Source organism: Somniosus microcephalus, chromosome 29 (genome assembly GCF_052327205.1).
Source record: "Somniosus microcephalus isolate GS21.2 chromosome 29, FLI_Smic_1.0, whole genome shotgun sequence".
NCBI lineage: Eukaryota > Metazoa > Chordata > Chondrichthyes > Squaliformes > Somniosidae > Somniosus > Somniosus microcephalus.
In genome coordinates, this window is record NC_141015.1 from 34,344,647 (window position 1) to 34,466,542 (window position 121,896).

At 47.2% G+C, this 121,896-nt stretch overlaps 1 protein-coding gene across 2 annotated transcripts; it reads left to right on the plus strand.

Moving 5' to 3' along the window:
* Positions 1-35,092: 35,092 nt before the first annotated feature.
* On the plus strand, positions 35,093-121,663 carry LOC147098628 (annexin A4-like). Of its 2 annotated transcripts, XM_085970568.1 has the most exons (16): positions 35,093-35,238; positions 68,896-69,019; positions 71,988-72,073; positions 73,601-74,098; positions 75,435-75,452; positions 80,513-80,600; positions 90,180-90,274; positions 91,719-91,832; positions 93,761-93,851; positions 97,761-97,840; positions 99,415-99,471; positions 104,940-105,033; positions 105,977-106,072; positions 112,974-113,032; positions 117,023-117,145; positions 120,477-121,663. In XM_085970568.1, the coding sequence occupies exons 2-16, from the start codon at positions 68,905-68,907 to the stop codon at positions 120,534-120,536; spliced, it is 1,674 nt and encodes a 557-aa protein (XP_085826694.1). In that variant the 5' UTR covers positions 35,093-35,238; positions 68,896-68,904; the 3' UTR covers positions 120,537-121,663. The 2 variants fall into 2 exon arrangements, with proteins under 2 accessions (XP_085826694.1, XP_085826695.1); XM_085970569.1 differs by lacking the exon at positions 75,435-75,452.
* The last annotated feature ends 233 nt before the right edge of the window (positions 121,664-121,896 follow it).

Consider the following 121,896-nt stretch of genomic DNA (forward strand, 5'->3'; position numbering starts at 1 on the left):
CCGCCTCTGAACTCGCCCTCTAAGCGCTGGCAAAATCGCGGCCGAAGTATTTGTTTAATTTCTCTGCCATTTCTTTATTGCAGTATTGCTGTTGATGTGTCAGCTGTGGCTTAGTGGGTAGCACTTCTTACCTCTGAGTCAGAAGGTCACAGGTTCACAGTCCCACTCTAGGGACTTGAGCACAAAAATCTAGGCTGACACTCCCAATGGAGTGCTGCACTGTCGGAGGTGCCGTCTTTCGGATGGGACATTAAACTGAGGCCCCGTCTGTTCTCTCAGGTGGCCGTAAAAGATCCCATGGCACTATTTTGAAGAAGAGCAGGGGAGTTATGTCCTGGGCCAATATTTATCCTTCAACCAACGTCACTAAAACAGATTATCTGGTCGTTATCACATTGCTATTTGTGGGAGCTTGCTGTGCGCAGATTGGCTGCTGCGTTTCCCACATTGCAACAGTGACTCCACTTCAATATGTGCTTCATTGGCTGTAAAGCACTTTGGGACGTCCGGTGGTCGTGAAAGGCGCTGTATAAATGCAAGTCTGTCTTTTCTTTTTCCTTTCGAATCATTTGGCCTGCCTTTCTTTTCTGCAACTATTTTCTTTGCCGCAAGCACTTCCTCCCATACAGAAATCATAAAAAGCCAGTGGACCAGATACAAAAAATAATTTAAAAGTGTAATGGGATGTTAGCCTTTATCTCAAAGGGGGCTGGGATACAAAGGGGTGGAAGTTATGCTACAGTTGTATAAATCTCTACTTAGACTGCATCCGGGCACTCAGGCCTGGGCACCACACCTTATGAAGGATATATTGGCCTTTGGGAGGGGAGCAGCATAGATTCACCAGAATGATACCGGGGCAAAAAGCGCTAAATTATGAGGACAGCTTGCACAGACTAGGCTTGTATTCCCTCGACTTTAGAAGATTAATGGGTGATCTAATTGAGGTGTTTAAGATGATTAAAGGATTTGATAAGGTTAGTGTAGTGTATGTACCCGTTTACCTTTAAGGGAACTATTGAATGTAACCGTTCACCTTTAAGGGAACTACTTTAGGTGTGGCACTATTTGTTTGGCTTCTGTATACTGTAATACCGATAGTGACCACACCAGTATATAAGTGTTGTAGCAGGATTTCTGGGGCAGATTCGCCCGGACCTTCGAATAGTAAAGACTTGTTTGTTGTTATTTCTGAAGTCTGTGTATTTATTATCTGCACAACCCACAGACTTTACAGTTAGATCGAGAGAGACTATTTCCTCTGGTGGGGGGAGTCCAGAACAAGGGGGCATAATCTTAAAATTAGAGCCAGGCCGTTCAGGGGGTGATGTCAGGAAGCACTTCTTCACACAAAGGGTGGCGGAATCTGAAATTCTCTCCTCCAAAAAGCTGTTGAGGCTGGGGGGTGGGTGGGGGGCGGTCAATTTAAAATTTCAAACCTGAGATAGAGTTTTGTTAGGGTAAGGTTATTAAGGGATATGGAGCGAAGGCAGGTAAAAGGAGTTGAGGTAAAGATCAGCCATGATCTAACTGAATGGCGGTACAGGCTTGAGGGGCTGAACGGCCTCCTCCTGTGTTCCTTGCTATGTTCCACAAGTATTTTTCACATTTGTATATCCTGGTTTAAATCGGTCATTTTTATGCTCTGCCTCTCCCTCAGTTTGGGGAGGAGTTATACAGGAGACAGAATGCGGGGGACATTCTGCACAGTTTTGGCAGCTGCCAGCCAGGTGATCGTCTGAGTAGCAACAGGAACCGGAGGGAAAACAATCATTAAAAGTGAAACTAAATTTCTGGCCTGGACTCCTTTAGGCCGGGCACCCTTTAAAGGTACTCTGGTTCCCTACACACAAAAAAAAATAAAAGAAATTAGGTGGACTTGTGCATTTTTCTTGGCTCTGCCACCTTCGGGGCCTTGCACCGTTTGGTTTCAGATATTAAAATATGGTTAGATAGCGCAAAAATAAGGTCGCAAATCATTCCGTTGAGGTGCATTTGAGAAATTACAGACACGTACTCTGTGCATTTACCCACTTCCTGAACAAGCCACAGTCTGCCGCTCAGCATGTTGAGGCACCTAACACATTCTCGATTTCAAACGAGCCCCTGTCTGAAATGAAATACTGCGCTGCGATATCATACACCATTGAGCACAATCTAAATATAACGAATGTATAATCAGCTGCTGAAACGCTCCCTGCCCAGAGCAGCTCACCAATACTGATATTCCCGGGGATCCTACGATATTCACAGTATTATGAGCATTCGGGAAAATTGCCAAAGTAAGAATTTATTACACAAGAAAAATTCACGTGTGTGTAAAATATATTGCACACACTAATAAAAATCTTACATTTACATGCACTTCCTGTCATTTTCCTCCATTATAAATTCCTGTATCCACATAGAAACTGGCTATGTACAGTTGTCACGCTGTAACTATACTCCTCCACCTCCCTTTCTCCCAACTGGCAGTTCCCATTATAAATGTGGATATAGAAATTTAAAATGAAAATATAAAAATATGGACTGAATGTATGATTTTGAAATATTGATTGATCTATATCTGCGCGTTGCGGTCCAATTATGCTTTACGCAAACTTAGCTTTACGCGAATACTACACTTGGTCTAATACCACAATAGATTGTGAAATATATCCTGTGAAAATGAAACTTGGAATCTGGAACTCAGGCTTGGATTACTGCTGGAACTTCTCCAAGGGCTATATGAGTTCCTGGAATTATTTTGACTGCATTCCAGCACCTTCGCAAGAATGAATAAGGGATTTCTTTAAACTCTTCTGTCTTTAAATAGGGCAGATAAAAACTTTGCTCCCCACTAACCTCCCCACCAGCCCACACGCACCCCATGACCCTTTTTCATGCCCTCTTCCTGATCTGTATGGCTTAGAGACAGGCCTCTTATTTCTGAGAACTATGGGGTTCAATTTCCTCGGGGGTTCTCCGGATCATCCGTGTAACATAGGATATACAGCACAGAAACAGGCCAGTCAGCCCAATTAGGTTACATTGTGGGAGACTACAGTCTCCCGCGTAAAGAAATAGGCAACACAGCGAGCTACAAGAAATAGGTCTTTACTCCAACTCTCACAATACAGTACTGAATTCGTAAAGCCCGCGAACCTGTGATGACTCACGCATTGGTCACCTGCTGGAACCTGATTGGTTTTCCTTCTCTCAGCAGCAGGCGAGTCTGAACATGCCTTATTCCTCTCAGCTTGCAACTGTCTTGCGGGGGGGAGGGGAATACAGCAGTTAAAAGGGGATTATACAGGTTTATCTACATACACACAGTGTTTCCCCAATGTGGTAACGCCACAACATAGGATATCCGGCACATTCGGCCCAACCAGTCCGTGCCGGCATTTATGCTCCACACGAGCTTCCTCCCGTCTTTCCTCATCTAAATCTATCAGCATAACCCTCTATTCCCGTCTCCCTCATATGTTTGTCCAGCCTCCCCTTAAATACATCTGTACTATTCGCCTCAACCACTCCCTGTGGTAGCGAGTTCCACATTCTCACCACTCTCTGGGTAAAGAAGTTTCTTCTGAATTCCCTATTGGATTTCTTGGTGACTATCTTATATTGATGGCCTCTAATTATGCTCTTCCCCACAAGTGGCGGATCCATATGTTCCACACGAGACTCCTCCCACCTCTCTTCATCTCACCCGATCAGCTTAAACTTCTATTTCTTTCTCCCTCATGTGTTTATCAAGCTTCCCCCTCAAATGCATCTGTGCTAGCCGCCTCAACCACTCCCTGTGGTAGCGAGTTCCACATTCTCACCACTCTCTGGGTAAAGTAAATAACAACAGAAAGTGCTGGAAACACTCAGCAGGTCAGGCAGCATCGAGGAGAGAGAAACAGAGTCAACGTCAGAACTGGAAAAGGTGAGGGAGGGGAGACTTTTAAGCAGGGGCAGGGAGGAGGGGAAGGAAAGAACAAAGGGAAGGACTGTGATAGGATGGAAGGCAGGAGAGATTGATTGACAAAAGGGATGATGGTGCGAGGCAAAAGGAGAGGTAATGGGACAAGTCAAGAAACAAAGGATGGCTCTAGAGGATGTGTGAATGATGATGGCAGCAACATTAACAGCTACCATGTGAGGAAACAAGAGAGAAAAAAGAAAGCAATACAGGGGCCAATTTATAGTCTGAAATTGTTGAACTCGATGTTGAGTCCAGGAGGCTGTAAAGTGCCTAATCGAAAGATGAGGTGCTGTTCCTCGAGCTTATGTTGAGCTTCATTGGAACAGTGTAGAGGCTGAGGATGGAGAGAGTAGTTTCTTCTGAATTGGTTATTGGATTTATTAGTGACTAGCTTATATTTATGTCTTCCCCACAAGTGGGAACATCTTTTCTGCATCTACCCTGTCAAAGCCTTTCGTAATCTTAAAGACCTCTATCGGGTCACCCCCTCAGCCTTCTCTTTTCTAGAGGAAAGAGCCCCAGCCTGTTCAGCCTTTCCTGATAGGATGATCCCTCAATTCTAGTAAAGTCAGCAACCCCAGAGAAATGGCGAAAAAGGCATTTACACCTTTTCTCCGGAGTTTCTGTGCACCTTCCACTGAAATTACAGCAGACGATTGCAAGAACCCCCTCCCTATACATCCCCCCACCCCCCCTTCTCCCCTCCCACCCCAAGGAAATTCACAGTTTTGCCAGCCCTGGGGAGGTGGGTTTGGAGGCGGGGCTGCCGGGAAAATGGCAGAATCTGGGGGCGGGTGCCCATCCCGCCTCCGTGCCATCTTCCCAGGAGGCGGGTAGCCGACCCGCGCCGGGTCCCGTCTCCTGGAGGCAGGAAGGGGATTACAGCCACTTAACTGCCCATTAACAGGTAGTTAACAGGATTATCCCCATTTTTCCACCAGAGGCGCGGGCTTCCCAACACCGGGAAACCCCGCCAGGGTCACCGAGGCGAGCAGTGGGTCTGCGGGGGTCGTGGGGTCCAAAAGTGCACTGTGAAGGTGTGGTAAACCACGTTCACTATCGTTAGCACTGTTCACCACTGTTCGTTATAACTGTATCACTGACCACTATTGTATCACGGTACGAGGTCGCCTCTTGCCACACTGCTATACCTGGGATGACCACTGCCGACTCCGCCTTGGCTCCACCCACCAGGCCAGGTATAAAGGTGAGCGACTGGCTGGTATTCCTCCTGCTTGGATCGGATCACCCACGAGAGTGGGCTGTTATTTAGTCAATAAAAACCTTTAGTCACCTTCGTAACTCTTCGCCTTTTATTGGAGGAATTGATAGGTATATCAATTTTATTGACTAAATTTAATGATGTCCGACAACGAGTCACAACCGGCGGAGGAGCCACCAGCGCAGCTCCCAGGAGCACAGCCACACCAGCCAGCTTGGCTGCGAGCCCTCAGACCGCCGTACCTGGACCTGAACCCACGAGCAGCAAACTCAGCCGCAGACTTTAAACACTGGCTGGTCTGCTTCGAATCATACCTGAGAGAATCCAGCGTCCCTCAGGCATCCAAACTAAGTGTCCTGCAGGCACAACTGAGCCCGAGAGTATACACTCTCATCGAGGACATGACTACCTACGAGACCGCCATCAACCTGCTGAAACAGAAGTACCGGACCCCGGTAAACTACATGTACGCTAGGCACCTCCTAAGATCACGGCCGCAACAGCCAGGAGAATCAGTAGCCGAATTCTCACAGGCGCTATATGCACTCGCCAGGAACTGTGACTTTAAATCGGTGTCGGCAGCCGAAAATACTGAAGATAATATCCGCGACGCATTCCTGAAAGGCCTACGGTCCGAGTACTCACGGCAAAGACTGCTGGAAGCTAAAGACCTCAGCATGGAAAAAGCTGAAGCCCTCGCTATCTCCCTGGAAGTGGCCCACCAAGATCAGGAAGCATTCACCAGGTACTGCTCGCGACCCTGGGACTCGGGCCCGACCCCTACCACAGCACCCTTCCCAGCGCCGCCCCCGGGACCTACCTCTGCGTCGGCGTCCCGGACCCGACCGGCCCCGCCACCCCCGGCACCGGCCCCGACATCGGGCATCCGCGATCGGGCCGCCGGCTGTTTTTTTTGTGGCCAGGAGAAGCACCCGAGGTCGCGCTGCCCAGCCAAGAACTCCATATGTAGAACCTGCCTGAAGAAAGGCCACTTCTCCAAGGCCTGCAGGAGCGGATCCTCAGAGGCCAGCAGTGCCGCATGCGAACTATGGGGGCGGCCATCTTCGTTTAGGGCAACTGAGGCCAGCATCCCCACACATGAGTCATGGGGGCGGCCATCTTTGTTTAGGGCAACTGAGGCCAGCATCCCCACACATGAGTCATGGGGGCGGCCATCTTTGATTAAGGCAACCGACCCCAATAGTGCCTCATGGGGCCCTACCTCGTGGGAGACGCCATTTTACTCACCACGCCCGACCGCCTCGCCCGCAGATGACAACGACTCGCTCAGCTACACACTAGCTTCCGTCACCCTGGACCAAGCCCGCCCGCACCATCTGTCCAAGTCAATGATGGACATCAAAGTGAACGGCCACGCCACGACCTGCCTGTTCGACAGCGGAAGCACGGAGAGCTTCATCCACCCAGACACGGTGAGCCACTACTCCCTCTCTGTCCTACCAACGCGCAGCCGAATCTCGATGGCATCGAGGTCCCACGCCACGGACATCAGCGGCTACTGTGTCGTGACCCTGTCGGTTAAGGGCACGGAGTATAAAAACTTTAAACTCCTCGTCCTCCCCCATCTCTGCGCTGCCGTCCTACTAGGGCTGGACTTCCAATCCCACCTCCAAAGCGTAACCCTAGCATACGGTGGACCCCTCCCCCCACTCACAGTCAACAACCAGCAAACGTTAAACCGCCCACCGCGTAACACCTGCAGCCTCTCCACCCTCAAGGTCCCGCCACCCTCTCTGTTTGCTAACCTTACCCCTGACTGCAAACCCGTCGCTACCAAAAGCAGGCGGTATAGCGCCGGGGACAGAGCCTTCATTAGCTCTGAGGTGCGGCGCCTCCTGAAAGAGGGCATTATCGAGGGGAGCAGCAGCCCCTGGCGTGCCCAGGTCGTAGTCGTAAAGACCGGCGATAAAAACCGCCTGGTCATCGACTACAGCCAGACCATAAACAGATATACCCAGCTGGACGCATACCCCCTCCCCCGCATATCTGACATGGTCAATCAGATTGCACAGTATAAAGTATTCTCGACCATCGACCTGAAGTCGGCCTACCACCAACTCCCTATCCACCCTGAGGACCGCCAGTATACCGCCTTCGAGGCGAATGGGCGCCTATACCACTTCCTTAGGGTCCCCTTCGGTGTCACTAATGGGGTCTCGGTCTTCCAAAGGGAGATGGACCAGATGGTTGACCAGAACGAACTGCAGGCTACATTCCCCTACCTAGATAACGTCACTATCTGCGGCCGCGACCAGCAGGAACATGACGCGAATCTGGAGAAATTCCTCCGTACGGCCCAACGGCTGAACCTCACCTACAATAAGGAGAAATGCGTGTTTAACACCACGCGCCTTGCCATCCTCGGCTGCGTAGTGGAGAACGGAATCATCGGCCCCGACCCAGAAAGAATGCGCCCCCTCATGGAGCTACCCCTCCCCCACTGCCCTAAAGCACTTAGGAGAACCCTGGGGCTTTTCGCCTACTATGCCCAATGGGTACCCAATTACGCGGACAAAGCCAGACCCCTCCTGAAAGCCACTTCCTTCCCCCTCACGGAGGAGGCGTGCGCGGCCTTCTCCCTCATTAAGGGAGACATAGCCAAGGCCACGATGCACGCAGTGGACGAGTCCATCCCCTTTCAGGTGGAGAGCGACGCCTCCGACTTCGCCTTAGCCGCCACCCTAAACCAGGAGGGGAGGCCAGTGGCCTTCTTCTCAAGGACCCTACAGGGCCCCGAGATCCGACATTCGTCGGTCGAGAAAGAGGCCCAGGCGATCGTGGAGGCAGTACGGCGCTGGAGGCACTACCTGGCAGGCAAACGATTTACCCTCCTCACCGACCAGCGTTCGGTGGCTTTCATGTTTAATAACAAGCTGAAGGGCAAAATCAAGAATGACAAGATTTTGAGATGGAGAATCGAGCTCTCCACCTACGATTATGAGATCTTGTACCGGCCAGGCAAGCTGAACGAATCCCCTGATGCCCTTTCACGAATGACATGCGCCAGCGCGCATATCGATAGGCTTCAGACCCTCCACGACCAGCTCTGCCACCCCGGAGTCACCAGACTCTACCATTTCATTAAGGCCCGCAACCTGACCTACTCCATCGAGGAGGTCAGGACCATGACCAGGAACTGCCAGACCTGTGCGGAGTGCAAACCGCACTTCTATAGGCCAGACCGAGCAAGCCTGATCAAGGCCACCCGCCCCTTCGAGCGCCTGAGCATCGACTTTAAGGGGCCCCTCCCGTCCTCTGACCGTAATGTGTACTTCCTCAACATCGTTGATGAGTACTCCCGTTTCCCCTTTGCCTTCCCCTGCCCCGACATGACCAGTAGCACGGTCATTAAGTGCCTGAATGCCCTCTTCGCCTTGTTCGGGTTCCCGAACTATATACACAGCGACCGGGGCTCCTCCTTCATGAGTGAGGAACTCCGGCAATACCTCCTAGAGAGAGGTATTGCAGCAAGCAGGACCACCAGCTACAACCCCAGAGGTAACGGTCAGGTGGAAAGAGAGAACGCGACGGTATGGAAGGCCGTCCTCTTAGCCTTAAAGTCTAAGGGCCTCCCAACCTCCCGCTGGCAAGAAGTCCTCCCGACAGCGCTGCACTCCATCCGGTCATTACTTTGCACGGCCACTAACACCACCCCCCATGAACGAATGTTCGTTTTCCCCAGGAAGTCGACTACGGGAACCACTCTACCAACCTGGCTGACCGCCCCGGGGCCGGTCTGGCTGCGGAAACACGTGAGGACCCATAAAACGGACCCCCTGGTCGAGAGGGTGAACCTCCTGCACGCCAACCCCCAGTACGCCTACGTGGCGTACCCAGACGGGCGGGAGGACACTGTCTCCCTACGAGACCTCGCACCCTCAGCCGATCCGGAAACACCGCCACCACCCCCCCCAACCTCAGTCCAGGTAGACGGCATGCCGGAACCCCACGAGCCCTCGCCGACCACGCAAACACCAGCATCAACACCGGATAAGGCACCAGCACCGGATAAGGCAACACCACCGCTGCGGCGATCGGAGAGGCTTACGAAGCCTCCGGACAGACTGACCTACCAGAATTGGTAGTACACTTCACCCCGCCGGACTTAATTCTAAACAAGGGGTGAATGTGGTAAACCACGTTCACTATCGTTAGCACTGTTCACCACTGTTCGTTATAACTGTATCACTGACCACTATTGTATCACGGTACGAGGTCGCCTCTTGCCACACTGCTATACCTGGGATGACCACTGCCGACTCCGCCTTGGCTCCACCCACCAGGCCAGGTATAAAGGTGAGCGACTGGCTGGTATTCCTCCTGCTTGGATCGGATCACCCACGAGAGTGGGCTGTTATTTAGTCAATAAAAACCTTTAGTCACCTTCGTAACTCTTCGCCTTTTATTGGAGGAATTGATAGGTATATCAGAAGGTAAGTGATGGGTACAAGTGTGGAGAGGTGAGTATGTGAGGTGAGTGGAAAGTGATAGAAAATGTTTACTTACCTTTGTTTCTTCCTGGGGTTCAACAGTTGGGGATGCGGAGAGTCTCGCATCTCATCGGCAGAGATGACAGATGGCTGCTGCATTCTCCAATGCAACAACCATCTAATTTCTGCTCACAAAAGAGGTTTGATGAGCCATGAATACAAGGACTCATCAAACTACAGAGAATGTCAGTGTTAGACAGCTTCACAGAGCTGTCAAACGATAACAATTCATCTGTCAAAAATGTTTGACAGATGAAACATCATACACTGATGCCCTCTATAACCGGCTTCCCCTTAGTTGGCCTGCTAAGCCCGCTGGGTGGGCTTAACAAGGTCAATCAAGGGAAAATAGCGTGGGTTGGCCAGAAGTCGATGGAGGCGGGACTGAAACCCAACAAGTGGGAGTCCCGCCTCCAACACGCCCCCATTGACAAAATCCAGTTCTATGTATTTGCTGCTTTTCTAACCTTTCCCAAGATTGGGTTGTCTCATTGCTTCAGCTGCCAGGAGAAAGTTATTCAAAACGCGTTCCTTTTGGAAACACTGCACCGCTATGCAAAAATGTCATTAAATTAGATGCATCTTTGAGGTCTTTTACATCTGTTACTTAGAGAGTGAGTCACGCACAGTACAAACTGAAATTGGCAGCTTGCCCTTTGCTTTTGAGCTGCAATACCAAACATTTGTTGTCATAAAAGCCAGATGAAAATGGGATCTGGAGAATTATGTAGATGAGGCCTACAGAAATATTTGGATTCTGAAATAGTAGCTTTAACTATCTACTTATACAAAAGCCTGGAGAGCTGCTTGCACACTCCAGATGCTAGAACTGTATAAAACACTTGTTGGGCCACAGCTAGAGTACTGCGTCCAGTTCTGGTCACCACGTTACAGGAAAGATGTGATTGCACTAGAGAGGCTACAGAGGAAGTTGCCAGGACTGGAGAATTTTAGCTATGAGGAAAGATTGGATGGGCTGGGGTTGTGTTCTTTGGAACAGAGGAGGCAGAGGAGAGACTTAATTGAGGTGTATAAAATCATGAGGGACCTGTTTCCCTTACATAACATAGAAACATAGAAGATAGGAGCAGGAGTAGGCCATTCGGCCCCTCGAGCCTGCTCCGCCATTTAATGAGATCATGGCTGATCATCCAAATACAGTACCCTGTCCCTGCCTTCTCCCCATATCCCTTGATCCCTTTAGCTTTAAGAAATGTATCTAACTCCTTCTTGAATATATTTAATGAATTGGCCTCCACTGCCTTGTGTGGTAGAGAATTCCACAGGTTCACCACTCTCTGGGTGAAGAAATTCCTCCTCATCTCAGTCCTAAATGGCTTACCCCTTATCCTTAGAGAGGGCAATAACCAGGGGGCATAGATTTAAAGTAATTGGTAGAAGGATTAGAGGGGAGTTGAGGAGAACTTTTTTCACCCAGAGGGTGCTGGGGGTCTGGAACTCACTGCCTTTGAAAGGGTGGTCGAGGCAGAAACCCTCATCACATTTAAAAGGTACTTGGATATGCTCTTGAAGTGCTGCAACCTACAGGGCTACGGACCAAGAGCTGGAAAGTGGGATTAGGCTGGAGAGCTCTTTCTTGGCCGGCACGGACACGATGGGCCGAATGGCCTCCTTCTGTGCTGTAAATTTCTATGATTCTATGAGCACATTTTGTATAAAACATCAAGAAGCTGCAACTCAGCTTTCTCAATTATAAAGGTATGTTTAGAGAGTTAGGATTATTCACTTTGGTTGAACATAGATGCAGGGGAAATGATTTGATGTCTTTTAAATTATTGAATGGAGCAAATTTGGATAAGATTTCCAAAATGGATAGTGACAGTAGGACAAGAGGGCATGTCTATAACAGACATAGGTGATGAGTCACGTTAGATGGCAGTAGATAGTTCTTTTCTCAGAAGGTTGCTGCCCTCTGGAATAGGCTACTGATGTATTTGGTAACTGTGGGAAAGCTGCCACTCTTTAAGAGGGAACTCAACATGTCCTGAGGCAGCAGGACATTGGGCGGCATTGGTGGTGTATTGGTCAGTGATGTGTCTAGAAAAGGGAAAGCTGAGGGGTGACCTGATAGAGATCTTTAAAATTCTGAAAGGGTTTGATAGGGTAGACGTAGACAAGATGTTTACACTTCTGGGGAGAGTCCAAAACTAGAGGTCATAAATATCCGATAGTCACTAATAAATCCAATCGGGAATTCAGGAGAAACTTCTTTACCCAGAGAGTGGTGAGAATGTGGAACTTGCTACCACATGGAGCAGTTGAGGCAAACAGCACAGATGCATTTAAGGGAAAGCTAGATAAACACACGAAGGAGAAAGGAATAGGAAGTTATGCCGATAGGGTGAGATAAAGTCAGGTGGGAGGAAGCTCATGTGGAGCATAAACACCGGCATTGGGCCGAATGGCCTGTTTCTGTGCCGTAGACTTGCTGTAACTCGATGTAACTCAATGGGTCATGGGTCACCACGGTCTCCTGAAGCTTGCTTGATTACCTTGCAGGGATTTCCTGGAGATTTTTCCTGAGATTGGAACTCCCTCTCTAACAGCACTGTGGGAGCACCTTCACCGTACGGACTGCAGCGGTTCAAGAAGGCAGCTCACCAGCACCTTCTCAAGGGCAGTTAGGGAATGGGCAATAAATGCTGGCCTTGCCAGCGATGCCCACATCCTGTGAGCGAATACGTTTTTTTAAAGTTGCGATGTTTCTGGTGTAAGCCACTCAAAGAGGAATAATTCAATTCTAATTATAGTGAGTGGGTGGAGATGTAAATATTTTAATGTCGCAGTGGAGTGCTACAAATTTATTAGTTCCATTCCTTTTATACTGACACTGAAGTGGAATTTAGTACTAATGGAAAATAATAAGAAGTCCATATTCTGTAGCATAATATTGGGCATAACAAAGATCACCCTGTTACGAAGAACAAGTTCATTGTACAACAGGTATCTGATCCATGCAGCCTATACTTTGAACTCTACATGAAAGATGTGCTCTGTGGAATCGCTTATCTCTCAGGAAAAGCACGCTCTGAAATTCACTGGAGATAAAATGTGGTGTTGTGGCGGAGCCACTGAATGACTCTGGGCAACTGCATTTAATTCCCTTTAACGATGTTCTAACACCAGCCTAAGCCTGTACCATTGTGTTAGACATTACTGTGTTTTCTATATAGTGTTTGTATGCACGGGGCATGGCCCCTTTAAGAGCGCGGGAAAACGCGGGCAAATGCGATGATGTCACGTCGCAAACCACGTGACTGTCGGGGCAGTCCTCGTGGAATCTCCATCTTGTTAAGACCTGTTTTCGTGGTTCTCCTGTATCGATCTCAACAAACTGTTTGAACTCGTTTAGTCTTACATTAAAGACCTGTTTGATTGATCTCCTGAGTCGACCTCAGTTATTGGTTAGGAATTCGTCAATTCCTACAGTGTTAATACTGAACAATGTAATGATATCAGCAAATAGTGATGTTATTTGCCTGTTCGATTATGATGCCTACCAGCATGATTGCATGTATTGATTGCTTGTGCCTGACCAGCAGAGGTCATGTGACCGAGACAAGCAAGGCAGTCTAGTTTAGTTTCGGTTTCGTTCTAGATGCATCACTAGCATAATGGTGTCTCCTGAATGCTGTATAAAGAGTTGAACAGACTTTAGATTAAAACTCATTCTCTTTCATAAATGTCTCATCATTGAACCCACAAAGAAATCAATACAAACAAGAGGTAATAGCCAATAGTATCACTGCAGCGCTGAAAAAGGCAGCTGTAATAAAGGATTGAACAACCCCAATAGAGCTTTCGAAGTCCAATCATTAAAAAATCATTAGCATCATAGGACAATAAAACACCAACAATACAAATGTGTGTATTTATCTGGATTTAAGGGCCTTGTATATTTACTTACATGTTCAACATTGATCGCAAAGATTCAGCATCATCTAAATGATCTCTTTGATGTCTACCCTTTTAATCAATTTAAATAAAGCATCCGCAGAGTGACAGAAGATAATCTTTTTACTGGGTTTGATTATATTGTCCACTTCTTGACAAAAGAATATTGTATGTAACCTTTGCATAAGAGCTACTGAACAAGGGAGAATTTATGCCGCTCAAATATTTGCAAATCAATTTATTTTGCTTACTCATAATTGCCAATGTTTGGGGAACTTGAAGCCTGGAGTTGGGATTGGGAGAAAGCAGGTGGCAGGGTCCTGATGGAGGATGGGAGACGGGAGGGACATGATCGGCTTGTAAGTGATGTACAATGCAGGTGAGTCCAGGTGTTTCTTGCAGAGTGTGCTTCTTTGAGGCAGGGTGGGTGCGAAAGAGTGCGCAACTTCAGAAAGCAGCGAACGAGATAGAAATACAGGATGGAAAGCCAGGGTTGGAAGGTTCCTTCAGAACGCAGCTATACTGAGCATCAGTGCAAACTTAGCGGTGCAGCTCCAGAGCCAGGTTCCAATCGAACTCCAGAATGTAGTGCTGAGTACTACAACTCCAGTGTCGGGGCAGGTTTAAAAAGTGCTCAGGTGGTCAGTTGAAAAGTAAAAATCATTTATGTTCTTGCTCAGGCCAACATCCCCAGCATCGAAGCTTTGACCACGCTCGATCAGCTCCGATGGACGGGTCACATTGTCCGCATGCCCAATACGAGACTCCCAAAACAAGCGCTCTACTCGGAGCTCCGGCACAGCAAGAGAGCCCCTCAAAGCCTCCTTGAAAAAGTGTAACATCCCCACCGACAGCTGGTAATCCCTGGCCCAAGACTGCACAAAGTGGAGGAGAAGCATCCGGGAAGGTGCCGAACACCTCAAGTCTCTTCACCGGGAGCAAGCGGAAGCCAAGCGCAGGCAGCGCAAGGAGTGCACATCAACCCAAGCACCCCACCCACCCGCCCCTTCAGCCACCATTTGCCCCACCTGTGACAGAGACTGTAGGTCCCGCATTGGACTCATCAGTCACCTGCAAACTCATTTTTAATGTGGAAGCAAGTCATCCTCGGTTCCGAGAGACTGCCTAAGAGAAGAAAAATCATTCTCTTTTGTCAGGCCTTCGGTTTTGGCTCCACACCAAGGTGAGAGGAGTTTGGGTTTGACTGTTGCTTTTATCATGCACTCCTGCCCCTTCTGATAAATCTCAGATGTCTGGGACTGGGCGGATTTGATCAAACGTATTGGTGGCACTGTTACATTCTAAGTGGTCTATACTATCTTCAAGAAAGGTGACAAGTCCGATTGCGGTAATTACAGAGGAGTTTCCCTGCTGTCTGCCACAGGGAAAGTCATCGCAAGAATCCTCCTCAATCGCCTTCTCCCAGTGGCCGAAGAGTTCCTCCCAGAGTCGCAATGTGGATTCTGCCCACTAAGGGGCACAATGGACATGATCTTCACCGCACGTCAATTACAAGAGAAATGCAGGGAACAGCACCAACCACTGTACATGGCCTTCTTTGATCTCACAAAGGCCTTCAACACTCTCAACCGTGAGGGATTATGGAGTGTCCTCCTCAAATTCGGCTGCCCTCAAAAGTTTGTCACTATCCTCCGCCTGCTTCACGACGACATGCAAGCTGTGATCCTGACCAACGGTTCCACCACAGACCCAAGTCACGTACGAACCGGGGTCAAGCAAGGCTGTGTCATCGCACCAACGCTCTTCTCAATCTTCCTTGCTGCAATCCTCCATCTCACCTTCAATAAGCTCCCCACTGGAGTGGAGCTAATTTACAGAACAAACGGGAAACTGTTCAACCTCCGTCACCTCCAGTCCAGATCCAAGATCGTCCCATCCTCTGTCGTCGAATTACAGTATGCAGACGATGCTTGCGTCTGCGCTCACTCGGAGGTCGAACTCCAAACCATCGTAAACACCTGCACCAAAGCATACGAGAGCATGGGCCTTACACTAAACATCCGTAAGACAAAGGTCTTCTACCAACCTGCCCCCGCCACACAGTGCTGCCCCCCGATTATCAAAATCCACGACAAGGCCTTGGACAACGTGGACCACTTTCCATACCTCGGGAGCCTACTGTCAACAAGGGCAGACGTCGACAACGAAGTCCAACACCGCCTTCAGTGTGCCAGTGCAGCCTTCGGTCACCTGAGGAAGAGAGTGTTTGAAGACCAGGACCTCAAACCCGTGATGCGCTATCAATTACTCATAAAAGACTGAGAGTTAAGAGAGTAACTAAAGGCTTTTATTAACAAAAGAATGAAGGTCTGCCTCGAGTGGTCGACCGGTCCAGAAATACAAAGGGCTGGGGAGCAGTCACCTTTATACTAGGGCTTGTGGGAGGAGTCAGCCGAGGCATGTCCAGGCATGTACACAGTGGAATACAAACAGTGGTTTACCACATTCACCCCTTGTTTAAAATTGAGTCCGGCAGGGTGAAGTGTATTAAAAGTTAGTGTATTGGAGTCTCTCCGGAGGTCTTGTCTGCCGCTGTGATCGGCGTGGCGATGGCAGGGGTAGTGGAGCTTCCGGCGTCGAGTCCTGCGTAGGCTGTGGCACAGGCGTGTCGTCCTCGTAGATGTCGAGTGGGTCGCGGGGCCCAGGCCTGCCGTCTGCTGGGGCTGGATATCGGATCGTGGGGGGGTTGGTAGTGAGTAGTGGGTTACTGCGGCCCCCGAGGGTGCAAGGTCTCTTATGGAGACTGTGTCCTCCCGCCCGTCCGGGTATGCAATGTAAGCATACTGGGGGTTGGCGTGGAGGAGGTCGACCCTCTCGACCAGGGGGTCCGTTTTATGGGTCCTCACGTGTCTTCTCAGTAGGACCGGCCCTGGGGACGTCAGCCATGGCGGTAGCGATGTCCCCAATGTGGACTTCCTTGGGAAGACAAACATTTTCTCATGAGGGGTGGCGTTAGTGGCAGTGCAGAGCAGTGACCGAATAGAGTGGAGCGCATCGGGGAGCACATCCTGCCAGCGGGAGGTTGGAAGGCCCCTAGACTTTAAGGCTAGCAGGGCGGCCTTCCAAACTGTCGCATTTTCTCTTTCCACCTGTCCGTTCCCCCGGGGGTTGTAACTGGTGGTCCTGCTTGTGGCAATACCCCTAGTTAGCAGGTACTGACGGAGTTCGTCGCTCATAAACGATGAGCCCCGGTCGCTATGGATATAGCTGGGGAAACCGAACAGGGTGAAGAGGTCGTTCAGACATTTAATGACCGTGGCACTGGTCATGTCCGGGCAGGGGATGGCGAACGGGAAACGGGAGTACTCATCAATAATATTGAGGAAGTACACATTGCGGTCGGAGGAGGGGAGAGGCCCTTTAAAATCAACGCTCAGGCGCTTGAAGGGGCGAGTGGCTTTTATCAGGTGGGCCCTGTCTGGTCTATAAAAGTGCGGTTTGCACTCAGCGCAGACTTGGCAGTTTCTGGTCATGGTCCTGACCTCCTCAATAGAGTAAGGCAGGTTGCGGGCCTTGATGAAGTGGAAGAACCTGGTGACCCCCGGGTGGCAGAGGTCATTGTGGAGGGCCCGCAGTCTATCGATCTGCGCGCTGGCGCAGGTGCCACGCGATAGTGCATCCGGGGGTTCATTGAGCTTCCCGGGCCGGTACAAGATCTCGTAATTGTAGGTGGAAAGTTCGATTCTCCACCTCAAGATCTTGTCATTTTTGATTTTGCCCCGCTGCTTGTTGTTAAACATGAAAGCAACTGAACGCTGGTCAGTGAGCAGGGTAAATCGTTTTCCGGCCAGGTAGTGCCTCCAATGACGCACAGCCTCCACAATCGCCTGGGCCTCCTTCTCAACAGCGGAGTGTCTGGTCTCCGGGCCTTGGAGGGTTCGTGAAAAGAAGGCCACGGGTCTCCCCGCCTGATTGAGGGTAGCGGCCAGGGCAAAGTCGGATGCGTCGCTTTCCACCTGGAAGGGGATGGATTCATCCACTGCGTGCATGGTGGCTTTGGCAATGTCCTCCTTGATACGGTGGAAGGCTAAGCGGGCCTCTGCCGTCAAGGGAAAAGAGGTGGACTTGATCAGCGGACGGGCCTTGTCCGCATAGTAGGGGACCCACTGGGCGTAATAGGAGAAAAACCCTAGGCACCTCTTCAGGGCCTTGAGGCAGTGGGGCAGTGGGAGTTCCATAAGGGGACGCATCCGGTCGGGGTCGGGGCCGATGACTCCGTGTTCCACAACACAGCCAAGGATGGCGAGGCGGTTTGTGCGGAATATGCACTTCTCCTTGTTATATGTCAGGTTCAGGAGTTGGGCGGTGCGGAGGAATTTTTCGAGGTTTGCATCATGGTCCTGCAAGTCACGGCCGCAGATGGTCACATTGTCCAGATATGGGAAAGTGGCCTGCAACGCATTTTGATCTACCATCCGGTCCATCTCCCTTTGGAAGACGGAGACCCCGTTGGTGACGCCAAAGGGAACCTAAGGAAGTGATAGAGGCGGCCGTTTGCCTCAAAGGCAGTATACTGGCGGTCCTCAGGGCGGATAGGGAGCTGGTGGTACGCTGATTTCAGGTCGAGAAGACGCGGTACTGCGCGATCTGGTTGACCATATCAGCTATGCGGGGGAGTGGGTAGGCGTCCAGCAGGGTGTAGCGATTTATTGTCTGGCTGTAGTCGATGACCAGGCGCTGCTTCTCACCGGTCTTAACGACCACAACCTGGGCTCGCCAGGGGCTGGTGCTGCCCTCAATAATCCCTTCCTTCAGGAGCCGCTCCACTTCGGCTTTAATGAAAACCCTGTCCCCGGCACTGTATTGCCTGCTCTTTGTGGCGATGGGCTTACAGTCAGGGGTGAGGTTAGCAAACAGTGGTGGGGGGGTGACTCTGAGTGTGGAGAGGTTGCACCTGGTGCGCGGCGGGCAATTTGGAAGCTGCTGGCTGCGGACTGTGAGTGGGGGTAGGGGTCCACCGTACGCCATCGTAACACTTTTAAGGTGGCACTGAAAATCTAACCCCAGCAGGACGGCAGTGCAGAGGTCGGGCAGGACCAGAAGTTTAAAATGATCGTACACAGTCCCGTCTACTACGAGTGTCACCACGCAGTAGCCGCCGATGTCCGCCGACTGGGACTCGGAGGCCATAGAAATCCGCTGGTGCGCAGGCAGGACTGGGAGAGAGCAACGCCGCACCGTGTCGGGGTGGATGAAGCTCTCCATGCTCCCAGAGTCAAAAAGGCAGATTGTATCGTGACCATTTACCTTAATGTCCATTGTGGAACTGGCCAGCTGGTGCGGTCTCGCTTGGTCCAGTGTAACGGATGCCAGCGTAGGGGTCGGTGTGTCGCTGCGGGTATCAGATGAGGCGGTGTTGGGGGCCTGCTGCGTTCCGGCTGTCGTCCAAGATGGCGGCGTCCATGATCCCCATGTGGCTGGAGGCGTCCAAAATGGCTGCTGTACCGGTGGTTCGCACATGGCCGGGGAGGCCCAAGATGGCGGCCCGCATGGCCCACACGCGGCGCTGCTGGGGTTCGGGGTGGCTTTGGCCCTGCAGACGCTAGCGTAGTGTCCCTTCTTCCCGCAGCCCGAGCAGATCGCGTTTTTCGCCGGGCAGCGCGCTCTGGGGTGTTTTGCCTGGCCACAGAAGTAGCATTTCTGGCCTTGGGGCACTGCTGTCTGGCCTTGGGACACTGCTGCGGTAGTTGGGCCGTTGCTGGGGTGTGGCTGGGGTGGCACGGCGCTATGAGGCGGTCCTACCGTGTCCCAGGCTGTCATTCCCCGCGGCGTCCACGGTGCAGAGGAGTAGGCATCCATGCCCCGGTAGGCTGCATCCAATGATAGTGCGAGTTCAGAGGCCTTGTTGAGGTCGAGGTCGCTCTGCTCCAACAGTCGCTGTTGGGTGTAATTGGATCTGTGGCCCGCTACAAAAGCGTCCCGGATAAGTTCCTCTGTGTACATGACGGCCTTTACATCCTTACAACCACAGGCCCGGCCAAGCACAGACAGTGCCTGAAGGTATTCCACGGTCGATTCCCCAGGTTGTTGTTTACGACTCCCCAGAAGGTGCCTGGCGTACACTTCGTTCACTGGGCGCGTGTACTGGTCCTTGAGGAGCTTGATAGCGTCCGCGTACGAGGTCGCGCCTTGGATGACCGAGTACACTCGGTGGTTCACTTTGGAGGTCAGGACATCCAGTTTGTCCTCGTCCGATTTGATTGCTGCGGAGGCGGTCAGGAATTTTTCGAAACACTTAAGCCAGTGAGTAAACTTGGTGGATGAGTCCGCCTCCCGATGATCTAAGTCTAGGCATGCTGGTGTGAGGATCTTCTCCATTATAAAAATTTTGTTAATAAAATTGATGCGCTATCAATTACTCATAAAAGACTGAGAGTTAAGAGAGTAACTAAAGGCTTTTATTAACAAAAGAATGAAGGTCTGCCTCGAGTGGTCGACCGGTCCAGAAATACAAAGGGCTGGGGAGCAGTCACCTTTATACTAGGACTTGTGGGAGGAGTCAGCCGAGGCATGTCCAGGCATGTACACAGTGGACCCGATTATCAAAATCCACGACAAGGCCTTGGACAACGTGGACCACTTTCCACACCTCGGGAGCCTACTGTCAACAAGGGCAGACGTCGACAACGAAGTCCAACACCGCCTTCAGTGTGCCAGTGCAGCCTTCGGTCACCTGAGGAAGAGAGTGTTTGAAGACCAGGACCTCAAACCCGGCACTAAGCTCATGGTCTACAGGGCAACAGTGATACCTGCCCTGCTTTATGCCTCAGAGACATGGACCATGTACAGCAGGCACCTCAAAGCACTGAAGAGGTACCACCAACGCTGCCTCCGCAAGATCCTGCAAATCCATTGGCAGGATAGGCGCACCAACGTCAGTGTTCTTGCTCAGGCCAACATCCCCAGCATCAAAGCTCTGACCACGCTCAATCAGCTCCGATGGACGGGTCACATTGTCCGCATGCCCGATACGAGACTCCCAAAACAAGCGCTCTACTCGGAGCTCCGGCACGGCAAGAGAGCCCCAGGTGGGCAGAGGAAATGCTTCAAGAACACCCTCAAAGCCTCCTTGAAAAAGTGTAACATCCCCACCGACACCTGGGAATCCCTGGCCCGAGACCGCACAAAGTGGAGGAGAAGCATCTGGGAAGGCGCCGAACACCTCGAGTCTCTTCGCCGGGAGCAAGCGGAAGCCAAGCACAGACAGCGCAAGGAGCGCACGTCAACCCAAGCACCCCACCCACCTGCCCCTTCAACCACCGTCTGCCCCACCTGTGACAGAGACTGTAGGTCCTGCATTGGTCTCATCAGTCAGCTGCGAGCTCATTTTTAATGTGGAAGCAAGTCATCCTCGGTTCCGAGGGACTGCCTAAGAAGAAGAAGAAGACTATAGGATACAAGTTACTAATCCCTATTACCGTCCCCATGGAGATGCCACACTGGGAGTCTGTGATCTCACCTGGGTTATCAGATAACTTCATGAGGGGAAATCAAAGGACCAGAGGTCAGTTACAGTGCCTTGGGACTCGGAGACCGCAACAACAACAACAATTTATATTTATATAGTGCCTTTAACATAATAAAACGTCCCAAGGCGCTTCCCAGGAGTGTTATAAAAAAATGTTTGACACCGAGACATATAGCAGGTGACCAAAAGCTTGGTCAAAGAGGTAGGTTTTCAGGAGCGTCTTAAAGGAGGAAAGAGAAGTAGAGAGGCGCAGAGGTTTGACAAATTTATTAGAGTTTTTTGAGGATGTAACTAGCAGGGTAGATAAAAGGGAACCAGTGGATGTAGTGTATTTGGATTTCCAAAAGGCATTCGATAAGGTGCCACATAAAAGGTTATTACATAAGATAAGGGCTAATGGGGTTGGGGTAATATAGTAGCATGGATAGAGGATGGGTTAACTGACAGAAAACAGAGAGTAGGGATAAACAGGTCCTTTTCAGGTTGGCAGGCTGTAACTAGTGGGGTGCCGCAAGGATCAGCGCTGGGGCCTCAACTATTTACAATTTATATTAATGACCTAGATGAAGGGACCGAGTGTAATGTATCCAAGTTTGCTGACGATACAAATCTAAATGGGACAGTAAGCTGTGAGGAGAACACAAAGGGGGTGATTTTGCCAATGGGGAGCTTTTGGAGGCGGGACTCCCACTTGTTGGGTTTCAGTCCCGCCTCCATCAACTTCTGGCCAATCCACGCTATTTTCCCTAGACTGACCTTGTTAAGCCCGCCCAGCGGGCTTAGCAGGCCAATTATGGGAAAGCCGGTTGCAGAGAACGTCAACGTATGACGTTTCATCTGTCGAAAATACCCTGGTAGGGTACGGATCCTTCTGGAAGCCCACACTTGTGTGGGCAAAATGGTGATAAACCTATTTTCTGCCTGTTAACTACCTGTTAACAGGCAGTTAAGTGGCTGTAACCCCTTCCGCCTCCAAGAAGACGGGACCCGGTGCGGGACGGCTACCCGCCTCCTGGCAGGTTGGCACGGAGGCGGGTTGGGGGTGAGTTGGGCACCCGCCCCCAAATTCTGCCATTTTCCCGGCAGTCCCACCTCCATACCCACCTCCCCAGGGCTGGCAAGATCGCGCCCAAAAGTCTGCAAAGGGATATAGTTAGATTAAGTGAGTGGGCAGTAAGATGGCAGATGGAGTATAATGTAGGGAAATGTGAGGTTATTCACTTTGGTAGGATGCTGTGTCTTTGAGTATATTCAAGGCTGAGATCAATAGATTTTTGGACTCTAGGGGAATCAAGGGACACGGAGATCGGGTGGGAAAGTGGAGTTGAGGTCGAAATCAGCCATGACCTTATTGAATGGCGGAGCAGGCTCGAGGGGCCCTATGGCCTACCCCTGCTCCTATTTCTTATGTTTTTATGTTCTTATGGACCTAGGCAGCTGAAGGCATGACCACCAATGGTGGAGCATTTAAAATCGTGATGTTCAAAAGTCCAGAACAGGTGGAGCAGAGGTCTAGGGGGATTATAGAGATAGGGAGGGGCGAGGCCATGGAGGGATTTGAAAACAAGGTTGAGAATTTTTATTTTTGGTGCTTTGCAGTGGTGATTCAATCATGCTGCAATCCTGTTCATAAAATGGTTTGCCTGTTGTGCACTTTGAATTAGTGACATGATTACATATGGTTTGAAGAATATTATATAATTAGTGAAAGCACCTAGGCCATCTGGCAAGTTGGGGGCCATAGTCATGGAAGTTCTCAGATGGGGACATGGTCGGTTGGGTCATTCGTTTCATAGCTTGGAGGTCATGATGGGGTGAGAACAGTTCTAATTTAAAAAATAAATACAATTCCATCAAATTTATTTTGCAGTGAGTTCTAGAAATTCCTAGAGTCCGACACATTGATATGTATATGATATTTTATGAAGGCCAATGGAATCTTGGCTTTTATTGCAAGGGGGATGGAGTATAAAAGCAGGGAAGTCTTGCTTCAGTTATACAGGGTACTGGTGAGGCCACACCTGGAATACTGCGTACAGTTTTGGTTTCCATATTTAAGAAAAGATATACTTGCTCTCGAGGCAGTTCAGAGAAGGTTCACTCGGTTGATTCCGGAGATGAGTGGGTTGACTTATGATGAAATGTTGAGTAGGTTGGGCCTCTACTCATTGGAATTCAGAAGAATGAGAGGCGATCTTATCGAAACATATAAGATTGTGAGGGGGCTTGATCGGGTGGATGCGGGGAGGATGTTTCCACTGATGGGTGAGACTAGAACTAGGGGGCATAATCTTAGAATAAGGGGCTGTCGTTTCAAAACTGAGATGAGGAGGGTAGTAAATCTATGGAATTTGCTACCTCAGAGAGCTGTGGAAGCTGCGACAATAAATAAATTTAAAACGGAGATAGGCCGTTTCCTAGCTGATAAGGGAATTAGGGGTTACGGGGAGCGGGCAGGGAAGTGGATGTGAGTCTAGGTTCAGATCAGCCATGATCCTATTGAATGGCGGAGCAGACCCGAGGGGCTGTATGGCCTACTCCTGCTCCTACTTATGTTCTTATTATGTTTAGTTGGTGCATCATTTTCCAGTGTTCCTGTCATGAATTGAGATTCTTTGTGCATTGCAGGCAAATGAATAATAATTAATATGCAAGATGGCAAGTTGTTTCACTCAGACACCAAGAGGCAATTTGTTTGCAATGTCTGGTTAATCAGCCAGACACATCACACCATGGTGTTGGTGAACCCTTATGATCCATATTGATCTGTCGGAGAGCCTTATAAAAATAGGATCATGGACCCCATGATTAGCCTAGGCAAGGAGAGTCCCTCTGTTGGTTGTCATGTGTCCTATATAACAGTGGCTACACTTCAAAATACTTAATTGGCTGAAAAGCGTTTTGGGACGTCTGGAGGCTGTGAAAGGCGCTATATAAATGCAAGTTCTTTCTTTCTTCACCTTCCATTACCATTGACAATTATATTTCATGCCCTTATGTCTGTGATCCAGGTCATAGACAGGAAGTCTGGGTGTCTCACAACATTGTAATGTTAGTAATAACAACAGAAAATGCTGGAAAAACTCAGCAGGCCAGGGCAGCATCCGCGGAGAGGGAAACAGAGTCGACGTTTCAGGTCGATGACCTTACGTCAGAACTGGAAAAAAGCAGGAAATGGAAAGCAAGTTTAGGGGCTGGGAAAAGGGGGAGGGGATGAAAGAACAAAAAGGAAGGTCAGTGATAGGATAGAAAGCAGGAGAGATTAACAGACATTGAGAGATATTAAGAGATATTCAAGGCGAGAGGAGGTGGTAATGGGACAGGTTAAGGAACTAAGGATGGTTCTAGATGGGGTGTGAATTGCGCTGGCAGAGTGAAGGACCGCTGCCATGTGGGAGGGAAGAAAAAAAAAGAATGTTGGTGCAAAGTTATAACAGTGTCAGGCAACGGGAGGTGATGGTTTTCCAGATTTTCCTACCATGATACAGTAATACTGAAATAGCACTAAAAATATACACAAAACTCAGGATGATGCACTCCTGGTGCTTATGAATGAAAGCTCAGCGGGAAATGTGAGGGGGTGTTACTAAATACACAGGAACGGCACAACGCTTTCCAACACTCACTGCAAAAACGTTTTCCATAAATAACTCCAAGGGTGTGGCAGCTTTGTCACATGGAAAGACATCTGAAAAAATTTAAAGGAGCACTTACCTTTGTGAAAAGAAATGTTTGGCTAAGCCATACTTGTTTGGGAATGTGAAGATCTGTGTGTCATTTTCCTCACAATGACGTCAAATACATGTGATACATTCCAACACCCTTGTGACGTGCTCTATTGCAGAATAGATCCTGCAACCTCACTCAGTTTAAATCCAGACTCAACTCATCCTCTGCCCCTCTGACTCATTCTTCCCTAAAGTTTCAATAACTATGAGGCTCTTTGCCTCCTTCAATCTGGCCTTTCTCCTACAACCTATAGGCTTTTAAAATCCAGACCTGGCATCAAATAATCCCGACTCTCTAATTTCTCCAGATTCTCTCCTATTCTTTCCAACATAAGATTTTTGTTAGGCAAGGCTATTAAGGGCTCATAGAAATCATTAAAACTTGCAACTCGCTGGAGTTTAGAAGAATGAGAGGGGATCTCATTGAAACTTATAAAATTCTAACAGGACTGGACAGACTAGATGCAGGAAGGATGTTCCCGATGGCAGGGGAGTCCAGAACCAGGGGTCACAGTCTAAGGATAAGGGGTAAGCCATTTAGGACAGAGATGAGGAGGAATTTCTTCACCCAGAGGGTGGTGAACCTGTGGAATTCTCTACCACAAAAGGCAGTGGAGGACAATTCATTAAATATATTCAAGAAGGAGTTGGATATATTTATTAAGGCTAAAGGGATCAAGGGATATGGGGAGAAGGCAGGGACAGGGTGCTGAATTTGGATGATCAGCCATGATCTCATTAAATGGCGGAACAGGCTCAAGGGGCCGAATGGCCTACTCCTGCTCCTATCTTCTATGTTTCTATGTTTCTAACTCAAAAGGAGGCCATTTGGCCCGTCGTGCCTGTGCCGGCTCCCTGAAAGAGCGGTCGTGCCCAGTCACAACCCCCCCCCCCCACTGTCTGTAACCCTGTAAGTCCCTCATCCTGAAGCACCTGTCCAACTCCCGTTTAAAATTATTTATGTAATCAGCTTCCACCACCTTTTCAGGTCGAGCGATCCAGATCCCGACAACACTCCGAGTGAAAACATTTCTTCTCAACTCCCCTCTAGATCTTTTGCCAGTGATTTTAAATCTATGACTCTAGTTATTGACCCACTCGCCAGAGAGAATAGCTTTTCTCGATCTATACTATCAAAACCTCTCATCATCTTGAGAGGATGATGTTACGGAACCAAGGCGGGTAGATGGTGTTGAGATATAGATCAGCCATGATCTCATTGAATGGCGGAACAGGCGCGAGGGACGAATGGCCTCCTCCTGCTCCTGTGTTCCTTTGGTGTTGGCATTGCTAATGGGGCCAAGCTCTTTACCTAGTTTCTCACTTTTTGTTTAAGATTTAAAAATATTGTTTAGCATTTTCAATATTTCTGGTTCTACTTTTTGATAGGCAAAGGACATCCTTCCTCCTCAGAGCTGAGCACTTAGAGCTTTCTAGTACATCGATACAGTGCGATGGTCAAACCGCGTAACAACTATATATATGAAACTGAAGCCCAACCCCAAACAGCTTCCACTTATGGATTCCTTTATCTGTTACTGGAAATTCACTTTAGCGAGAAACTCCCAAAGCTTGGATCCATTGGGAATGCCAACACAAATAGGAACATAGGAACAGGAGGAGGCCATTCAGCCACTCAAGCCTGTTCTGCCATTCAATGAGATCATGGCTGATCTATGTCTCAACACCATCTATCCGCCTTGGTTCTGTAACACCATCCTCTCAAGGTGATGAGAGGTTTTGATAGAGTAGATTGAGAAAAACTATTTCCTCTAGCGAGTGGGTCGATAACCAGAGGTCGTTTGCAGTACATAAAAGGCTAATCTGAAGTTAAATGACTAACTGAGCACAACTTTAGTGGCGAGGGTGGGATGAATTGAACAATTCCAGGAAAGCTCAGCACTTAAAAAAGGCACGGGCCCGTAATTTCCGATCGAAGGCTTCCTGCTTCCTATCGGAAAAAAATCCACGCTCTTAACCGAGGGCTCCCGAGATCCGGACACTTCCGATCCTGGGCCTCTCCACAGTCGAAATGCACAGGGCCCACGTATCCCAGGAGGCGCAGGCGGTTCGCAAGCGTCCCTGGGGTCACGTGGGCCAGGCCAGCCAATGAAAGAAGGGAATCTCCCTTCATACTTTTAACAGATAGACCCGTCAAAGATATGAATGGAGATCACCCCAAAAACACATCAAAGCATTAAATAATTTTTTTTTAAATCACGTTTTTAAAATGAGTTAAAATTTGAAAAAATAAAGTTTTTTACAGGGCTAAAAATAAACTTACCTTTTTTTAAAAGCATTATAAAATTATAAATGAATGAAAATTTCTTATTTTTTTACTTTTTTAAACTCTTATGCTGGTAAAAGCAGCCCTTATGCCTGCTTTTACCAGGCGTAAGAATTTTAAGTGTTTTCAGCAAGCGGAGGTTCTGCAGAAAGCAGAACTCTCCCCCCCGCAGCGGCCCTTCTCCAGGACAGGCGGAGGATCTGTCAAGAGGATTCTTAACAGATCAGAAATGCTGGTTTTCAGCACGTGCGCTTCACGTGCCTGAAACCGGCATTTCCGATGTCCCTACGGGTGGGTACACAGCCCGTACACACCCGTAGGCATTGGAATATACGGGCCATGGATTTTTCTCTTGCGCCCACCCTGGTGATGTTTCAATAGAGAGGGTGAGGGAAGGTGGCCATCTGATCTTAAGATTTTTGATGGTAGGAATATAGGAAGGACAAAGGGTCAGAGGGACCTTGGTGTGCATGTACATAGATCCCTGAAGGCAGCCGGACAGGTAGATAAGGTGGTTCAAAAGGCATATGGGATACTTGCCTTCATTTGCCGAGGCATAGAATATAAGAGCAGGGAGGTTATGATGGAGCTGTACAAAACACTTGTTAGACCACAGCTGGAATACTGTGTGCAGTTCTGGTTGCCACACTATAGGAGGCATGTGATTGCATTGGAGAGGGTGCAGAGGAGATTCACCAGGATGTTACCTGGGCTGGAGCGCTTCAGCTATGAAGAGAGACTGGACAGGCTGGTGTTGTTTTCCTTAGAGCAGCTAAGGCTGAGGGGGGACCTGATTGAGGTGTACAAAATTATGAGGGGCATAGATAGGGTAGATAGAAAGGAACTTTTCCCCTTAGTAGAGGGATCAATAACCAGGGGACATAGTTTCAAGATAAGGGGCAAGGATTTTAGAGGGGATTTGAGGAAAAACCTTTTCACCCAGAGGGTGGTTGGAATCTGGAACTCACTGCCTGAAAGGGTGGTAGAGGCAGGAACCCTCACAACATTCAAGAAGCATTTAGATGAGCACTTGAAACGCCATAGCATACAAGGCTACGGACCAAGTACTGGAAAATGGGATTAGATTAGACAGGGCTTGATGGCCGGCGCGGACACGATGGGCCGAAGGGCCTCTTTCTGTGCTGTATAACTCTATGATTTTATGACTAAATACCGGTTTAAGCAAACTGCATCCTGAAGAATCGAAGCCCATACATTTGATTATGCTGCTATCTCCGTGCGATACTAATACATTAGAATTAGCATGAGTGTGTGAAGCAAATGGAACAGATGAGTTTAAGGATAATCACACTGACTCATTGTGCGTTATACAACTGCAGACAGGAAAGGTGCTTCCCACTGATGATGGAAACATTTCACAGGTAAATGATTAAACTAGCAGCAGATCTTTATTGACTTTTGGTAGTGCCTCATTTCTATTTTCAAATTGCTTGACAGATATATTTGAGAAACAGCCCATAAACCAAACAATGTTCTATGAACATAAGAAATAGGAACAGGAGTAGGCCATAAGGCCCCTCGAGCCTGCTCCGCCATTCAATAAGGTCATGGCTGATCATCCACCTCAACTCTACTTTCCCGCCTGATCCCCATATCCCTTGATTCCCCTAGAGTTCAAAAATCTATCTCTCTCAGCCTTGAATATACTCCCCCTTTGGGGGAGAGAATTCCAAAGATTCACCACCCTCTGAGTGAAGAAATTCCTCCTCACCTCAGTCTTAAATGGCCGACCCTTTATCCTGAGACTATGCCCCCTAGTTCGAAACTCTCCAGCCAGGGGAAACAACCTCTCAGCATCTACCCTGTCAATCCTCTTCAGAATCTTATAAGTTTCAATGAGATCACCTCTCATTCTTCTAAACTCCAGAGTGTATAGGCCAACTCTACTTCTTTCTCTTTAGGAGAGGTAGGGTAGAAGAGAGGATGGGAGGGAGAAGGTATTCTTCCCGAGCAGAATATGAGTTTATTTTTAGTTGCAGTTGTAAGTGCTTAACTTAGTTAGCTTTTTTTAACCACTCACTCTGATGGCACAGATTTGTTGAACCTTGGAGTTATTTATAGGAGATATTTTTGGAATGGGTGTTGGAAACTGTTATAGTTTATGTGCCTTTCAGTGATACCACAAGTCAACCCCCTACAAAGCTTTTCATTCACAAGACCCGGGAACACATCTTTCTACAGTTGTGTTTATACTTCAGGCCTCAGACTGGATAACTTGTACTGCATGGCTCCCAATCGAATTCGCGGACCTGTGCAGAGGACATCTCGCACAAGTGCTTCTACACATACACCGAGCTCTGTTCCTAGGCAGTTACAGGGAGAGTCAAACTATTACAAAGACTCTAAATAAGTTTATGAAGTGCCCAGAAGGTCCAGGGTGCACATTAAGCACGTTTGAAACCTGGTTTGACACCAGAAGTTATGGACCATAATGTGAGAATTTCTCCCTCAGTGGGTTTCACTCTGCTCCATTCTGGAGTCAAATCAGGATCTAGCTCTGGGGTTACTTTCCTCCCCTCCCCCCTTTCCCTGCCCCCTACACTTGCTTAAAAACCTGTTCCATCTCCACCTTTTTCCAGTTCTGACGAAGGGTCATCGACCTGAAACGTTAACTCTGTTTCTCTCTCCACAGATGCTGCCTGACCTGCTGAGCATTTCCAGCATTTTCTGTTTTTATTTCTGGAGTTACGCTATCTCTGTAATCTCCTCCAGCCCCACAACCCTCCGAGATTTCTGCGCTCCTCCAATTCTGGCCTCTTGAGTATCCCCGATTTTAATCGCTCCACCATTGGTGGCCGTGCTGCCAGCTGCCTGGGCCCTAAGCTCTGGAATTCCCTCCCGAAACCTCTCCGCCTCTCTTTCTTCCTTTAAGACGCTCCTTGAAACCTACCTCTTTGACCAAGCTTTTGGTCACCTACCCTAATATCTGCTTTAAGTGGCTCGGTGTCAAGTTGTGTCTGATAGCGTTCCTGTGAAGCGCCTTGGGATGTTTTACTGTGATAAAGGCGCTGTATAAATGCAAGTTGTTGTTGTTATACAGTCACTTTTGTATTGCTATGGAAACTACAAGGGTAAAAGTAGCTCTCCACCCTTTGTGTACTGTGTTCTTTTGTTGCTTTCACAGAATATGTAGTGTGGACGATAAAGCAAATTCTCGTGGATGAATAGGGTATTTTTTTAAATCAACATTACTTTCAATCCACCAGAATCCCACAACATGACACGTACAGACTCTTGGACGTTAACCTAAGCAAACAAAACCCATTGGAGGCAATTTCTAAAATTAATTATTTTATTAACAACAAGGCCACTTTTGCCAGGAGTTGTGCAATGCCAGGAAGTGGTGGACACAGTTTTCACTTTTACATTATTTAATCTCTAGCAAAATTGATCTCCGTGCCAGCCATACATACAATAACTAGAAACATAGAAACATAGAAGATAGGAGCAGGAGTAGGCCATTCGGCCCCTCGAGCCTGCTCCGCCATTTAATGAGATCATGGCTGATCATCCAAATTCAGTACCCTGTCCCTGCTTTCTCCCCATATCCCTTGATCCCTTTAGCCTCAAGAAATATATCTAACTCCTTCTTGAATATATTTAATGAATTGGCCTCTACTGCCTTCTGTGGTAGAGAATTCCACAGGTTCACCACTCTCTGGGTGAAGAAATTCCTCCTCATCTCAATCCTAAATGGCTTACCCCTTATCTTTAGACTGTGACCCCTGGTTCTGGACTCCCCCGCCATCAGGAACATCCTTCTTGCATCTAGCCTGTCTAGTCCTGTTAGAATTTTATAAGTTTCAATGAGATCCCCTCTCATTCTTCTAAACTCTAGCGAGTATAAGCCCAATCGACCCAATCTCTCCTCATACATCATTCCTGCCATCCCAGGTATCAGTCTGGTGAATTTTCGCTGCACTCCCTCCATGGCAAGAACATCCTTCCTTAGATAAGGCGACCAAAACTGCACACAATACTCAAGGTGTGGTCTCACCAAGGCCCTGTACAACTGCAGCAAGACATCCTTGCTCCTGTACTTGAAAATGCTGGAAACACTCAGCAGGTCAGGCAGCATCTATGGAGAGAGAAGCAGAGTTAACGTTTCAGGACTGTGACCTTTCGTCAGAACTGGAGAAAGTTAGAGATGTAACAGATTTTAAGCAAGTGCAGGGACGGGGAAAGGGGGGAGGGGAGGACAGAACAAAAGGGAAGGTCTGTGATAGGGCAAAAGGCAGGAGAGATTTAATGAACAGCAGAATAATTACCAGCGCATGCTGTCCGAAGAAATGGGGGCCAAGGTTATGATCTGAAATTGTTGAACTCGATGTTGAATCCGGAAGGCTGTAAAGTGCCTAATCGGAAGATGAGGTGCTGTTCCTCGAGCTTCCACTGAGCTTCCATGGAACAGTGCAAGAGGCTGAGGACGGAGAGGTCAGAGTGGCAAGTGGGACAGTGAATTAAAATGGCAAGTGACCGGAGTCTCAGGGTCACGCTTGCGGACTGAACAGAGGTGTTCAGGAAAGCGATTACCCAATCAGCATTTGGTCACTCCAGTGTAGAGGAGACCGCATCGTGAGCAGCGAATACAGTATATTAAATTGCAAGAAGTACAAGTAAATCGCTGTTTCACCTGGAAGGGGTGTTTGAAGCCCTGGACGGTGGGAAGGGAGGAGGTAAAAGGGCAGGTGTTGCATCTCCTGCACTTGAAATCGAAGGTGCCGTGGGAAGGGGAGGGTGTGTTGGAGGCGATGGGAAAATGGACCAGGAATAAAACTTTCTTTCTAAAGACTAAACATGGTGACTTTTGTGAATTTGTACTGTCTGTTTTTTTAAATTGATACAGTGTGTTTTTTGAATTCGTACTGCACGTTCTACTTCGCACATGAATCATGGTTGCAGCTCTCTGGATAAGTTTTTCAATTTAGTGTCAACTGGCAGGCTTATGCTGTCCATTATACCCATTCGGAATAAGGCGGTTACTGCCTAAATTAATCTCACTGAGAAACCCTTACAGACTGGGAGCTGAGAGGGAAAACTTTCATTCCATAAGCCTGGGCTGATTTGAAATCGGGTTCTAAAGATGGAAGAAGCATGTTCTCATCCTGCCCAGATCGCCTCCCTTCCTCCAACGAAAAAAATGAGTGGGCGCCCGGTCGCATTGCTCACTCTAAGCCAGACGATACACTGCTTGATTATGGCGGGGGGTGTTATAGCACGTAATGCACAATGTCGTCTTCAGCGGCTAAGGATGGACCAGTGTTTAACATGGCCTGCTCCTTTAACGGCACAAAATCTCATTGCTGTAAATATCCAGGGTTCAATTACAAGCTACAGATGGCAGGTGCTTACGAATTTCCAAGAGTAATAGAAAGAAAGACTTGCATTTCTATAGCACCTTTCATGACCACTGGACGTCTCAAAGTGCTTTACAGCCAATGAAGTACTTTTTGAAGTGTAGTCACTGTTGTAATGTAGGAAACGCGGCAGCCAATTTGCACACAGCAAGCTCCCACAAACAGCAATGTGATAATGACCAGATAATCTGTTTTTGTTATGTTGGTTGAGGGATAAATATTGGCCCCAGGACACCGGGGAATAATCCCCCTGCTCTTCTTTGAAATAGTGGCTGTCATGAATCTGATCATTCATGAAGAAATGACTCATGAAATACACACTGGGCGGCCAGCTGGTGGCGCCGTCCAAGGAGTATAAATACTCGGGCTTGGGGCCAGCTTGCCCAGGACGTTTTTGTAACCAGGAACTAGTGATGTAAGTAGAATCTAATGGTTTGTGAAACAGTTGATTAAAGCCTTGTTTTATACTCAAATCAAGTGCTTAGTAGTTTTCTTACATCAGTGGCCATGGGATCTTTTACATCCACCTAAGAAAGCAGACTTGGCCTCGGTTTACCGTCTCGTCCCCTCCGACAATGCAGCACTCCCTCAGTACTGCACTGTCAGCCTAGTTTTATGTGCTCAAGTCCCCTGAGTGGGACTTGAACCCACAACCTTCTGACTTGAGATCTGCATGTGCTACCAACTGAGCCACAGCCAACACTGAAACAACTGACTTTCCTTTTTTTAATTATTGAATGTCTAAAGTGCGACGTTGGCAAGCCCACATTTATTCTCTATCTCTAGTTGCCCTGAGAAGGTGGTGGTGGTGAGCCGACTCCTTCAACTGCTGAAGTCCTTCTGCCAGTGGTGCTTCCACAACGGTGTTAGGTAGGGAATTGCAAGATTTGGACCTGGTGACAAGGAAGAAATGGTGGTTGACCTCCAATTCAGGATGATGTGTCTTTTGAAGGGGATCTTGAAGGTGATGATGCTCCCATGATCTAGCTGCTGGTCCTGTGCCCTTCTTGTTGGTAGAGGCTGCGAGGCTGGGAGGAATTGCCAAAGCAAGCTTGGCGAGTTGCTGCACTGCACCCTGTAGATAGTACGTACTGCAGTCACAGTGTGTCGGTGATGGAGTCTAGTGGTAGGGGAGCCAATCCCTCCAGACAAGTGGCGGATTACGAAAGGTCATCGACCTGAAACTGCAGTGACTAGTGGGGTACCGCAGGGATCGGTGCTTGGACCCCAGCTATTCACAATATATATTAATGATCTAGATGAGGGAACTAGATGTAATATCTGCAAGTTTGCAGGTGACACAAAGCTGGGTGGGCGTGTGTGCTGTGAGGAGGATGCCGAGAAACTCCAGGATGATTTGGACAGGTTGGGTGATTGGGCAGAAGCATGGCAGATGCAATATAATGTGGATAAATGCGAGGTTATCCACTTTGGTGTCAAAAACAGGAAGGCAGATTATTATCTGAATGACAATAGATTGGGAGAAGGGGAAGTGCAATGAGACCTGGGTGTCCTTGTGCACCAGTCGCTGAAGATAAGCATGCAGGTGCAGCAGGCGGTTAAGAGGCAAATGGCATGTTGGCCTTCGTAGCAAGAGGATTCGAGTACAGGAACAAGAATGTCTTGCTGCAGTTGTACAGGGTCTTGGTGAGACCACACCTTGAGTATTGTGTGCAGTTTTGGTCGCCTTATCTGAGGAAGGATGTTCTTGCCATGGAAGGAGTTCAGCGAAGGTTCACCAGGCTGATACCTGGGATGGCAGGAATGACGTATGAGGAGAGATTGTGTCGCTTGGGCTTATACTCGCTGGAGTTTAGAAGAATGAGAGGGGATCTCATTGAAACTTAGAAAATTCTGACAGGACCGGACAGACTAGATGCAGGATGTTCCCGATGGTCGGGGAGTCCAGAACCAGGGGTCACAGTCTAAGGATAAGGGGTAAGCCATTTAGGACAGAAATGAGGAGGAATTTCTTCACCCAGAGAGTGGTGAACCTGTGGAATTCTCTACCACAGAAGGCAGTAGAGGCCAATTCATTAAATATATTCAAGAAGGATTTGGATATATTTCTTAAGGCTAAAGGGATCAAGGGATATGGGGAGAAGGCAGGGACAGGGTACTGAATTTGGATGATCAGCCATGATCGCATTGAATGGCGGAGCAGGCTCGAGGGGCCGAATGGCCTACTCCTGCTCCTATCTTCTATCTATGTTTCTAAATCTTTTCTGCACCCTCTCGAAGGCCTTCACATCCTTCCTAAAGTGCGGTGCCCAGAATTGGACCCAGTACTCCAGTTGGGGCCAAACCAGTTGTATCATCTATAATGCATTAACTTTTGTAGTGATGCTTGTTGTTTACATATATATTTTTTTAAAGCATGGAAACGCCCTCAAGGCAAAATGAGCAATGCTGTCAATTGGATTTGTAACTTTTTCCCCCCAATAATTACACAATTTCTCTGAGATGACTCAACCTCATAGACATTCAGGAACAAGGTCCCGGGGCTTCCTGGTGCCATTTTACAATGAAGCGAATGTAAAAACTACAAACGATTCAATGTGAAGTTTTCCACTTTCTCAGCTTGTGTATTTGGTTTGACGTTGTTAGTGGGCGGGACGTATTGAGCAAGAGCCCTGTTGGAGAGCTCACGCCCACCTTCGCCCAGCAGAGAAAAACAGGGCGGATTAAGCAGGAAAGGAGATTTGCTCAATTTTTATTTTCAGGACAGCGAGATTTGCAGGAGCAGTTTGCAGGTATGTGTTCCCTCGGGTCAAAGTCTGATCGTTTTTGGAAACAGTGTATCTCTCTTGCTCCTTGATTTAACTGCGGAGCTCAGCTCGAATTCGGATCTCCACCCACCCAGCAAGGAAGGACAGGCGCCGCCGTCCACCAGCCAGCCAGCCTTGTGGAAGTGTCTGAAATAGATTTGTGTCGCCCAGTGTGATGGGATGAGGAGGTCGCTGCTCAGCATTAGCCTGGGCCGTTGGTTACAGTGTATCACAGCGAGTGAAACCAACACGAAACTCACAAGGGGAAGGAAATGGGCAACTTGCCCGATCTGATCAGTCTCCTTGCTTGTTGGTGTTTGGCCCATTAATCCTAGGAGGGTTATTCTCGAATATCCTGGAGCCGCTGCATTTTTCCCTGGTTCGAGGAGGGCAAGGGGCTCCACAGCCAAGTGGCAGTACAAACCCCCCTCAAGCACTGAACCAGTTTAGTTGTGAGTTCTGCAATGTGCATGAATAATCCATGGCAAGTGAGTGCATCTATGCGCAAAATCTCTGAACTTTTCATGTGGTCCTAGTCTGATTGCAAAAAAAAAAGGCGATCTGGTGCAAGAAACCGCTGGGCGAGAAGGGAGAAGTGGCAACCACGTTTTAGACAATTGCCATTGCTTCTTGGAATATTTGGGGGGGGGGGGGCCGGATGGGGGTGTGCCGTGCAGAGGAGAGCTCAGTCAGCCTGCTTAAACACACATTGCACCTCCAGGTTATTAAGGGTAGGACTTGGTCTGACCTTCCATCTGGGATTTCATTAAGCTCTTACTTAAATTATCAACTCCGTCTCACATGGGGTATTGCTATGTGTGTGTAGTTTGTAATTTTTTTTTAATGGTTTCACTAACTCTTGGGTCTGACTTAAAGGTTAGGGATTAGATTGTTTCTCACTTTCTGTTAGCAAGACTGGTTGGGACTAGTGAAGCTTGCTCCTGGCACTGTTCAGGACAGGTGTAAACTAGTTCAAAGCCTAGCTACAATCATGACATTAATGATCCAAGAACCAGTTACCTGGCAGTCAATTCAACAACAACTACAACTTGTATTTATATAGCACCTTTAACGTGGTAAAACGTCCCAAGGCGCTGCACAGGAGTATTTTAAGACAAAATTTGACACTGAGCCACATAAGGAGAAATTAAGGCCAGATGACTAAAAACTTGCTCAGAGGTTTTAAGGAGCGCCTTTAAAGGAGGAAAGAGAGGTAGCGAGGCGGACAGGTTTAGGCAGGGAATTTCAGAGCTTGGGGCCTAGGCAACAGAAGGCACGGCCACCAATGGTTGAGCGATTATAATCAGGGATGCTCGAGGGCAGAATTAGAATGAAAGACTTGCATTTCTATAGCGCCTTTCATGACCACGGGACGTCTCAAAGCCGCTTTACAGCCAATGAAGTACTTTTGAAGTGTAATCACTGTTTGTAATATGGGAAATGCGGCAGCCAATTTGTGTACAGCAAGCTCCCACAAACAGCAATGTGATAATGAGCAGATCATTTGTTTTTGTTATGTTGATTGAAGGATAAATATTGGTCAAGAGCGCAGATATCTCAGGGGGTGGGGGGAGGGTTGTGAGGCTGAAGGAGGTTACAGAGATAGGAAGGGGCGAGGCCATGGAGGGATTTGAAAACCGGGATGAGAATTTTAAAATTGAGGCGCTGCTTTCAACAGGTTTTTAGAATGAGTTTCGACATCTGCCGGTTTCTGTGCTCGGCCTCCGAGTTTGTCGGTTGGGTTCCTCTTTAAAAATGCACAGCCGAATTTCAACACAAACTGCCTGATTGACCTGCTGAGTGTTTCCAGCATTTTCTGGTGTTGTTTCAACATAATCTCTGCCATTAAAGGCCTTCCTATTTTTTCTCGAAGCTGTTATTTTCGTAGAGTGCTGGTGTGAAACTGTGTGCAGCAGCGAGTGTGAGACTTTAAACTTCGTGAGGAACCGTTCATTACAATTTACTCTGTGACTCCCCACAAATTATAGATATTAGACCATGTGGGCAGCTTAGTATTTCATAATGTGGCCAGGATTTGTAATTTCCTTCTCCCAGTCTCATGATTCATAGCACAAACTGTTGGTGTTTCTGCTACATGGGGTCAGATTTTCCATTTAGACCAATTTCTGTTTTCTTAATAGGTTGGGGGGAAAAAAGTATGTGAACTAGAATAGCTCTGCTGTTGTCCTGATTTGTTAAAGAAATGCAGTAACTACACCTAGTTCAAACTGGTGTAGCCCTTGCTAAATTGCGAGGGCCTCTTTCATACTAGGCCGTGGGGGTTGAATATTGCTGGTTTTGCCCCCGCCTTTAGTTGGTAAAGTAGGGAGTAGCTGAGCTATACAGATTCCAGGTTCAATTCCCAGTCTGTGTGGAATTGCCTGATTTTGGCCAAAGTGACAACGGGACTGTTACTATTCCTTGGCCTCAACATTCTTTGGGAGGGGAAGACCAGTCAGGATTCCTGCTTTATACTTGCTATCCAGTTACCATAAGAATTAGGAGCAGGAGAAGGCCAAACGGCTTCTCGAGCCTGCTCCGCCATTCAATAAGATCATGGCTGATCTTCGACCTCAACTCCACTTTCCCGCCCGATCCCCCATATCCTTTGCTTCCCCTAGAGTCTAAAAAATCTATCGATCTCAGAACTGGGAATTATGACTCTTGGGATGGGGATCTGCCTCAGCTGTGATGCCCTCTGGGGTTGAACAGCCTGCCAACACTTGCTGTTTAAAGATAGGGATGGGCAATAAACGCTGGCCTTGCCAGCAACCCCCACATCCCATGAACAAATTTTAAGAAATATGGCTGCTTGCGCAGGATACCAAAGTGTTCCTGGTGTATATGGGGCCATACCCATTATAGTTGATGTCTGTGGGAGAGGGGAGGATTGGTAGTGTGTTGATGCCTGGTTATATACCCAAGGAGGAAGTATAGGCTACATAATGAGCATGGGATATATCCCATGATTGACCTGACTTAATAACTCATGTCCCATCATAATTGTGACTAAATCATGGTCAGCGTGACTCAATAATTGTAAGCTTTGTCATTGCTCCTTCTGATTCAGAGGTGGGGGTGCTACCTGGGTAGCACCCTCTCCTCCGGGTCAGAAGGTTGTGGGTTCAAGTCCCACTCCAGAGACTTGAGCACAAAAAGCTAGGCTGACACTCCCAGTGCAGTGCTGAGGGAGTGCTGCGCTGTCGGAGGTGCCGTCCTTCGGATGAGACGTTAAGCCGAGGCCCCGTCTGCTCTCTCAGGTGGACGTAAAAGATCCCATGTCACTATTTTGAAGAAGAGGAGGGGAGTTATCCCCGGTGTCCTGGCCAATATTTATCCCTCAATCAACATCACTAAAACAGATTATCTCGTCATCATCACATTGCTGTTTGTGGGAGCTTGCTGTGCACAAATTTGCTGCCGTGTTTCCTACATTACAACAGTGACTGTGCTTCATAAAAGTACTTCATTAGCTGAAAAGCGCTTTGGGACGTCCGGTGGTCATGAAAGACGCCAAATAAATGCAAGTCTTTTTTTCTTTCATGGCAGTCATTGGATGTAAATATTAAGTTTAAATGCAAACTACGTATTGGTTCCAGTGAAGTCACTGGGAGCCCTGCCAGTTTTTGATTGTAGTGCCATTGTTAGAAGATGATAAAATGAGCTGCTCAGAAAGGGCTCCGGGTGTATTTCCAGACATTCTGCGTCGTGCACCTTGTAATGTGCATTCTCAAATGACTGCTAGCTATTTTTTTTTTCCTCTTGCCACTTTCTGCAACTCTCCTGAAACTTACTGCTTGCAGAGATATGGATGCTTATCACCATCCAGAAAGCCGCCATTACTCATGTAGGGCTGGTGCCTTCCTGACCTGTGTGGGTCGCCTATTAACTGGCGAGACTCCCTGAGCCAATAATTAGGTTACCTCATATATTGTGATGCCCTCGTGTTGCCAACGCTCCAGGATTGTCCTGGCGTCTCTAGGAATTATAGATTAATCGCCTGGACACTAGAAAACCCCGGGAGAAAAATCAGAGGGGCAGTGAAGAAGAATTGCGTGTTTTTTCCTATTTTCTTTGGACACATTTTGGTTATTCGTTATAAAATAAATATTGGAGACGGGAAGGAAAAAAAGGCTGTTTGGGTGGGAGGTCATGCGCTAACCTCCAGGAATACGTCCACCCAGAGTTGGCAACCCGATGATGTCCTCCTAGGTAATCTATGGCATTGCTTGTTGAGAGGGGGAAGAAATATGTCAAATACATTTGTATTGCTTTGTTCCTGTAACTGTCTGTTTGCCTTCATTATCTAATTCTTTCTGTCTCCTGATCTGTACTCCATTCCTTCTGTCAGTCTCTGTGTATGTCATAGTTGCTCTCTCTTTCTCTTACTGTTGTTCAGATGACTCTTGCATGCTTTTTCTATGTGTGTGTGTGTATTTCTCCTCTCTCTCTCTCTCTCTCTTTCTCTGCACATAAATGTTTGCTTCCAACTGTATCCTCTCCACTGTGTGTGTCTCACTGTCTCTGTTGCTGATGCATTTTATTTCCGTCTGTCTGTTTGTCCCTGGATGTACTTTTTCCTGCCTCGTTCCCCCCTTCTCTGCCTCGTTCCCCCCTTCTCTGCCTCGTTCCCCCCTTCTCTGCCTCGTTCCCCCCTTCTCTGTCTCGTTCCCATTTCCCCTCCCCCTCCCAATTTGGGCAAGTGTGGAGAAAAATGTGGATCTTGTACATTGGAGATGAGGAAAGAGTATGAGCGCCATTCTTTGGTATGATGTTGGGAGGTATGTTTGTCCAACATTTATGGCTCCTTGTGCTGTTCCGTTAGATGGAAAATTGCCTCAGTACAACGGATCGCTTCAAAATGAATGACAATGTGATCCTTGTTTGTGTTTAAACTATTTGAAAATGTGCCTCATAAGTCACGTGATTTTTATTAGTAGTTAAATAAAATGAAATCTGTCCGTGAAGCCACTTCGATGGAAGGACGTGCTGTCAAACTGCCTCGGGGTAAGGAGTGACCTGTGTTTGCGTTTAAAATAACATTAAAAGTGAGTCAAATGGCATGTCTTTGTATTGTGATTTGGAGGTGTAGAAGTAGCCATTTAACAACATTATAAAAATCTCCCTGTATTCAAATTATGAATGAGAATAGTGCTAAGAAGATAAATTCAATACAAAGAAATCTTTCCTCACGAGCAATTAATTAAGAATAAAAGAATTTTAAAGTCACTTTAAAATAACCAAAACGCATAAAAGCTGAAGACCGATGCTGAAAAGACAGACTTTTTTAAATTTAATGATTGACTTTGAACCACAGACTACAAAATCTTCTTCAACAATATATACTGTTTAATAATGAGAGAGGTTATAACTATTGGGAAAGATCGAACAGTATATATTGTTTCTCTAGAAATGAGAAGGCTGAGGGGTGACCCGATAGAGATTTTTAAGCTTATGAAAGGGCTTGATCGGGTAGACATAGAGAAGATGTTTCCATTTGTGGGGGGAGCCAGAACTAGAGGTCCATAAGTATAAGATAGTCACTAGACGATAAATAGGGAATTCAGGAGAAACATCTTTACCCAGAGAGTGGTTAGAATAGCACAGATGCCTTTAAGGGCAAGCTAGATGAGGAACAGGTTCTGAAGAAGGGTTTTGACCTGAAACGTTGACTCTATTTCTCTCTCCACGGATGTTGCCTGGCCTGCTGAGTTTTTCCAGCGTCTTCGGTTGTTATTTTAGATGAGGAACAAGCTGGACCATAGTAACTGCTTCTGGCAGAACTAGGAAGGTTGAGACGCATATTTTTAATTTTAATTCGCGTGCTTGCCATTGGCCAATGCACTTGCTAGAAAGTGACGTGCTGTAGGAGCCAATAAATTTGCTTAAAAGACCCTTCGAGCCAACCAATCAGCTGGTGCAGCTAATTTTCCCCATAATACTTGAGGCTCTCTCTTGATGTTCAGGGTAAGTTGGAGGGTATCCTGCTTTAGCAGGAGAGTTAGACTACGTGACTCGAGGGTGGGTCATTTTCACCTTCATCGCTTGGGCAGAGCATGTTGTCCGCCCGGAACCAAACCCGCCCAATTTTAATTTCCATTCAACTTGTCATTCTTCCTAGCAGCATGGAAATTTTATACCAGAAAACTGCCGCCATTTTCAAATATGCTTTTGGGACATTACGTAAATCATGGCAGAATGTTGGGTTTGGTCCCAAAATCTGCCCTCCGTTCCAAAATAGCATCTTGAGTATTGTGTGCAGTTTTGGTCGCCTTACCTGAGGAAGGATGTTCTTGCCATGCAGGGAGTGCAGCGAAGATTCACCAGACTGATACCTGGGATGGCAGGAATGACATATGAAGAGAGATTGGGGAGATTGGGCTTATACTCGCTGGAGTTTAGAAGAATGAGAGGTATAAAATTGAAACGTATAAAATTCTGACACGACTGGACAGACTAGATGCAGGAAGGATGTTCCCGAAGGCAGGGGAGTCCAGAACCAGGGGTCACAGTCTAAGGATAAGGGGTAAGCCATTTAGGACTGAGATGAGGAGGAATTTCTTCACCCAGAGAGTGGTGAACCTGTGGAATTCTCTACCACAGAAGGCAGTCGAGGCCAATTCATTAATTATATTCAAGAAGGAGTTAGATATATTTCTTAAGGCTAAAGGGATCAAGGGATATGGGGAGAAGGCAGGGACAGGGTACTGAATTTGGATGATCAGCCATGATCTCATTGAATGGCGGAGCAGGCTCGAGGGGCCGAATGGCCTACTCCTGCTCCTGTCTTCTATGTATCTATCTCCGTCGATTCATCAATCCTGCTTATTGCCATTGTGCAGGTACCTGATTTTAAAATCATTTTTGTAGGTTTATTTTTGGACTGGGCCCGTGTTTTAATGAAACACAAAGATCAGGAAAGTTCCAGGTTGGACCTGGCCTGTGCTGGTGTCGGCTGGGAATGGAATTGGATCCACCTCCGTTGACCTTGGCGTCTCTGGGCAGGAGAAGGGAAACATCAACCAGGGCTCCTCCATGGGCCTGTAATCAATGTGAATTTTAACTTTTTCCTTGTATTATGTGAGCTTTGTGGAGAAGCAAAATGTGTTACAAGCTCTGACTTCGGCCTCTTGTACATTCCTTCCCCCTTTCAACCCTCCATAGGTGTGGCGGTGCCTTTGGCCATCTGGGCCCCATACTCTGGAATTCCCTCCCTAAACCCTTCTGCCTTTCCACCTCTCTCTCTCTTTCTTTCATCCTTTAAGATCCTCTCTGGCCGAGCTTTTGTCGCCCACCACACCCCCCATAATGTTTCGCCCATTGACTGAAGGTCCTGTTTTCGAGCCGTAAGTTGTTGTCCAATCGAGGACATTTCTAGGGCGTTGGAGTGACCACAGCAGCACCTCCTAGTGGCTGCCAGCCTGCAATTGCTTTTGCCATTATAAAATGTTGACACGATGATATTGGCCCAGAAATTCGGGTCGGAGGCTTCCCGCGGGTGCAAGCCTCTGACCTGCACTTACCTAGCGCGCCGGCCGTTGAGCTGTGGGCCCGCGTGGGATTCCGATCCTGGGCCTCCTCCAACTGTTGGCACGCAGTGCTTGTGTATCCCAGGGGCGCAGTTAGTTCGATGCGTCCCCTGGGATCACGTGGGCCATGGGGAGCCAATGGTAGCAGGGAAATGCCCATTCATAAAATTGACAGGAAGAGCTATCAAAACTATAAATACTATAAGCCCCAAAACATAACTAAAACTTCAAATAATTTTTTTTTTAAATCACATTTTTAAAATAACTATAAATTACATTAAAAAACTATTTTAAACAACAATTTAAATTTTTGAAAAAATTAATTACATTTTCTAACGGGGCTAAAAATAAACTTACCTTTCTTTAAAGTATTTAAAAATAATAAACCTGTGGAAAAAATGTTTTAATTTTAATTAATTCACCACGTACCTTGTTAAAAGCAGGCCTTGCGAATGCTTTTTAAAAGCGTAGCTCCTGGAGACTTACCTTCCCGGAGAAACCTGCAAAAAAAGCGTAAGTTCCAGGCGCACGCGCTGCCTCTCCGGCGCACGCGTTCGACCTCTGAACCCCTTCCTTTAAGGGAACGGAAGTTCCGGTTTCCCGCGCATGCGCAGTGCATGCACGAAACCGGCACTTTCGTTGGGCTTACAGGTGAGTACCCAGTGCGTACTCACCCGTGGGGACATGAATTTCTGGGCCATAGAGTTTAGCCGGGGTGATGTTTGAAAGAGCTTCTTCGCACAAAGCGTAGTTGGAATCTGGAACACCCTCCCCCAAAAAGCTGTTGAGGCTGGGGGTGCAGTTGAAAATGTCAAAACTAAGATTGATAGATTTTCACTAGGCAAGGGTGTTGAGGGATATGGAACCAAGGCAGGTAGTTAAGATACAGATCGGCCATGATCTTACTGAATGGCGGAATAGGCTGGAGGGGCTCAATGGCCTCCTCCTGTTTCTGTGTGTGAAACAGGAAGTGTGGTTAATGTGTACAGGAAGTGTGTGCCACAAGTTGGACTTTTACTATATTATAAATAGAGAACCAGTTTTGTTTTTAAAAAGTGGTCCTCGTTTTAATTGAGCGTGTGCAGAATGCTTCGCACAGCCTAGAATTTTGCTGCCAAGTCTTAATTCAGGTGCTGCATTAGCAGAAGTGTGTGTAGGGGTGTGTGTCTGTGTGTGTGTAGGGGTGTGTGTGTGTGTAGGTGCCTTGCATTGACTGAGAATGGTATGTTAGTGAGGCGGCTGATTTAATTACGTTTTTCTTAAACAGACCAAAAATGAACCACTGTAGACCTGCCAAAATAGCCACGTAATTTTCCAACCCTTACCACAAGCTTGCAAGGGCGAGTGGAAACTTGAACAGATTGAGGCATTGAAGCAGCTGGAGTTGTCGGACAATTGCACATTCAGTCAACTACCCAGTGATAATTGGAGTAATCCTTGTATGCTTACTTTTACATTGCAAATGTGACACTTGGCCAGTATCACGTTGCAAAATCTAAAAATGATTCTGCTTTCTGCACTGTATAAACCCACTCTTCTCGCTTTTCCTGAAAATAATATTCAAGTGCCCTCCCAAAGGTTGTGAGCAGTGAACAGCAGTTACTTCATTTTACCTACCATTATGGTGCCAAATTGTCTTGAGTTTGACGCAGTCTTTTGCCTCTGGGTCAGAGGTATTTTGGGTTTGAGCTCCACCCTGGGTCTTCAACACTTGATTGAGGCCGGTGGTTTTCAAATCTTTCTGTGCCGGGGATCGCCTGGAAATACTGAGGCATTTTCCCAGGACCCCCCTGTCCCAACCTCTGAAAGACAGCATCAACTACCTAAAGGGAAAAAGAAAGTCTTGGATTTCTATAGCGCCTTTCATGACCTTGGGGTGTCCTAAAACGCTTTACAGCCAATGAAGTACTTTTTGAAGTGCGGTCACTGTTGTAATGCAGCAGCCAATTTGTGCACAGCAAGCTCCCACAAACAGCAACGTGATAAGGACCAGATAATCTGTTTTAATGATGTTGGTTGAGGGACAAATATTGGCCCCAGGACACCGGGGAGAACGCTCCTGCTCTCCTTTGAAATAGCACCATGGGATCTTTTACGTCCACTTGAGAGAGCAGACGGGGCCTCGGTTTAACATCCCATCGAAAGACGGCACCTCTGACAGTGCAGCACTCCCTCAGCACTGCACTGGAGTGTCTGCCTAGATTTTTGTGCTCAAGTCTCTGGAGCGGGACTTGAACCCACAGCCTTCTGACTCGGAGGCAAGTGCGCTACCCACTGAGCCACAGCTGAAACCTTGCTAACATTGCAGAAAGTGTCTTTTATTAGTATACAGGAACATGAATAATGCTCTAATAATTCAACAAAACCAGGGAAAAGAATATAGAATGCAGAATTCTCAAGTCGTTGTGCTTTTGGCATGTGGTTTGACCAACTCCTCATGGGCAGAAGTCTAACAACATCGTGGGCCCCTTGGAATCCCCTCATGGAGCTGCAAGAGCCTGCAAACCCCAATATTGAAAGCCTATGATTGGTTGATGTTTCAGCTCATTTCTGAAGATGATGTTATGGTGCAGTACTGAGGGAGTGCTGCAGTGTCACCTTGAATGCATTGGTAGCTGAATATCCTTCTGTATCGTCTGGTCGTTTAGCCAGCCATTACAGATCTCGTGGCACTACTTTGGAATTCTCCCAGTGTCGTGGACAACATTCCTCCCTCAACCAATACCACCAACACAACAGATGAACTTGTGGTTACTTTTGGGATGAGTGTCAGCACTGGCTCAGTGGGTAGCGCGCTCGTCTGAGTCAGAAGGTCGTGGGTTCAAGTCCCACTCTGGGGACTTGAGCACAAAATCTAGGCTGACTCTTCAGTGCAATAGTGTTGGTGTGTCGCCTTTCAGATGAGGCGTTAAACTGAGGCCCTGTCTGCCCTCTCGGGTGGATGTAAAAGATCTGATGACCCTATTTGCAGAGCAGGGGAATTCACACCAATGTCCTGGCCAACATTTATTCCTCAGCCAACATCACCAAAACAGATTATCTGGTCATTATTTCATTGCTGTTGGTGGGTTTGAGGTCCTGGTCTTCAAACACTCTCTTCCTCAGGCGACCGAAGGCTACACTGAAGGCGGTGTTGGACTTCGTCGTCGACGTCTGCCCTTGTTGACAGTAGGCTCCCGAGGTATGGAAAGTAAGCAAGTGCAGGCAGCGCAAGGACCGCACGTCAACCCAAGCACCCCACCCACTGTCTGCCCCACCTGTGACAGAGACTGTAGGCCCCGCATTGGACTCATTAGTCACCTGCGAACTCATTTTTAATGTGGAAGCAAGTTATCCTCGGTCCCGAGGGACTGCCTAAGAAGAAGAAGAAGCATGCTGTGCACAAATTGGCTGTCGCGTTTCCCTACATTACAACAGTGAACACACTTCAGAAGTACTTCACTGTTGCAAAAGTGCTTTGGGACATCCTGGAGTTGTGAAAGATGCTAAATAAATGCAAGTCTTTCTTTTATATAAACAGAAAATGCTGGAAACACTCAGCAGGTCCGGCAGCATCTGTGAAGAGAGAAACAGAGTTAACGTCTCGGGTCTGTGACCTTTCGTCAGAACTGGAAAACGTTCGCGATGTAACTGGTTTTAAGCAAGTGCAGGGGCAGGGAAGGGGGGAGGGGAGGGGAGGAAGGAACAAAAGGGAAGGTCTGTGATGGGGCGGAAGGCAGGAGTGGGTAAATGAACAGCAGAATCATTACAGCACCTGCTGTCCGAAACAATGGGAGCAGTGGCTGTGATCTGAAATTGTTGAACTCGATGTTGAGAGCTGTAAAGTGTCTCATCGAAAGATGAGGTGCTGTTCCTCGAGCTTCCGTTGAGCGTCATTGGAATGGTGCAGGAGGCTGAAGTCAGAGTGGGAGTGGAGGGGATAATTTAAGTGACAAGCGACTGGAAGCTCTGCGTCACCCTTACGGACTGAACGGAGGTGTTCTGCAAAGCGGTCACCCAATCTGCGATTGGTCTCCCCAGTGTAGAGGAGACCACATCGTGAGCAGCGAATACAGTATACTAAATTGAAAAAAGTACAAGTAAATCGCAGTTCCACCTGGAAGAAGTGTTTGGGGCCCTGGACGGTGGGAAGGGAGGAGGTAAAAGGGCAGGTTTTGCATCTGCGCTTGCACGGGAAGGTACCGTGGGAAGGGGAGGGGAGGGGGTGATGGAAGAGTGGACCAGGGTGTCGCAGAGGGAACGGTCCCTTCCGAATGCTAGAAAGGGGGGGGGGGGGCGGAAGGGGGAAGATGTGTTTGGTGGTGGCATCGCGCTGGAGGTGACGGAAATGGCGGAGGATGATCCATTGAATGTGGAGGCTGGTGGGGTGAAAGGTGAGGACAAGGGGATCCCTATCGTTGTTCCATGCCTTTGTTACATCTAGACATGGCTATTCTAACGCACTCCTGGCTGGCCTCCCACATTCCACCCTACGTAAACTTGAGGCCATCCAAAACTCGGCTGCCCGTGTCCTAACTCGCACCAAGTCCCGGTCGCCCATCACCCCCTGTGCTCGCTGGCCTACATTGGCTCCTGGTTAAGCAGCGCCTCGATTTCAAAATTCTCATCCTTGTTTTCAAATCTCTCCATAGCCTTGCCCCTCCCTATCTCTGTAATCTCCTTCAGCCCCGCAACCCCCCCCACCCCCCCAAGATATCTGCGCTCCTCTAATTCTGCCTTCTTGAGCATCCCTGATTATAATCGCTCAACCTTTGGTGGCCGTGCCTTCTGCTGCCTAGGCCCGAAGCTCTGGAATTCCCTGCCTAAACCTCTCCGCCTCTCTACCTCTCTTTCCTCCTTAAGATGCTCCTTAAAACCTACCTCTTTGACCAAGCTTTTGGTCACCTGCCCTAATTTCTCCTTATGTGGCTCGGTGTCAAATTTTTTGTCTTAAAATACTCCTGTGCAGCGCCTTGGGATGTTTTACTACATTAAAAGCGCTATATAAATACAAGTTGTTGTTGTAGGGGTGAGAGTGGGAAATGGGACAGACACGGTCGAGGGCCGTGTCAACCATGGTAGAGGGGAGTCCCCAGTTGAGGGAAAAGGAAGACATATCGGAAGCACCAGTGTGCGACGGAGACAGAGAAACTGGAATAGAGTCCTTACAGGAAGCAGGGTGGGAGGAAGTGTAATCAAGGTAGCTGTGGGAGTCAGTGGGCTGAAAGTAGATATTTGTCGATAGCCTATCCCCACAAATGGAGATAGAGAAGTCGAGGAAGGGAAGAGTCGGAAATGGACCATGTGAAGGCGAGGGAGGGGTGGAAATTTGAAGCAAAGTTGATGAAATCTTCCAGTTCGAGGCAAGAGCAGGAAATGGCACCGATGCAGTCATCAATGTACCGGAAACAGAAATGAAGGAGGGGACCTGAGTAGGACTGGAACAAAGAATGTTCCACATATCCCACGAAAAGGCAGGCAAAGCCAGAACCCATACGGGTTCCCATAGTGACACCTTTTTATTTGGAGGAAGTGAGGAGTCAAAGGAGAAGTTGTTCAATGTGAGAACAAGTTCAGCTAGGCGGAGGAGGGTGGTGGTGGATGGGGACTGGTTGGGCCTCTGTTCAAGGGAAAAGCGGAGTGCGGTCCTGGTGGGGGATGGAGGTGTCGGGGGATTGGATGTCCATGGTGAAAAGGGCCAGGAAACTGTTAAAAGTGTCGGAGGGTGTCGGAAGAGTTGTGGGTGTAGGTCAGAAGAGGCTGAACAAGTGGAGACAAAATAGAGTCGAGATAGAAAGAAATAAGTTCCGTGGGGCAAGAACAGGCTGAAACTATGGGTCTACCAGGGCAGCCCTGTTTGTGGCTCTTGGGGAAGGAGGTCGAAGCGGGCTGTGTGGGGTTGGGGAACTATGACGTTGGAGGCCTGGGGGGGTGGGGGAAGATCTCCAGAGGAGATGAGGTCAATAACAGTCTAGGGAATGATGGCTTGATGTGCAGTGGTGGGGTCGAGGTCCAGGAGGAGGTAGGAGGAAGTGTCGGACAGTTGGTGCTCAGCCTCCACGTTAGAGGTTGGGTCGCCAAACCACAACAGCGCCGCCCTTATCAGCAGGTTTAATGACAATGTCAGGGTTGGACCTGAGAGAACGGAGTGCTGCAGTTTTAGAGTCTTTCTTTTCCTGTTCAGAATGGCTGCCACGTTGGCCTATATAAATCACCCCACTTCAAAGTCATTCATATGAGTGGAGGACCTGAGACATTTCAAGTTCAGACATACCTAAAAACAAGTGCTTGTTGTTAAACCTTGCCCGGTGCTGCGAGATTTATATTGAGCAAGCCTCGCACATAAAGCCAGAGCTCGCATCTCCTGCAAAAAATGCCTGGCGATATTTTGACAACATCCTCCATTCCTTGGACGCCTGCCCGCATGTGGTGTGTGGTTTCTTTCAATGTAAGTAAGGTGTCAGATTTACCTGCCCTTTGCTGGCAGGACTGCACCTCTTTCAAAGGAGCATTCCTGCACAAACTGATCTCTGAGCGCTCGCACTGCTGTTCGGAGGATTTTGGCAACAAACCAGCATCATAATACAGCTGCGTCTATGTAACTGGTAGTTGCTACATTTGCATATAAATTTAACTTAATATTATTGAACTCCACCTTTCCTTTCCCTTCCCTTTTCAGATAAGCACGTCTGTCATTTTACACACAGCAATATCTGTGGATCATTATATCCTTGATGCTGATGTATGTATCACTTGCCCCGGTTTATGGTTCAACAGTGACGTCCGATTTCCTTCTAGTTAACTTAAGACGGACAAAATGGCAGATGCTGGCGTTGGAGGGAAAGATAGAACGGCTTACAATTTATCTGACGCCTTTCATGACCACCGGACATCTCAAAGCGCTTTACAGCCAATGAAGTACTTTTTGAAGTGTCGTCGCTGTTCACAGAATCACCAGAAACCCCACAGTGCAGATAGAGGCCAATTCGGCCCATCGAGCCTGCACCAACACATATCCCACCCTATCCCCGTAACCCCACGTATTTAATCCCCCCTAACACTAAGGGTCAATTTTTATCATAGCCAATCAACCTAACCTGCACATCTTTGGACTGTGGGAGGAAACCGGAGCACCCGGAGGAAACCCACGCAAACACGGGGAGAATGTGCAAACTCCACACAGACAGTCGCCCGAGGCTGGATTCGAACCTGGGTCCCTGGCGCTGTGAGGCAACAGTGCTAACCACTATGCCACCGTTGTAATATGGGAAACGCAGCAGCCAATTTGTGCACAACAAGCTCCCACAAACTGATAATGATCAGATAATCTGGTTTTGTTATTTTGATTTGAGTTATAAATATTGGCCAGGACACCGGGGAGAACGCCCCTGCTCCTCTTCGAAATTGTGCCATGGAATCTTTTACGTCCACCTGAGAGAACAGACGGTTTAACATCTCATCCGAAAGATGGCACCTCTGACAGTGCAGCACTCCCTCAGTACTGCACTGGGAGCATCAGCCTAGAATTTTTGTGCTCAAGTTTCTGGAGTGGGACTTGAACCCACAACCTTCTGACCCAGAGGCGAGGGTGTTGCCCACTGAGCCACAGTCTGGATAAGAAAATAACAAACCTACGTCGCAACAAAAGCTCGCTTGTTGTGTGGTGGGATGAGCAGCTTGGAAGTGTGATTGTAGATAATGGTCCATCGCTAACTCAAGCTGTCCTGCACTCTATAGGCCTCAGTGCCGACTTTCGGATGAGATGTTAAACCGAGGCCCCGTCTGCTCTCTCAGGTGAACGTAAAAGATCCCATGGCACTATTTCATAGGATTACATAGGATATACGGCACAGAAACACGCCATTCGGCCCAACCAGTCCATGCCGGCGTTTGTGCTCCACTCGAGCCTCCTCCAGTCTATCCTCTTCTAACTCTTATCAGCAGAACCCTCTATTCCCTTCTCCCTCATATGCTTATCTAGCCTCCCCTTAAATGCATCCATACTATTTGCTTCAACCACTCCCTGTGGTAGCGAGTTCCACATTCTCGCCACTCTTTGGGTAAAGAAGTTTCTTCTGAATTACCTATTGGATTTCTTGGTGACTATCTTATATTGATGGCCTCTAGTTATGCTCTTCCCCACAAGTGGAAACATTCTCTCTCTCTATCCACTCTATCAAAACCTTAAATAATTTTCAAGACCTCTATTAGGTCACTCCTCAGCCTTCTCTTTTCAAGAGAAAAGAGACCCAGCCTGTTCAACAGAAAACGCTGGAAAAACTCAGCAGGCCAGGCAACATCCGTGGAGAGAGAAACAGAGTTAACGTTTCAGGTTGAAACCAGCCTTTTCATCCTTTCCTGATGTGTATATCCTCACATTTCTGGTATCATACTTGTAAATCTTCTCTGCACCCTCTCCAGTGCCTCTATATCCGTTTTATAATATGGCAACCAGACTGTACGCAGTGCTCCAAGTGCGGTCTAACCAAGGTTCGATACAGGTTTAGCATAACTTCCCTACTTTTCAATTCTGTACCTCTAGAAATAAACCCTAGTGCTTGGTTTGCTTTTTTTAAGGCCTTTCTAACCTGTGTCGCAACTTTGTGATTTGTGTATTTGTACTCCTGAGATCCCTTTGTTCCTCTACCCCACCTAGACTCGCACCCTGCAAGTGATAAGTGACCTCCCTATTCTTCCTACCAAAATGTAATACCTCACATTTATCTGTGTTGAACTTCATTTGCCAATTATTTGCCCATTCTGCAAGTTTATTAATGTCCTCCTGTAATTTGTTGCAGTCCTCCTCAGTATTGACTATCCCCCCCCCCCCCCCCCCCATTTGGTGTCATTCGCAAATTTAGAAATTGTGTTTTTGATTCCAAAGTCTAAATCTTTAATGTAATTTGTGAACAACAGTGGTCCCAACACTGATCCTTGTGGAACACCAGTACCCACCTTCTGCCACTGTGAACAGCTACCCTTTACTCCCACTCTCTGCTTTCTGTCCTGAAGCCAGCTAGCAATCCATTCTGCTACTTGTCCCCTAACTCCACATTCTCTGACCTTATTCATTAGTCTATTATGGGGTACCTTATCGAAGGCCTTTTGAAAATCTAGATAAATTACATCTACTGCATTACCCTTGTCTACTCTCTCTGTTACCTCTTCAAAAAATTCAGTGAGGTTGGTCTAGCAAGACTTTTCCTTTTGAAATCCATGCTGACTATTCATTACTAAGTTTTTTGGTTTCTAGATGTTCTTCTATTTTCTCTTTTAGTAGGGATTCCATCATTTTTCCGACCACCAATGTTATTTCAAAGAAGAGCAGGGGAGTTCTCCCCGGTGTCCCTCAACTAACATTACTAAAAAAACAGAATATCTAGTCATTAATCTCATGGCTGTTTGTGGGAGCTTGCTGTGCGCAAATTGGTTGCTGCATTTGCTACATTATAAGTGACTACACTTCAAAAAGTACTTCATTGGCTGTAAAGCACTTTGGGACATCCTGAGGTCATGAAAGGCGCTATATAAATGCATAGAAAAACAGAAAAATAGGAGCAGGAGTAGGCCATTCGGCCCTTCGAGCCTGCTCCGCCATTCAATATGATCATGGCTGATCCTCTATCTCAATACCATATTCCTGCTCTCTCCCCATACTCCTTGATGCCTTTCTTTCTTTCAATTTCCTGTTGGTTGGGCAGAAGTAGAAGAGGGCCAGTTGAGAGGGAAGTGTAAGAGAAAGATAACCGTCTAGGAAATGGAAATTGAGAAGTAGAGTTTGTTAATTGATGGCATGGCTGGCTCAAGGGAGTGAGCATGGGGTTGCCCCACCCATCATCTCTTTTCAACTGGGCAACATTTTCCTTTAAGAATCTGTCCCTTTTCTTTTAAGTTTCATTTCGAGCATGTGGGCAGATTTATGCCTGGCCATGCGAGGAGCTGACGGAATGACCCCCAAGTTTTTTAAGGGAACTCTGTCTCTCTGTTTCACTGTTTTGAAACAGCACCGTGCACGTCTGTGCTACCTCCCAGCCCAGCTCAACCACCCCATTGTGTTGCTTCAAAGCCTGTTGTGGTTGAGAGTCCCATTCACTCGTCATCCCTTGTACTCGCTGAGCTGCATTAGATTCCCATCTATCGATGCCTGAAAAAAAATTCTCATCCTCGTGTTTAGATCCCTCCATGGCTTCACCCTGCCCTATCTCTCTAACTTCCTCCTGTCCTACACTCCTCCGAGAACACTGTTCCTCCAACTCTGGAATTTTGTGCATGCCTCACTTCCTTTACCCACCATTGGCGGCCGTGCCTTCAGCTGTCTGGGCCCTAAGCTCTGGCATTACTTCTCTAAACCTCTCTACCTCTCTCTCTCTTCCTTTTTAAGACACTCCATCAAACCGACCTCTTTGACCAAGCTTCTAGGAAACTTCTGGGGATGCTTGCAAGCACCTTTTCAGATTCACGGTGGAAAGCGATCATATACATTGTCCCAAAAAATGAGTGGTCGATTAAATTTCTTTCCGCTAAAATACCTGGATTAAGTGAACAAAGGTCATTTTTAAGTTGGCAGGTTGGCAATCTGATTATTCTACATTCACTTCAAAAATATTTCGTGTTTTTTTTTGGAAAAAGTACTTTTTTTAAAATTCCAAAATGTTCTTTGTTTCCTTAAATAGCTTGTAAGTGAATTATGTGGGGAGACACATGGAGTGGTTTTGTATTTTGGCAGATGGATTTGGTACGGGTAAATCTCGGGTAATGCATGTACTGTAGTAACCGGCAAAAGTAAATGTCTATAATGAGAAAGGATCCCATTTTTGTGAACGGGTCTCCACTGCTTAGAGGCTGTGAAGCATTTGGGGCAGGATCATTTGATAAAAAGCCTGAAAACCTCCGGCAAGAATGAGGCATCCATTACAAGTCAGAACAAGTTACAGGAAACTTTCTGATATCCGGGCTGGTGCCGTACCATCAAAACTGCCGTACAAACCAGCGCTAATGTTAAAACATATGGAGCTTTTGAGCTCCGTATGAATCAACAAACCCTGTTGCTTAGCAGCTTCAAAACAGTCGGCCGCAGCTTAAAAGCATCTCTGTAGCTAAGCAACAGCTTCAGCTAGACCTTGCAGAGCCTGACTGGAAAAAAAAAAGCAACGAGAAGTAAAAAAAACTTATAGGAAACGGCTCCTGAATTTTGCCGGTAGATAGAGCTTTCCGGACATTTAACCTCCGGTTAAACGAAAGTTTCCTGTATGCAGATCAAGGTTGGTGCAGAGGGAAAGTCAATTCTGCCGTATGCTATTCAGTTTTTTAAAAAACCCTATCTCAAAAAGGACATAGATGTGTTGGCAAACTTTCAAAAAAAGAGTGAGCAGGAAGGGTACAGGCCCTGTGGGACTAAATTATAAAGAAAAGTGAAAGCAACAGCTTCGTTTTATTGGCAGTAAGACCAAGGGTCAATTAGAGCAGTGAAAAGTGTAGATAACATTGAAGTAAACTTAACTTTTTTAAAAAATATTCATTCGCAGGATGTGGGCGTCGCTGGTGAGGCCGGCATTTATTGCCCAGCCCTAGTTGCTCTTCAGAAGGTGGTGGTGAGCCGCCTATCTATAACTGAGTGGCTGGCTCGGCCATTTCAGAGGGCAGTTAAGAGTCAACCACATTACTGTGGGTCTGGAGTCACAAATAGGCCAGACCGGGTGAGGACGGCAGATTTCCTTCCCTAAAGGACATTAGTGAACCAGCTGGGTTTTTACGACAATCCGGTAGTTTCATGGTTGCCATCACTGATCCGAGCTTTTTATTCCGGATTTATTTAATTAACTGAATTTAAATTCCCCAGCTGCCCACGGTGGGATTTGAACTCGCGTCTCCGGATCATTAGTCTAGTACCATAACCACTGCTACATTGAGCTTGGACCAGAGGACACAGGTACAAGATTCACCAGCTTTGAACAAAGAGGGGGATTTAAAAAAAAAAAACTTTACCCCCACCAACAGAATAGTGGACACGTGGAACAAAATCCCAGAGACAATAGTTGACTCCGGGTCAAGTGACACTTTAAAAGGGAGCTGGATAGACAGGATGTGAAAGAGCAATTGTTATGGATTTATTAATGGAATGAAATGTCCTGTTTTCTAGGGGAGGTAAGAGAAGGGGTGTAATGTATACAACATTGAAGGGACTACTTTGTTTTGTGGATGTACATCCTTAGTTGCGAGCGTATATAACAGACGCGTATCGATTTGTATAGTCAGTGCCGAAGTTCCAGTTACCCAGTAAAGATCACTTGAAGTTACTCTCAGTCTGTGCTGCTTTATTATTTTATGTAGTTGTGTATAGCGGTACAAACACAGCAAACTGGCGACGAGAATTATGAACCTACGTCTTCCTATTCTGGCATCGCATCCAGAGGACACCAAAACTTGGAAGAAAGGAGCGAGACGGCAGAGAAAACGGAGTATGCTTGCTAACCTAGGCAGGGGATACGTAAGTCAAGTGAAAAGTGCACAGGACTTGCATGATGCTAGCTAACTAGTAAAGAAAGAAAAACGGGTTTGGAAAAAAAAATGACGATGATTGGCACGATTGCAGCATTTGATAGCAGCATTGAAGACTGGGCAACTTACATTGAAAGAGTGGAGTTGTACTGTGAGGCTAACGGAGTGGAGGTAGAAAAGAAAGCCACTGTTTTGCTGAGTGTTATGGGCGCGAAGGCATACGGGCTACTACATAGTTTATTAACCCCTGAAAAGCCAGCAAACAAAACATTCAAACAAATAGTGGACACGCTCCAAGACCATTTAAGCCCCAGACCACTGCTCATAGCCGAAAGATTTAAATTCCATAAACGGAACCAGAGCAAAAATGAAAGCATTTCTGAATATTTGGCAAAGTTGCGCAAATTATCAGAACATTGCCAATTTGAAGTGGGCTTATCAGACACATTGAGGGACAGATTTGTGTGTGGCATGCAAAATGAAAGCACACAAAAGAAGCTCCTGTCTGAAAAAGATCTCACCTTGGAGAAGGCTCTAAGTATTGCAATTTCAATGGAAGCAGCAGCACGTGGCACTTTAGAAATTCAACAAAAATCCCTGGAATATTCCACTAACAAAATGTCACTGAAACAAGAAAAGAAGTGCTATCGCTGTGGCAAAATGTCACATGACCACAATGACTGTTGGTTTAAAGACAAAGATTGCAGACAATGTGGCAAACGAGGGCACATTGAAAGAGTCTGCAAAGCAAAGAAGCAGAAAACTGATACAATACAGAGTAACAAAAAGGCACACCAAGTGACTGAAAACAAGAAACCTTTCAAAGATAGATACAAGAAGATACACTACGTGACTGGAGACAGTTCAGATAAAGGAAAAAGTGACACAGACTCAGAGGAAGAGGATTTGGTATGTCTGAAACTACACCGTATGAAAGAAACAGAGGATCACAGAATAATATGGGTTACTCCAGAAGTGGCAGGTGTTAGGCTGAAAATGGAGTTGGACACAGGCTCAGCTTTAACAGTGATCTCTGTACATGACTACAAACGACTGTTTTCACACATACCGCTAAGGCCAACTAAAGTACTGTTAAAGACATACACAGGACAAAGGGTGTGCCCCAAAGGTAAAATAAAAGTGACAGTGACATACAAAAAAAAAAATACCGCAATTGAACCTCTATGTAGTGGAAAATGGAGGGCCACCATTGCTGGGACGCGAATGGCTCAGGAAAATACAGTTGGATTGGCACACCATCCAAGCACTGTTTGTGTCAGCAAAGGAGGACAGCAACGCCACTCCTGAGAGACTGTCACAAATACTCTCTGACTCTCAGGAAGTGTTCAAGAAGGGAATAGGAACACTTAAGGGCATGAAAGCAAAAATTAAGATTGAGGAGAACGCAAATCCAAAGTTCCACAAGGCCAGACCAGTGCCTTATGCAATTCGCCCTTCAGTAGAAGCAGAGCTGGAGAACTTGGAGCAGTTAGGGGTCCTGTCCAAGGTGGATTGGAGTGAATGGGCCACACCTATAGTTCCAGTGATGAAGAAAACCTCCAGTGGTGGCCGGGAATTGACAAACAGATCGAGGACCTGACAAAGAGCTGCTCAGGATGTCAAAAGGTCCAGAACGCACCACCACAAGCCCCTCTCCATCCATGGGAATGGCCCTCATCACCATGGCAACGTGTGCACATCAACTTTGCTGGACCGTTCATGGACTCCATGTTCTTGATTGCAGTCGATGCACATTCCAAATGGCCTGAGGTCATTAAAATGAAATTAACCACATCTGAAAAAACCATTTCAGTTCTGAGGACCATGTTCGCTAGAAATGGCCTACCAGAACAAATCTGCACAGACAATGAACGACAATTTGTCTCTGACGAATTCCAAGGTTTCATGAGGAAAAATGGAATCAAACATTACACATCTGCCCCGTACCATCCAGCTACAAATGGCTTGGCAGAAAGATTCGTACAGACTTTCAAGAAAGCCATCAAAGCAATGTACAGCGAGAATCTACCACTGCAACACAAGATAGATAATTTCCTCTTTGCTTATCGGAACGCAGTACACGCAGCCACTAATCAGACTCCAGCGATGATGTTTCTGAACAGGAACCTGAGATCTCGCATGGACCTTCTTAAACCGAATGTACGTTGTGATGTAGAGGACAAACAGTTCAAACATTTGAATGCTAAGCCAACAAGAAGCTTCAGTGTGGGACAGTCAGTTCTTGCTCGTGATTTCTGGATGAAATGTGGCAACCAGGGACAATATCCACAAGAGAGGGACCACTGATGTATACTGTGGATGTGGGAGAGAACGTTTTGAGACATCATATGGACCAAATTCTGGATGTTCAGGTGGAAAACACCCCTATACCTCGCCCAGACTCCCCTGATATGGAAACAGACACTCCTGATTCATCAGCATCAGCACCGGCCTCATCCACAGCTGAGAGCTCTACCTGTGCTGGTAGCTCACCTGATGCACCTGTACTTGTACAGTCTCATTCCCCAAAGCAAAAGAGTCTGGAGAGACGTTACCCAGAGAGGCAGAGGAGGCCTCCCCAGAGACTTGACTTGTAAAAGGGCTGTTGACAAAATAAAATGTTATGTTGGAATTTGAATTTTGTTACTTTTAAGAAAACAAAAAGGTTACTGTAAAGACAGGCTCTGTATGTTAATTATAGAAATTTTACGTTAATATACTATTAAACTAAAGGGGGAGGAAGTGTAATGTATACAACATTGAAGGGACTACTTTGTTTTGCGGATGTACATCCTTAGTTGCGAGCGTATATAACAGACGCGTATCGATTTGTATAGTCAGTGCCGAAGTTCCAGTTGACCAGTAAAGATCACTTGAAGTTACTCTCAGTCTCTGCTGCTTTATTATTTTATGTAGTTGTGTATAGCGGTACAAACACAACAAGGGGATTGGGGGGTTGTGGTACGGGAAGATGAGTAAACCCGCCACCTGATCGACGACAGTCTTAGTCTAGAAACTCTTGAGTTCGAGTTTCTGCTTTGGCCCAAATTGGGAAATCGCGCGCAAAATGCACTTGAAATAAGAACATAAGAAATTGGAGCAGGAGTCGGCCATTTGGCCCTTCGAGCCTGCTCTGCCATTCAATAAGATCATGGCTGATCTTCTACCTCAACTCCACTTTCCTGCACTATCCCCATATCCCTTGATGCCCTTAATATTCAAAACTCTATCGATCTCTGTCTTGAATATACTCAACGACTGAGCCTCCACAGCCCTCTGGGGTAGAGAATGCCAAAGATTCACCACCCTCTGAGTGAAGAAATTTCTCTTCATCTCAGTCCTAAATGGCCGACCCCTTATCCTGAGACTGTGACCCCTGGGGAAAGCCAGGGGAAACATCCTCCCTGCATCTACCCTGTCATTCCCTGTAAGAATTTTCTATGTTTCAATGCGATCACCTCTCATTCTTCTAAACTCTAGAGAGTATAAGCCTAGTCTATTCAATCTCTCCTCATAGGACAAATCCCCCCCATCCCAGGAATCAGCCTGGTGAACCTTTGTTGCACTCCCTCTGTGGCAAGTATATCCTTCCTTAGGTAAGGAGACCTTGTGCTGGTTCGGTGAGGCTTCAAATTTCTGCTAAAATTAATTTGCAGAATTCAAACATAAAATCTTCCATGAACCAACACAATCACGCAGCGTAATAGAACGTAAACATTTCTCTTATTTTCCATTTTAAAAAGTACTCCTTGATTTATTTATAACCTGCCGCAGTTTTATTAATACAGCTGAAAATGGGTTTCAGCAAAATAAAGCATTTTTAATAAGGGGTGTGGCCGATTTTGCAGGCAGGGCCCGATCCGGGCGAATTGAATCTTGAACCAGCATACAAGAAAACGCAAAAATAAGTGGTTTGGGGCGTAACTCACTTGCGTTTAAAATTCCCTGATCTCTTGCGCCAGTTCGGCCAATTCCGCCCGGATTGTGCTGGTATAACTAGCGGAAAGTTGACCCCCCTGGTGTATTCTTGCTGACCTGTGTACCATAGGACCTTCTAGGTCCATGCACGTTATGGTACCTGTTAATTCGTTGCTTATTTGCTGCTTTTAATAACCAGCTATGAATTTTGTTCTTCTAAATATATTGGTGCGCAGATACAATCCTCAAAGGGTGTATTGTAAAATGCCAGTAGATGTTCCTCCAACGTTGTGTTACTGTTTCGTCCCTTACGATCTCTGCTCCTTCAGCCACATGTCCTTGCCCTGTGGAACTCTTTACAAAACCGCTTCCTCCTAATAACTCTCACTCCCTGCCTTCAGAAGTCTCCTGAAAACTTATCTCGTTGAGTGTGCCTTCAATCCCTTCTCTACCCCCCCCCCCCCCCAGTTCTTTCACGCAAGTGCCCAACATCTCCCTCTCGTGAAGTGCTCTGTAAAGTTATTTTGTGAGGAACATTGCATGAATGCCTGTTGTTGTTGTAGATTTTTCAGGGTCAAGGTGGTCCATCAGGTCCTGACTCATCCCACACGTCAAGGTGTGCATTGATTGCTATTTGAGATCGAGGGCCTGCTTTAAGGAAATGAAAAAATGTCTAAAATAACAATCCGTACCTCTTTGTTAAATGGAAGTAACTGCATCTTACTGTGTGTAGTACTTGTTTGCTCATTGTCAATCACCTATGATACTCTTGCCATTTATATATGCAGACTAGTGTGTGCCTAACCTCCATCTCATCTGCTGACCAGCAGCCAAGTGGTTGCTAGTTCCTGGCCTGAACTGTTTGTGGCCTTCGAATTCTCGAGACCACTGTTAGCGGTCCAAAGATGCATTTTGTTTACCAAATGTTACACGGCTGCACTATTCCCTTGACATCCCTAATGTTACCCGATCATCAATTGCATATAATGCACACCATTTCATTTGACCTAATAATTTTTGAGATTGGTAGTGGTGTTTACCTGTAACTCACTATTTTACTTTAGCGAATAGGTAGAAAATCCGGGTATGTGTCGTACATGTTAAATTAAACTTTTTTTTTTGTTCATGGGATGTGGCCGTCGCCAGCAAGGCCAGCATTTATTGCCCTTGAGAAGGTGGCGGTGAGCCACTATTTCAGAGGGTAGTTAAGAGTCAACTACAGCGCTGTGGGTCTGGAGTCACGTAACGGCCAGACCGGGAAAGGGCAGCAGATTTCCTTCCCTAAGGGACATTAGTGAACCAGATGTGTTTTTACGACAATCCGGTAGTTTCATGGTCGCCATTACTGATACTAGCGCTTTTTTATTGCAGATTTATTTAATTAACTGAATTTTTAAATTCCCCAGCTATGGTGGAATTTGAACTCTTGTCTCTGGATTATTAGTCCAGGGACATTACCACTATGCTACCCTTCCCTTATTGCTATACATGTTATCCACAGTTTTCTTTACATATTTACTGCTTGTCCACCTCTTTTGCATGCAGTTTGCTTCTGCTGTTTGTGTTTCCCAGTCAGATTTTATGCCCCCCTTTTCAGGGATAATCATCTGCAATGGCTTCTCTTCCCACTCCTGCATAGCTGTCTCTGGAGTCCCCCAAGGAGACTCTACTGTCAGCCCCTTCTATTTCTCACCTACATGTTCTAAACTTGTCTGTTCCAATGCTCTCCTGACCGGCATCCCATTTTCAACATCCAAAAACTCGAGCTCATCCAAAACTCTGCTGCCCCTATCCTAACTCTCTCCAAGTCCCATTCACCCATCGCCCTGTGCTCGCTGACCTACATTAAAAAAAAAATTCTCATCCTTGTTTTCAAATCCCTCCATGGCCTCGCCCCTCCCTATCTCTGACCTCCTCCAGCCCTACAACCCCCCAAGATCTCAACACCCCCCTCCAATTCTGCCCTTTGCGCACCCCCAATTTTAATCACTCCACCATTGGTGGCTGTGCCTTCAGCTGCCTAGGCCTTAAGTTCTGGAATTCCCACCCTAATACCTCTTCTAATATCTCCTTGTGTGGCTCAGTGTCAAATGTTGTCTGTTAATGCTCCTGTAAAGCACCTTTTGGGTGTTTTACTGGTTAAAGATGCTATATAAATGCATGTGGAAGGGAAGAAAAAAGGCCAGACGTAAGTGTGGATTTTTTTTTTAATCCACACTTTCGTCTGGCCTTTTTTCTTCCCTCCCACATGGCAGCTGTCTTTCATTCTGCCAGCGCCAGTCACACTTCATCCAGAGCCATCCTTTGTTCCTTTACCTGTCCCATCACCACCTCCTCCGGCGTTCAATATCTCTTTATCTCTCCTGCTTTCTATCCTATCTCTGACCTTCCCTTTTGTTCTTTCATCCCCTCCCCATTTTCCCAGCCCCCACTTGCTTTAAAATCTATTCCCTTTCCTGCTTTTTTTCCCAGTTCTGACGAAGGGTCATCGACCTGAAGCGTTGACTCTGTTTCTCTCTCCACGGATGCTGCCTGGCCTGCTGAGTGTTTCCAGCATTTTCTGTTGTTGTTTCGGATTTCCAGCATCCGCAGTATTTTGCTATCCTATATAAATGCACGTTGTTGTTCAATGCATCTTATTCTCCAGGGTGGTGCTGCCACCATGAAGTACTGACTATTGGCAAGACTTTGTCATGGTTAGCAGAATTTGTCTTTGAAAATCCAGCTATCTGAATGGGATCCCTGCAAACTGCTGTTCCTAATTTATTATTATAAAAAAAAATGCTGGCAGTAAATTTCGAGAGGCATCTCTTCCATATGAGGAAAGTTTAGCCTTGAAAGATTAGTTATGGTAAGAACCTAAAGAAATAGGAGCAGGAATAGGTCACTTGGCCCCTTGAGCCTGCTCCACCATTCAATAAGATCATGGCTGATCTTGGGCTCAAAGCCACTTCCCTGCCCGCTCCCCATAACCCTTCACTCCCTTTTCATGCAAAAATCTGTCTATCTCCACCTTAAATGTATTTAATGACCCAGCCTCCACGGCTCTCTGGGGCAGAGAATTCCACAGATTTACGACCCTCTGAGAGAAGAAATTCCTCCTCATCTCAGTTCTAAAAGGGCGACCCTTTATTCTGAAACTGTGCCCCCGAGTTCTAGATTTCCCCACGAGGGGAAACATCCTCTGCATCTACCCTGTCGAGCCCCCTCAGTATGTTATATGTTTCAATAAGATCACCTCTCATTCTTCTAAACTACAATGAGTATAGGCCCAACCTGCTCAACCTTTCTTCATAAGCCAACCCCCTCATATAGACATGTAAATATTAATATCACAGCCACATTCCCCTTGCCACCAATCCAGGTGCAACGCAAATGCTGAAATTGACACCCTTTGCAAAAAAAAAAAAAAAATTATATTGTGGAGTCAAAGGAAATGCTGGCCTGAAATATTCTTAAAAATGAAATGAGATTACTTGTTAAAGCATGGGTATTGTACTGTTTTTATATTTACATGGGTGGCACTAAATACTAGTTTATATCCAAATCATTAGTTAGTAAATGTCAGTTTTCAAATTGTAATGTTTAGTTTCTTAACATAAAGTGTGTATTGGTAGGGATTACAGTTACCTGGATAGACTAAAGAAGCTGGGGTCGTTCTACTTGGAGCAGAGAAGGCCAAGAGATTTGATAAAGGTGTTTAAAATCACGAAGGGTTTAGATAGAGTAAATAAAGAGAAACTGTTCCCGGTGGCGGAAGGGTCGATAACCCAGAGGGCACAGATTTAAGATGATTGGCAAAAGAACCAGAGGCGACATGAGGAAAAACTTTTTTACGCAACGAGTGGTTAGGGTTTGGAGCGCACTAGCCTGATAGGGCGGTGGAAACGGATTCAATCGTAGACCAAATACTTGAAGAAAAAATTGCAGGGATATGGGGAAAGAGCGGGAATTGGGACTGACTGGATAGCTCTTCGAAAGAGTTGGCGCAGACTCGATGGGCCGAATGGCCTCCTGTGCTGTATTATTCTGATACTATGAAGGTCCGTTCCTGTTGGGTTTTCCAATTGCCAGCTTGATTGACTCTGATTACTTTTCCCAGTGACTGTTCCAAGGACAAATCCTTTTCAAAAAGTGTGTGTGTGTGTAATATTTCTCCGAGCTCCAAGAGGAATGCAATGCCTTGGCAATGTCTTGTCACTTTGTACTGTTAAGTTTTTGTTTAAAAAACCTCGTTAATTACTTTAGGACTAATTAAATCTGTTTGTCTTGATCCTGTATTCGTTTTGCACTCATGTATATTACCCTCCCCCACTGTGTATAGTTTCACTTCCTCTTTCCCGACTAACCTGGGAGGTTCCAGGTCTTGGCTCTTGGCTCCGCCCCTGACTTCTCTTACATAAAGATCCCAGGATCTGTATGACTCATTCCTGTGAACCAGTCGGCGTGTTGAGATGTTAGCTCTGATCTTAGTGATTAAAAGCCAACTTGTTTAAGTCTATAACTTCTAGTTTTGTGGTTATTGAAGGCCCATCAAGGACCTATCTTAATCACTTAAGGCGTGAAAGGCTTGCATTTCTATAGTGCCTTTCACGACCATCAGACATCCCAAAGCGCTTCACAGCCAATGAAGGACTTTTTGAAGTGTAGTCACTGTTGTAATGTGGGAAACGCAGCAGCCAATTTGTGCACAGCAAGCTCCCACAAACAGCAATGTGATAATGACCAGATAATCTGTTTTTAGTCATGTTGGTTGAGGGATAAGTATTGGCCAGGACATCGGGGGAGAACTCCCCCCTGCTCTTCGAAATAGTGCCGTGGGATCTTTTACGTCCACCTGAGAGAGCAGATGGGGCCTCGATTTAACGTCTCATCCAATAGACAGCACTTCTGACAGTGCGGCACTCCCTCAGCACTGCACTGGAGTGTCAGCCTAGATTTTTGTGCTCAAGTCTCTCAAGTGGGACTTGAACCCACGACTTTCTGACTCTGGGGCGAGGGTACGACCCACAGATCCATGACTGACACATTACTTCCACCACACTCGACACACGCCTTTCTTACATCAAGCTTTTGGTTCTTTTTAACTGTTCATAGAAATATAGAAGATAGGAGCAGGAGTAGGCCATTCGGCCCCTTGAGCCTGTTCCGCCATTTAATGAGATCATGGCTGATCATCCAAATTCAGTACCCTATCCCTGCTTTCTCCCCATGTATAGAAACATAGAACTGATTCGACTGATTGGAATTCATACCTGGATGTTTAAACGCACACATTAAAAAAAAAAAAAAAATCTGGCTGTAACTAGACTGCAGGTAGCTTCTTTGTTGATACAGTGGAAGAATTCCATGTGCCCCTTATCAAACATGACACAAAACTCTTATTGTACCAAAAGCAAGGGCGGAATGCGAGCTGAATAAGTGTGAAACCACATGGCACAAAAGCAGCTTTGGTTTTCATGTACCATGTCTATCTTTACCTTCCTCAGACTTCATCAGAGGTGGGGGTTTTTTTTTGCAAGCGTTTACACTTTCAGTTCTGTTTTGAGTTAGTCAGCGTTTTTTATGGTGATCGAGGTAACAATTATTGGGGCTGAGGAATGGAACGTTCTCGCCTCTGACAGCAGAAGCCTTGAAATTACCAGTAACAGACTGGTTAATGTGGGCACCTGACATTCTTCTCCGCACTGTGAGCAGTTCGGGGCACCGCACCTTAGGAAGGGTATATTGCCCTTGGAGGGAGTGCAGCGTAGGTTTACCAGAATGATACCGGGACTTCAAGGGTTAAGTTACGAGGAGAAATTACTGTTTGTGATGTTGATTGAGGGATACATATTAGCCAGGACACCGGGGAGAACTCCCCTGCTCCTCTTCAAAATAGTGCCATGGGATCTTTTACGTCCACCTGAGAGAGCAGATGGGGCCTCAGTTTAACGTCTCATCCGAAAGACGGCACCTCCGACAGTGCGGCACTCCCTCGGCACTGCACTGGGAGTGTCAGCCTAGCTTTATGTGCTCAAGTCCCTGGAGTGGGACTCGAACCCCCAACCTTCTGCCCACCGAGCCACGGCTGACACTTAACCATGTTAAATTGAGGAAAAATGATGACAAAAGTAATGAAAACAGATTTGACTCTTTTTTGCAATCCTGGCACTTGCTGTAAATGATATTCAAAATGCAAATAAATCTTCACTTGGCGTGTTGGGTTGATGTAGAACCAGTAAGAACTATTGGTAAATATTGGTGAGTTAAACAATGAGTGCATTGTAACCAGTTAAACCGGTTATGGTGGTGCTGCACTCGGTTGCCCTATCATCTACTAATGCTTAAATGAATGCAGTGCTCCCATTTGTACTTTATTAACTCGCATTCTTTCTTTTATTTTCCTGACCTTTACACTTGGTTTGCCATGGTAACCAGCTGCCTTTGGCACTCTCTTGTGTTTTGTTAAGTGGCGCATGTGGATTAACCCACACTTGATTTGCAGCTCGGCAACTTCTGCACTGGAGCCCTGGGTCGTGCAGCGGTTTCGCGTACAGCCCTTTCACCGATAATGCGTCTTGTTGTTTGAATCCAGGCCAGCCTGATGGGATGGGAGTCTCTCTCCCTGCTGGCTGTTCAAGAGTTCTGCTTGAGGTGGCTTTAGCTAGACTCCATCCAGTTCCTCGTAAAGAAAGACAGAACTTGCATCTCTATAGCACCTTCCACAACCTCAGGACATCCCAAAGCGCTTTACAGCCAATGAAGTACCTTTGCAGTCTAGTCGCTGTTGTAATGTAGGAAACGGGGCAGCCAAATTTCACACAGCAAGATCCCATAAGTAGCAATGTGATGATGACCAGATAATCGGCTTTCGGGTGTTAGTACAAGCCCAAGGTACAGGACTAAATCCCCTCGAGACTAATTGACACTAAAATGGCAATCTGCCAGTTAAGAAACGTCATTGGGCAGATTAAAGGGAGCGCCAAGCAATGTTCCCGTTAAGGCGCGTTGCCGCACCGTGATCTGGAGCTCCCGTGCAGGCCGCTCAACGGCTTTGCAATGGGAAAAACCGCGCAGGCGCGGAAATTTGAATGGGCCGCGCAGCCCCTTAGAGACCGCGCAACAAAAAAAAAATTTAGAGGGAACGTTGGCTTCAAGTATAATAAGCATCGCCATCGCTGTGTGTTAACCAGCGCAGCAGTCACGTATATAGATTTGGGGCTGGCATCAGGGGCCACTCTGGGATTTGGAGAGGGCACAAGGAAGGCCAACCCATGCTAAAAAGAATTGGGGGTGGGGCGGCGTGGAATGTGTCCCCCTCATTCCATGCTCTTTGTTCCATGGTTGAGGCTGTAATCGCAACATGGCTGACGTAATAAAACTCACTACGCACTTGGTTTGATCATAAAGCAAGGCTTTAATCAACTTGTTTCAGAACATGGAGGTCTAGTTGTACTTCACTAGTTCCTTGTCTTACAAAATGTCCCTGGAAAGCTGGGCCCACGCCCGAGTATTTATACTCCTTGGACGGCGCCACCAGCTGGCCGTCCAGCGTTATTTCATGAGTAGTTTTTTTGATGAATGATGAGATTTATAACAATGGCCTCTCCGTTATCTTTGCGTTATCGTATGTACACCTTATAATCTTCTAGTTACTGCCTGTTATTTGGTTAGGCTGTCGGGGAGGTCCACACTGAAGAAGAGCGCTTCACATCAACAAAACAGTTGTCCTGGAGTCTTGGCATTTAATCAAGATTTCTCCAATCCCCCCTCCTCCAGCTCTGTGGGAAAGTCTGGAGGTTTGGCTCGTTACCAAGTTTCCATCTCTAGTGCTATTGGCAAAATAAAATGCAGGCTGTAATCCGAGCACGTGCGATGCATTTTTATAGACCACAGATTGGCCTCCGCTCCACTCCACTTCGAATGCCTTCAACTTGGGTCCAGACCCTAGCTCAATCCCAGTACGATAGCAAAATACTGCAGATGCTGGAAATCCGAAATAACAACAGAAAATGCTGGAAAAACTCAGCAGGCCAGGCAACATCCGTGGAGAGAAATTAGAGTTGACGTTTTGGGTCAAAACCCTTTATCTAGACTAAAGAGGCACAGGGAATGAAATAGATTAAGAGGCTCGAATTTCGCTCCACGGATGTTGCCTGGCCTCTGCTGAGTTTTTCCAGCATTTTCTGTTGTTATTTCCTAACTCAATCCCAGTTGTTGCGGAAGTGAATCGAATTGAATGGCCGTTCTGCTGCACAAAATGGGCGCAATTCTTGATTCTGTGAGACTTCACTATGTTCTGAGATTACTGCACCTTGTGTAGGGCTAAGCCTGGGAATGACGTTGAGCGATATTTAGCAGTCAAACGCCTCTTGTTAAAAGAGCATACAAAGGAATTTGATCGGAGTGCATTGTGACCAGTTAGACATCACCAACGTGCATTTATATAGCGCCTTTAATGTAGTAAAGCGTCCCAAGGCAGTTCACTGGAGCAATTATCAAACAAAATTTGACACCGAGCCACATAAGGAGGTATTAGGGCAGATGACCAAAAGCTTGGTCAAAGAGATAGGTTTTAAGGAGTGTCTTAAAGGAAGATAGAGAGGTTTACAGAGGGAATTCCAGAGTTTATGGCCTAGGCAACTGAAGGCACAGCCGCCAATGGTGGAGTGATTAATATCGGGGATGCGCAAGAAGCCAGAATTGGAGGTGTAATGATATTGTTGTAGGGTTGTAGGGCTAGAGGAGGTTGGAGATAGGGAGGGGCGAGGCCATGGAGGGATTTGAAAGCCAGGGTGAGAATTTTAAATTTGAGGCTTTGCCAGACAGGGACCCAATGTACGTCAGCAAGTACAGGGGTCATGAGTCAACGGGACTTGGTGCGAGTTAGGATAAGGGCAGTAGAGTTTTGGATGAGTTTAAAGGGGGAGGCCGGCCAGGAGAGTCAAGACTAGAGGTAAGAAAGGCTTGGATGAGGGTTTCAGCAGCAGATGAGCTGAGGCGGTGTGGGGGTGGAAGTAGGCGGTCTTCGAACTGGTGCTGCACTTGCCTGCCCCATCATCTGGTAATGGGCTAATGATGAAGGACTCTCCCACATTTCTTGGCTGCTCTTTATCTGCAGCCACGCTCAGGGTTTCTTGATGCCAGTTTGTGGCTCAGGTAGTCCACCTCGTACTGCTTCCAGCGGTGTCCCTCTCCAGTCCTGCTTCTGTCTCACAGCGTCAGTCAGTGGCTCATTTGGTCGGACTCTCGCCTCCTGAGGCAGAAGGTTGAAGTTTCAAGCACCCCCTGCGAAGACTTGAGCACAAAAATCCAGGCTGACACTCCCAGTGCAGTGCTGAGGGAGTACTGCACTGTCGGAGGTGCCGTCTTTCGGATGAGACGTTAAACTGAGGCCCAGTCTGCTCTCAAGTGGATGTAAAAGATCCCATGGCACTATTTTGAAGAAGAACAAGGGAGTTCTCCCAAGGGTGTCCTGACCAATATTCACCCTTCAACCAACATCACTAAAACAGATTATCTGGTGATTTCTGTCTGTGGGAGCTTGCTGTGCACAAATTGGCTGCTGGGTTTCTTGCATTGAAACAGTAAATGTACTTTAATGGCTTAAAAGCGCTGTGGGACAGCCTGAGGTTGTGAAAGGCGCTATAGAAATGCAAGTTCTCTCTGATGGTTACTGTAGACTTCGCTGTTGCCAAGTTGGTTTTTAAACATCTGAATTTACTTTTCTTTTCAGATTTAGAGGATGAGCTATCCGGGATACCCACCAGCGCAAGGGGGGTACCCACCAGCACCAGGAGGGTACCCACAAGCACCAGGAGGGTACCCGCAAGCACCAGGGGGATACCCGCCAGCACCAGGTACTGTTCGGTTGGCATGGCTCATGCATGTCATGGCTTACTGCGAGCTCTGTCAGACAGCAAGAAGGCCGGATTGAGGGGTCCACCTCGGCTGTTGCTTTGCGATTGTTGCTTTCTCTACCAATTGTTCAATTTGGCTTCTTTCCCGGCTTTAGGTACTCGAAGCCCTAACAGGTTGGGGATTTGTGCCGGTCCTTACAATCATGCACCGTTATAAAAAACCTCCTCCAGGGTGCAGAATTGAAAGGAATTACACATCAAATGGACGGCTTCCAAAATCTCTGCAATACCTTCCCCCGCCCAGCACCCCACAAGGAGCACAGGAGGCCACCCAGCTGGGGACTGAGCTTCCTCACCCCTGAATTAGTTATGCCCTCATTCATTCAAATTACAGCTCTAGATTAAATCAGAAGATGGTTTTCTCTTAAGCGTTCTGTTAAAACAGCTGTAAACCCTAAAAGAGAAGCTGGGTGGCGCCGCCGTCTAGTCAGTTCCTCCAGCACTGCCATCCCTTATTGGACCTGCAGTTTTGATTGAATGCTGAAAGAGCATTTTCTTTCCGCATCAGTACAATGGACTAATTTATCCCAGTCTTTCTAAAAAATCAATGAGCGCTGGTGACGTCCCCCGAGCCTCGAGTTCCTAGTTTGGAGGAGTTGCTGAGTCTGACGTGCTTACACGATTGAAATGCCACACTCTCTCCAAAGGACCCGGTGATTAGTTTTTCTGCCAATTCAGCGTGCTCGTAACTTTAGATAGGTTTGCTAGCCATTCGGCATTTTAAAAAGCTCAGAATTCAGGGATTTCAGCTCTGTTCCATCTCTCCCTGTGCAAATCCCTTCAGGGTGGTTTCTGCCCTGCCAACATTAAGACCATCCTGGTCAAAGTCACCATAAGAACATAAGACGTAGGAGCAGGAGTCGGTCACTTGGCCCCTCGAGCCTGCCCCGCCATTCAATAAGATCATGGCTGATCTGATCTTGGCCTCAACTCCACTTCCCTGCGCACTCCCCATAACCCTTGACTCCCTTATCGTTCAAAAATCTGTCTATCTCCGCCTTAAATATGTTCAATGACCCAGCCTCCACAGCTCTCTGGGGGAGAGAATTCCACAGATTCACGACCCTCTGAGAGAAGAAATTCTTCCTTATTTCTGATCTGAAACTATGCCCCCTAGTTCTAGATTCCCCCACAAGGGGAAACATCCTCTCTGCATCTACCCTGTCAATCCCCTTCAGAATCTTATGTTTCAATAAGATCCGCTCTCAACCTGGTCAAGGACCAAGGACCTCATTTGTGACTGTGCGGTGCGCTACCACTCCTTACCTTGCTCGACCTCGCCATGGCTTTCAACACAATTGGCCATTTCATTCCCCTTCATCATTTTTGATCTGTATTCGAATTCCATCGCCTTGAATATCCCTATCTCTGCATCTCCTCCAGCAATACATCCCAACACATGCCCTTCACCTGTATTCTGATCTCCTTTGCATTCTCCCCCTTCCAGTTCCACATATGTTGACCGAGCCTTGCTCGTCTTGGCATGGAATGCCGGAGCCCTCTCACAACCCTCCCGCCTCAGAACCTACCTCTTTGATCATGCCTCTGGTCACCTTTCCCAGCACCACAACTCGCCATCCGTCATTGGCTCTGTTGTGGAGTATTTTAAACCAACACTCGACACGAGGTTTTCAGATCGATAGTCAAGTTGTCTTTATTACACCGGTGGGGAGACAGTCTGCTCTGTCTTTAGCCAGACTTCTCCAAATTGTTACAGTAAGCCCTACATTTTTATACATTAAAATACACATGGCAGCCTCATGCACAATTCATTCCTGCCACCTGATTGGATCTTTGCCCGCATGCACCTTCACGGATTGGTTACAAATCTTAATGTAAACATGTGTAAGCTGCCTCCTCAATCAATCACTCAAACTGCTGAATGCTGATTAAAAGATACCTTGGAATGTGACCTCGGTAATAAAGCTGTTAAAGGCAGTTGAAACGCTGGACATCCTGTCTCCACTTAATCGGACTTTTTCTCTTCAAAGGTCAGCTATCTTGAACGTATCTTTATAGATGTGGCCTTTCATGTTAGCACCTGTCTTTCTTACACCATTCAGTGAAACTGCCAGCGATGTCCTTTTAACTCTTTCCCCACTGCAGCTCTGTGGAGCAATTTAGGGTGATTTACGATGTTAAAAATGCTACGTAAATGCAGGTGGTTCTAATGTAAAATGTTGTTCAATTCATACACGGGGATCTTTAACGTTCACCGGAGCCTTGGCCTTAGCCAAAAGAAGGCACCGCCAACAGTGTAGCCCTGTATCAGTATTGCACGGCAACAATGCAGCACTCTGTCAGTATTGCATTATGTGTCCAGGTCCTGGAGTGGGGCTTGAAGCCACAGACTTCTGACTCTGCAGTGAGAATGCTACCGATGGCGCCAAGTTGGTTACACTAATATCTCCAGGAAGAATCTGTAACCCTGTTCTGGTGGCTGCTGCAATTTCGAGCAGAATTCCACCAAACTCCATAGTGTAAATGATCTAAGGTCATCTTATGTAAAAACTCCCGCCCCTCGACATCAGAATTGGACTTTGAAGTTGGTGATGAGCAACTCCTTGGAATAAATGATCAGCATAGAGTTTTCTTTCATTTTTTTCAGGCAGTTAATGTAGTACTAACCAGCAAGCTAGGGGAGACGGGTGGCAAGTTGAAGTCGGTTTTGGTACATCATCCTTTGGTTTGAGTGTGATATAAACTGGGTGCACGTGGACTCGCTAACTGTTACTGGTTAACTTATATCCAACTCCCTGACACTTTTATCCCAGATTTTCCAATCCAAAGTACTGTCCAGACTTTGATCAAGTTGGTAGAAACACTGTGTGAAATCTTGGTCACAGTAGTGATCCATGTTTTCTTTTATGGTCCATAACAGTTCTTGTTGCTTCTTGCTCATTTTCAGGTAGTAATCCATGGGGTGCTAATCCAGCTCCATCTATCGGATTGGGTGCTTTTGGAAACATGCCAAATGTGAATTTGGCAGGAATGGTAAGTGCCACTTGTTAACCTATATTTGAATGTGTCTTTGGTATTGTGATATAGACCCAGAACAGGCAAAATACAAATGTGACGGGCCAAAGTTTTTGATCCTTGTATACAATATATCCATGCAGCATCATCCGTATCAATTTCCTGTTGTTTTGTGGAGTTCATCTTCAGTGAACTTTTCTTTGCTTCAATAGTTTTGGGAATATTTTTAATTTCCTCTATGCGGTGAATTCCTGGTCTTGGCTGAGTGGCAGTGGACTCTGAGGGAAAGAGACCAACTCGCGGGGTACAGCAACTCCCTCTCGCACCTCCTAGAGCAGGCTGTCCCCTCACCTTGGCCAGTGTCGCTCTTAAACAGGTCACCTCCTCTCCCTCTCGGCCGTGGTCGCACCTGACCATAGCAGGACTGAAAGAAGGGCAACAAATTAATGAACCGGGGGGGGGGAGCAAGAAGTTGTTTAATGCAAAGTGCTATGCCTTCCTTGAGTTACATAGAATTAAGAAAGACTTGCATTTCTATAGCGCCTTTCATGACCACCGGACGTCTCAAAGCGCTTTACAGCCAATGAAGTACTTTTTGAAGTGGAGTCACTGTTGTAATGTGGGAAACGCGACAGCCAATTTGCGCACAGCAAGCTCCCACAAACAGCAATGACCAGATAATCTGTTTTTGTGATGTTGATTGAGGGATAAATATTGGCCCCAGGACACTGGGGATAACTCCCCTGCTCTTCTTCGAAATAGTGGCCATAGGATCTTTTATGTCCACCTGAGAGAGCAGACGGGGCCTCGGTTTAACATCTCATACGAAAAACGGCACCTCCGACAGTGCAGCACTCCCTCAGCACTGCGCTGGAGTGTCAGCCTAGCTTTGATGTGCTCAAGTCCCTGGGGTGGGACTTGAACCCACAATCTTCTGACTCAGAGGCGAGAGTGCTGCCCACTGAGCCACAGCTGACACTTACAATTACATAGATTATTCAGCACAGAAACTGGCCATTCGGCCCAACCAGTCTGTGCTGGTGTTTATACTCCACACGACGAGTCTCCTCCCATTCCATCGACCTCAGCTCAGCCTTTCATTCCATTATTCATTCCTCGGTCTGCATTTAGAACAGCAACTGCCTCCGTGACAGTGCCACAACTGGCGGGAGGGTGCAGTTACAGCGTGGCAAGGTTACAGAGGCAGCTTCCATTACAAATGTGAACACAGGAATTTCTAATGGTAATGTAAAAAAAAAAATAAGGACAGAATATATTACTTTAAAATGGGGACTGAATTGCCCTGTGAACCTAGCTCTAGTATTTCCCCCCCCCCCCACACCCCAACCTTGATTCCCCTAAAGACATCGCTGTGCTTGTTTTTGACTTCCGCCCCCAACTCGGTGTGCGACACCATGAGAGATTGATGAGTTAGAAATTAAGTCGACTGCATTTTATTTGACTTGAGCAAAATTGGAATGAAGTAAGAATCGAATTGTGGTTTGCCAACCACAAATCCTAATCCTAATTCTGTTATTGTTACAGGCTCAAAACATATCAAGCGCAATGGATGCATACGGTTCTGGAGGGTTTGGAGCACTTCCACAGGGAATGTTTCCACAAGGCCCAGGCAGTCAGCCTGGTGCTCCCTCGTACAATCCAGGATATCCCACAAGCTCTGGCCCTGTTCCAGGTTACCCATCAGGCCCTACTCCAGGATACCCATCAGGCCCTACTCCAGGATACCCATCAGGCCCTACTCCAGGATACCCATCAGGCCCTACTCCAGGATACCCATCAGGCCCTACTCCAGGATACCAGTCAGCCCCTACTGCAGGATACCCGTCAGGCCCTACTGCAGGATACCAGTCAGCCCCTACTGCAGGATACCAGTCAGCCCCTACTGCAGGATACCAGTCAGCCCCTACTGCAGGATACCAGTCAGCCCCTACTGCAGGTTACGGATCTAATCCACCCCAAGACAACTCATCCAACTATGCTTCAGCTGGTTCGACCGTAACGCCCTCCGCGGCACCATTAAAGGTATGGAAGATCGTTCAGTGCATGAATTGAAGTAAACTTGCTCTAAGGTCTTTGCTGCTAAAGTTAACATATGCTAAATTTATTGCTGTTCATTTCTAGGTTTTGTATCTGAACAATTAAAACTAAAGTGATTCACCCAAGCAGCTTACAGCAAAGAGATTCTGGAGTAGTCGAAAGGGGGCCGAAAGGTACAACGTAACTGTGGGCAGGACAGCAGTGGTGGGGCGGGGGTGGGGGGGGGTGGAGATGGGCAGGCAGGCAGGCGTTGAATGTAGTGTGTTGTGGCCATGGATGGGTGTTCCTCTGGAGTTTCGGGGGCCGTGTCACCATTGGTGTCAAGACCCTTATCCAGCCTTGGGTTGCCCCTAGGTGTTTACTGCTAAAGCAGCACTCTGGCAGAATCCCGACACCAGGACTAGGTGCAGGAGTAATCTTCCTGATTCAGCCGACAAGTAACAACAACAACTTGCATTTATATAGCGCCTTTATTGTAGTAAAGCGTCCCAAGGCGGTTTACTGGAGTGATTATCAAACAAAATTTGACCAAGTCACATAAGGAGATATTAGGGCAGATGACCAAAAGCTTGATCAAAGAGGTTGGTTTTAAGGAGCGTCTTAAAGGAGGAAAGAGAGGCGGAGAGGTTTAGGGAGGGAATTCCAGAGCTTACAGCCCAGGCAGCTAAAGGCACGGCCACCAATGATGGAGTGATTAAAATCAGGGATGCGCCAGAGGCCATAATTGGAGGAGCGCAGAGATCTCGGAGGGTTGTAGGAGATTACAGTGATAGGGAGGGGGGCGAGGGCCATGGAGCGATTTGAAAACGAGGATGAGAATGTTGAAATCGAGGCATTGCTTAACCGGGAGCCAATGTTGGTCAGCGAGCACAGGGGCGATGGGTGAATGGGACTTGGTGCGATTATTATCTGTGTGATTATTATCTGGATGGGCTGTTCTCCGTAGTCTGGGCATCATTGCTGCCCTTTCAGGAGAAGTCAAGTTTACTGCCTTTTTTTTAGATTTAAGTCAATCAACATTTTATTTCATTCACAAACCATCATTGCAGCCCCTGTTACAATGGTCCTGAGGTGATGGCCGAAAGCCCTTGTGCATTCATAGTTCATACCTCTATTCTGTTTCACACTCGTGCTTAGCAGGATTGTTGTGGATGAGAGAGCTTTGAGTGTGTGAGTGAGCAGGGCTCCAGTTCAACTTAGCTCAATGATGACTCGTGTTGCTTAAGAAAATGGCTGCCCGCCTACATGGCAGGTTGCTTAAGAAGGTGGAAAATAGCCTCATTTTACTATTTTAAAATGTTGCTTGGCCTTTTACACCCAGGTTGACTCAGCATTCGAGGTAAGCGTTACAGATGTGCCTTTTTGAGTTCTTTCCCTCCGGTAACTGCATGCGATGCTGTGCTAGATCAATGACCTTTGTAAGAACATAAGATATGGGCTCCTCGAGCCTGCTCCGCCATTCAAAAGATCATCGACCTCAACTCCATCTTCCCGCCCTATCCCCATATCCTTGGTTCCCTTAGTATCCAAAAATCTTTCCTGAAGATAGGTACCCTCAGCTAATTCTATGGGTGTTACAGTACAATAAATATCTGAAAGATTCCTCTTTTCAACTAACCTGTTGGATGATGTCAGTACAGAAAAGATGGGTTGGGCAGTGGGGGTACAAAATAACCTCTGATTTGCTGCACTCCAGATACTCCTCCTAGATGGCCCAATTCAGATTCAGATTCAGATTAGATTTATTTGCCATATGTAACAAGTGCAATGGAATGCTTGTTCCCCGTAGGGACGCGTCAGCTACACATACAGCGCCGCGTTCAGAGTCAATACAATGGCTTCCCGTGGCAGTGGGAGCACGATGTCCCTCAGCCGCTCCGTCCTCCTCTTCACCGCGGCCTCCTCCTCCTCACTGTTGCCGGCTCCACGTGTGGTGGCCTGCTTCTCCCGCTCTGGCCACCATGCCCGGCTCCCATCCGGACTGCGAGTTACCCGAAATGGAGCTGCCAGCCGACGTGCTGCAGCGTGTCGTGAGTCTGCTGCTGCTGCTCGTTGCGCTGCGCTCCTCCGCCCGACTCGCCGAATTTGAGGTGTTTAAGATGATTAAAGGAGTTGATAGGGTAAATGGAGAGAAACGATTTCATCTGGTGGGGGAGTCCAGAACAAGGGGGCATAACCTTCTGCTGGATCTGCACAAACTCTCCACTGGGAACGCCGACCCTCATTTGTGTGAATTCCTGGAGACCCACTATCTGGATGAACAAGTGAAGATGATCAAGAAGCTTGGAGATCCCATCACCAAGTTGAAGAGACTGGGACCCCTGCCTTGTAGGCAATGATGGCTTGTGACTTTGTACAAAGAGCCGAGGCTTGAGCTCTGTAAATGTCATTAACTGTAAATAAAATGTACAAATTTTAAAATAAAAAAATTAATTAAAAAAAAAAAAAAGGGGGTGTAACCTTAAAATTAGAGCCAGGCCGTTCAGGGGCGATGTCGGGAAGCACTTCTTCATACAAAGGCTAGTGGAAATCTGGAACTCGCCCCCAAAAAGCTGATGAGGCTGGGGGAGGGGTCAATTGAAAATTTCGAAACTCAGATTGATAGATTTGTGCTAGGCAAATGCATTAAGGGATATGGAACCAAGGTGGCTAAATGGAGTGAAGATACAGATCAGCCAGGATCTAATTGAATGGCGCAACAGGTTCGAGGGGCTGAATGGCCTCCTCCTGTTCCTCTAATAGACGTCCACTGCTTAGACTGCACTGTAGCAGCAGCTGGACTGGGAAGAATGACACTGAATGAATGACCTGTGTGGGGAATTTTAATTTAAATCATCGAGCCTTTCCAGTGGCTCAGATGTTGGAAGCATTGCTTGGAATAATAACTCCTCCTAACAAACCAGAAAGCTCCCAGTGTCGATCCCCACTCTTTGATTTATTGGGTTGGCAGCAAAGATATCACAATTTCCCCCATGGCCAACCAGGTTGCCGTCCAGTGACATCTGCTGTAAGTGTGTGAACGTCGGGCCAGGGCCGAATGGGGCTCTGCTGTGAAGACCCCCGCAGTCAAATAGCTTTCCATTACTCACTGCCTGAGTTCAAACCTGAAGAACGGTCACTTGTGTGAAGTTCTGGATGCTGCCGGTTCCTAAAAGAACTTTACGACAGCGCAAGTCAGTGTGTTGAGAAGAGAAAAAACGGGAGCAAAAAGTCAACCTTTCTTTCTCAAAACGCTTGTTTCATTTTCAACCGTCCTTGATCTAGAAGAGAATGTGTTTTGCTGCACGTGATCCTAACCAGCATACTGATTGAGGCATTTGTGTGGAAAGCATTCAGATTTTTTTTTAAACCCAGTATATATCAATGTTTGTATATGAAATCGGATTTGATTCCCTTTTTTTGTATCACTGGATCCAAACTTCAGCTTATCCAAACTCAGTTTTCATCTATATTTATCGATAAATATAGAAATCGCTGTCACTCTCTGGCGCTCTCTCTCTCTGGCTCTCTCTCTCTCTCTCTCTCTGGCTGTATCTCTCTCTCTCTCTCTCTCTCTGGCTGTGTCTATCTCTCTCTCTGGCTGTGTCTATCTCTCTCTGGCTGTCTATCTTTCTCTGGCTCTCGCTCTCTGGCTCTGGCTCTCGCTCTCTGGCCCTCGCTCTCTCGCTCTCTCGCGCTCTCGGGCTCTCGCGCTCTCGCGCTCTCTTTCTTTCTCTCTTTCTCTCTTTCTGTCTCTCTTTCTTTCTGTCTCTCTTTCTTTCTGTCTCTCTTTCTCTCTTTCTCTCGCTGTCTCCTCTCTCTCTCTCCTCTCGCTCCTCTCGCTCCTCTCTCTCCTCTCTCTCTCTGGCTGTCTCTCTCTCTCAGAGAATGGTGTTAAAAACCTAAATCTGGATGTAGCCCTGATGGTCAAGTAGGTTTATCCAGTGAGTAATTCAACCATACAGACTAGGAAGGTTCCTTGGTCTATGTTGGGTTAAACGATCTCAGCCAGGGTGGCCATAAGGTGGGAGATGGGGCAATTGTCCCTGGAAACAGAAGAGGGACAATTGAACAGGCTTCCGCTGCACCTCCTCCCTAACCGGAGACCCCTGCTGGAAGTGTGCACATGCGGATGTCATACGAGAACAGGATTGGACTGGGCTGTGAGGCCGGTGTTCCTAATGACTAATGGGGGGGGGAGCTGTTGACTGGCACATGTGGAACTGTACCCTGGGATGGAGGAGATGCTTTCAGGAGTGAATAATATCGGGAGGGTGGGAGGTGGGGGACAAAACAAATGCCCTAAACTGACAGTGCCATCAACGTGTGTCCGAAAGCAAAACAAAAACTGCCCACTCCACTTTTTAAAGAAAAGATTAAGGCTAAAGGGATCAAGGGATATGGGGAGAAGGCAGGGACAGGGTACTGAATTGGGATGATCAGCCATGATCTCATTAAATAGCAGAACCGGCTCGAGGGGCCGAATGGCCTACTCCTGCTCCTATCTTCTATGTTTCTATGTAAGTGTTTAAGCTTAAAATTGAAAGATTTATCAGTTGACATTATTTAAGAAAAATAAGACGTTTGGCTGCATGCGACACTGATGTGTGGTGTTCCGGCTTATTGTGGCACTGCTCCGTGCATGTTGGCTGTCGGTGGCACTTGAGCCCCAATGAATGATTACCCTCTCGGGCAGTGTTCCCTGTAATTTTTTTTGGCCCAATCAAAATTCCACGCCTGCGGTTTTTTCAATTTAAAAGCCGGCTCACTGGCTGCGTGGGACCCTTAGAGTGCTGCGCAGCTTAAAGGGAACATTTAACTCCAGTAATCACAGCATTTATTGAGTATAATGCTTCAGGCTTTCCAAGACATTCTCGGTTACTTTATAAAATTTATAAAATTAGTTGACTGGGGTGGGGGGGAGAAAAGATTCTATTTTTTTTGTGTGTGTGAGAAATACCATTAAATCTGATTGCTCTGGCTCCCTTGGTAGATTAGTAAGCTTACCCATGAGCAGCTGAGCCTTACAGACCAGAGGTCCCAGGTTCAATCCGTGGTCCGGGCTGTGATAGCTGATGACAGCACGAGGGTAGTACTGCCCCAGATTAGGAATTTGAAAAATGCACAAGAGTTCCTGCTCTTGACCACTGCCTGACGACCCCTGCTGATGTACGTGGGCGGACAATGGGGTACGACGACATTGGGGGTCAGCTGTGATGGCCCCTGTGGTCAAATAGCTTGCTCAGTACTGACCGTCTGAGCGGATGCATGGAGAGTAGCCACTTGGGTATCTAGTGGTGCTTCTTTCACCCTATCTCATCACTGCCTTCAGTATATGATGACAGGCTGAGATGAAGTAAGGTGGGAGGAGGCTCGAGTGGAGTATAAACACTGGCATAGCCGAATGGCCTGTTCCTGTGCTGTAAATTCTATGTATTGGAGCGGAGAACACTAGTGAGGGGAAATCAAAAATCTATCTTATAAGAATTAGTTGAATAAAGGTGACTAATGGCTGGATTTTGATTCTTGTTACTAATCAGTCGATTAAATCTTCTCTTTCTGTATGAGGTTACTGCACTATAACAACAACAACAATTTAGATTTATATAGTGTCTTAAACGCAATAAAATGTCCCAATAGATAGGGCGAGATTCAAGGCTGAGCTTCGCCAGCGCTCTGAGGTAGCGCCTCGCTCCTCGGCCTTTGCGCCTTAAGACAGGTGTGAAGCGCCTGATTTAGCGCTCCAATCACCTCCAGGGGCGATTGAAGCCAAGTTTGCAGTCGGAGGCAGTAATTAGCGCCAGGCGCTAAACTTTGCGCACGGCCGATAATTGCGCCCCAAACGGGGCGATACCGAATGTCTTCCCCCTAGGTTTTTAAAAAGTCTAAAGTAAATAAAGCAAACATGATTTTGTGTGAATTGTCCCTCTTGCCCCTGTTCGCCTTCTCGCATTTTAGAACTCTTTAAGCGCTCTCTGCAATACTTTTCATGCCTAAGTACATAAGCTAATTTAAGTCAATCCCACCATTGTGCCAGAACCGTTTGTAACATGTTGATCACAAAAGCTCTATGTTTGTTTGGGTACAGAACTGAGTTAAGTAAAGCTTTAGTTAGTGAGTGGGTGCTTTCATCTGCTGAAGATCCCCATTCTGAATTTGGAAACTGTACATCCTTACATTGCAATGGCTGTTCATGCGTGAATTTGCGATGAGCCTAAAATAAATTTGAGGTGCTTAAGCCGTAGTACAGCAGATGACAGCGAAGTGATGCGAGCAGCACTTGGCGTCGATGTCGTCATCCGGTTGCCTGCCCACCACCTTGGCTGGAAAAGCAATGGCCGCCTGGCCGGGACCCGAAGAGGAATAATTCTCTCCTGCTTTTGAACTGTTTATCTGACATAAATATTTTGTGATCTTTAGCCTGTGAACCGGGGGACTGTAAGGAAAGCTGCAGGATTTGATGCGCTGAGGGATGCTGAAGTCCTAAGGAAAGCTATGAAAGGATTTGGTGAGTAAATTCGGAAGTGCATCGCTGTTCTTTTTTTTAAAAAAAAACACTAACGTAATAACTCACTATGCACTTGGTTCGAGTATAAAGCAAGGCTTTAATCAACTTGTTTCAGAACATGGAGGTCTAGTTGTACTTCACTAGTTCCTGTCTTACAAAATGTCCCTGAAAAGCTGGGCCCATGCCTGAGTATTTATACTCCTTGGACGGCGCCACCAGCTGGCCGTCCAGTGTTGTTTCATGAGTAGTTTCTTTATGATGATGAGATTTATAATAAAAAACGTTTTCTCATCTTGCGAGAAGCTGAGTGGAATGACTGACTGCTCAGTATTTGCATTCGTGTCTCTGGGCTGGGGAGGAGAAGGCATCAGACATGGTTCCTCCTCCTCATTGCTTTTTAGTGACCCCCTGCTGCAAAGAGCACATGTGTGGACATTGGGTTAGGTGTGATGCCTTCCACTGTTGAACAACTGCCCATACTTGCTGTTTAAGAAAGAACTTGCGTTTATAATGTGCATTATCACGCCTGTCCTGTTCCAAGATACTTTGGGGTAAAAATTAGGTAGCGCCCCCGCGGCCGATTTTCCCAGGTAGTGCCCCGAGAGGGAGGAGGGGGCGCTACTGGAAGCAGCCCGCGTCCCACTTGGGGCGCTGCGAGCCAATATCGTGGCGCTACGTGCCATAGTGCCACGCGGTACTGCAGGCCTTCCTCCCCTTATTAAAGGGGAGGGGCCTGACGCAGCGCGTCCCGCCGCCCAGCTGGGTCACCAGGGATCGGGAGTGCCGGCAAACGAGCCCGGCACTCGAAGTGCCAGGCTCACAGGGAGAGCAGCCGGCACCCCGCGGGGAGTCGGGGGGTGGGGGGGGGGGGGGCGCTTCACGGGGGCCGGGGATAGCAACGGGGGCAGGTGCTGGTAGGCGGCCAGCAGCAAAAATGGCCGCCTGCCACTTCCCCTTTAACTAGCGCCGCCCAGCCGCAGGTAGGCACCCCTGACCCCGGCGGACATGGCGTCTGGCGGTAAGTCGGGGGCACTACCCAATATTACAGCCAGGGCGCTGCGTACGGTGATGACGTCGTCGCCACATGGCGCTAACGGTTAGCGCCGCCGCTAACCTCCCGCTGAATTTCGCGGGAGGCGTTAGAGGCACCGCGCCCAGGCGCTAGTTGATTTGTGCCCCCTTAGCGCCCTCTTAGGGCTGCGAATTTAGCCCCCTTTATCTATAATGATTTGTGTTGAAGAGCACGCGCTGTTGTTATCGAGCTCAACAAGGCAGCCATTCTATGTATAGCAATGTCCCACAATGAGGGGAGTGATGGGTCTTTTTTTTGGTGGTGGTGTTTAAGGGAAAAATGTTGGCCAGGATACCGAGAAAACACTGCTCTTCAAGAGAGGAGAGAAAGGAGAAAGACTTGGCATTTACGTAGCGCCTTTCACACAGAGATTACACAAACTAGGATTGTATTCCCAAAATTTGGACGGTTAAGGGGTGATCTGAGCGAAGTTTTCAAGATATTAAGAGGAACAGATGGGGTAGATAGAGAGAAACTATTTCCGCTGGCTGGGGAATCTCGGACTAGGGGGCAGAGTCTAAAAATTAGAGCCAGACCTTTCAGGAGTGAAATGAGGAAACACTCCACACACACAGGGTGGTAAAAGTTTGGAACTCTCTTCCACAAATGTCAATTGATAATTTTAAATCGGAGATTGATAGATTTTTGTTAACTAATGGTATTAAGGGATATGGGCCAAAGGCGGGTATATGGAGTTAGGTCACAGATCAGCCATGTTCTCATTGAATGGCGGAACAGGCTCGAGGGGCTGAATGGTCTCCTCCCGTTCCCATGTTTCTCAGTGCTATTTTAACAAAGGCTTCGGCCCATTAAAAATAATCTCCAGCTGACACATTCTTACATTTGTCATGTTATGATGCAGCGTGATTTCAAGGCACCTGTGTCAAGCACTCCCCAGATCAGGTGCCGGTCAAAAGCAGCGTCGAGCTTCTGCTACCCTGTCCTGACAACACGCCTTAACCTCGGCCTCAGGAAAAAATATCCCTTCCTGTTTCTGTGTGAGATTTCGACTTGTCCTCCCCACCCCCCTCCCCACCCCCACCCCCACCCCCTGCCGACCAACCACACTTAACATAAGGATTAGGAGCAGGAGTAGGCCATACGGCCTTTCGAGCTTACTCCACCATTCAATAAAATCATGGCTGATCATCGACCTCAACTCCACTTTCCCACCTGATTCCCCGTATCAATGATTCACCTCGAGTCCAAAAATCTATCATAACATAAGGATTAGGAGCAGGAGTAGGCCATACGACCCCTCGAGCCTGCTCCGTCATTCAATAAGATCATGGCTGATCATTGACGTCAACTCCACTTTCCTGCCCGATCTCCATATCCCTTGATTCCCCTAGAGTCCAAAAATCTATCGATCTATCTCCGCCTTGAATATTCTCAAAGACTTGGCATTCCCAGCCCTCTGGGGTAGGGAATTCCAAAGATTCACCACCCTCTGAGTGAGGAAATTCCTCCTCATCTCGGTCTTAAATGGCCGACCCCTTATCCTGAAACTATGCCCCTCCTAGTTCTAGACACTCCTCCTCCTCTCCATCTCAGATACTTGTGTATCTTCCAAGTAACGCCATCAACTTGTACTGAATTGTGGGCAGTTTCAGGATTTGTCCCTATTGAGACTGAGAGCTCAATTGGAATAAAACACTGAACCAATAGGGAGAGATGGGCCTTCATCAACATTCCTGCTGGGCCACAGTGGTCTGGAGGTCCCGCGCGGGCCGCTCACTGGCTTTTCAGTGGAAGAAACCGTGCATGCGTGAAAAATTGAATGGGCTGCGCAGCGAACTAAAGGGACCACGCACGGGGGAAAAAAAACATTGGCTGGGTACATTGGCCTTCATCCTATCAGATTAGGCTGCATTTGAACACGGGGCCTAGAGATAAATGATGCTGAGTGTTGGCCGCTGCGCCACATTCCCCTTATTTTAGCATTTTTACAAAGTAATACTTTGTATTACCAGCACAGAAAGGGGCCACTCACCCAACTGGTCCGTGCCGGTGTTTATGCTCCACACGAGCCTCCTCCCCCACCTTCCTCATCTAATTCCATCAACATATCCCGCTATTCCTTTCTCCCTCATGTGCTGTCGAGCTTCTCCTTAAATGCATCTTTGCTATTTGTCTTAACTACTTCATGTGGTAGCGTGTTCCACTCTCTGGGTGAAGAAGTTTCTCCTGAATTCCCTATTGGGTTTATTATTGACTATCTTATATTGATGACCCCTAGTTCTGGTCTTGCCTAAAGTGGAAACCTCTTCTCTACGTCTACCCTATCGAACCCTTTCATAAGCTTGATGACCTCTATCAGGTCAGCCCATCAGTCTTCTCTTTTCTAGAGAAAAGTGCCCCAGCCTGTTCAATCTTTCCTGATCGTTATAACCTCTCCGTTCTGGTATCATTCTAGTAAATCTTTTTTGCACCTTCTCCAGTGCCTCTTTTTATCCTTTTTATGATATGGAGACCAGAATTGTTCACAGTGCTCCAAGTGTGGTCTAACCAAGGTCCTCTGCAAGTTTAACATAACTTCTCTGCTTTTTCAATTCTAACCCTCTAGAAAGGAAATCCAGTGCGTTGTTTGCTTTTTGTATGGCCTTATTAACCTGCGTCGCTACTTTCAATGATCTGTGTATCTGTACCCTCCGATCCCTCTGTTCCCCTACCCCAATTGGACACTTATTTCCCAAGGAGTATGTTGCCTCCTTATTCTTCCTACCAAAATGTATTGCCTCGCACTTAATCTATGTTGAAGTTCATTTGCCAATTGCACGTCCATTCTGCAAGTTTATCAATGTCTTCCTGTACTTTGTCACCGTCCTTCTTCAGTATTAACTACACCCCCCAGTTTGGTGTCATCCACAAATTTTTGAACTTTTATTGTCCTTGCGATTCCCGAGTCCAAATGGTTTATGTAAATGGTGAACAACAGTGGACCGATTCTTCTGGAACACCACTTCCCACCGTTTGCCAATCCGAGTAACTACCGTTAACCCCAAGAGTCCAAAAATCTATCGATCTCAGCCTTGAATATACTCAAAGACTCAGCATCCACAGCCCTCTGGGGCAGAGAATTCCAAAGATTCACAATCCTCTGAGTGAAGAAATTCCTCCTCATCTCAGTCTAAAATGCCGACCCCTTATCCTGAGACTATGCCCCCTAGTTCTAGACTCTCCAGCCAGGGGAAACAACCTCTCAGCATCTACCCTGTCAATCCCCTTCAGAATCTTGTATGTTTCAATGAGGTCACCTCTCATTCTTCTAAACTCAGAGTATAGGCTCAATCTTTCCTCATAGGATCATATAAATGCAAGTCTTTCTTTTTATTTCATTTTTCCCCCATCCGCCGTATTTTGCTTTTGAGCTACATAGTGACAATACTACCCCAAAATGCATCAAACAAACATGGTGAATATAAAAGTTCCTACAGACCACAAGGCTGTAGTTGAAAGGTTTCAATTTTGTCAGCTCCACCCTAAGGTCAGACAACTGAAAATCATTGAGAGCTGTTGGAAATGATATCCACAAAGTTATGGTGATCTTTTCTTGTATTACACTGGGTCAATTTTGCGAGGCCCCGTGCTTGCCACCAGGGCTTCTAGGGAAATTGGCAGCCGTACAAATTACCCCATTATAGGGTTGTCATTGGAGAGTTACTGTACTTGCATTTACTGCGGACTGCATGACCATAAGCAGCTCAGTCGATGGGTATTTCTGATGGGTAATTCTCCTGGGATTTATGAAAGAGAATGTCTTTTAATCTAAAGTTTGTTCAACTCAGTTAACAGCATTACAGGAGACACCATCTTAGAGATCCATCTAAAACTAAACTAAACTGCTTGTCTCTCACATGCCCTCTGCTGGTCAGGCATAAATAATCAATACCTGCAAATATGCTGGTAAAGCATCATAATCAAACAGGCAAATACCATCACTATTTGCTGATATCATTACATCTCCCTTTCTTAAAACAAAAGTATTTTACTTTTATCTAACAACATGTTTTCTTTGTATTAATCTGCATTTTAACTAACACTTAATGAACTTTCATTATCATTATCAAGGTTTTTTAACCTTGTTTTGTGTGTTCACATGAAATATGTAAATACACTAGAACTTGAAGAAAGAATAAGATAACATTACTTCCTTCTATAACAAGAGTCCTTAAACTTGCTCAATGAGTCTCTCAGGAGGCTTCACGTGTCTTGAGGATTTTCTGATTGATTGTCCTTGAATCTGAATTGTTGCCTCAGATGATGGTTTCTCAGCTGTGTGATCAGGTTGTTCAACAGTATCAGTCTTTTGACTTGCTGTGGCTGGTCCCATGAGAAGATCTCGACGATTTCTTCGCAGAACAGCACCCTCATCTGTCTGAATGGTGTATGATCTTGGTTGAACTTCACTCAGGACAGTTCCCTTCTGAGTCCATATGTTTGTTTTGTCTTTGAACCTTACTTGGTCACCAGTGTGGAGTTCAGGTAGGTTTTGTGTTCCTCTGTCATAGTAGTACTTTTGCTTTTCTTTCTGTTGTTCTTTGAACTTCCTCACTTTCTCCCCCTCTTTTGTTTTCAGGAGGTTCTCCGGGATGGGTAGGTTTGACCTTAGCAGACGTCCCATAAGGAGTTGGGCTGGTGACATACCACACTCGAGCAGCGTTGTGCGGTATACAAGCATGCTCTGGTAGAAGTCAGTTCCACTGTCTTTTGCCTTGTACATCAGTCTTTTCATTGTCTGGACCGATTTTTCCACTAGTCCATTGGACTGTGGAAAGTGAGGACTTGACGTTGTGTGGACAAAGTCCCACTCTTTGGCAAAGTGTCGGAAACTTGCATTGTAAAACTGGGGTCCGTTGTCTGTGAAGACCTCGCTTGCCACGCCATGTCTGGAGAATATGACTTTCATACATGTTATCACAGCATCTGCAGTGGTGGTGTACAGTCTACAAACCTCTGGATACAGGGAGTAATAGTCTGTGACTACAAGATAGTCCTTCCCTTGACATACGAATAGGTCAGCGCCTACCTTCTGGTAAGGTCTGTCTGGCGCTGGGTGTGGCTTTAGTGGTTCTACCGGATTGCTTGCTCGATATTTCAGGCATATTGTGCAGTTTGACACCTCATTTGTCACATCTTGGTTGATTCGTGGCCAGTACATCACCTCTCGTGCTCTTCTCTTACACTTTTCGATTCCCAGATGTCCTCCATGGATCCTTTTTAGCATCTCTTTTCTCAGACTCTTTGGGTTAACTATTTTACTTCCTTTGTAGATGATGTCTTCGACCACTGATAGTTCCGCCCTGCAGTTCCAGTACTCTGCCATGTCAGGTGAGCAGTCTTGCTTCATGTTGGGCCACCCATCCAAGATGCTTTTCCTCAGTCGTCTCATTGTTTCATCTTTGTTTGTCTCAGTCTTTATGAGCTCCATTTTTGCATCTGCTATGGGCAGTGCGCTTGTGATCATGTCCACGTAGGCGTTCACTTTTTCATCCATTTTGGTGTTTGCGGGCTCACTTGGGTCAACAGCTCTGGACAACGTGTCTGCTGTATACATCAGCTTACCCGGTGTGTACGCAACATTCAGTGTATAGCGTTGCAGCCTGATCATCATTCTTTGTATTCTAAGCGGACAGCTATTTAGTGGCTTTTGGAACAATGCAATCAAGGGCTTATGGTCAGTCTCTACACTGATTGCTTGTCCTGACACAAACTGGTGAAATCTTTCACAGGCGTATGTGATGCTGAGCAGCTCCTTTTCTATTTGAGCATATCGCGTCTCCGCGTCTGTCATTGAGCGCGATGCATATGCAATAGGTTGCCAGTAGTCATATTTTTGCAGAAGAACGGCACCGAGCCCACTCTGTGATGCATCTGATGATATCTTGATGGGTCTCGCTGGGTCATAAAACCTCAGAACTGGTTCCTCTGTGAGCAGTTTCTTTAGATCGCTCCATGACTTCTCATGCTCATGATTCCATTCCCATTCTATGTTCTTTTCAGTTAGTCTTCTCAGTGGCGCCATCTTTTCTGAGAGGTTGGATATGAATTTACCCATATAGTTGATCATTCCATTAAACCTCTGCACGTCCTTTTTGCATTGTGGCTTTGGCATATTCTCAATGGCGAACACCTTTCTGGGATCTGGTCTGATGCCCTCACTGCTAAGGATATCTCCCACGAATGTCAGTTCTGTCACCCCTAGCTGGCATTTCTCTCTATTCAGCTTCAGGTTTGTTTTCCTTGTTGCTTCCAGCACTTTTTTCAGTCTCTCGTCATGCTCAGTTCTCGTGGTTCCCCATAATATGATGTCATCCATTGATGTATCAACTCCCTCCAGGTGCTCATAGATCATATGGATAGTTTTGTGATACACTTCAGGAGCTGAGGCAATGCCAAATGGTAACCTTAGGAATCTGTATCTGCCAAATGGACTGTTGAACGTGCACAGTTTTGAACTTGCCTCGTCCAATTTCATCTGCCAAAATCCTGATGATGCATCTAACTTGCTGAAATACTTTGCATTTGCAAACTGTGACATGATTTCCTCACATGTAGGAAGCTTGAAGTGCTCTCTCTTTATTGCTCTGTTTAGATCTCTTGGATCCAGGCAAATTCTGAGCTTTCCATTTTTGTCCACAACGACGAGGGAACTCACCCACTCAGTTGGCTCATCTATTTTCTGAATCACGTTCAGGCTTTCCATCCTGTCCAACTCTGCCTTCAGTGGCTTTTGAAGAGCAAACGGAACTTTTCTGCATGGATGTATGACCGTTGGCATACTTTTATCTACCCTGATCGTGTGTTTTCCTGGAAGGCAGCCTAGACCCTGAAATAGGTCGTTGTACTCTTTCATGAGTTCATCATAGACTGTCTCTCCTTCGCTTTCCACAACGAGGACTCTCTTTACCAGGTTCAGTCTCTCTCAGGCTTTTAAACCTAGTATGGCCTGCACATCCTTTGGCACCACGATTAATGCTAGCGTGTGCTCTCTGTCCTTGTGTGTTACTTTGACAATGCATCTTCCTTTCACTGGTATATCAGTACCTGAGTATCCTGTCACTTTCACTTTTATTCCATGTATTTTTGGTCTGGGTCTAATTTTCTTAAAATCAGTCTCTGATATCACATTAACCTGTGCTCCAGTATCCAATTTAAATGGAATGTGTATGTCATTCACTTTTAGTGTCAACATCCAGTCTCTTTTTTCTTTTTTGTTTTCAGACACAACATCTACATAGAACTCCTCTATCTCGCTTTCATCTACTGTATGGACCTTGCTTTGTTGCGCTTGGTTCTTACAGCAACGGGCATAATGGTTGTTTTTGTTGCAACTATTGCATGTTTTACCATATGCTGGACACTTTTTTGGTGGATGCTGTGTACCGCATCGACTACATGACTTTCGATTGTCCCTTTCATTTTTGTTTGCTGGCCACGCCTCTTTTTTCACATTGGCGCTCTTTTTGTTAAACGGTTTGTGTCTGTTCTTTCTCACTGCATCCACGTTGCAGCTACTGTCACTGAACAGCTCCTTTGCCTGCAACTTCACAGTCTCTGTAGCCCTACACAGTGCTATGGCTTTTCCCAGGTCTAGATCTTGCTCTCTTAGCAGTCTTGCCCTTAGACCATTATCTGGAATTCCACACACCAGTCTGTCTTTTATCAGCGAGTTTGTGAGTCCCCCAAATTCACACGATTTGCTTCTGTTTCTCAGTTCAGTCACATACTGATCAATAGTCTCTCCCGTTTTCTGTACACATGTGAAAAATCTGTGCCTCTCAAACGTCACGTTACGTTTAGGTATGCAGTAGGCCTCAAACTGTTCCATTATTTTATCCAACTTCATTTTGTTTCCATCAGCAGCGAATGTGAAGTTATTATACACCTCCAGCGCTTCATCACCCACGACATGTAAGAACACTGACGCTTTCATTTTATCACTTTTCTCGTCAGCTCCGATTGCTGATAAATACAACTCCAAACGTTGTTTGAACCTTCTCCAATTTTCAGCCACATTACCTGTCAACTGAAGCTTCGCCGGTGGGTGTAAACCTTCCATTTTTTCACTTCGTTAGCTATTCTCCCATGGTAAGTAACGATGTTCTCTTTTGGCTTGCTAATATGTGGAGAGCTGATTTAACTTCAGATTTTTCTCTTCATCTCTTTCAATCCCACTTCTGACACCATGTATCGATTTGTATGTGGGTTCAATGACGAGACATTTATGAAAGAGAGTGACTTTTTACCTAAAGTTTGTTCAACTCAGTTAACAGCATTACAGGAGACACCATCTTGGAGATCCATCTAAAACGAAACTAAAACTAAACTAAACTGCTTGTCTCTCACATGCCCTCTGCTGGTCAGGCATAAATAATCAATACCTGCAAATATGCTGGTAAGGCATCATAATCAAACAGGCAAATACCATCACTATTTGCTGATATCATTACAATGGGGTTGTTGGTGCAGGACCCGCTCTTGATTTTGAACTCTTCTCTTCATAGGCACGAATGAACAAGCCATCATTGATGTTGTTGCTCAACGTTCAAATGAGCAGAGGCAGCAGATTGTCCTGTCCTTTAAAACGGCCTACGGGAAGGCAAGTATCTCTGATGATCACTGTGTGGTTGAAACCCAAGGTCTTTGTTTTATCCTTTCTCGCTTTGAGAGGCATTCCGTCCAGAAAACTCACTGTTGCTCCCACAGTGGATGGCGAAGGCAAGACCACCGCCAATCCTGCATTGGATCTCCTCGAATAGACATTAACACTGGCTGATTAATGCATTGGTGTTTTTGTTTGTTGTTGCTTGTGCCAGTAGTTGCACTAGCTTCTGTAACCAGCTTGACCTGAAAATTTACTGATTTCATTTTGTTTGTTTGTTACCCACACGCTAGGAATAATTCTATTCCAATTGCTAAAATCTGGGACTTGCTATGGTTATTTCCTCCTGGTAAGTTGGCAGTTGGGCCCGTCTTCAGCTGCACTAAGCAACCAATGGCCAGTAGTTAAAAGATTTCTGCTGGCTCAGTGGGCAGCACTCTCGCCTCTGAGTCAGAAGGTTGTGGGTTCAAGTCCCACTCCAGAGACTTGAGCACAAAAATCTAGGCTGACACTCCAGTGCAGTGCTGAGGGAGTGCTGCACTGTCGGAGGTGCCGTCTTTCGGATGAGACGTTAAACCGAGGCCCCGTCTGTCCTGTCAGGTGGATGTAAAAGATCCCACGGCCACTATTTCAAAGAAGAGCAGGGGAGTTCTCCCTGGTGTCCTGGGGCCAATATTTATCCCTCAATCAACATCACTAAAAACAGATGATCTGGTCATCATCACATTGCTGTTTGTGGGAGCTTGCTGTGCATAAATTGGCTGCCATGTTTCCTCCGTTACAACAGCGACTACACTCCAAAAGCCCTTCAATGTCTGTAAAACGCTTTGGGACGTCCTGAGGACGTGAAAGGCGCTATAGAAATGAAAACTTGAAAGAAAAACACGTATACATTGTCTTGTGTCTCTCAAACAGTGCTACACATGCAATGGCTGTTCTGTGTTATACAAAACAAATGTACATTTTCTAGTAAGATCAGTGTCATTGTGTAGATTATGATGGCTCTCAAAGGTAACCTAATTTCAATATTCGAGACAAATTCATAGTCCTGGGGTAGTGTGGGTAAGCAGTGGATGGAGGGAAAGGACCTAGTAGTAGGCTTGTGTGTCTCCACATAGGCCCCAACTACTAACCTTTATTTAATGCTCGGATTTAGCCGCCTCCTCCTCTTCTGGGGTCTTCCAGCCCCCTTTAAATCTCTTCCGGTGTGGCAGCTGTGGTCTCACTGCAGCACCGACAGAATTTTCCTGGTTGGGAACGACGGGCTCCCTCTCGATGACCGACTGGGTGGGGGGAGGTGGTGGCGGGCGTGCGGGGTCATATGATGAGACCCGGCCTGTGAAAATGGTCTCGTCCTGACCCAGAGGAAGCACCAGGCCGCCTGTGCCCTCAGTCGCTGCGCAGTTGCAGAGTATTTACCGTTTCTCCTTTTCTGCTGCAGGATTTGATAAAGGAGCTGAAGTCTGAGCTATCGGGTAATTTTGAGAAGGCGGTCCTGGCACTGCTGAAGTCCTCCACCCTTTATGATGCAACTGAACTGAAGGAAGCAATCAAGGTTAGTGATGAGCTGGCGTGTAGATCCACAGGGCTGCTGAACAGTACAGCAGAAGGCACGTTTTATATAGAATGCATCAAATGTACTGCACAGAAACAGGCCGCTTGACCCATCTGGTCCACGGCGGTGTTTATGCTTCACACGAGCCTCCTCCCACCTTGCTTCACCTCACCCGATCAGCATATCCTTCTATTCCTTTCTCCCTCGTACATAAATAGATTGCCCTTAAATGCATCTATACTAATTGCCTCAACTACTCCCTGTGGTAACGAGTTCCACATTCTCGCCACTCTCTGGGTAAAGAGGTTCCTCCTGAATTTCCTGTTGGATTTGTTGGTGACCATCTTCTATTGATGGCCCCCTAGTTTTGGATTACCCCCACAAATGGAAACATCTTCTCTACGTCTACCTGCTCAAACCCTTTCATAATTTTAAAGAGCTCTATCAGGTCACTCCTCCGTCTTCCTCTTTTCTAAGTCAGAAATGCAGTGGAAAAGTCTATTCAAAGTCCGCCTCCTAAGTGTTCCTTGTGATCTCCACTTTCTGTTTCTAGTTAATGTTGTGCTTAAAGCCAGCCAATTGCGCAGGTGGAACTGGGCTGTAAAACACACACAAATGCAGGCGCGTCCGTCTTTGTTAATCCTGGCCCAGGTCCTGGGGGGACCTTTACTGCTTTCAGCCACCCAATAACGTTTTAGGTGTATCTGGTTTCCCAAGCGAAGCATCTGCTGGCAGAAAGCCACTTGTCCGGTCTGATTTGAAAATATGCATATGCTATTTCTAATGTTGAGAGGACTGTCCAGTGCTTTTATTTTTAAACACGCACATGTTGCGGTTCGAGTAAATCGCCACTAAATGAAAGAGTTTAACTTCGACGAACTATAAATAAGTTGTTTATTTACCAGAACAGGATAATTACAGCAGGTAAGGTAGCAGATAAGATGGCTGACTGCAGGAGCACCATGTTGTAGGTCTTGTCCCAGCAGGGACTCCACAAGGACTAAGTTCACTCAGTGATACCCTCAGGCTTCCAGTATTTCTTCACATACTCCACTCTCACCCCTCCCAGAGACTTGAACACAAAAATCCAGGCTGACGCTCCCAGTGCAGTGCTGAGGGAGCGCTGCACTGTCAGAGGTGCCGTCTCTCGGATGAGACGTTAAACCGAGGCCCCGTCTGCTCTCTCTGGTGGACGTAAAAGATCCCATGGCACTATTTCGAAGAAGAGCAGGGGAGTTAGCCCCAGTGTTCCTGGCCAATATTTATCCCTCAATCGACATAACAAAAAACAGATTATCTGGTCATTATCACATTGCTGTTTGTGGGAGCTTCCTGTGCGCAAATTGGCTGCCGCGTTTCCTTCTGACGCGGAGGCGAGGGTGCTACCAACTGAGCCACAGCAGACACTGGCCAAGAACAACATGACCTACTCCAATAGCACGCGAGGGTATTGCACGACGGTTTATTTGTAAAGTTTATTAAACACCCAGTAAGAGACTTTTTTTTCTCCCTCCTCCAATGCATTACTTTTATAAAACATTTCTCCCTCGCTATATCTTTCAATATTGGGTTTCAGAGGGTACCTACGGGGCATTGTCGGTGCTGTCCACGTGCGGAGAACAAGTTCAAATAAACCCCAAATTTCTCCGTCGGACCTGAGGCCTTGTGACGTGACGTGAGCACGCAGAGCGGTTGTAGTGCCAGCCAATCTTGGCAGTGGGGGGGGGGGGGGGCGGGACACACCCGGGATGGGTGGGGGCGAGTAAAAGGGAAGAGATAAGAATGTTGGGGAGTTCCGGGCTCCCACTCGTCGCTTGCTATCCACACACATTCTCACGGGTAATTGATTCTGCTGTAATATTGTTTTTTTTTTTTTTTTTTAAAGTGGGGGGGCGAAAAGGTTCTGACCATTTACTTTTTGTCTGCAGGGGGCTGGTACGGACGAGCAGTGTCTGATCGAGATCCTGGCGTCTCGCTCCAACGCGGAAATCCACGCTATCACCAAGGCCTACAAAACCGGTGAGATGTGACCGGCGTTGTGTCCAATTTACAAACCTCCCGCCAGAGTTGGCGACAAAGCCGAGGTTTTTTTTTGTAGATTGCTCATCTGCAGCTACGGTGGCGACTCTTTCATCAGGGGGCTGGTGGGGGGCGCGCTTTAATATTTTGGGACATTTCTCCAGAAAGACTCATTTCAATAGGGCAGCATTATCATGTCTTGTAAGACACTGTTCTGGGAATTACACTCCCATCAGGCACTGTGAACTTGATATTAAAAAAAAAACTGACTGTTTGTGCTCGGGGACTTCCCTGGTGTCTCGTTGGCTACGTGCACTGCCCGGTGTGGTACTCAATCATACGGACAAGGAAGATGCTTAGTCTGGGCTGATATCAGTTGTGACGGCAATAGGAGTGCCACGGTTGCCCACAATGTCTCCAGATTAGGTAGCGGATCCACACTTCCGATTCTTGGCCCTCTTGCTGTGAGTGCTTGTGCGTTTAGATGTCAAGTGAGGATGGAATCGGACTCCACCGCCCAATAGCTTGTTGGCTTGCGTCGTCCAGACTTGTACCTGGAAGGGCCACCTGGATTCGCTGCCAAAGGACTGATGGCACCAGTGGATCCATGCTCCCAACATGAGGAATATTGTTGCTTACAGATCACAGAATGAGGACCAGTTTGAGCTGTCCCCAGGTATAGGATGAGCTGTAGCCCTTGAGGTAGAGATTTTTGGAGCAGAATGCTCTTGTACCATTCTGGGAACTGAGCCTGCCTGGCAACTCCTTGTACAGCAGCAGCACCTCCTTCAAAAGACAGACTTGCATTGATGTAACACTGTATCACAAGTCTTCCAGATATCTCAAAGCGTTCAAAGAATTGCTCTGGAAGCCTATTTTGTGCACAAGATTCCTTTTTATAACAAGATGAATGACCAGTTAATCTGTTTCTTGCGGGGCCGGTTGAAGAAGAAACATTGATTAGGACACCAGAGAACACTCTGCCCTGCTTTAACCATGCCCAAACCACTGAAAAAGGCAGACGGGTCCTCGGTTTGACATCTCCTCCAAAGGACAGTACCTCTGACAATGCAGCACTCCCTCGGTACTGCACTGGAGTGTCAGCCTGGATGTTTGTGCTCAAGTCTCTGGAGTGGGACTCAAACCCACAACCTTCTGACTCCGAGGGGAGAGTGCTACCCACTGTCGGCCTAGAGTAAAAGCCACTTGTAGGAAGGAGAGTTCAAACGTAATGTCTTGGTGAATTTTCTGACACACTTTGAGGAATCCTCCTTAAGTTTAAAATATGAAAAAGAAAGAAAGACTTGCATTTCTATAGCGCCTTTCACAACCACCGGACATCTCAAAGCACTTTACAGACAATAAAGTACTTTTTGAAGTGTAGTCACTGTTGTAATGTGGAAAAAATGGCAGCCAATTTGCGCACAGCAAGTTCCCACAAACAGCAATGTGATAACATAGAAACATAGAAGATAGGAGCAGGAGTAGGCCATTCGGCCCCTCGAGCCTGCTCCGCCATTCAATGAGATCATGGCTGATCATCCAAATTCAGTTCCCTGTCCCCTTATCTCTTGATCCCTTTAGCCTTAAGATATATATCCAACTCACTCTTGAATATATTTAATGAATTGGCCTCTACTGCCTTCTGTGGAAGAGAATGCCACAGGTTCACCACTCTCTGGGTTAAGAAATTCCTCCTCATCTCTGTCCTAAATGGCTTACCCCTTATCCTTAGACTGTGACCCCTGGTTCTGGACTCCCCGACCATCGGGAACATCCTTCCTGCATCTAGTCTGTCCAGTCCTGTCAGAATTTTATAAGTTTCAATGAGATCCCCTCATTCTTCTAAACTCCAACGAGTATAAGCCCAATCGACCCAATCTCTCCTCATACACCATTCCTGCCATCCCAGGTATCAGCCTGGTGAATCTTTGCTGCACTCCTTCCATGGCAAGAACACCCTTCCTCAGATAAGGCGACCAAAACTGCACACAATATTCAAGGTGCGGTCTCACCAAGGCCCTGTACAACTGCAGCAAGACATCCTTGTTCCTGTACTCAAACCCTCTCGCTACGAAGGCCAACTGATGACTGGATAATCTGTTTTAGTGATGTTGATTGGGGGATAAATATTGGCCAGGACACCGTGGATAACTCTTCGAAATAGTGCCATGGGATCTTTTATGTCCACCTGAGAGAGCAGACGGGGCCTCAGTTTAACGTCTCATCTGACAGTGCCACACTCCCTCAGCACTGCACTGGAGTGTCAGCCTAGATTTATGTGCTCAAGTCCCACACAGTGGGAATTGAACCTACAACCTTCTGACTCAGAGGCGAGTGCGCAACCAACTGAGCCACAGCTGACAGACTACCTTATACTGGTTATTCAATAATAACCTTGAACTGTGTCTCATTTTGGCTTTGACTGCCAAAGGAACAGTTCCTGTGATGTTGGCGATCTATTGAGATGCCACAAAGCTGGGCAGACGACACAAAGCTGGGTGGGAGGGTATGCTGTGAGGAGGATGTCGTGAAACTCCAGTACAATTTGGGCAGAAACATGGCAAATGCACTATAATGTGGATAAATGTGAGGTTATCCACTTTGGTGGCAAAAGCAGGAAGGCAGATTATTATTTGAATGGCAATAGATTGGGAGAAGGGGAAGTGCAACGAGACCTGGGTGTCCTTGTGCACCAGTCGCTGAAGGTAAGCATGCAGGTGCAGCAGGCGGTTAAGAAGGCAAATGGTATGTTGGCCTTCGTAGCGAGAGGATTCGAGTACAGGAACAAGGATGTCTTGCTACAGTTGTACAGGGCCTTGGTGAGACCGCACCTTGAGTATTGTGTGCAGTTTTGGTCGCCTTACCTGAGGAAGGACGTTCTTGCCATGGAAGGAGTGCAGCGAAGATTCACCAGGCTGATACCTGGGATGGCAGGAATGACGTATGAGGAGAGATTGTGTCGATTGGGCTTATACTCACTGGAGTTTAGAAGATTGAGAGGGGATCTCATCGAAACTTATAAAATTCTGTCAGGCCTGGACAGACTAGATGCAGGAAGGATGTTCCCGATGGTCGGGGTGTCCAGAACCAGGGGTCATAGTCTAAGGATAAGGGTAAGCCATTTAGGACTGAGATGAGGAGGAATTTCTTCACCCAGAGAGTGGTGAACCTGTGGAATTCTCTGCCACAGAGGGCGGTGGAGGGCAGTTCATTAAATATATTCAAGAAAGTGTTGGATATATTTCTAAAGGCTAAAGGGATCAAGGGATATGGGGAGAAGGCAGGGACAGGGTACTGAATTTGGATGATCAGCCATGGTCGCATTGAATGGCGGAGCAGGCTCGAGGGGCCGAATGGCCTACTCCTGCTCCTATCTTCTATGTTTCTATGTCTGCTGAGCAGACTTTTAACACACACACATTTATTGCCCATCCCTCGTTGCCCTCGAGAAGGTGGTGGTGAGCCGCCGCCTTGAAACGCTGCAATCCGTGTGGTGATGGTACTCCCACAGTGCTGTTAGGGAGGGAGTTCCAGGATTTTGACCCAGTGACAATGAAGGAGCAGCCGATATATTTCCAAGTCAGGATGGTGTGTGACTTGCTACAGAGGGTTGACCTGTTTCCAAGCTTCCCTTGCCACGTATAGAATCAGCGTTGCGATTATAAGCCTTGGATGAGCTCGACATGACTTTAGATTTGCTTTGACCCTAAAGAAATCTTGCTGACCCACCTTCCCATCGCCGCTTCCCTCCTGCCTCAAGTGAATAGGCCTTTAGTGGTTGGTTGGTCTTTAGTGCCCTGGGACTGCCTAGATCGGTGTATGTGATGACCTGTTTCCTTTCTGGTCAAAGGCTACTTGCCACAGTCCAGCACCATGTGTAATACTGAACATGATTGTTTTTTGTAGAGTTTAAGAAGACTTTGGAGCAGGATATCAAGAGTGACACATCTGGACACTTCCAGAGGCTGCTGGTCTCCCTTATTCAGGTAATTTAGAGCAAATAGTGATGGATGAGGAACTAGGCCTGCTCCTGCTTTTGATTTCTCACTGCGTCCACCCTTCAGACTGAGCATGCTCATTTACATCAACAACAACTTGCATTTCTGTAGCGCCTTTGTAATGTAGTAAAACGTCCCAAGGCGCTTCACAGGAGCAATTTATAAAACACAATTTGACACCAGGCCACATAAGGAAATACTAGGACAGATGATCAAATGGAGCCAAGCCCTTTTCACAAAACTAGCCATCAGCAGTGTGTAGTAATGTAACTGTACCTGAAGTCAGTGTCCCAGTAAAGCTAAATATTTTTGGACTCTGTTACAATTGTCACATTGACTGTAAGTCTTTAAAAACCTGCGACCTCTACCGCCTAGAAAGAAGCACAAGGCAGCAGGAGCAGGGGAACACCATTACCTGCAAGTTCCCCTCCAAGTCACACATCATCCTGACTTTGAAATATATCGCCGATCCTTCATCGTCACTGGGTCAAAATCCTGGAACTCCCTCCCTAACAGCACTGTGGGAGTACTTTCACCACACGGACTGCAGCGGTTCAAGATGGCGGCTCACCACCACCTTCTCGAGGATAATGAGGGATGGGCAATAAATGCTGGCCTTGCCAGCGACGCCCACATCCCAGGAACGAATAAAAATAAAAGTCCTCATCCCTTCCAATTTTTGCCTTTCTCATCAACCTCCCTCGTAGCTTGGTCCTACCATAGATGGTATGAGTGTCACTCATTTCCACAGTCAGTCATTCTGACTGATCTGATGACATGCGCCACCTACAGCTCAGCAATAAATTACATTGCACGTATAGAACCAGCGTCGCGATTATAAGCTTTGGATGAGCTCGACATGACTTGAGGCTCAATTACATTTTACCTGGGCAGTTATAAAATCCCAGGCAGCTCTGATCACATACAGAAAGATATTTCGAAGTGCTGCAAATAGGGGGGGAAAAACAGGGAGCAGGAAGGGGGAAAGGGGAACAGTGGGTTTACGCCACAGTAGAAGAGAATAGGTGAGTTAGGAGGAGTTAAAATTTGGGTTATACAGAGAGAAGGGTTAAGAGGAAGCTTTTGAAAACCGGGAGAGAGAGAGATGGCAAGATGGGCACCATTAATGAGTGAGGCGGAGGGAAAAGAGCGCAAACCTTAGATAGAACTGGATTATAATTATTTTCACAGGATACCGTCTTTCAAAACTTCGGGTGTAAAAATGCTTGCATAAATCCCTTCAAGTATTATTTGAAGGAGAAAAATGTTAATGTTTGACCAAATGTCAACCATCTCCCCATGGAGAGGTTTATTTGAAATGAGTTTGAGACTCGGCAGGTTGTGATCGATGAGCCCATTGAGTTGCTGCTGTAGGAAGCCTTAGGCTGCTGACTTTGGCTGGGTTGCTCTTTTCCACCAAAGGGTTAATGGGATCCGTGTTGGAAGCTAACAAGTGGGTGGAAGTATAGCTCTAACTGGACCTGTCTGTTATGTGCGTACGCACCGAAAGTAACCCTTTATTTTTGGATAACCGTTGATTGCTCTCTCCTCCTGGTCCCCAGGGTAACCGCGATGAAAGCCAAAGCGTGGATCTAGCGGTTGTTAAAAAGGACAGTCAGGTAAGTCACAAAATATACTGGTATCCATCACCTTGTCAAAGTCCTAATTGGTGTGGGCAATAGTGGGATGCCCAGAGCAGACTGGACCCGTCGTCGTGGCTCTACAAATGCAAGTCTAGAACCAGGGGTCACTGTCTCAGAATAAGGGGTCGGCCATTTAGGACTGAGATGAGGAGAAATTTCTTCACTCAGAGGGTGGTGAATCTTTGGAATTCTCTACCCCAGATGGCTGTGGGGGCTCAGTCATTGAGTATATTCAAGGAAGAAATCGATAGATATTTGGATATTAAGGGAATCGAGGGATATGGGGACAGTGCGGGAAGGTGGAGATGAGGTAGAAGATCAGCCATGATCTTAATTGAATTGTGGAGCAGGCTCGAGGTGCTGAATGGCCGACTCCTGCCCCTATGTTTTTGGGCAGACAGACTTGCATTTATGTAGCGCCTTTCACGACCACCGGACGTCTCAAAGCGCTTTACAGTCAATGAAGTACTTTTGAAGTGGAGTCACTGTTGTAATGTGGGAAACACAGCAGCCAATTTGCACACAGCAAGTTCCCACAAACAGCAATGTGATAGTGACCAGATAATCTGTTTTTGTTATGTTGGTTGAGGGACAAATATTGGCCCCAGGACACCGGGGAGAACTCCCCTGCTCCTCTTCGAAATAGTGCCACGGGATCTTTTGCATCCACCTGAGGGAGCAGACGGGGCCTCGGTTTAACGTCTCATCCGAAAGACTGCACATCCGAGAGTGCAGCGCTCCCTCAGCACTGCACTGGGAGTGTCAGCCTAGCTTTATGTGCTCAAGTCTCTGGAGTGGGGACTTCAACCCACAACCTTCTGACTCGGAGGCGAGTGTGCTGCCCACTGAGCCACTGGCTGACACTGATCTAGTACAAGTGCAACGAGCCCGGCCCCCACATTTTGGAATTCTGTCTCCTCCCTCAGCTTCACACGTGGTATCGGTACGCAGTGATATGGTTGGCAAGCCAGTCCTGTTTTTGAGCATAATGTTAAAACCTGCTAGCCAGGTATACAAGGTAACGCAGGACTTTTATCAATGTTGTCGAGACTGTTATTGCCCTGTAGTGTAAGCAGAAAAAAAGTATGTGTTAATCAAGCTGAAATCTATTGGGTTGCCTTGCTCACTAAATAGCAAGCGGACACATTTCTCAAGAGCCCTGAGAAACTGTTTGTGCTGCTGAATTTAGAATTTAAAAACATGTGATATTTATATTGAGACTCGAGGGGCAGTTGTAGCTTTTAAAAGCTCTTTAGAATAATTTGTCCGTGACTAAACAAACCACTCCGGGTACAGGTATATTGTGTATCAGTAAAACAGGTTTATTAGGCATTAAACACCCTGTACAAAGAAGTAATACTTAACAAGAAGATAGTCGCAGTCTCTTCATCGAACCCCGGCCTTCCTTCTCTTGCTGTGTTCTGTTGACTGAAGTTTCTTCTTCCTGTGGCTTCGCGCTGCTTTCGGTGTTCAATATCTGCATTTTTATACCCCTTTTTCTCCCATTTTGCCTACGTGGCAGTAATTAGCTTCTCTGCCACCTGGTAAATGTCCCTCCTCCTTGCCAATCATCTTATGACCTCTGACGTAGGAAAACTACTAGGCACTTGGTCAGAGTATTAAACGAGGCTTTAATCGACTGTTTCACAACATGGAAGTCTAGTTGTGTCCTTCACTAGTTCCTGTTTACAAAATGTCCTGAGCAAGCTGGGCCCGTGCCCGAGTATTTATACTCTCCCTGGACAGCGCCACCAGCAGGCCGCCCAGTATATTTCATAAGTCCTTTCTACATGAATGGCACGATTTATTTGACCTCGTTAGTTCCACTAGGCCTCTTTCTGTGCATAACAAAATACCCTCATCTAAGAATTTCACTTTACAGAACATCCTTGAGGTGTATTCTAAACAGTTTGTCTATTCTGCAGTTTCTAAAATGAAGGCTCCAACTCCTATCTCTCTCTAGCTTTTATCTCTCTTCCATAACATTACCGAACTCCATGTCCCCGACAGTCTCCGTGTTTATTCAGCACCACATTCCATTACTCCAGTCATTTAAAACTGAGGTTTTTAGTCAGGTTGGCATAATTTCCCATCCTGCTTTGGTCTCAGCCATTCACCATTTTATGCAGGTTTTTTTTCGGTTTTTAACATACAATTTCGCATATTATAGTTATATAATAATGGTATAGAATCTTAATGTTTACTGAATCCTACAGGTACACTCTATCCTACACCGTAAACTGCAAGCGAAGCAGAGTTGAGCAATCTCCATCTAGTTCTTAGCAGACACAGTTCAAAATTATCAATGATTCAACAATAATTGTCAGTCTCGCTCAGGTGCCACGAAGGCGAGTGTGGGAAACACACTCACTGGGGGCAGTGGGGGTGGGAGGAGGGGCACGGCTTCGAACAGTGCTATTCTGAATTTGATATTAAACAACACTGTTCAGGTTGTGTAAATGGCACTTTACATAAGAACGTAAGAAATAGGAGCAGGAGTAGTCCGTACGGCCCCTCCTCGAGCCTGCTCCGCCATTCAGTAAGATCATGACTGAACTTCGACCTCAACTCCACTTTCCCGCCTGATCTCCATATCCCTTAGCGCCCAAAAATCTATCGATCTCATAATCTGCAATAACCTGTGCCACACTTGATCTGGGAGCATTGGATACAGGCAAAGGATTGTTTATTCCCAACACTGCCTCAACTTGGCGAAAACAAATAAAATTAACCATGAAAAGGAGTTAAAGGTCAACTTTTTTTTTTACCCCCCCTCTAGTACAGAGAAGCTGGTTTGTAGGATTTACTGAGAATGATCACAGGAGAGAGAAGAATCAGCACCTGTAGTTTGAGATATTCCCATTAATTAACTTGCTGATTAACCTCAAGTCATTGGAACAGGAGTAGGCCCTGAGCCTGTTCTGCTGTTCAATGAGATTATGGCGGTTGATCTGTATCTTAACTCCATTTACCCACCTTGGTTCTACATCCCTTAGTTTCTTTGTCAATCTCAATTTTGAACTTTTCAATTGACCCCCAGCCTCAACATTTATTTTGTGGGTGGGGAGAGAGTTCCAGATTTCCACTACCCTTTGTGTGAAGAAGTGCTTCCTCACTTCACCCCTGAACGGCCTGGCTCTAATTTGCTCCAGCAGTCTGCTGAACGCAATAACTACAACCAACGTTCTGACTGTCGCGATTCAAATTTTCAGTATATAAAGTATAAAGAAACCAAGGTAGTCATTTAGAATGTACAAAGTCCCCAGATAATTTTTTTTTTTAATTAGTTGATACAGGAACCAAAATGCTGGTAACCTCTGACCTTACCAAGTTCACCTTTTTTTAAAAAAATACAAGTCCGAGTTCTGGCCTGAAGAGTGATTAAACTCTGACCATGTTTACTTAACAGCAATTATCATCTGTTACTTTGAAGGAACTCGACTTGCAATATTTTAAGCAGATTGAAGGCGAAAACATTTAAAAATACCAAGCTTAATAATTTTTGAATGTGAAGAGTCCCAGCTAACAGACCGGCATAAAGGCCTTGTTTATCAGAAACTACTTTGTCAAATAGAAACCTTTTCAAAGCAACGATAAGGTTTATAGCGGCTTATCTGAAACACTGCCAAGTATATTCTGTATATTTTTGGATGTGTTAATAATAACTGTATCTTCGAGTCCATTCTCAGACAGACTGGCTCGTTTGATAGCGCTGGCGAAAGTGTCTTTGGCTTTTACAGTGTCTGTATATTTTTTAAAGACTTTCGAGTGCTGTACAATGTTCATAAAAACCTTCCAGGCCACTGCAGTCAAAATGAGAACTCAGCTGTGCAGCCTGCTTCCTGCAGAGACTGACTAACCTCCTAGGGTTAAAGCAAGCCTTGAGACAGGAAGTGTGGCAGAGACTCCAGTCAGACTCTCCCACTCTAAGAATGTAGCCAGGGCTTCAGATCCAAGTTGCACTACGCAGATCTGCAGTAGTTTAATCCAACCCTAGCTTTTGTTCTGCCCCCCGTGGGGGGGGGGTTAAGAAAAAAGGCATTTCCAGAAACTACTGCCGTACTTCACAGGCCTGGCTAAAAGAAACCTTTTTTTTTAACTGAACGGGCTTCATTTTTAAAAGGCTGGCATTTAAGTTGGAGGAATCCCCTGGTTAAATGGAAAGTGCCAATCCTAACGCTGTCCCATTAAATGTGAAATAAAACCGCACCCCAACAGTTGGTGAAGATCCAGACGGCGGATGTTGTTTTGCCTTGGCAGTAGGATTGATGCTTCCATTAATGAGTGCATAATTCGAAGAACACTCCAAGCTCCATTTATACATTTTAACAAATCAGACTTGTAGGTTATGTCCGTGTTTTGGTATAAATATTTTACATTTTATAAGATATGCAGCGGTGCCTGGCAACCAGTGTTTCCCCTCATTTTTTTTTCGTGCGCCGTCCCTTTAACTGGCTGCGCGGCCCATGTGCGGTTTCTTCCATATAAAATCCAGCGAGCGGCCTGCGCGGGACCTCCAGACCGCTGCGCAGCTTAGCGGGAGCGTTCTCTCTGCTGATCCTGTGCGGAGGAAGATGAGGAGAGATTGGGTCAATTGGGCTTATACTCGCTGGAGTTTAGAAGAATGAGAGGGGATCTCATTGAAACTTACAAAATTCTAACAGGACTAGATGCAGGAAAGATGTTCCCGATGGCGGGGGAGTCCAGAACCAGGGGTCACAGTCTAAGGATAAGGGGTAAGCCATTTAGGACTGAGATGAGGAGGAATTTCTTCACCCAGAGAGTGGTGAACCTGTGGAATTCTCTACCACAGAAGGCAGTTGAGGCCAATTCATTAAATATATTCAAGAAGGAGTTAGATATATTTCTTAAGGCTAAAGGGATATGGGGAGAAAGCAGGGACAGGGTACTGAATTTGGATGATCGGCCATGATCTCATTGAATGGCGGAGCAGGCTCGAGGGGACGAATGGCCTACTCCTGCTCCTATCTTCGATGTTTCTAAGTAATTGTAAGTTGAGGGGTTGTCATCTTGCTATCTTTGTGAGGGAGATAATTCAGGCACATGGTGATTTAAGAAGTATAAAAGCAATCCTGTGCCATTCTGTTGAAATCCCTGCCATGTATTGCCCACCCTCACTTGCCCGGAGTTTGATGCAACTGGGGCAGTTACGAGTCAACCACATTGGTGTGGGACTTGAGCCGCCCGTCAGCCAGACGGCAGGTTTCCTTCGCTGAAGGACAATCCTAACTGGTCATAACTTTTTTCCCAGTATTTGACGTGGTTAGCAACAAAGAACACCCCAGTAAATGTTGGCAAAGTTGATGCTTTGAAATGAAATGGTATTCAGAAAACAAAACCTGAACTGAATTTGGAGATTTGGACGGTGAAGTGGTTTATCACTGTTGAAGGCCTAATTGAATGCTCTTTTCTTGCCTTTTTAGGATTTGTATAATGCAGGAGAAGGGCGTATGGGAACAGACGAGTCGAAGTTTAACGCCATCCTGTGCGCAAGGAATAGATCCCACCTGAAAGCAGGTAATTGTGTCGTTCCGACTGCTGTCCTGAAAAGTAACTTTCTGTGAAAATCGTAACTAAAATTAAGGAGTATCCTGAAACACCTTTCAGTAAACTCTCGGGCAGCCCCATTCGCACATTAGATCATCACACTTCTTCCCCCATTGTGTCAAGGTGAATTGCTGACTTGAGCCATCTAGAGTTGAGCTGAGTAATTTTGTGTATATTTCTCTTTAATTCATTCATGGGATGTGGCCGTCGCTGGCAAGGCCAGCATTTATTGCCCGTCCCTAATTGCCCTCGAAGGTGGTGGTGGCGAGCCGCCGTTTCAGAGGGCAGTTAAGAGTCAACCACATTGCTGTGGGCCTGGAGTCACATATAGGCCAGACCAGGTAAGGACAGCAGATTTCCTTCCCTGAAGGACATTAGTGAACCAGATGGGTGTTTACGACATGGTCACCATTAAGAACATAAGAAATAGGAGCAGGAGTCGGCCATTCAACCCCTCGAGCCTGCTCCGCCATTCAATGAGGTCATGGCTGATCTTCTACCTCATCTCCACTTTACCGCCCTATCCCCATATCGCTTGATTCCCTTAATATCCAAAAATCTATCGATCTCTCAGGCTATTTGAAAAGAACGCACGCACACCCGCTTCCGTGCACGCTTGCATCCACGTGCACACATACACACACTTCCACAGTGGTTGCCAGGCAGGAGCGGGAACCCTGGATGATTTTCCGCTTCCCTAACCTCAGGGCGATGCCGCCATTTGTAGTTCACCTGCCTCTGCCCCATCTGGTATCGGCTAACTTGGCACAGATTAGAGATTAAACCCTGGAGCCTGCCTGACTCGTGCGGCTCAGAGACTCGACTTTATAAACTCTCCAGGAATCTTAAGCCAGTGCTTCGTGAGCAAACTATTGAGACGTTTTGTGGCTACAAGTTCTGTTTTCCATTTCAGTGTTTGAGGACTATCGGCAGGTGTGTAAATACGATATTGAGAAGACCATCAGCCGGGAGATGTCTGGGAACCTGGAGAGGGGCATGGTAGCAGTAGGTAAGGCATCCTCAGTCTAATGGTGATGTATATCTCACTGTACTTGTCACAGCTAACATGGTGTCGCAGGTTTAATCAGGTTGTGTAGGTAGAGAAGGGAGATCTTCAACAACTGGACTACGACTTTAAGTTGGGAGGAGGGGAGAAAGGTTTAATTAGAGTGTTCTGATTTGTTGAGATGGTTTCCCCTAAAACCTAAGGCAAAGGGAAATGTTGCCTTGATGCACAGAAACTATTGATGGAGTGAGATGGGACCCACAATTGGTCGTACAGGGCTTCCTGAGTGCAACCATTAATGGTGCCACTGCTGTGTAAGAACTCAAAAAAAGATAGTTATATAATGCTTTCCATGTCCGCAAGATGTCCCAATGCTCTTCCCAGCCAAGGAGTTACTTCTGAAGTGTCAGGTGTTGTTCTGCAGGCGAATAGGGCAGCCAATTTGCACACAGCAAGGTCTCGCAAACATGAATGATAAATGACCAGCCAGTCTGTTTCGGGTGGTGTTGGTCGAGGGATATCTGTTGGCCGAGACACCGGGACACCGCCCCTGCTCTTCTTCAAATAGTGACATGGGAATCTTTTACATCACTTTGAAGAGGCAGACAGTTTTAACATCTCCCCTGAAAGACCTCTGACAATGCAGCACTCCCTCAGTACTGCACTGAAGTGTCAGCCCAGATGATGTACTCGAGTCTTGGGAGTGTGGCTTGGAACCCACGGCCTACTGAGTCAGAGCGAGAGTGCTGCCACTGAGTAGGCACTTGTTGAAACACAGCCAGTATGTTTAATTTCTTTCTTGGAGAAACCCTGTTGAAAGTACCAGGGGTAGTGGGTTCTGTTTTTGACACTGGCAGCAACGATTCCATAGTCCCATTTTGGAACGGAGAGTATGGACAGCACCATAGATAAAGCAAGGGAAAGTTATCGAGGGAGCTGAGAGCAGTATGTCAATGTTATATATCGATGTGCACGTAATGCTTTTCCTCGTGTGTTTCCCTCTCTGATGCTTTCTGGATTCTCGGTTCGTGGGTTAGTACAGTGAAGTGTGTTACAGTTGTCTTTCCATTTGTCTGGTGCATGTGCACTTTGTGTATGTATGTCCGCAATAGGCCGATTTTAAAGGGGCACTCCACTCGTGAGGGCGTGTTTGGCACATGCAGCACGTGGGAGAGTAATTTATGGTTGAAACGTAGGGGACCGTGCGCACCCACATTTCTGGTTTTGTACTGCCGGGGCAAGACCCCCACCCTAGGTGCAATGGCCTAGCTTGCACTGAGTTACAGCCCCTGTGGGATGTGTTGACAGTTCCTCTCCCTCTCCCTCTGCCGAAAACAGATGGTTTACCAGCTGCTTTTTCATGAATATCCCGCCGTTTGGATTCCCCCTATTAAATTGGGTGTGGTGTGTTTTTTTTTGATCCCACTCGGTGCTGTTTTTCTTTCCTTTGTTTTTGAAGTGGTCTGCGTGTTGTTCCGGCAATCGGTTTCCATCCTCCGGGTGGCATGCGTCATATATTCCGAGTCACCGTTGTTTGGGCCGCACGAGTTCTCATTCCACGATGAAATGTAGCATTTCCAGCAGAGGGTTCTTAACTAGGCTCCCTGACTCAGCAAGGCTGAAGATGATTGTCGGCGATATTTTTGCGCACATGTTCAGCGCACTATTTTTTAATGGGAGGCGGTCACAACAGATTAGCCGCCCCGTAACGTTAACGGGGAGAGGACCTTGATCCGAGCGTGCTGAATAAATAATGCTGCCCACAGCAATTGCTAGCTCCAGTCTCTGTACTCGGATAAGGTTTGGAATGTGGATTGACCTTGATGCGCCCGAGTGTCACCCTATCTCGACACTGATGATAATTGAGGTGTTATGTTGCCGTTCTGCAGGGGTCTGCGCTCCTCCAGCTAGGTTTGTGAGTCTTTCTCGCGCTTGGCTTGCTGAGCCGCCTGGTTGGTGATGGGCTGCCCTTCTCTCGGGAGGAGGTGGACAGGCGGTGCATCAGCGGAGCTCGCTGCCCCGTGGACTGGTTGAGGCAGATAGCATTGCCTCATTTTAAAAGGGGGCGACTGGACGAGGGAGAAGAGAATCATAGAAACTTATGGCACAGGAGGAGGCTATTCGGCCCATCGTGTCTGTGCCGGAAAGAGGGCTATGGGAGCAGGGTAATTAGAGTGGGAGGAGGCTTGTGTATAGTATAAAGACCGGCATAGACCAGTTGGGCCGAATGGCCTGTTTGTATTCTTTATGAGCGCATAAATCTAGGCTGACACTCCCAGTGCAGTGCTGAGGGAGTGCTGCACTGTCGGAGGTCTTTCGGACGAGACGTTAAACCGAGGCCCCGTCTGCTCTCTTGGGTGGACATAAAAAATCCCACGGCACTATTTCGAAGAAGAGCAGGGGAGTTATCCCCGGTGTCCTGGCCAATATTTATCCCTCAATCAATATAACAAAAACAGATTATGTGGTCACTATCACATTGCTGTTTGTGGGAGCTTGCTGTGCGCAAATTGGCTGCCACATTTCCTACATTACAATAGTGACTCCACTTCAAAAGTACTTCATTGGCTGTAAAGCGCTTTGAGACGTCCGGCGCTATAGAAATGCAAGTCTTTCTTTTGTTATACTGTAGATTCCACGTAATTCTATGTAGTCCCTGCAGCAAGCTCCTAATGGAGGAGCACAGAGCAAAACTCATTTTGCAGGGGTAATGGAATAGTCTGTGGTGCTGGCTTCTCCAGAAATATCACCCTTCTCTCTCTGCCAGAAATAGTGGTTTCCCTCTGCTCTGCCCCACTCCCTTTTAACCTGGCGTGTCCTGCCTGCTCCATCTAGTGGCCACGCTCTAAAGCTGCAGTGTTCTCCTCCCAGTCGAGGTGGGAACTGAGCGAGCGTTGGGCAGCCCTATGCACAATCCCATTATTAGCTGATCAAAATAAAGCTGCTTTACTGTCTGGTATTAGGTTAGCTGAAACGCCAGCTGTCGTCTTCCAGGTTATTATTGGCCTCCTTTCCTTCCACTACGCTTTCCCCTGCTCCGCCCCTCCTGAGGTTGCCCTTCATTTCAAAGAAAAGACTTGCATTTGTCTAGCGCCTTTCATAACCTCAGGACGTCCCAGAGCGCTTTACAGCCAGCACAACTTTTGGATTGTAGTCACTGCTGTAATGTGGGAAACGCGGCAGCCAGTTTGCGCACAGCAAGTTCCCACAAACAGCAATGCGATAATGACCGGATAATCTGGGTATTTTTTTTAGTGATGTTGATTGGGGGATAAATATTGGCCCAGGACACCGGGGAGAACTCCCCCCTGCTCTTCGAAATAGTGCCCAAGGGATCTTTTTTACCTGCACCTGAGAGCGCAGACGGGGCCTCGGTTTAACGTCCCATCCGAAAGACGGCACCTCTGACAGAGCAGCACTCCCTCACTGTTGCACCCATTCCGAGCTGAAGGGACAGATTCGAGGCCTGATTCCAGGCTTCTCCCGATACTGCTCGGTCACCGGCTAGTGGGAGGCCAGGAGCTCCCATTCTTCATTTCTGTGCCCTGTTTAGAATTATCTCCTGCCTCTGTGCGATCTGTCTGCTGTAAAAGGGCCGATTGTCATTTTGAGCGAGGACAGAGTAGAACATTTGCATGTGAAGAGAACATTCCTGTCAGTGACTTGTTTTCTACTGACTCCCTTGTATCAGTGAGCAGTGTAGTGCGATTCCCTGAACCTTCGAGACCGAGCGTAAAAGTATCCAGATTGTGAATGGTGAATTGAAAGCTTTTCAAATTAATACAAACGCCAATCTGTAGTACTTTTCGTAAAAGGGTGGCCGTGCGGTGGGTAAGCCTTTATTGCTTAACATGTAAAAAAAAAAATCCCATGTCGTGAATTTAATTCCACCTTCACTCCGCGCACCAGCAACAGTGAGGGAGGATTCACAGTCCAAAACTGAGCCGCCGGAATCCCAAAACTGGCGTCAGATTGCAACCAATAAGGAAGAAAGAACTTGCATTTCTATAGCGCCTTTCACAACTTGAGGACATCCCAAAGCGTTTTACAGCCAATGAAGTACTTTTTTTCAATTGTAGTCACTGTTGTAATGTAGGAAACACAGCAGCCAGTTTTCGCACAGCAAGCTCCCACAAACAGCAATGTGATAATGACCGGATCATCTGTTTTGGTGATGTTTCTGTAATCCGGTGATGTTTCTGTAATCCAGTAATGTGGTGTTAGTTTTAGATCATCACGGCTGCTGGAGCTTAAGGGGTAAAAAATTGGGTAGCGCCCTCTTTAGGGCCCTGAAAAAGTTAGCGCCCTCGCGGCCCATTTTCCCAGGTAACGCCCCGAGAGGGAGGAGGGGCGCTACTGAAAGCGCCCCACGTCCCTCTTGGGGTGATGCGTCGCGCCGCGGTACTGCAGACCTTCCTCCCCTTATTAAAGGGGAGGGGCTTTGCGCAACGCGACCCGGGGCCCAGCTGGACCACCAGGGACTCGAGAGGAGTGCCGGGCTCACTGGGAGAGAAGCCAGCACCCCGTGGGGTGGGGGGGGGGGGGGTGGCTTCACGGGGGCCAGGGACAGCAACGGGGGGGGGGGGGGGGCGGGTGCTGGCAGGCGGCCAGCAACAAAAATGAACGCCCGCCACCTCCCCTTTAACTAGCACCGCCCCGACCCCGGCGGACAAAGCGTCCGGCGGTAAGTCGGGGGGGACGCCACCCAACATTACAGCTGGGGCTGAATTTCGTGCAAGGTGTTAGCGGCGCCGCGCCCAGGCGCTAGTTGATTTACGCCCCGTTAGCGCCCTCTTAGGGTGTTAACGGGAGGCGCAAATCAACCAAATTTAGCCCCCCCAAGTGTGTAAAACTCAGGCTGAGGAAGGCAGAACGTTGTGTTCTTGCCCAGGGTAGTTGCTACGTATTGAGCTGTCCGCTCGTGTAGCATTTTTAATGTAGTAAAATACCCCGGGGCACTTCACAGAATGGGAGTTTGTAGGCCCAGCTGGAGTAAGGAGGAGAGTGAGGGGAGGTGGCTGAACAGGGGGCTTTTGGAGCTGGGGGAGAGACGTAGCAAGTCCGAGGGGTTTGGTAAGAGAATGTCGGCATACAGGGACAAGATGGCTGAAGGTTTAGCTGCAGGGAAGGGTGGGGAACGCTTGCTGTAGACTAGAGTCAAAGACTCGAGGGTGCAGAGATGGAGTACGGTGAGGCTGTGAGGGGACTTGTCAATGAGAACAAGGGTTTGTGTGTGAGGAGCCCTTTAATAGTCTGTTTGATGGAATAGCCCAGGGCCCTATGCTAATCCCAACCAAAGGGGCACTTTTGCTTGATGAGCATCAAGACCTCTTTTGCATGTTTAAGACTGGGAACAGACTGTGTGCAAGGAATCGTGGGGTGAAATGGCGCGGACGCAATGGGCTGAAGGGCCTCTTTCTGTGCTGTATAACTCTATGGGGGAGAAATTGGGTAAGTAGCGCCACTTGTTAGCGCCTAAAGAGGCAGGCAGTGGCTGTAGCGCCACTGGCTGCGCCTCCCGCGATATTCAGGAGGGGCGCTAATGGTGGCGTTAGCCTGTTGCGCTGCGCCGCCACCGATGACGTCATCGGTGTGAGCAGTGCCCCGTTCGCGATATTTGGTAGCGAACGCCGCAGTTGCGCCGTTCGCTACCCGCGCCCGGTTCACGGGGCCTTACTGTGCCGGCAGTGGTGCAAGTTAAGGTGGAGGTGCGGGGCGGCCGCTTTTTCGGCGGCCGCCTGCCAGCACCTCCGTCCCCGGCCTCCTAACCCCCCCCCCCCCCCCCCCCGCGGCATTGCCAGCTGTTTCCCGAGAGCCCGGCACTTCTCCTTGGTGCTGGGCTCATTTGCCGGCACTCGCGAGCAGGGATCGCGCTGTTGCAGGCCCCTCCCCCTTAACAGTGGGAGGAAGGCCTGCAGTACCGCAGCGTGCCGTGCCGCAGCGTGTGGCGCTGCGGCACGTTGCGCTGCGATAATCAGTTTCAGCGCCCTAAGAGGGACGCGGAGCGCCTCGAGCCTCGCCCCGTGTCCCTCGAGGGGCACTGAAACTGAATTTCTGGCGATCGGTATTACTCCAATCGCTGCGCTAAATCCTGCGCTCAGGCGACTTTGGCGCCCCAACCCAATTTCTAGGCCTATGACTCTATCCCCAGGTGCAATACTCCCAACGTGCTACAGGCTTCCTGTACTCGAGCACCAGTTGAGTTTCCCCCCTCAGCCCTTCCTGATCTTTCTCTTCTCTCCGATTATTAGTGGAGCTCGTCAACAAATGTCGAGCCGAGAAATCCGTCTCGGGCGATGGCACATTACGAGCATTATCGGACCGGTCGCCCGTTCTCCCCATTGCCTGATATTCCGTTCCATTGACTCCACTGGAACTGAACATCAGGCGCTGCGTATAATGGGCGGCCGGTCAGATACCGCCCATACTGCGCCACCGCCGCCCGAGACGGCTTTCGAGCCCCCTGGTGTTTTCAGGAGTTCTCCACACCCTCCCCGGAATAACCTCTTCTCCATTGTCCGACTAATGTTTTAGTTTGTTTGCCCCTTTAAAGATGTGCTGAGGTGTTCCATTGCCTGTCAATGGCCAGAGATGCATTAACTCCTGGTTGCTGCCAGTGACCCCTGTAAGTTCCCTGCCAGTGCCCTCCAGGCAACCCGCGCAGCCTGCTTGCCGGCATTTCAGTGTAAAAACCGTGAACGTGCGGTATTTTGAATGGCCCTTAAAGGGGCCACGCAGGACTAAAAAAAATTACAGGGAAGCTCGGTTGCTGCTGAGATATGCTCGGTTTCTAATTTGGTTGTGTGTGTTTGTGCTTGTTGTGGGTTTGTGTATAATTTATACATGTTGTAGTATTATTTATATCCTAGCAATGACTAATATGTAACTAATGTTTATTTCACAGTGAAATGTCTGAGAAATACTCCGGCCTTTTTTGCTGAGAGACTCTACAAATCCATGAAGGTAAAGCTTAATGTCGCTGTTTATTTTGCTTGGTTGGGTGGGGTACGCTTTACACTAGATCCATACTCATTGGACCTCCCCACCCATGACTGACCTACGCAAGAAAAAGCTGGAGATGGAACAGGTTTTTAAGCAAGTGCAGGGGCAGGGAAAGGGGGGAGGGGAGGAAAGAACAAAAGGGAAGGTCTGTGATAGGATGGAAGGCAGGAGAGATTAAATGACAAAAGGGATGATGGTGCAAGGCACAAGGAGATGGTAATGGGACAAGGCTTTTTCCAGTTCTGACGAAGGGTCATCGACCTGAAACGTTAACTCTGTTTCTCTCTCCACGGATGCTGCCTGACCTGCTGAGCATTTCCAGCATTTTCTGTTTTTATTTCAGATTTCCAGCATCCGCAGTATTTTGCTTTTGTATTAGGGAACATTGGTGGTTGAACTAAGGGTTCCTGAAGTTCGGAAGGGAAAGGAAATAGAACAGAAAGGGGTGGAAGACACATCTTTGGAAAACAATATGCATTTTCTTTACTCCAAATTTAAAATTCTCCTCCTCAGGTTTAAATCCCTCCATGGCCTCACCTCTCCCTATCTCTGTAGCCTCCTCCAGCCCTACAACCCTTCAAGAACCATGCGTCCCTCCAACTCTGGCCTCTTGTGCACTCCCCATTCCTTTCACCCCACCACTGGCGGCCGTGCATTAAGCCATCTAAGCTCTGGAATTCCCTCCCTTAGTTGTTTACTGACCAGCGGAAAAAGCTTTTGCCCAATTTACTTCAGCATTTGCAAAGAGCAAAGACGAGTTAATATTTTGAATGCAAATCTTTAGTCGGAACTGAAAACTGGAATGTAAGCAAGTGTTTAAGTGTACAGGCAGGAAGGGGCAGGGCAGGGCAAACCGTGTCTGAATATTTTTTGCATGAAGACAAAGCTGTTTTTCAAATTGTACCCAATTTTTCCCAGAGGAGTAATCATTAGATTTTTCCCTCCCCCGTGTACTCTGTGCTGTTAGTGCAAAGTGAACCACTTCACTATTGTTACTTTGTGGAATAAAAGGAGAAAATACTGGAAACACAAGGCAGGTCTGGCAGCATGCTTTAAGAAAAAAGGTTAGCGTTTGGGATTTTTTTCCAACTTCTCTGCCTCCTCCGTAAGGTCTGACTAGTTTGGGCAGCTCATTGCTGTTGCTGAGTGTCAGACAGCTGATTGTCCCTTTGTGGTTGAACCTTGTCCGACAATGCCGTTCACCTTGTTCTTTAAATGAGGAATTTGCAGAGAAGGAGGAGCTTCAGTAGCCTATTTTAAATAAACCAATAGGGTTGCCCCAGTGGCCCCTCAAAACCGAGGAGTCGCCACTAGTATAGTTGCACATAACCAAACTAAAATGAACTCGTAATTTGAATCATCGTGTTATGATCAGTGTCGATAAGACACTCTATGCCACGCTGGAGTCCACTGGTTGCGGAAGCCCCCAATTGGAGACCCGTGAAATAGAGGCAGGCAGCCCGAGTGACGGCCCCCCCGCGGGCCGCGCTCAGCCTGAACCTGTGAATGGCCGTCTTTGCCAGGCCCAGGAACAGACCCGTGAGAAGGTCCTCCGACTAGCCTCCCTGGTTAGTTGGTGGAGTTCTGGGACGTCAGTCGAAAAGGAGCCAGAACAAACAGTTGGGAGGGTTGGGCTAAGTTACCCCGCAGTATTTATGAATGACTTCGATGACGGCATAGCAAGTCATATATCCAAATTTGCCGATGACAGAAAGATAGGTGACATGGTAGGCAGTGTAGATGGAAGCATTAAATTACAAAGGGATATTGACAGATTAAGTGAATGGGCAAAACTGTTTCAAATGGATTTCAATGTGGGCAAACGTGAGGTCATCCACTTTGGACCTAAAAAGGATAGAACAGGGCACTTTCTAAATGGTGAAAGGCTAAAAACAGTGGCGGTCCAAAGAGACTTGGGGGTCCAGGTACATAGATCATTAAAATGTCATGAACAGGTACAGAAAATAATCAAAAAGGCTAATGGAATGCTGGCCTTTATATCTAGACGACTAGAATACAAGGGGGTAGAAGCTATGCTGCAGCTGTACAAACCCTGGTTAGACCACACCTGGAGCACTGGGAGCAGTTCTGGGCACCACACCTTAGGAAGGATATATTGGCCTTGGAGGGAGTGCAGCGCAGGTTTACCAGAATGATACCCGGACTCCAAGGGTTAAGTTACGAGGAGAGATTACAGAAATTAGGGTTGTACAGGTACAACACCGGTAATCCGGCACCCGATGGTCCGGCACCTTCAGTGGTCCGGCACGAGGAAGGTCCTGCTGTCACATTCCCTCCCTGGGATGGGTCCGGCTCGGGTCCCGGGACCGCCGCCAGGTCAGGATCAGCGCCTGGACCGCGCAGCATCAACAACGGCTCAGCGGAGCGATCGAGCCCGAGCAGCCCGTGGGCGGCGGGGTCGGCGGCGGCACAGGGAGGGCAGCAGCAGGAAGAGGAGGGGCAGGTGGTGACGATGTTTGTGGTGACTTTCGACACCTTCAGTGGTTCGGAATTTTCAGTGGTCCGGCACCGGCCTGGTCCCGAGGGTGCCGGATTACCGGGGTTGTACCTGTATTTCCTAAAATTTTGATGGTTAAGAAGTGATCTGATCAAAGTTTTCAAGATATTAAGGGGAACAGATGGGGTAGATAGAGAGAAACTATTTCCGCTGGTTGGGGATTCTAGGACTAGGGGGCAGAGTCTAAAAATTAGAGCCAGACCTTTCAGGAGTGAAGTTAGGAAACACTTCTACACACAAAGGGTGGTAGAAGTTTGGAACTCTCTCTTCTGCAAATTGATGCTAGGTCAATTGTTAATTTTAAATCTGAGATTGATAGCTTTCTGTTTACCAAAGGTATTAAGGGATATGGGGCAAAGGCGGGTATCTGGAGTTAGGTCGCTGATTATCCATGATCTCATTGAATGGTGGAACAGGCTCGAGGGGCTAAATGGCCTCCTCCTGTTCCCTCTACAATCTGCATTGGCTTCCCACTCACCCAGAGGGTTCCCCTGACGATGGGGCCACTTTCAGTAGACTGGTGGTTGCGGCTCCGCTGTCTGTTCTACGACCCGCTCGATTTTCAGTTCCATTGAAACCAGTGGGAAGGAAAATCAGGCGTGGCAGTCAACGGACTGTCATGTCTGGCCTTGTCTCGGCATAGGCAGTCTAGCTGTACTCCACCAACTCGTGATAATGTGACAATGACCAGATGATCTGTTTTTAATTATGTTGATTGAGGGACAAATATTGGCCAGGACACCGGGGAGAATTCCCCTGCTCTTGTTCGAAATAGTGGCCATGGGATCTTTTACGTCCACCTGAGAGAGCAGACTCGGTTTAACATCTCATCCGAAAGATGGCACCTCCGACAGTGCAGCGCTCCCTCAGTACTGCACTGGAGTGTCGGCCTAGATTTTTGTGCTCAAATCTCTGGAGTGGGACTTGAACCCACAACCTTCTGACTCAGAGGCGAGTGTGCGACCCACTGAGCCCAGGCTGACGTCCAATCCACCACCACCACCACCAGATTTCCGGCCCCAAGTCAAGTTACCATCAATGTGTTACAACTTGGACAAATTCTGAGAGAGTTAATGTGCAAACTGAAAGGCGGACTATCAAGATAAAGGGATTAACTCCTTTTGAATAAAGGTATCGAAATTGTTTCTTGTGCGCTCTGGTGAGAAATCGTGTGACTGCGTTTTAAAAAGAGTCAGCGATTTTTGAGTACCGCAGTCACCCGCATCACGACCCACCAAGGCCAACCCATCATTCCAGCTGGTGGAAGGAGCTTGGGAGATGGAAGAACACAGGATAACTGTGATGGGGAAATGAGAACCAAACAGCGCAGAGTCATGAACACAAGCTTGGCGTGCAGGTTCGGGTTGGCGAGGAAAGAGAGGTTCTTGTGTATCGCATGTTGAAGTGTCGGTCTTCCCTCCTTTTCATTTTAGGGTTTGGGCACGGATGACAAAACCCTGATTCGCGTCATGGTGTCTCGCTGCGAGGTCGACATGTTGGACATCAGGGCCGAGTTCAAGAGGGTGTACGGGATGTCACTGTACTCATTTATAGCGGTAACTATCCCACTTCAGCAGTTAGTGTTTAATGCATGTCCAACAGCAGATGAAGGAAGTGAGCCACTTTCTCCAGGTCTCCGTGTTCATTGCTCAAAGCTACTCTCAACCGCTGAACCACGAGGGACAAGCAAGTGGGTATTTTATAATCGACTTAGTGGGCCGGCACCTGTTTGGATGTGAAATGAACCCAGGGGCGGGAATGTAATCGTTGATGGAAGCCCTTTTCTTTCCTCTGATGAAAGCGCCTGCTGGCTCAGTTTATATTTTTAAAAAATACATTCACGGGATGTGGGCGTCGCTGGCAAGGCCAGCATTTATTGCCCATCCCTAATTGCCCTTGAAGCTGGTGTTGAGCCGCCGAGGCGAGGCCATTTCAGAGGGCAGTTAAGAGTCAACCTGTGGTTCTGGAGTCACATATCGGCCAGACCGGGTAAGGGCGGCAGATTTCCTTCCCTAAAGGACATTAGTGAACCAGATGGGTTTTTACGACAATCCGGTAGTTTCATGGTCACCATTACTGATACTGGCTTTTTAATTCCAGATTTACTTAATTAACTGAATTTAACTCCTCCAGATCATTAGTCCAGGCCTCTGGATTACAAATCCAGTAACATAACCACTGTGCTACCGTACCCCCATTGCGCTTGCTCAGCCTGGAATTGATCCACACAGACGGCAAGCCCTGAGTTCCATCGCCAGTCTGCGCTGACTTAGCCCTGCGGGAGCTACACGATTGACCTCTAGATTAGGGAGAGTTAAACAGAATCGCCGATGTTTCCACTCTTGATGGCTGTCCAGTGATCCCTGCTGAGAATGTCGGGTGAGGGAAGGGGTTATCTCCGATGCCCCCCCACAGTTGAATATCCAGCCGAATAAGCATCCAGGCAAACACATGAAGAATGGGCGCTTGGGTGAGGTACTGTGGGGTAGATGTGCCTGTGGAGCCATAGCCCAGCAACAGGCAGTGCTTTCATGAGAAGAAAAGATAAGGCTGAGGGGTGACCCGATAGAGAAACATCGAAGATAGGAGCAGGAGTAGGCCATTCGGCCCCTCGAGCCTGCTCCGCCATTTAATGAGATCATGGCTGATCATCCAAATTCAGTACCCTGTCCCTGCTTTCTCCCCATATCCCTTGATCCCTTTAGCCTTAAGAAATATATCTAACTCCTTCTTGAATATATTTAATAAGTTGGCCTCAACTGCCTTCTGTGGTAGAGAATTCCACAGGTTCACCACTCTCTGGGTGAAGAAATTCCTCCTCATCTCAGTCCTAAATGGCTTACCCCTTATCCTTAGACTGTGACCCCTGGTTCTGGACTCCCCCGCCATCAGGAACATCCTTCCTGCGTCTAGTCGGTCCAGTCCTGTTAGAATTTTATAAGTTTCAATGAGATCCCCTCTCATTCTTCTAAACTCCAGCGAGTATAAGCCCAATCGACCCAATCTCTCCTCATACGTCATTCCTGCCATCCCAGGTATCAGTTTGGTGAATCTTCGCTGCACTCCCTCCATGGCAAGAACATCCTTCCTCAGATAAGGCGACCAAAACTGCACACAATATTCACGGTGTGGTCTCACCAAAGAGGAGATTATGAAGGGGTTCGATAGGGTAGACATTGAGAAGATGTTTCCACTTGTGGGGGAGACCAAAGCTAGGGGCCATAAATATAAGATAGTCACTAGTAAATCCAATAGGGAATTGAGGAGAAACTTCTTCACCCAGAGAGAGGTGAGAATGTGGAACTCGCTACCACAGGGAGTGGTTGAGGTGAATAGCATAGATGCATTTAAGGGGCGGCTAGATAAGTACATCAGGGAGAAAGGAATAGAAGGCTATGTTGATGAGGTTAGACAAAGAGGGGTTGGGAGGAGGCTCCTGTGGAGCGTAAACATAGACCATAGACCTTTATCTGAGGAAGGATGTTCTTGCCATGGAAGGAGTTCAGCGAAGACTCACCAGGCTGATACCTGGGATGGCAGGAATGACATATGAGGAGAGATTGGGTCGATTGGGCTTATACTCACTGGAGTTTAGAAGAATGAGAGGGGATCTCATTGAAGCTTATAAAATTCTGACAGGACTGGACAGACTAGATGCAGGAAGGATGTTCCCGATGGTCGGGGAGTCCAGAACCAGGGGTCACAGTCTAAGGATAAGGGGGTAAGCCATTTAGGACAGGGATGAGGAGGAATTTCTTCACCGAGAGAGTGGTGAACCTGTGGAATTCTCTACCACAAGGCAGTTGAGGCCAATTCATTAAGTATATTCAAGAAGGAGTTGGATATATTTCTTAAGGCTAAAGGGATCAAGGGGTATGGGGAGAAAGCAGGGACAGGGCACTGAATTTGGATGATCAGCCATGATCTCATTGAATGGCGGAGCAGGCTCGAGGGGCCAAATGGCCGACTCCTGCTCCTATCTCTATGTTTCTATGACCAGATGATCCGAATGGCCTCTTTCTCTGCTCTACGTTCTGTGAAACAAATACGGGAGCTTTGATGGCGAGTGTTGACAGGCTAGTCACTATGATTGTGGGGTGGAGGCATTACGACCAAGCCCGATCATGTCCTTGTGCAAAGTCCACATTGGATAACGATCGGGTGTGGGAGCCCTGGCCTACCCTTGAGTCGGGCACTGAAGCCAATTGTGTTACAGGAAACTTTCTGATATCCGGCATTGACGGGACTGAGCTGGTGCCGTAACATCAAAAGTGCCGGACATACCAGAGTTAATGTTTAAACATACAGAACTGAGAAGCTCCGTGTGAATCAACAAACCCTGTTGCTTAACAACAGCTTCAAAACAGTCGGCTGCAGCTGCAAGCGTCTGTAGCTGAAGCTGTTGCTATAGCTACAGACCTTGCAGTGCTTGACGGGGGGGAAAAAAAAGCAACGAGAACTAAAAAAACATATAGAAAACGGCTCCTGATTTTTGCCGTTAGATCGAGTATTCCGGACATATAACCTCCGGATAAACCAAAGTTTCCTGTATATGGAGTTAGGTCACCGATCAGCCACAATCTCATTGAATGGCGGAACAGGCTCGCGGGACTGAGTGACCTCCTTCTGTTTCTATGTTCGGCACTGGCAGCTGCTGGTATCTGCTAACTCGGCAGAGACTGGGGATCGAGTCTGGATAGTCCAGCCAGCCCTTGGATTAACTCCGAGCCTTCCGTTCAGTGGTGACCAAACAGGGCAACCTCCTGTAATCCAGGCTCTCTGGCACCTTTTAATGTAGACACGGGAGTAGACCTGGTAGACTATGCTTCGCCGGGCAGCTCGACCATCCAACCATTCCTTCTCATCAGCTGTTTCTTTTGTTGCCAGGACGACTCCTCTGGAGATTACAGGAAGCTCCTGCTCCAGCTGTGTGGCTCGAACGACTGAGAGGGAGACGAACGGTGGCGGAGAGTTTGATGCAGGTTTTCCAAAAACAGCTCGGCCTGTCGTACCATGAAACCTTCCTTGGCTTTCTTTCATTTTAGTTTAATTTGTTTCAGTTTGTAAATGTAATCCACTTTTTATCAGCATATTCAAGTATGTTTGTTCAGCTGCAGAGAGAGTGCATTTTCGCATTGCAGAGCATTTTATGGCTATCGGGACAGTTATCGCACCCCCCCCCCCTCCCCCCACTTGCAACTTTTGAGTTTCTTAATAAAATGTTCTCGCTGTCAAAAAATCACAAGTGTGCAGTTGCCTAGGAGAAACTGAACTCAAACAATCGCTTTAAGGGAGCTGAATGGTCTGTATTCCTTGTATTTTTATATATTCTTGTTGTAAAGCTGCGTGACACTCCTGCTGCAAATTAAACTGGGTGTCCGCATGTTGTGCCTTCTTGTTCAGAGGCTCTAATGTGATAAGACGGCAGGGAATTCCTAATACAAGCAATTTCCTAACCATCTTCAATCAAAACTGATTAACTTAAGTCAAATGTGCCAGGATGTTTCTTTTTGTTTATATTTGCAGAATTGAAACACACACACACACACACACACACACACACTCTCTCTCCTTGGTTTCATCGTCACCTTTCGTGATTGAGCCAATATGGCGATGGACCTGTTCTTCAGATCCAAGGCGAGTGGCACGTTGTCCGAAGCATCCTTTGGCAGGCCTAGAACCAAGAGTTTGCAGTAATGGGCATGCGGCCCGTGCTCTCCTCCGCCTCCACCCCCCCCCCCCGTAGGGTTCAGACGCCAATGGAAATATTTGCTTCACGAGCCTACAGTTACGGTTGGTTATCCTGGCCCAAAGAATCCCCCAGTGACCCCTCAGCCTGCTGGGGTTCCTCCGAACGTTAGCAGCAGGAACGCCAGGGAAAGGAGGTAGTGAGTTGGGTGTCTCCGAATGAGCAGTGAGTTGAGAGTTACGCGGACCTATTGTTGGCTCCGCTCAGTTTGTTATTGACGGTGAAGGAGGGTGTCTGAAAGCGAGGGCCCACGAAAGAAGGGGCAACATGTGGTGTGCTAAAAATGTAAATGATTAAAAATAAATACTATGCAACCAATTCACAAGCGTGTTTGACCAAATCATTCCTTGTTCATCTTGGTCTGTGCATTTCTTATGAGATGGAGGGGGTGGCACTCTGCCTTGCCACCGTGACCCTGATTTCAATGTGAACATAATCTGTACCCACTCCATATATTGGAATACATGTGGTTGATCGTCTAATTATGCTTGGAGACTGTACCATGTACAGAGCTTTGTCAACACTGCCACCATAAATGTTCACTTCCTCTTTAAATAC

Coding starts and splice junctions, on each gene's coding strand:
- LOC147098628 (XM_085970568.1), top strand. CDS start 68,905: ATGAGCTATCCGGGATACCCACCAGCGCAAGGGGGGTACCCACCAGCA. Junction 93,852..97,760: donor CACCAAGGCCTACAAAACCG/GTGAGATGTGAC, acceptor TGTTTTTTGTAG/AGTTTAAGAAGACTTTGGAG. Junction 97,841..99,414: donor TGCTGGTCTCCCTTATTCAG/GTAATTTAGAGC, acceptor CCTGGTCCCCAG/GGTAACCGCGATGAAAGCCA.